General features: G+C 42.0%; 1 protein-coding gene across 4 annotated transcripts; it reads right to left on the reverse strand.

Annotated features, from left to right (window-relative positions):
* Nucleotides 1–8,008: 8,008 nt before the first annotated feature.
* LOC148026735 (flavin-containing monooxygenase FMO GS-OX-like 4) lies at nt 8,009–90,948 on the reverse strand. 4 transcript variants are annotated; one of them, XM_087691236.1, is made up of 7 exons: nt 90,015–90,948; nt 31,211–31,281; nt 29,666–29,824; nt 13,120–13,202; nt 12,908–13,043; nt 9,655–9,804; nt 8,009–8,569 (listed from the first exon to the last, which is right to left on the reverse strand). In XM_087691236.1, exons 1-7 carry the CDS (start codon nt 90,946–90,948, stop codon nt 8,366–8,368), a joined length of 1,737 nt encoding a protein of 578 aa, XP_087547362.1. In that variant the 3' UTR covers nt 8,009–8,365. The 4 variants fall into 4 exon arrangements, with proteins under 4 accessions (XP_087547362.1, XP_087547361.1, XP_087547364.1 ...); XM_087691235.1 differs by having other exon boundaries at nt 8,011–8,569; nt 9,655–9,828; XM_087691238.1 differs by lacking the exon at nt 8,009–8,569 and having other exon boundaries at nt 9,713–9,846.
* Between the last annotated feature and the right edge of the window lie 47,669 nt (nt 90,949–138,617).

Here is a 138,617-nt window from a genome sequence, read left to right on the forward strand (position 1 = left end):
ATTGTTTTCAATTGCTTGTATGTTGTGCTTAAAGGCATTCAATGAACTTTGTGTAACAAGCTAGTTAATAAAGTTGCTTTTATATGGTAGGGGTCAATTAAATAATCAAGAATACAAATGCATCAAGTGAAAAGCAGGTGGATGGATGTTACGACAATGTTTTCCTATCGATGAGTGAAGTCAGTAAGTATGGTGCTTTCCACGAGTGCTTTCCACATGAAGTAGAAATAGAGCCAAACAACAACTATCTAGGGTCAAGGTCTTACATCTCAACTAAGTGTAATTTTAGGGGATTAGAATGAGATCATACCTTGTGGATAGAGGTATTGAGCTCAACTGATCTTCATCTCTCACTCTCTTTGAACCAAGTGAAATGAATTGTGTGGTGAATTGTCTACTCTCCATGGGTTAAGTTGCAAAGTAATCTTTTGTGGCTAGGTGATAAAATGTTAATAGAGACTAATACATCATAGTTCCCTCAAGTTGGTCCTAGCGGATCAAGGAAAAACATTTTTTGTAAGGTAAAATGGAAAGTCACTTAACTAGCAAGTCCCCAAGTCCTAAGGGATGCAAACAGTACTACTCATGAAAAGCATCCAAGCAACTACCAAATGTCCTCTCCTCACTTGGCTAAGAGTAGATATCTCATATCACAACCAATCAAGGTCGAGAGAAGACCATCATCAACATTGGTTTAAAGAGAGTGAGTGATGAGGGGGATTTGACCATCTACCCCTCTACCTCAATATAATCTCACTCTAGTCCCCTAAAATGGTGCTAGTTGGGTTCTACAACTAGACCTTAGGTAGTCAAATGTTCAGCCCTTCCTTTAAATTATGTTAGAAAAGCATCTAACCAATCAAGTCTACCCACCTCTTGGATGGCATTGTCATGAAAAGTATCCACTCACTTTGCACCCACACACTTGGCATTTATAATTATGTGATTAAGGTCTTACCTTTTGTTTTCAAGACCATGTGGGTTATACTTGAAATTTTTTACAGCATCCATAAAAGGTAAACAAATTCAATCCCCTCCACACAAACTCTCACACACATGCATGCATACATGCACACACATGGAGCACTTGCTTGATATTCATTTAAGACTCAAGTGCAAAAAAATAGCTTCACAAATTAGTGAATATTTAATTCATTTGCAAATCTAGCTTACTCATTGGAGCATCATGTTTGCATTATCTTTAATCTAGAGCTCAGAACTTGTGATGGAGAGACAAGCTTGAAAGAGAGCACTCACCTGGATTCCTCACTCCTCCATGACTCACCTCACTCTTCCATACTGATGAAGATATTTATTTCAAAAGATGGCTTGTACTCAAATGTCAAAATGGTACTATTGAGGCTACAAATAATGAGGGTGGCTTTGTTGTAAGGCTTGTAAAGGGAGATTTGGATTTATAACTAGTGGAAATTGTACATTAAATCTTTCCCAAAGGCTCACCTCAAAGATCTTATGAGATTAATCCTAGAGGAGCAAAGAATGCTTGAGAGCCACCTATTTTCATGGCTCAAAGTGGTGTGTGTCTTGCCCTAAGCACAACTTGTGTGCTCTAGAATAATGCATGTTTTGATCCCCTTTACTCTTCATAAGGAGTAATTTTTACACCCATTTTCCACTTTGCTATTTGAGGGCTTACGTTCCTTGAGGTGATAGATATAACTCTTTCTTAGGCACTTAAATGGCTTATCTTGTCCTCGTTACTACATTTGTAAAGAGCCCTCCACATGAGCACTCTCCTAGAGGGAATGCCCTTATCCCTTCTTTAATATTGGAGTCACACTTGTACACTTCCTTGGTTCTCCTTTCATGCTTCATGTGAGTTGAATTTAGCAACTGCACGACTCATGGCATGACTAACGTAATGGCCACGAAGTGGCCAAGAGTGTAGTGGGTGGGTGTCCATGAGAAGCTACAAAAGTTCTTTCCATAGTGGGAGATGAACATGTAAAACCACATGGAGTGAAGAAGGTGATAGCATATGGTGGATTCATCTTGGCTATGCCAGCTTTGATGTGACCTACCAATATGAGTTCATTTCTCATGGCATACAATCCCTCTCCTTTATAAGGAGACCCGATCTTTTGCTGATTTCAAATTCCTCTAGTTCTAGAAGTGGTTGTCTGCCACCCATGACATTTGTTATGACACCCTCTCTTATTGATTTACAAAGGGTAAGACAACAATAAAATTAGTAGATTCTTGGAGGAATTCATTTTCTTCCTAGTTCTAGTATGTTCTATGTGCATCTCCCAAATGTACCTACTTTTCTTAGATCTATTGTAACATCACCTTGGTGGAGGTTTCCACTTCTCTATCCAATCTTTGTCTCTTTGGGCACAAATTGGTCTTTTGGCCATCGGATCAAAGCTCCTTTCTACATGTATACCAAACTAGATTTGTTCTCTATAGGCTTTGGATGGACTGTGTGGACTCCATTGATAGTGTCATATGCTTTCCTAATTCCTTTATTTTCTTTGGCAATGAATTTCTATTACTCTTCTCTAAGACTTCTAAATATCTCCAAAGGGAGCCTTTTGTTGCAAGCTCGAGGTCTACTTCATAGATTTCACTGATTTCTTTGGCTACTAATGTGCATTGCCTTGGAGAGGGTCATTTACCTTTCTCTATAAGCCCTTATTTGCCTTTGTAAAGGATACTTCTTGCCTCTTTCTTTGAACTCTTTTTTCACTCAACTTTCTCTCTCTTCGACAAGTCTTGAGGTTGTTGAGAAGTTTCATTTATCTCCTTTGGGCCTCTTTACATTGAGAAAATGGTTTCACTTTGTCACTTTCTCTAACCCTTCCATTTTCAACGGTTATCAAAATGGCATATCATAAAGTGTGAGATTCCATTAATGCCTTCTTCCATCTCTACCAAAACGCATAACACTTGAGATGTGAGATATTCACTAGCAATTTTTTTTCAAACACCTCTCTTGAAAATTTGATTACAATTTGGCAATAAAGTTGACAGCTTGAAAAGTAACTCACCACATGCTTGAATGTATTTTTGCATGGGCTTTTTTAGATACATGCTTTTCCACTAGAAAGAGCAATTTAAGTTTATGAAATTTTTGCACTTTTCACATCTAAAGTCTTCAAAATTTAGGCAATCATTGTGATTTTCTAGCCTCAAAAGTAATCTTATGCTCAAATTTACGTTGTTGAACCCACTTTTGTAGCTTTACTGAGTGAAAATGCACCTAGAAGGAAGACACTAATTAGTAAGATCATCTTCCTTCTAATTATTGGGATCACATCACAAGTTAGAGTGTGAAATTGTACCAATGCCATCTTCCTTTCAGACTTTTTTGTTATAGCATGGCTACAATTTTAAATTTCTTTAAGCCTCTCCCCCACAATCCTATCTAGTGTGGTTGTGAGCACCATCCAAGTGCTACAAGAGACTTGGCAAAGTCCTTTGAAGTTCTCTAAATGATTCCCATTCTAGCAAGTCATCTAAGTTTAACCACCTATAGTGGTCCCTTCAAATAGCTTAGCATCTCCTTTGGCAACAACAAGTGCGAGGCATGCAAAGTGTAAGATACAAATTCCTTGAATATCCAATTGACATTCTTGTCCAATTATATTTTCTTATACCAGTTCCTTTGGACCATTCTAACTACCATTTCATGAAGGCTTGTGACTTACTCTGTGTTTCTTGATTATGGTTCAAGATTTTAACATTGTTATTGTGATGTGCATTATCTTAGGTTGGTTATGATGGGAAGACTAATAAAATGATGTGTTATGAGGAAAAATCCTCCATTAAGTGGGTGTTTCCAAGGATTATCCTCCTGAAGCTTTCTTATCTAGCACAATGTTGTGCCCAAACTTTGTTTCCAAGCACAAGTGTAGTCAATAAAACAAGTAAAACATGATTACCTTGATCATATATGCATGGAGAGCCAACACACTTATGCTTGGAAACAAAGTTTGATTGATGGTGAGGCTTCATGAATGTTGTCAATTTTTGGTCGGATGTCAACATGAGGTTAAGGTTTGAAGCATAGATGGTGACTCTGGTACATTGCAGCAAATCAAGCAAAGTTTGTGGAATATGAGCATTGTAAGGTTAGAAGTGTGTGCTAGGGTATACACATAGTTTACTTGACTACACAAGGTGGAATGAAGCTAGTCAAGTCTAGAACTTTTTCTACATGTAAGTTGTGTGGGCATAGTAGGATCACCGATGTACTGTAGGGGAGGTTTTTTCTTGCACTATAAGAGCTCAGGAATCCTACCACTAAAGCCATCCTATTGTTGTTTGACTTTGCTAGACGCATCTGTTTATACACACTAAAACTACTAGTATCTTTAACACTAGCCTTGCTTCCTCACTCACCTTGTTCACTTCACTTACCTCATTATTTTGTTGATGGTTTGATGAAGTGCATGATCACCATCATATGGTGTTATTTGGTATGCTCTCCTTTGCCACATGGTTCACTTGACTAATTGTGGTGCAATGAAGCTAGTAGATCCTACATGGTTCACTTGAGTGCTTGTGGTGCAATGAATCTAGTAGAGTCTACATGTTTTGTCTCTTATGCAAGTTGTATGGTACTAGGAGGATCACGAATGTGTGGTAAGGGAGGATTTTGCTTTCACTACAAAAGCTTAAGGATTAGGTAATGATCTAGGCTATTACCAATGGCCTCTAGTAAACATGGGTAAGGGAGTGTTTTCCTCTAGTAGACATGGGCAAGGGAGTGTTTTCCTTGTATTATAAGAGCTCAAGGATCAAACCATGGCTTAATCTATTATCAATTGCCTCCCCAGCATGTACATGGTTTGTGTACATTAAAACCACTTAGTATCTTTAGCATTGGCCTCAATTCCTCAAGCACTCTTTTCATCTTCCACACCTTAGTCTCATGTATTGATGGCTAAATTTTCAAGTTAATAATTATATTAACTAGATATACAACATGAGAAGTCTTATTTTGACTATCAATATCATCATCGTGGCCATCTCTTCCTTGCTCTCTCACTCAACATAGGTTGAAAAAGGTCATTGAGGCTTTTCTAAATTCTAACCTCATAGATCTTGCAATAATAGCATCTTTTATGTCATCTAGAGAGTTAATTCTTACCAATTTTACTCCTACACAAGTGATCGATTTATTGTTTTGAACTTTAGAGCCTTGAAAATTTAGTTCAACCTAGAGTAATGATTACCTTTTTACAATGTTTCAATCCCTTTTCAAAGATATATGCTAATGCAGTAACATTTTCTTTTTCAAAATGATTAAATATGTACAATGCATATAGAGATTGCTTATAAAGAAGAGAGCCTCTTTGAGACTCAACCATGAGTACACACTCATATGGTTCCAATTTTGAAGCACATGTGAATTTGAATTTGAGAAGTTTAGATATTCAAGAGAATTGAGAAACTAAAAGAAAAGTCATTGTGAGGATGCTACCTCCATGTTGAGAAATCATTTTGTCTACTAGAGGACCTCCAACACATAATGTTACTGAATTGAACTAGTGCATCTCATTTTCTCCCCTAGCCATAGGATTTTAAAAAGATCCCACTCATGCCATCATGGTTCTAATGGATACCATGACTTATCATACTCATACTTAAATCTGTAAACTACTCCTAGCTATATTGGAAGCTGTTCAAATGTCTTAGTTGTGCAAAAAGCATATATCAAGAGCTCTAAAAGATATAGGTACCAAAACACTCCATAATCCACAACTCCTCACAAAAATTATCATCATGGCATCAATATGTACCATTGTTTCATTCTTCAGTACATGTACATTATTTATTGTAGTCATTACTTTATTGGAAGTAGACAATTTGCTACTCTGATTCAAGCATACATGGTAGTAATTATTTTAATAAATTTAGCAATTCCTTTAAGATATCAAGATGCCTTCAAACAATGATGTATAGATGCATGTGCTCATGCTTATTGGATCTATCTATAAAAATAGAAAATTGTACCCCACATCCACTCATATATTTGAAAGAGCACCTTGATACTCTACAATGGATGAAAGATGACACCATAGTTACCAATTATTTGAATGTTAACAAAATGGTATTAGAGAATTGCACTTACACTTTCACATACCATAAGTAATACAAATATCCTCTCATTACATTGAGTCTTGCTCAATACATGCCAAAGGACCCAATAGACTAGCCATTCTACATTTATAATATCCGAATGAGAGATGGGAAACATGGTCAACACGCACCAATGATTATCTATTATAGTTACTATTCAATTACACCTACTACACAAGTAGCATACTTTATACCACTAGCTTATCTATGCCCATTTGTAATCACACTTACTCCTAGATTCAAGAAAATTTAATCATACATCTCTTGCCATCTATCATTATCTGTTGTGTATTGTGAAGGTGAAGAAGACTACTGCTCGAGTAAGGTTTCTCTCTCAATTGCTATACATGCACATTCAAAGGAGACAAGCCTGTTCATACCACCTTGCCAACTTTTCTTTCTCAAGCAGAGAAACAAAGACTTTGGTCATAAGTGTCTTGAATACTTTCCAATATTCCACAAGTACATTCTCTTTCTTGATATAGACGATATAAATAGTCCCATTTAAGTCAATGTCATTTGGTTCTTTCTTATCCCATTTTTGGAAGTATATAAGAAGAGAAAAGGAACAACTGCTCTTCCCTATAAATGAACCACCAAAAAAAGAAACTAGGGCACCAGCACCTTCTATAAGAAAATCCCCTAAGATTATGCTCACAAAGAGCAAGCTGTCTATTAGTCCATTCTCATATCCAAAGAAATCAAAGGGAGTGAAAATCATCTAAATTAGTGTTGTGAAGACAAAAATTGTTAGGTACAAAATGCCAAAGCAATCATTGTTTGCCCAAAATAAACCTATTAGAAAATAGTATTTGATTTTGTTGGGGCAAGCTCAAATTCTTATATCATAAGGGCTACCTTAATGAATCAAAAAATTAAAAGTATTCATTAGAGTACCTTTAGGATAATAAGTGAAGATGGCAACAATCTCAAAATAATCCACAAAATCCAAGGATATGCACCAACCTCCACTAATATATAGACCTGAATTGTAACCAATCCATGCATTTTAGTCCCCCTATCCAACATATGTAGATCAACATGACGCAAAAGCAATCAATTTTTATAGCATCAATAGCCTTCCAATTCGATATAACCAAGATCATTTGCTCCATGAATCTTTCCAAGTTGGTATATCCAAATTTCTTGTCTTATATTGCCTATCCAAATCAACACCAAAGCAATGCAGAGTGGATGATAATAGTAACTCTTCCATCAATGTGATGCTTATTAAACTAGATCTAATAGCAAACTCGCATTTACTACTAACATGCATCTCCAATTGCATCCTATCAACATTGACAGTGTCACATTATTTTGATCATGGAACTAATAGCAAACTTGCCTATGCCACCAAGATGTTTGGCACATTTGCATCAATGGCCAACAACAAATATGTGATTGTGAGAGACCACCAAAAAGTTGATGCTGCATGTAATTGGACTTGAACTTTCTTACATGAGAATTGACTCTTACATTGTAGAAATTTGAGAAATTATCAAGGAACATAGAATGAGAACCTTTAGAAGAGGCAAAATTTCCCAATAATACCAAGAATGCTAATTCGTGGAAAATTGTCATGAAATATACCTCCATGCAAAAGCAAACCATATTAATAAAGATTGTATGAGCACAGTTTCAAATTTTGCATTTGAATGGCCCCTACAAGAAATCCCTGAAATCGAGTAGAATCTAGACATGATGGAGTTCAAAAAGATTTTCAAAGTTGCTTCAGGATTGAATACCTACAAAAATTAAAGGTATTGATCCTATCTACCCATTGATCATCTCTGAAAGCTCCTTTTATGAATGGAGCCCTTGGGTGGATAAGTTTCCATGCAACCATGAAGAATAATTATTCAAAAGTACTACACGTTAGAATCAGTGGATTAAGATCATCTACTTACATTTATAACATGGTGTTTAAGAATGTGGTAAGCTTTATATTATATAATGCTTTAAGGTGGTGAAAGTGGCTGCCAATTCTCTTTATGAGCTTCCATAGGAACAAGGAATTCATTCTCAAGAGATTGTGAGAGGCAATAAAGTCCAAACCAGCAGTGTTTTTGTTCCATTTTGGGTTAAAGGTAGTAGATGAACATCCAAGTTAAACTTTAAATGGCATAATACTATTACCATCTTTTCAATAACAAAAATCTGCCCTTCAAACAGTTTAAAGAGTGGGAAATGCTCATTGACAAGAATTGCCCCCAAAACAATACTAACCCAACAAAAGACTTTTTAAGATATCCAGTGTTCAGTAGCTGGCATACTGAACACTTGTTCTCCGATTCATCAGATCTTTGACAGCAATCTCATAAATGTCTTGATCTTCCCATTTATCTCTGTAACCATCAGGATCTGAGTGCTTTTTCTTGCTAGAATCCATATATATATCCTTCCTCCAACACTCAAGTGGTGCACAGCCACACTGTTTCACTAGCCAATCATCATATTCAAACTGGCAAGATAATGGAAAAAAGTAATCAAGAAGGTAATCAAGGCAGAATATAAAGCAGAATTATGTTAGAAACTGATTAAACCAAACGTGACAACAATCTGAATGTAACTCTTCTTCATTGTTGTGAGGGGTGTGCACATGCATGCAAGCTTGAATGTGCGCATGTAGATGCCTGTCTTCGTGCATGTGATGCAAAATTCATCCATGCCTAAACTCAATATACATTGAATGTGTGCAGGGTGTCAGCAAATTGTTAGGTCTGGTCTGCACAATACCATGCACCTTGCAGCATTGCTTTACGGTATGGCCTCACAATCTTGAAGCATTGCTTTACAGTACAGGTTCACAATCAGGACTGAGATTCTATAGAAGAGAAAAAAACTAACACGGAAGACAATGATGCTCAGAAACAGGATGAGAGGCTTCTTTGGGAGCAATTATTTGCCCCAATCCCTAGTTGGAAATGTACATTGCTATGGACATACATGAAACAGCTGCGTGGAAAATTTCCAACACAATAGATGTGTTACTCCCCTTCCAGCCTTGGACCCTCCTATGATAAAATCATTAGTCCCTCCTATGATCTAATCATCTGCGAATCCATTCACTGCTTCAGGAAGTTTGAAGTGCAGAGAGGCAGTAAATACAGGGAATCGAACTCAAAGATCATCGGTGCAAGTTCTGTGAGTACACATCTCTTCCATTAAGCTGACATCTGTTCAGAAATGTCAACTTCCAGGTCTTGTACATAGCAAGAGATGAGTTAAGAGTTAAGCCGCAGACTGGCTCATAATCAAGAGTATAAGATGTTTGTCGTTATCCAATTCGTGTGGGATGAACAGATTTATGAAGTTGACACTTTATCGTCACATGCTTTAAGCATACTCAGCTGATTGGTGGTAAAGACAGCTACATACCCTTGCATGCCAAATGCTTCACTATCTCGCAATCCCAATAATCCTCCCAAAAGACTGACCATACAAAAGGTAGAACACATACAACTGCTATAGGAAGGAGTTATGACAAGAATTTTCCTCAAAATTACGTGCTCATTAGTTTTCATCATGTTTGTACAACTTTGTTACCTGGTAAAAACCAACATCATGAGTCCTATATTTGGGGAGCCTCTTGACTTCAAGACTTGCATAGAATTCTTCCACAACCTTCATCATCTCTCGTCTTGTTGGTAATGGGATCCTTCTTGACAAAACCATAGCTATCCATTTTGATTGCAGCTGCATAAGTGGAAAAGGTATAACCTAAAGCACAAACCCAAACTACGATTTTGTCATTTAAAACAGTGAAGAAGACTGTTGTATTTAAAATTTTAACAATTATTTAAGCCTTCAGAAGGCAGCAAAACGAACAAGTCATACATGAAATGGCTCTGTCATATAATCTTTTCTGATGACGTTGACCAGAAACATGCTTCTATATGGACAGAGGCACACATCTAGCCACTTTTAGCGGTGGCTACTTAACTTCAGCTATGAATGCAGCACAGCTCACATTATATAAGTAGTTGCCATGGAAGCAAGTTATGTAAGGCTTGCCCCTGAATCTCAATAATAACGAGATGGATCACACCACCATCTTAAGTGCAGTCCTAAGATCTGTTTTTTTTTATCATGTACTAACATTCCAGCTCTTTCATGACATGCATCAATGTCAATATTGTTCCCCTTAACTTAGGGCTATATTCCCCTGCTCAGATGATACCAAATCTTCCTCTTGCCAAGTTTTATAATTCATCGAGCTTCGAAAGGGTAATTACAAGAAAGCCAGTGCCAGCTCTGTCTCCATTTCACACAGTGATAAGATAGGAGTGATAGACCGTAACCTGGAAAAGGCAAGAGCAATTGGTGACGACAATGCATTATGAGTGCAAATTGATGTTGCTCCACATAGCCAACATGCACAGCTAAAAGAACGGCCGCACAGCTACTAGCAGAAATCTAAACTTAATAAAGCCCCATCCTCAACAATGAAAGCACATCATACAATCTACCCCCAAAATGGTGTTTGAAGCACCTCTTCCAGGTGGTCAGGTGCATCCACAAACCATAGGAGATGACCCTAGAGTTTGGGTAGATATCACTATGCTTCTCACAGGAACTCGCCTAGGGAGGAGTCACAAGATGCTCATTTGCACAGGTTATATTACATGGCTAAGGTAACATGGGCTTCAAATGGATGCATTACCACCACTACATGTAGCTCTGCCATGACAAGCTGAACTGAGTCATCAGGATGCACCTCACTATGACAGATATTGAGAGAAGATGGATCTCACCAACAGCACCTAGCACAAAGATGGCCTTTTACAAGGACCACCTTGTCCATCTTTTTGAGGAGAGTTTCATTATAAGACCAAGATACATGGACATGCTTTTATATCATTTGGGTTGAGATGTGCCATTGGCCAAACATGAACCTCCTCACACTAACTCCATGTTTAGATAGGGAGATACTTAGGAGAGGCGCACAAGGATGTAGAAATTACATAGTGCAGCGGACAGAATCTGAGTAAGGAGTAGAGAATACATAGCAAATATGAAAAGAACAAAAGTTGCTTTACTTTCAAACAAATTCATACAAAGATGGCTCTATCCACCCATGCGCTTCCATTGTGGAGCTTAGATGGGAATCCAAACAGATGATAGGCGAAGAGCTTAAGGCTAGCTACAGGAAGAACTCTAACTAGGTGAAAGATAGATTGACAATGGCTTTGGTGGGGTCTTCCTTTTATAGCCCGGGAAGGTAGCCTAGTCAACCTACCCGACCATGTTACAAACCTTCCCTAGTCGGCCGGGAAATATTATAAGGAACTCGATAACTCCCTAGTCGATCATCCCTGTTAACTTCCACACACCGCAAGTCGATGCATTGTGCCTTGAGTTGCTACTAGCATAACTACTCTAAACCCAAAGGCTAGATCCACAAAGGTCACTTTTTTGCCATCCAATCACATAGACCTCATCTAATATACAAGTTAGGACCCAACCAATGTTCGTGCTCACACAATGCTTCTCCTCATAATGGGGGCCTTACAACTTAGAGCACCATGGATCATTGGTGGCACCTTACGAAGGTGGGGCATTGAGCATACCTAACAGAAGACATATCAAAAGTGCCAATGTGGAAGGTGGAGACAATGGCACTACAAGTAAAGCTATCAAAGATTTAGCCTTAAGTTAATCTCCTATTTATTTGCTATATTCTTCAGATCTCATATAGCCTCAAACCAGATTTCAAGTAAATATTTTCAAAATATGAGATTCAAAAATTTTGGTAGGAAATTTAGCTCAAAATGTTCTATAAAAGGAGATCATGGGCAGGCTACTCTTCTCTTCTTGTTATCATCACTTTCCTTGCTAAAGCCATCACCACCTCTCCCTCAAGCCTCTACCTTCAGCCTTTATCACCATCCTATTGGATACATGTGTTAGTTCTTTTATCATGCCCCATGTGTAAACAGTGTGAGAGTGTGTTTAGGTGCAAACACCTTTTACACCAACTAGCATAAAATAAAGGTCAAAGTAATCCTTCGCTCAAATCATGGGAGTAGTATAGATAGAAAGCACGTTGACCAGTTGACTACTAACTCATTGGAGCAACGAACAATCCAGAGTCCGGGACTAACTAGCACGATGAAGTTTTAAGTGTTTTATTCTCACTTTCCCCATCTGGGCCAACTAGTACGATGAAGTTTTAAGTATTGCATTCTCACTTTTTCCACTGCAAATGTTCCTCTCAAAATTTATGCTAATGCTTTAATGTATCTAACTTAGATGTTTACTTTCTTCATTTCCCATTGTGTAACCTCCATCTCAGCTGATTGGCTTACACCTTTATGTACCATAGGATCATAAATCTTCCTTGGCCTCATAGTATCAGACTTAGATCTTTTACCTTCTCTGTTCCACACTGTGTCGTGTGACCTCCACTCAGCTGATTGACTGGCATCTTTATGTACCATTGACAAGCAAACATTCCAAACATGTCTCTGAGGAGCACACTATGGTCTAAGAAAATGTTCTTGCCCAATGGTCTACCAAAATTATCATTGATTAAATGCAGTAGCAGCACAAGGTTGAAGCTAACAATCTCTTTGACACCAACATTAAAGATGCAAAAATCCCAGGTAAAACTGCAGCAACAGCAGCAGCACAGGGTTGAAGCTAACAATCATCTTTGACACAAACATTAGAGATGCAAAAATCATACCTTCTCTCCCCAGACATCTCTAAAGATGTAAGTTCACTTGCTTGGTAAAAAGACAGCAAGAATGACAAAACTTTCACTTAGCAACAAACAAAGTTTTGTAATGTTGCTTACCTTGAAAGGAAGTCCAATAAATGAGAGGGAAGGTGATAACAAAGGTGGAAATACATGCTGATAAAGTGGGCCAACACGACCATTGTCGACATCAACAATGCCTTTTGAATCCAAAAACGGGAAAGAAAACTCATACCTGAGCAACATATCAAATCTCATTACTTATATCAGAACATTGAAATGACGTGCTTGTGAACTAGCTTTTAACATACCCTGTACAAAACAATATCACATGAGCACAAACAGACTGGCCATCTTCAAACAAAATTGTACCATCTTCCTCGGCTGATTGTACCTGTGTTCATACAGAGAAACAACACATGAAGATACATGTACATACACAGTACACTAAACAGGAACACTTTCTGTAAAAAGGACTATTTTGCCAAAAGCAAAATATACTGCACTGGAATTTTCCTAAGGCATCATAGTAAGGCAACATCGACTACTATTGCTTAACCATGTTACTGCATATTGCACGAAAAGAAGTCCAAACTGCTGCCAAAACCTCATAGGGTGCATCCATTGCTAATTTAACACAAATGTTATCGCTAATCAACCATAGTAATGCATAGACTAAACCATAAATCACGGCTGAACTATCAATGGCATTCATAAAACACACTGCTGTCCATAAAAACCAACTGAGTACCACTAAAAACCAATGATTGTCCACAATAAAGCAGCAAATGATAACCAATCTCTAATGATCATAGTCTGATGCAAATGTATAGTTTCAGAGCCATGGTGAAAACTATATCCATATGCATACCAACTACAATGACAAGTACACTAAATAGTGATCCCATGGCAAACATACTATCAACAACAATACCTCAGATGCTTACATTTGAGATCCACTATACAATAGAGCTATCTATCACTAGAGGAGTGGAAGTGCTACCTCCCTCTTGAGGCAACACTCTGGATCCTTGCTCTACGAACTTGCCTAAGCCCGATCTAAAGTTATCTCAAGCTAAAAAGCATCGAGGTAAAGTTGCAGCAACTAAGAATGGTCTACCAAGTCACCCTCTTCCATCCATTTAGCATCCATTAGTGAACAAATCCATTCTCGAAACTTTCCTTACGTGCGAAAATCCGCTATGTATCAAAAATCTCATCTAGCTACTCGACCTCAAGCTAAATTTCAGCAAATATATCCTCTAGCACATCACCATGAAAATGGAGGTAATTTCAGGCTAGGCCCTATATGCAACATCATCAATCTTCTCCAATACTTGAAAGGGCCCACAATAATGCATATTCAACTTGGATACAATCTCTCTCTACCCTTCATCTTTTTCAACCTTGCTTTTTCAAAAGGCAGCACTATATTGTCACTCTTTGCAAACTACAAAGCACATCTATGGTGGTCAACTCTCCTCTTTTGCATCTCTTGCGATCTCTAAAGCGCCTACTTTACCTTCTAATAAGCCACATCCATGCTCTCAACATAGCAATCAACCTCAAAGATCTTATCCTTACTGTGCAAAATAGGAAGCACTTTCCTACACCCTCTACGACCTCAAATGGAGCCTTACCGAATGGAGCCTACCACCTACCCTCCACAACCTCAAACAGAGCCTTACCAATGGAACCATGCACTGCCCTACAAGAAAGTGGATCAACTGGAGGTTGGTTTTGGGCAACTGGGACAAGCTCAACATCTTGTAATGCATATGTTTTTTTTTGTTCAATAGGCATGGATACCAATGCAAGTAGCAAAAGACCCTCAAAGACATCACCATTCTCATAGGTGGTTGGCATTTCAAACTGATCAAGGGAAGAGGCTGCATTTTTAGCAAAAATGACATCTTTGCTAACAAAAACATGTTGAGGTGCAAGAATAATACAAACAATAGCCTTTGCTTTCTAAACTATATCCAACAAAAATACATTTAAGTGCCTTATTATCTAGCTTCCTGAGAAGCTCTTTAGGCACATGAGCATGTGCTATGCATCCAAACACCCAAAAGTAATCAATTTTTGGTTTCCAATTATGCCATGCCTCAAAAGAAGTGATCGTCTTAAGTGCTTTCGTCAAAACTCCTATTAAATACATGATTGGCACATTGTAGGCCCTCAAGCAAAAACTTGTGGCAGCCCTTTACTTTTTAGCATACGTCTGGTCATCTCCATGCGTGTGCGATCCTTTCTTTCAGTCACTCCATTTTGTTGAGGTATCATCCTCACAATGGCCTAATGTGTAATGCCATGCTCAAGCAAGAATGTCTTAAAAGCACAAAACATATACTTCCCCCCTCAATTTGTGTGTAGGGTCTACACCTTTAAACCTATTTCGGCTTCCAATTTCACAACCAAGTGTGTGAAGTGTGTAAACACATCCAATTGGGCCTCCAAACCATACACCCAAGCATACCTAGAGTGGTCATCGATAAATGTAAACAAAATACAAATGACCACTGAGTGCTCTCATCCGCATAAGACCACACACATTAGAGTGTATGAGCTGCATTTCTGGATATCATGCACTACACCATCCTTCTTAAAGGCAAACATGTGCATTTTGCCATGAATGCAACCCTCACAAGCATGGGGAGGTCAAATATCTAAAGTAGGCAAATCATCAACCATCTAACACCTCTGAAAAGTCATAAGACTGCCAAAACTCATGTAACCATAGCGAGCATGCCAAAACATCGTGTTCTGGATAGTGCGAGTTTGTGTGCTAACTATCAGAGCATGAAGAGATTTCTTATCATAAGTATCAAGCAAAAGCAAAACTTTGTACAAAGTCCCTAGTAAGCAAAAATATAATCAAGCTCTCTATCTCTAAAAATGCATTTGTCATCTTCAAAGATGACTTAAAAACCTTGTTTATTGAAGGCTGAAATTGAAAGAAGGTTTTTAGTGATCCCCCACACAAACAAAACATCCATAAGCTGAAAATCGAACCCATCTGGCAGTAATTATAATTGTACCAATGCCACATACATCATAGCTAGAGCTATTCGCACAAGAAATTCTCTTTCCCATAGGGGCTAATTGTATGGATGTAAACAAACACTTCCGTGAAGTGATGTGCCTGGATACCCCACTATCGAAATACCATGTATACTGCACCTCAGCAGCAGTAAATGCTGAATCAGACATAGACATGTCATACATAGTTACCTAGAACGGGAATGCCTGGATACCCCACTATTGAAATACCATGTATACTGCATCTCAGCAGCAGTAAATGCTGAATCAGCCATAGACATGTCATACATAGCTACCTAGAACAGGAACGGGAACGGGAATGGAACCCCCTGTAACGGGGGGAACATCCACGTCAGGGAACAGGAATGGGGGGAACAGCACATGTCTTAAGTGCCCCAAATATGCCTTACATGACCCAAATTGCTCCAATTGTCCCAAAAGCCCCCCAATGCTAAAAATTGCCCAAATTGCCTTAAATGCCCTAAATTGCTCTCAAGGCCCCAAAAATGCCATAAGTTCCCAAATGCCCCAAATGTCCCTCTAGTTGCCCCATACCCCTCAATGCCCCAAATTGACTCAAATGTCCCCCCCTGGAATAGGAACAGGAACGCGAACGGGACCCCCTGGAAGGAGGGGAACGTCCACGTTAGGGAACAGGAATGGGGGGAACGGCACATTTCTTAAGTGCCCCAAATATGCCTAACATGACCCAAATTGCTCCAATTGTCCCAATAGCCCCCCAATGCTACAAATCGCCCAAATTGCCTTAAATGCCCCAAATTGCTCTCAACGCCCCAAAAATGCCATAGATTCCCAAATGCCCCGAATGTCCCTCTAATTGCCCCATACCCCTCAATGCTCCAAGTTGACTCAAATGTCCCAAAATTGACTCCATTGCCCCCATAGCTCCAAATTGCCCTGAATTGCCCCAAATGCTCCAATTATCCCAATTTCCCTTGAAATTAGACAATATAAATGCATGATTACCTTGGAATTGAGGATAGGCTGAAATTTAATTGTGATTTGCAAGAGTTGATAATGCATCAAATTTGAACTTTGCATGGACTCGTGATTGGCTTGTGGCTTATCTTAACACTATGAATCTTCAACCTGAGAGAGAGAGAGAGAGAGAGAGAGAGAGAGAGAGATTAGTGTGTGCAAGTGAACATGTGGTAGAAGTGTGACACACGCAAAAAGAAAAAACTAGAAAAAACGTCAATTTTTTGTCAACGTGCCTAGAACAGTCATTCCAAATAGGGAACGGCAAGGGGAACGATAGGAAACCGCCTTGGGAACAGCAAGGAATGTTCCTTGGCCTTTTCACCTCCTCGGATGGTTTGAAATGTGTTATGCCGTTCTTATAGGCCGGAATGGCCGTTCCCTGTTTCTATGATGTCATGTCGTAGCTGCAAGTCAGAAATGCATAGTCCTCCTCAACAAAGTTGACTGTAGTAATCAAAAGACCAAGTGGCTGATATTTTGTGGACAGTCAAGTCAGAGCCCAAGCCAAATCCTCCTTTTCCTTTGCTAACCTCTTGCAGCATTCATCTATGTAATGGCCTCATTTTTACAATAGTGGCATTTCTTATTTTCCCTTATCTGAATCTTGGGCAGCCTTACCAGATGACTGTCCCACATCAAAAGGCTGATTTTTCACTTCTTGCTTGCCTCTGCCCTTGCTTTTGTACGTAGAGAGCATAGCTACATCACCTACTCTCATAGCCACATCCTTCCAAGTCAATCCCTCCAACAATGAAGAGGCTGATTAACTCTATAAATGTGAGGGACAGTTGTGTCCCCCTCATAGACAAATTCAGTGAAGTGTGAAAACCAAGCTAAGACTCTAGAAGAGAGTTCAAGGTGATGTTTGATCATCTTTTCATCGGTCATCGCTTAGCAATATTCAACAGCTACTCTCTTAAATCCTGAATGTAAGTAAGGTGATCTATCATAGCGTCACCCTCATCCATGTGTGAATTAGCCAAATTTCTTCTCAAATAAGAGATTCTAGCCTCATTGCGTGTTGCAAACATCTAAAGAAATTTAAAAAGGTTCAAGAGACCAATCAGTCAATATCAAATTTGGGGCTTAATTTTTCTTTTGAGGAGCAGGGTGAAGGCCAATCTCAAGCAAACCAAGGGGCAATTTGGTTTGAAGGCTTTGCTGGTCAATTTTGACAATAAGAGGCACTTGGATAGCAAAGGAGATCAAAGGATTTCAATTGTACTCCATCCATTTGCAATAAAAGTTAGAGAAATACCACAAGGGGAACCAATTTGGGTCCAACAAGCTATCCATTGTTCAAGATTAAAGTCGTTAAGTCTATATTTCAGTTTATGCGAATTAATTACTTGCTATAATTATTGTTAAATCATGTTACTACCACCCTATTTGAGAAGGAAGGCTGGTTTTAAGGTTCCATCGTTGAAATACCATCACCCAATTGAAGGTCAAAAGCTTTGCTCTAGTGCTGAAATTGTATTCAGTTGAGTATTATAGCAAGAATGTCTTCAAATAGTGAGATGAAATCAAGCACTAATGATGCATCTCATTCTGAAAATGCACATAATGAAGTAGAAAATGCAATGCCTAATCTTGGAACAAGCTTACAATATGGATAGCAAGCTAATTTGTTGGTTTAGACCAAAATATGCTTCCTTCTAGGCCTTTAGGAGTTGATAACCAATAAGAGGAAGATGAATTTGATGACTAATTTAAATATCAATTGAAGACAGCAGCTGAAATGTTTGTGCAATTGGCAAATCATCCTCTGTTCATGCACTTTTTGAACCCCTGAAAGGAGGACAACAAAGGCAAGAAGAAGTAATCATCCTCAAGAGCTTCACAACAGTAAATGCACTGAAGGAAGAGCAAATACAGTAGCATGATGTTTCAAAAGTGGGTAGTGAGCATAAAAAAATGATGCCAATGAGGCAATTGATGCATATGCAAGGTCAACTTGGAAATGCCAATCCAATGCTTTTTGGATAGTAGGGCACACATACAATGATGGGGCAACCAAAGTACTTTAGTGGTAGCACTAGTTTCCATATTATGACGGATCAAGGACTGCATACGAGGATGTATGGCACAACTCCTTATGGTATGCAACAACCAATGCATGGTGTGCAAGGCCCAATGTATCAAGGTATGGCTAGTAATATAGCATGATGTTGGGGCACAAAGTGGCAAGTTTGACACTACATATATACAACCTACTGTATTTGAAACTCATGGTATTAATATTGTCATGCAAATGCTCCGTATAGTGCCGGCCATGAGGAAAATGCAGCTAGCAATGCACGCAATGTATGGGAAAATGTATCTCGGTATGGCTAGTAGTATGCGAATTTCCGTGCAAAGTCACATTGCAATGGTTCAAAGTATGCAAACAAGAATATTTTATAATGCATTTGGTCCTCCTAGCATGTCAGGTATACATGAGGGGCTAGTCAACTAGATGTAATGTTGCATATTAGTTAAGTTAAAATTGCAGCAATGTGAAAGTATAAACTATCACAATGCTTAAGAGGGAAAAAGGCCTAGAACCTAGTGGAGATTTTAAAGTAAGTAAAGTTAAGAGGTAAAGTTTCTATGTGCTTCTTGGTGAAGCCTTAGCATTTTTTCATCTATGAAAGAATGCAACTAGATGGAGGGTGACTTCGCAGATCATTCTCAATGATGCACTTTATCTTGATGTGTTTCAATTAGAGCCAATTTTGGATCCGGCTCTTTCAGACTCAGCACAACATAGAAGGTCCAAAGTATTGTGTGATGCTCAATGGGAAGGTTGCATCTCCACTCCCCTAGCAATAGACACTTCAGTTATGTAGTGGATCTTGGATGTACTTGGTTTGCATCCAAGATATTGTATGTTGATAGTATTTCTACCATTGGGATCACTATTCGGTATACTAGTGTACTAGTCATTGTGACTCGGTATGCATATGGTATGATTTACACCTAGGCTCTAAAACTATACATTTGCAAGGTTGTTAACATGTATGGAATACATGGAATGTGCATTTGGATGTGATATATATTTGCAAGGCATGTATAGAATATATGGATGGTATGCAATATACATTTACAAGTAATGCAAAAGAAAATACAAATGCATTAGTTACATGTGATTTGCAGCTGATGTTTACTTTACATGGCTATCATACATTACATCATTGCTATGAGGTGTTGTTTATGCTTAGCTATACATTACAATGCCTCGATGGTCAGAACAATGTTGGATTTTGGCATGTGGATACATCTCTTATGGTTTTGACACTGGTTATGATTCATGTGTGTGGATTGTAACTCATTTAAGTGACTAAAAGTTCACATGTAGAGGGCATGACCATGGTTAAGTGATAGATATACATATTTAACTACAATGCCAAGATGTGTTTCCAATAGTGGGAACAAATGCTTTGGCATATTGCAATGCAATCGAGGGTGATTACAAGGATTTCAAGGGGTGGGTTTATCACACAAGGACATGAAATTTGATTGTTTTGCTTAGCATTTGACTAAGAGTTAATCAAATGTGCCTAATGTGACTTATATATTTGAGATGCAAGTTAATTGTTTTGCAGTGTGGAATCCAAGACCCCAAAATATCAATTGATACCCAACACAAAAGTTATAATAAGTTCTGTCTGATAGGTACTAGGTGATACATGGTATGAGATTTGGGCCTAGCCAATATATTGGCCAATAATGTCAATGGTGACATTAGAGACTAGGCATTAGTTAATTAATTAATGCCAGTTTAAAAGGTCAATAATTGCTCTAGGACACTTGGAAGACAAGTTGGCCTAGCCAATTTAGTTATTACCTGACGGATTTATTTTTTTTGGACACCAAAATAATTATTAACTTAATTTTAAAATTAATATTCTAAATATTAATTTGATAGACTAGATAATGTTGAAAAATGGGAGTAGAAGGCTGCCACTTAGCAAAACTTACCCATGCAAGTGGAAAAAACGTTTTTGGGAACTAGTGGAAGTCTATTCGAACCATTGTGAGAGAGGAGGCTATTAGAGAGCAAGGAGATGATGATGTGATTTGTAACCACCAAGGACCAATTCTACAACATGTGACAATAGTTTGAAGCCCTCCAAGTACAGGTGACAATAGCCCAAGGTCTTTCTAGTGTAGGTGACAATACAAAGAGGAGGTAGTAGACTTTTTAGTGGTCTTAAGCTGTAGATGATAGCTTCCGTAGCTATTTAAGCAACACAAAAGCAGTTTTTCAACCTCTCACAATGAAACTCTGAAATTTTTCTCTCCACAATACACTCTCTACACTAAGATCATTTTCTATACCTCTCAGAGGATGGATTTGTTATTCGACCATAGTACATGGGCATATACCTCTTCCATGGTATGCAAACTGCTATTGGATAGATACGTAACTCCTCTCACCAGCTACCATTAGAGACGAGTAGATGGATGAATATTAGAGTAGAGAAGAGGATATATCAGCTCTACAATTGAGAGCCAAAGATGGAGGAACATATGTACATGCATAGTCTACTATGATATACGACGGAAATACCATTGTCTCTTCTGTGATGACTTCAGTCCTCTTCGGCGTGTCATGGAGTCCAAGGACCAAAGATGCTTAGGGATTTTCCTCCTGAGCTTCAAAGATGCCGCACAGCATTGTTACAAGATAGGAGACCACCCTACCCAAAAGGACCTAGGCAGAGGCCAGTGGCAGACTTCTTTCACAAATCAGATTCCACAAGTACCACTAGCTTAACAAATCCAACGCCATTAATTCAAACTATATCTACATCATGCCGCGGAGTTGCATTGGACCGGACCATTGCACTTTGTAGAGCATGACGACCCCGACCACCTAGCCAAGGTCTAAGAGGACCATATCATAATTAGATCAGAGCCATTATTGTGAGACACAAAAGACTCACTCCTTGATACATTAGCAAAGCGGCCCTAAACCGTTTCACGATGAAGATTCTAAGAGATGGACCACTCTAGCTAGATATTATATATATATATATAGATATAGTCTTCAGTCTTTAGATCCATTTTGATTTTAGTGGATCTTAGTCTCATATTAGGAACTTTACTTCAGCTTTATTGTGATGGGATGACATTGGATAAAGATGTATTGGTTTTTGTCTCATAGGCCACATTGGCCTTTTGCAGACGTTAATATTTCTTTCTTTCTTCTCACATTCTACAGCAATCTCTCAAGTTATCTCAACAAAATCCAGCTATTTGAGTCATGAGAGGTGGAGATATTGGAAAATCTCTATTGTAAAACCTAATTTACAACAAATATTAGGATTTGACAACTATCTCAGGATGCATGCTCAGAAATAAGGGCCAAGGACGTGAATTCTAGTAGCTGAAATTAAAGAAACCTCCAACCTTTGGCTGCTGCCAAAGCAATCACACATCTGACAGTTGCCATCCTAGCAACTGGACTGAAGGTTTCTTCATAATCTATGCCATATGTCGGGGTATAGCCTTTTGCAACCAACCTAGCTTTGTACCTACTAAAAGAACCATCTGCATTGTGCTTAATCTTATAAACCCACTTACACCAATAGTTTTCTTGTCCTTCGGCAATGATACTAGATCCCAAGTCTTATTGGCCTCTAATGCAGCCACCTCCTCATCCATTGCTACATCCCAATGAGCATGACCAATAGCCTCCTCAAAATATATGGACTCAACATCCTTAATCACTTTCACCATATAAGCATAATGGTGAGCTGCATAACCTTCAAAACCAAATTTTTTAACAGTGTATCTCACCCTGCTAGACCTGCGTACCACTGGATCACTCAATGGAGTCTTTGCATTGAAACTTGCTCTCTGCACACCTGGAGTCCTCACTGAAGGAATGCCAAGCTCTCTGAGCCACTGGAGTCTCCATCAAGAACTGCATCAATGCCATCTGACACTTTATTCTTTCCTTTGTCTTTACCTGTAGTGCTACTAGATGCACCTGAAGATGTAGCTTAGTCTCCCAGACCAAGGACTACCAAATGATGTCTCTAGTCCACTAAGAGTCCGTGATTCTTGCTTTTCAACCTGCACATGAGTGTCATGATCATCATCATCATCCAATGCATCACCACTAGAACAATATTAAATTTGGGGCTTAATTTATCTTTCAAGAAGTAGAGTGAAGGCCAATCCCAAGCAAACCAAGGGGCAAATTGATTTGAAGACGGTGTCAATTTTGACAACAAGAGGCACTTGGATAGCGAATGAGATCAGAGAATCTCAATTATACTCCATCTATTTGCAATAAAAGTTAAAGAAATACACAAGGGCTGCCAATTTGGTGCCAATAGGCTATCCATTGTTCAATATTAAAGTCATAAAGTCTACATGTTCAGTTTATGGGAATTAAATACTTGCTGTAATTATTGTTAAATCAAAGTATTATCCAAGAAGAAAGGCTGATTTCAACATTCTTAGAGAGTGTCTATGTCCTATAAGCCAAACCCTAATTTGGGAGCACCCGACCGTCTATAAATAGATAATTTTTTGCAACTAGCAGGTGCCTTCTCTCTACTGTCCAAACCCCATTTGCATAGGATATCGTAGTTCAAGCAACTTGCCCATTGCTGCCTATCATAGCGTATTTGTTGTTCCGCTATCTGCTGTTGTTTGTCACAATTTCCAGCCTTCCAACTTTTTGTCTAGCCAGTCGATTGCAATATGCACCTTCTCTTGCTACCACCTATTGCCATGTGGCCTGCTTTCAGCATTTGCTGCACTGTATAGCCAACTTGATTTGTGTTTTGCAATTCCTAGAGTTGATAATTTGCCACATCATCATACCATCTACATTTGCTGTTCCTTGAGCCGCCTAATATGCCAGATCAACAAAGCTATGTTTACCAAATTTGTTACATCACCAAGCTACCACATCATCAATACTTGTTGCGTTCGTTGTCCATTTTCTATGACCGCCCATCTATCACACTGATCTTGTAGAACATCTCATCATCTATGTGTTGATGCCCTTTGATCCATGATCCAAGCTCCCTAGGCATTTTAGTTGTTAGGGCTTTCTATAACGGTTACATCATTAGGGTTTTATTTTATTATGAAAAAATGTTTTTTGCCTCATTAGCACGCAAGTGTGGCGTTATCCATTTCGATCACCTTGGGGGTTGTATCCTCTCTCACTCATTAGTACATCACCTCTGGTTTCGTGATTGAGTTCTTGTGCATTGACTAATTCATTCCTTCTCTCTACTGTCCACACCCCATTTGCATAGGATATCATAGTTCAAGCAGCTTGCCCATTGCTGCCTATCATAGCGTATTTGTTGTTCTGCTATCTGCTGTTGTTTGTGACAATTTCCAGCCTTCCAACTTTTTGTCCAGCCAGTCAATTGCAATATGCACCTTCTCTTGCTACCACCTATTGCCATGTGGCTTGCTTTCGGCATTTGCTGCACTGTATAGCCAACTTGATTTGTGTTTTGCAATTCCTAGAGTTGATAATTTGCCACATCATCATACCATCTACATTTGTTGTTCCCGGAGCCGCCTGATATGCCAGATCAACAGAGCTATGTTTACCAAATTTGTTACATCACCAAGCTACCACATCATCAATACTTGTTGCGTTCGTTGTCCATTTTCTATGACCGCCCATCTATCACACTGATCCTGTAGAACATCTCATCATCTGTGTTGATGCCCTTTGATCCATGATCCAAGCTCCCTAGGTATTTTAGTTGTTAGGGCTTCCTATAACGGTTACATCATTAGGGTTTTATTTTATTATGAAAAAATATTTTTTGCCTCATTAGCACGCAAGCGTGGCGTTATTCATTTCGATCACCTTGGGGGTTGTATCCTCTCTCACTCATTAGTACATCACCTCTCGTTTTGTGACTAAGTTATTGTGCATTGACTAATTCATTCCTTCTCTTTACTGTCCACACCCCGTTTGCATAGGATATCATAGTTCAAGAAGCCCATTGCTGCCTATCATAGTGTATTTGTCGTTCTCCTATCTGCTGTTGTTTGTGACAATTTCCAGCCTTCCAACTTTTTGTCCAGCTAGTCGATTGCAATATGCACCTTCTCTTGCTACCACCTATTGCCATGTGGCCTGCTTTCGGCATTTGCTACACTGTATAGCCAACTTGATTTGTGTTTTACAATTCCTAGAGTTGATAATTTGCCACATCATCATATCATCTACATTTGTTGTTCCCGGAGCCGCGTGATATGCCAGATCAACAGAGCTATGTTTACCAAATTTGTTACATCACCAAGCTACCACATCATCAATACTTGTTGCGTTCGTTGTCCATTTTCTATGACCGCCCATCTATCACATTGATCCTGCAGAACATCTCATCATCTATGTGTTGATGCCCTTTGATCCATGATCCAAGCTCCCTAGGTATTTTAGTTGTTAGGGCTTCCTATAACAATTACATCATTAGGGTTTTATTTTATTATGAAAAAATGTTTTTTGTCTCATTAGCACGCAAGCGTGGCGTTATTCATTTCGATCACCTTGGGGGTTGTATCCTCTCTCACTCATTAGTACATCACCTCTCGTTTTGTGATTGAGTTCTTGTGCATTGAGTAATTCATTCATTATCTTTCATTCTCTATAAATTAATCACGCAATTACTTCACATCTAGGCCAATAGACCCGAGCGTCATAGAGATGAGTTTCTTAATGCCAAACATCTTTGGAGGCTAGCTATTTCATTTTGGAATCCATCAAAGTATAACACACTCTTCAACTTATACTCTCTATCCCAGCCCCTACACGGGAGTTCAAGGTTTAGTATTCGCTTTTTGCATAGTGTGTTTGCTACATTGGGCATCGTATTTATTCATTATTCAATTTCTTTCATCTTCAATGTTCATTGTCTTTGTATTACCCTAACCCTAACTATGTTTCTTAATAAGTTTGTGTGTTTGTCATATGGTGTTTGTCGTACGAATGTGTTTTGTGTTTTGTAGTCAAGCATTTCTTTACAACCCTCACATAGTATCATCACCAAAGTTGAGGACTTGGAGGTGCCATGAAGAGAAGACCACTCAACTTGTTGTTTGGAGCAGATTTATCACAAAGGACACATTTCTCACTGTGTTCTTGCCCTCTACAAAGTGTGTGGGGCATCAAGGCATAGCTGATTTTCCCTCTATTTGGACAGCCCAACACCAAAACTCATGAGTTTTTTGTATTTTTGCAGGTCTATTTAAAGAGTTATGAAGTACCACTTCGACTAGTTTGATGACTCAAATGAGAACACCATTCAGTCTTTCTTCGAGAGCGAGTCCTATCAATCAGACCATCATAAAAAACAACACGAAGATCGACATTTAGAGCCTCATTCTCACTCTAATAGATCAAGAAGATCGGAGCAACCTTCTCTTCCTTGCTTCTCTACATGTTTCTCATAGGACCCGTACTGCAAGTCCTCGAATAGTTGTGATGGCATCCTTTGTTCAAGTACAATGCTTCCTTCTCTCCCCCAAGAAGATTGACTTGAAGGTGCAAACTCCTCCCTTTGGTCCTATAAAGTGGAATGTATCCTTTATATCTTTGACTTGTGAGAATTTGTTACTATCCCAATCCCTATCTTATGAAGGACCCACACATTGGTTACACGATGGACCAAGCAACCCTTTGAGATCGGCTCAATTCTAAAGTGCAATCTTTTCCCTTCAAGGGTTTGCAAGATTCTATACTTATGCATGTGAACAAACTTCAAACTAAAGCGAAGGTGTGGATAAAGGTCTCTTCTCTCTAACATCAAAAAACCTTTGTCAACCACATCACCCTAGAGAAGAAACTCTAGATGCTTTTTGTTGATTCCCTTTCTATGCAGGATCACATCAACAACATGGAGAACATACAAGATGAACTTGCATCCCTTGGAGGGGCTATTTCATCAAAGGATATGGTAATGATTTTCATTACTCAATTCCCAACTCCTAAATATGATGTCTTCTACACCAGCTTGCTTACCTTCGAGGTTTGGGAAACTCATCTATCTGGAGAGCTAGTTCCACTTGTTTTGGAGCATGAAGAGCAACTCAAAGACATAGGTGACAGTGGATCTAGCCTTTCTAAAGATTTAACTACAAGTTCGGAAGGGGGCACAAGGCCAAGAACAAGAACAAGAAGCAAGGTTAAACATTTGGAGTCTTTCTCGGGCTACTCTAGCACAAATTCATAGAAGCCTAAATGTTCACATTTTGGAAACGGCACTCATCCCGAGGAGAAATGTTGGAAGAAATACCCTCACCTTCACTCAAGAATGAAGAATGGAGCTAAAACATTTGAGCTTTCCTCTACTTCTTCACCTGGTTACACGAGGCCATGTTCCTTCACGTTCATGCCATGGAGAAGCCTTCTTCATCAACTATCTTGTCTCTAGAGAGGCCTTGGCGTATTGATAGGGGTGCATCGAGTCATATAGCTCCTCGAAGAGATTTGTTGTAGGACCTTCCTCCATTCAAGGATATAGTCACTATTGATGGCATTTGTTCAATGCCGATTAGTAGAGTTGGCACTTTGCCGTTATTGCCTAACATTCCATCAAGCTCTGTATCGTAAGTCCCACATATTTAAGACTTGGGCTTCTCACTCCTCTCTCTTCATGGCCTTGCTAGACTTAGTATCCAGATTGTCTTCCCTGAGCAGGCTGTCTTTATTGAGGAATTTTTTTCAAGAGCCACTTGAGCGAATGTTGGCAGGAGAGAAGGTTATACATGCTCCATTTTCCTTTTATTATGCAAGGTCCTCTGCGGCCATTGCCTATTGCCGCATTCGCTTCTTGATTATGCACCATCTATCCCACATGTTCCATCCCATCCCACACCATCTCCTTTGGCAATTCCCTTGTACCCCCGTCCCTTTTGGAGGGGGATGATTTCAGTGATGCAACTATGGATACTCTCACCACATATGTTTTAGAGGGGGGTTCCCAAGATCTTAAGGAGCTTCTTCATCAGCATTGGTACTTCTTCCACCACCTTGAATCCATTCTATCTTCTTTAGCCTTCAACCACGTCCAAGATTTGAGAGGGGGCATTAGCAAACATGTGTGTCATGCACAATCATCTCCTACTTGTGAGCCTTAGTTTAAGTCAAAGGGGACATTAGGAGATGTAACACTCAACTTGTCATGTGTTTTGACAGAGGAGGCATCTCTTTCTAGAGCATGCATTACAATGCATTTCCTTTTCAGTCACTTTTAGGTGTGTTCACATTGGCAGAGTGCAGTTTCCAGACCATTGCACTTCTTCTACAGTGGATTTGGACTACATTCACACTAGACATGTGGTGACCAGCTTCAGTATATAGCAATCAGCATTTTTCAGGCCGCCTATATTATTTTATCCATATTTTCAGGTCAGCCAGTTTTTTGGCATTTTTGGCTATATGTAGCCTGCCTCCAGTGGCTGCCATTATCATATTTTGCAAATCTTCAGCACAATCCAACATACGGGACTTTCCTCCATCTTTCAATGCTGCCTACAGTCATCAGCCTGATCCAATGCCCTCACTAACACCTTGGGCTGTGTGCAGGGACTGATCAGTCCACTCTTTGTACTCAACTTTTATTCAGTTGAGTGTAGATTTTCTTCTTCCATTCTCTTCTTTCATTGATCTTTCTCTTCCCTACTCTCTTTATGTTCATGTTTCCTCTCCATTGCATACTGTCATAGGAACAACCTACGAGAAATAGGTTGGTCAAATTTTGAGAAAAGCCACTCTATAGTTAGAGTTTGGGTGCCAATGAACCTGTGAAATGACCACTCTCGATAGATATGAAGGTTTCATTTTTCTTTGTAGAAGCATGAGGTATAAGCAAAGTACCACCGCCTCCTCATGTGCTGCCTCGCTTGCAACACAAGCTTTTCATAGAAGACTACAACCTTGAGAAGAAGTTATGAGAGAATGCCCACAAAGGAAAGTTAAGGAAGACGGTAAATGATTACCCATCCAACAAGTCCTTCCACCACCAGTCTGACCAATCGCCAACAGTCTAACATGTACCACCTGGCCAGGCAGCCTATCTTGTGGTCAAGACTACCTGTGAGGTGTCTGCTTGCAATCACACCTGTACCAGGGCCTCTAACCCAAACAGCAGATCCAATGGGAAATCACCTCTTGCGCATGGGCAACGACTCTAGTGCATTACACTTGCCTATATGGGGATTTACGGCTCAATATTTTGGCAACTTTCAAAAGGGTTAACCTATGTTCCATGGAGCGCAATTGCATGGCTCACATTTCTGCGGCCACAACTTCTCTGTAATTGGCTGAACTTTTAACCTATAGAATGGCATATGGATGCATTTGCCAGACCCTGAATCTCATTCTGTGCAACCTAATGGTCTATTGGAAGGCCATATCTAGTAGAAGGCTAGCTGTTCTCAACCATTTTAGGGCATAAAGTCCATAAACATAGCCTATTGATGACATTTGGAATGCTACTAATCACATTCTTGGTTCAGGGGTGGCACTAACAAAGAAGAAGGCTTTAAGCAAAGGTTTGGATCCACGGTATGTTATTTATCCCCAGAAGCTTGTGTGGCAACTTAGTAATTCCCTTTGTCTAATAATTGCATACACCCCCTTTTATTATTTTGTACAGGAAGGTAGTGGCAAAAGATCTGTTTGTTGCCCATTCAATAATAGCTCTTTGGATAAAATAAACAACACAGATTTGAAGCAAAAGGTTTTATAAACCTCAAGCTTTAGTATAGCCTCAACCACATTTTTTAAACGGCTCCTCAAGTGCAGAATGATTTGTCTTTTGTATTATTAAGTACCATGGGATGTAACCTTATGTTTCCCAAAGGACCAACTGGCCTCCCTAAATCAATGTTTGGGTCCCATGACCTTGCTGCCCAGTGTACTTCATGTGCAACTGCAGCTACATCTCTGGATATATCCATTCCACTTGATGAATTCCCGATGACTACCACCACCTGGAAAAGTGAAGCAGTGAGATTTAGTCATTGACCGCAATCAAAACCCCACAGTATATCACTGAGAACAAACTAAAATATCATTGAGAATGAGCTAAAGACATACAGTTGTAAATTGCAGTGTCTAAAAAGGCACATAAATGTTAACTGCAAGGTGGACAGCACATGAAGAACAGCTTACATGTAACTCTATGAGATGTCCCACCTTATGATTTACAAGCAAAATAACTTCCCAGAATTCTCATTACAAAACAGCCACAGTTCATTGCAGCATAACCAAAGCTCCATGACAAAGAGTTCCATCTGAGCCATGCATTGTCTTACCATACCATGTCGTCTCTTTTGTTACTAGAAGACTATCCTTTCTGAATTGTTAGTTTTAAGAATTCTAAACAAGAAAACCACCCCCCAAGTTTGGTCGAGTTGCCTGGCTTCATATTTGAAGATTTAAGTAATCTGAGTGCTTGAATGCACATGACATGATTTAGAAAGGAGGTCAGTTTTGAAGTAATCTGAGTGCTTGAATGTAGATGAAACAATTTTGAAAACCTTCTTTCCCAATTGAATATATTTGATGATTCCCAAGCATCCCCTCTACTCAATACTTCTTGCTGAAGTAGCATTTCTGTTTCTGTATTGGCTACCTGCAGACATGGCATGTCTATAATCAACATCATCAGTTTCCCCCGAGTATCATATACAGTTTCTTTTATAAACTGTTAACTACAGTCTACTACCAACAATACTAAATAGAGAGCAAGTCCAAACATGGAGTAGTAGGTTCCTGTAACACTAAAATCGGCAACTAGAAATCAGTGTATGTAGTTCCTAATTGCTTGCTTCAGAGGCACCCATTGCATTGAGCCTCCATTACATTCATCCAACCCAACCTGTCTACAATACATACACAGCTGTCCTTTATCTAACATTCAACTTCTCTGCAGTTTACACCTGTCACCAATTTGAAATGAAGAAAGTCATTTTCTAAATCCATCAGAAGCTGGTCCTTACACATACTTGTGGTCCAAGTGAGGCTGTTGAAATGATTTAATAATTGGTGCTAGCCTCATGCCTCTCAACAGATTTTGAAGCAGAGCTACAATGTATTGAAAGATGCAAAACAAAAGAAGGCAATATGAATACCACATGAATGGCCGATGCATTTGACTCTTCAAGCAAAAAGAGAACTCCTTTGTACATTCTGCAGCCACACATGAAAAGAAAAGAAGGAAATACCAGGATTGTTCGAGTTTTTTTTTTGCCACCTTCTTTTTGGATTGGGGGTGCAGGGAATTTGTGTTCGTGTGTAATGGGGTGGGAGTAACAAAGAAAACTATACAGAATTGAAAATCTACAGAACATACTGTTCATGGACTTCGTGTTAACCTGACTTGCAAAAGGTTGTGGTACACGGTAATTGTGGCTGTGTAACTGCTCTCCAGGCCATTTGTTAATCCCTACGACAAAATATTCCAACTTATTAAAGCAGCACATGCCAAAATGTTTGCATTACACAAGTTGAGATATGATTCATCTTCCTCTAAAAGCTAGTCTCTTAAAATGCCATTTCTTTGGATTTATCAATACGGTCAATCCATACTTTTGATACAGAGTTCTAATATAAATCTGAAAACTGCTAGATAAGCATGTGCTACGGTTGGCTATCCTAACAGATACAACACACATTCATCAAACAGCAGATCATTACCTCATGCAGATACATACAACAGTCTGGCCGCCTGAGTTTCAAGCTTGGAAGAAGTTAGTCGACGGTGGCTCCATGCTGACCAAGGGACGAAGGCAAGAAGAAGAGGAGGAAGAAGATGTAGAGGATCCCATCCAAGATTTCCACCGGAAAGGGAACCTGCAGTAAAGACCAGTAGACAGAGTGAACTGGAGAACCCGAAACTCAACCTCGGGAGAGAAGCCACTAGCTCCGTGCATCTAGGTTGGAAGGAATATGAAGGCCTCGTCACCAAGTCGTGGCTGAACCTCTAAGGTCTCGATCTAGGTGGTACCTAAAGATCCTAGATATCAGTAGAAGAGATGACTGGTCGAAGACAACCACCCTAAGAAAGTAGAGGATGGGTGAAGAACTTCATGTGGAGTAGGTTCCCCTTTTGAGGTGGGAGGTGGAGGGGCCCCTGCTGAAGTCGAAGAAAAAGTAGATGCCCCCTCTGAGGGCAAAGAAATAACATCCCCCTCTGAAGTAGATAGGGAATCCAAAAACTCATGGATCACGGACTCCTAAAATGTCTGATGACGAAGGAAGAACCGCCAGTCGGGCCGAAGAAGGTATCTAGGGTACCAAAGAGCGCCCAGAGGTAGCCTCTCGAACCTGAGTAGTCAAGAGTGGGGAAGGGTGGGGCTCAGAATGAGCAAGAGGTGGGCAATAGTCGCCGTCTCTCAGTGGAGCAGACTGGGTAGCCGAAGAAGAGGAAGGAGTCGAGCAACCACTGTCTCTCGAAGGAGCAGACTGACGAGGAGACGGTATCAAACAATCACTGTCTCTCGATGGAGCGCACACTAGATCCGTATGTCGTGGAAGCCACTGTACCTGAAAATAAGTGGAAGAAGACTGCCGCTGGCATTGCAACAATCTCCAGGAGGTCGAAAGGACTTGGTGCGCATCAGATGCGTCTTATTGCCTTGAGCGTAGTACTCTGATAGCCGATGCAGAATGATCTCTGTGGCACAGAAAGAAGAGGTGGCACAAGGAGTGCCTAGTGGAAGACGCATATACTCCAGACGGGTGGGGAGCAAAGGTCAAAGTCGGCAAGCATCCGTGGTGTATCAGATGATGCCACAGTAGGAGCACCCAGTAGTCTGGTCATCTGTTGGTAAAGAAGCCATGGATACAAGTGTGTCTTGCTGAAAAAGGAAGAGGTCAGCCACCATAAACCACGAACTGCAATATCCGCCTCAAGGGATGTGAGGGCAGTGTGAAGCACGAACCACAATGTCCGCCTCAACGGGTGGGAGGGTAGTGGAAGGGCTGAAAGTGAGCTGCCAGTGGAAGAAGGATGTGACTAGCAGTAAAAGGTTGCAACCAGTAGAAAAACGCAAGTGAGGAGAGAGAAAGACTAAAAACGCAAGCAAGACAACTTGCAGGAGAGAAAAAGACTAAAAACGTAGGCAGCAAGAGAAAAACTAAAAACGCAGGCAGGATAGCCGCAGGAGAGAGAGACTAAAAAAAACAGGCAGGACAACCGCAGGAGAGAGAAAGACTAAAAACGCAGGCAGGACAGCCTGCAAAAGAGAGAAATACTAAAAACCTAGGCAGGAGGTGAGAAAAAGACTAAAAACGCAGGCAGGACAACCTGCAAGAGAGAGAAATACTAAAAACCTAGGCAGCAGGTGAGAGGAAGACTAAAAGCGCAGGCAGGACAGTCTGCAGGAGAGAGAAATACTGAAAACGTAGGCAGCAGGACTGTGATGACGTGGTAGGCTGTACAACAGCAGGTCTGGACAGAAACAGCAATCACCTGACTGAAATCAGCTCCAAACTGCGTGAAGAGGGCTGGAAATCAGGCGCCAATTGATGGAGACAACAATCGACAGCTTCGGCTGAGATATTCTGTAATATTCCGATGGCTTTAGGCTCGCATGAACTGGCCATTGGAAAATAATGGAATTATCTTTTCCATTAAAGTAATTTTTTTTTAATTTCCCCTCTCCTCCAGCCGACTATCGAGCTGGAGGAAGAGGGGATTAGTAAGGTGGGCAAGCTCCTTGCTAGAGCTTGCCAAAGCTTACAGCCATGTGCGACGACACGCAAGGGAGGGAGGATCCCCCTCCCCTCCCCTATTTAAACCATGGGGGCGGCCAGAGAAAAAAAAGAGGAAGACGAAGCGTTGCCGCCTATTACTAGTGAGACTGCGAGTGAGGACGAAAAGGCCCTGTGCAGAGAACGAAGCCCTGAGAGGAAAGAGATAGCCGCCATGATGCCGAATACCATTCTGAATGCGTGAGGGAGAAGACAGGTCCCGCTACCGTGAAGCAATGCCGCCAAACTGCTATGAGGAGGAAAGAGGAGGCTGACGACGTTGCAGAATTCGTCGAAGGGAGAGAAGTTGCCGCTGCAGCCACCATATACCAGGCCATCGTCGCCCTCTGCCGTCACAGACCGCGCCCCTAGCCATCGGAACGCCGTCGATCGGCATTGGTTCCTCCCCCCCCCCCCCCCACATGGCACAGAAGCTTTAGAAGCTTCTTGGGGGAAAGCTTCTAAGGGGCTTCATAAGCCCCCTTTCCACCCCCCCCCCCCCCCCCATTAAAAGTTAACCTTAAATGTCTTATTGCCCCTCCCCCCCGTGTCTTAAAACCCCCTTAGCCCCCCTTCTTATGGCTTTTTAGGACTACCCCCCCAGAATTTCCTCCTAAGGCTCTATAAGCCCCTTTCCCCCCAAAATTCCTAAAAGGGTCTTCATACGGTATCTTTAACCCTTATTTCCCCCATATACCATTCCCTCATGTGCCTCTCTTAAGGCCTTTCCCCTTCTCACACAAAATAGCCTCTTGAAGGTCTTACATACCCTTTTTCCCCCCTTCTTTTCCACCCAACCCCAGGATCCAAAGCCCTTTTCCGTGAACCCTCGTATTGCCCTCTCAAGTGGGGTTTAAAAACACGTTACCCCGTTGAGATCAAGGCCTTTTGCCCACTTTTAAGCCGGGGTTTTAAAGACCCTTTCTGTAGGAAATCCCCACTCAAATTCGCAGGAGGAAACCTTCTAGAAACCGTTCCGACGGAAGGTGCAATTTATCGCAAAGGAAGCCACGGTGGAATTTCAAAAAGGAGTTGTAAAGCTGCTTCCACGACGGAAAGACTACAATTGCGATGCCTCCTAAGAAAGTCCAAGGCGCAGCCGCAAGAGGGTCGTCTCCTGGCATCCACGTGGACATCTCATCCCAAGTCCAGGTTTTCCTTCCTAATTTTTATTTGGTATTGTTATAACTCAATCGTGCAAAGGATAATTGTTGGAAATAGGATGCATTTTGTTGTCTTAAATAAATTAGCTCACGACGGAGGAATTTAGTCATTAATATTTTCAATAGAACAGGCAAAATAAAGGGAGCATAAATGCATTTCTAGTAAATAGCTTTATGCAGTGCAATGAATTAAAATTAGATTAATGTCCATTGTTATAGAACGGAATTAAAATAGTATACCTCGTTTAAACATGGAAGTATAAACTGTATATCGCATTATTAACCCACATCCTCTTCGCAATGAATCATCATGAAAAGTGCTAGGAATCCTTAGGAAAGTGCAAGGCATGAAATGATTCTTACGATGCATAACTCTAGGCAATTATCGTTTGTCAACTGCATAAATTATCAAAAAAGAGGTTGCTTGTTTAGCATGAATTTTTAGGAAGATTAGTTGGAATTAACCTGACCTATGCTTGACTTAAAAGCGATAAGTTAGGGTTTAAAAATCAATTTACGCGTAGACAACGAGTCATGTGTTTATGGAATGATAACGTAACTATCTTCAAGAGTTAAATAAATTGGCATAAACCTAAAACACCTAAACCGCGGAGTACTCGTTAGAATAAGTTAAATTCCAAGAAATTCACTAGGAAATTAATACGTGACCTAATCGTACGTATTGCTAAAATTGAAACTCCCATATCTTAAATACTTGCCACATTCACCGAATGTAGAGACAGTGAAACATATTTAGGAAGTGAACTAGGGTTTGTCCCTAAGAATCTTACGAGATGGAACTTGGAACCCTAGAACTGACGACGTCAGCCTAATGTATTCAAGAACAGATTGTTTCGTAACTCCATTCGATGAGTAGAATAGTCTCATAGTTTGATGAGACGCTTGCGCAACAAGTGCGGAGTCATATGATCTTGTGATTGGATCACAAGGGAATGACCAATTCTCGCAATAAGATTAGCAGGTCCTTACGCAAGTTTTCTTACAAAAGGATGAATAATCATCCTAATTTAGTATCTTTCTTGAGTAAAGAAGATTGATTGGAAGCTAAAGACCAGCCAATAAACTGAAATAACCTATGAACTTAAGGTTTAACCAAGTCGAGTTAATAGGGTACGCCCTAACCCAGGATATAGGGGATCTTGCCAAGTTGCAAGTCATCTCAGATCGAGCGCTGGACGCACTCGAGAGGAAGGATTCATTCCTTAGCAATTTGCCAACAAAAACGACCAATGGAAATGTTTGTGCTTGTTACAGATTTAAGAGCACTATTTGGCTTTGTATGATCAATGAATTAAAAGATTGATGGATATCTAATACTTCAGGTTGAAGGCCTGAAGGGAGAGGCAGTTTCAGTTACCTCCGACTGCCTGTCTAACCCTAACCAAGGGGGTCGTTAACCGCGTCGAGAAAGTGGACCGAACCCGCCGCGAGAGGTCTCTCCGTTGAGCGCTACTTGGAGCAGAAGGATGCTTGGGTGCCAAGGGGGGCTCTAGCCGTAAATCCCTCGCCTTCCGGGCCCTGCACAAGAGGCTAACGTGACTCGGGATTGGATCTCAAGGCCGCATACTAGTCTACGGGCGGAAACTTGGATTGGTAATCCCTGTGGATTGCTGGATAGCCTTCGGGCGGATTGTGGATAGGCCCACGGGCTGGATTTTTTTGTATTTCAAAGATAAATATGATAACCTGTTAATAAGGAACTTGTTTGACATTGTTTTTCTATGTCAAGTGATATGATTACGTAAAAGAACCAGTGCCTAATGGGCTAATTAAAGAAGCTGATTGATACATGTCCAACTAATGTGTTAGGTAATTAAATAACTAAAACAACCGGAGGAAAGTGCGGAGGATGGGCCATAGGTCCGTCCTACGGATGGGTGGTCCCGGTTGGCCAGTAACTTTTCTCAAATCACGATGGACAACAGGAAGATCGTCAAAGAACACAAACAACAAAACCGTTGACCTAGAGTTAGGATTGATCCCGATTTACACTGTTTTAGGAGGAACGGAATGGGACTAGGCCCTATGGCAGAGAGGTTGAGCCTTGCATCCCTCTTGTTTCCCATTCTCCTTGAACCAAATACAGCGTGAATCCGCTTCGGACCTGGCGTTTCTGCGTAAAGTAGTTCGCTTGGGTCCGACGCTAGTTGCCGTTAGGAAATGACCAATAAGGAAAACCCTAATTCAGGTCGATCCTAAGTGGGAACGGCCGGAATACTTCCGCTATGTAGCAGACGCGGAAAGCCCTAGATCGCAAACCCCGTAACATTCCATGGGAGTGCCGGGCGGAGCTTTCTAAACATCCTTTCCGATGGGCTGCTAAGACGTGTCCTGAAGATATAAGTGAACACGTTACAGTTGGTATCAGAGCCAACCAACAACGGAATTGTTTTTATGAAATCTTAATAAGTTGAAGTAAAGCAAATGTTACTGTTTCAAACATTTCCTTACTTCCAATGCTGTCTTGCAGAATTATGAAGCATGGAACAAGTTCTTGGTATTTCGAGTCATGTTTATGACTGCAATGCATTCTCCGCATTATCGACAAAGGGTTGAGATGATGAACATCCTAGAGCAAATCTATAATCCATCACCTTTGTACATGGAACGAAGATGGAAGGGTGCCTCAAGAATCTACTATATAGCCGCCCACCGGTTTGCTTATCTACAAACCAACCTAAAGAGGATCAAGTGGTTGGAAGATCTGAAAGTCGTAAAGCTATTCATTTTTGTGGAAGCTCACGTAAACTCAACTTTAAATATTCGAGGTCGGAGGGTTGAGATGAACTCATATGTGTATGAGGAAGTAACCCGTGTGATCCCCACCGACAAGATTAAAGTATTGGGGCGCCATGAGAAGAATGGGTTCCAAAGACAAGAATACCCTGAACTTCCAATGACTTACCGATTCCTGAAGATCCATGACCCGAAACCATACTATTATACAGTTCCTGTAGATAAATGCAATACAATGTTGTTCTCCCCAAACTAAATGTAACAATTGGCTTATCATCGCAAGAAATGTTGTATTCCAAAAGGGCTATGCCCATATAAATACAAATAAAACTTTTTTATTATCAAAGTCTCATTGTGCATGAGAATTGATAAAAAGTTAAGTAGTTGCATTGCTTGCATGATAGCCGTAATATAAATCAATAACGATTATCGTGTAATAACATTAAGAAACCTTTATCCAGGCACAAACCCAGGTACAGGTTCCTAGTTCGCCTCCTACATCCAATACTGTTGTAATCCAGGAGAAGAAGTTTCTTCTCAAGCAGATTAAGCCGCCCGAATTTGACGGAAGAGACAGGTCTGTCCAAGCAGATGCTGAAATTTGGATTGAATCCATGGAGGATTACTTCGAAGCAGCCGGTACTGCACCCGCCAATCAGGCTATGCTCGCCAAGCTGAAGCTCACCCGCGAAGCCAGGCTTTGGTGGAAGCAATGGTGCAGGGATCAAGGGATCGCGGAAGGATCCGTTACCTGGGAGAAGCTGAAGGAAGCCGTGCAGGGAAGATACTTACCACCTACATATTGTACGCAGAAAATGAATGAGTTCTACGAGCTAAAACAGCTGGGACTCACACTTGATGCATACTATTCTAAATTCGTCTCACTTTTAAAGTATACGCCGCAAATGGACATAACACAGCAGGTATCCAAATTTTGTGCGGCTTTAAATCTACCAGTAAATACCCGTCTCGAATCTATGCGTCCATCAGATCTTCAGGATCCACTCATTCGAGCTGCGCCTATAATTCAGGAGGTGCAGTCTAGACCAAGAGGTAACAAAACTTGGTCTTATAATGACCCGAACAGAGGAGCATTCAGGCCTCAAATGAAGAGAGTTCAAGGTCATAATCAGGGACAAAGGAAGAAAGCAAGGACTAATAACGTCAACAACTTTGTTCCTACTCAAAGCAATGGCCGAAACCTCCGTTGTTTCCACTGCAACGAACCCGGTCACTTCAAGAGGCAATGTCCCAAACTTGGAGGAGGACAGCGCCAAGTGCCTTTCCAAGGAACGGGCCGTGGTCAAGGAGCCGCTACCCGAGGCAGAGGAAGAACCGCCTGCGTTGCCAATAGGCAAATGTGCGAAGAAGAAGAAGAAGATCATCCGACCATGGAAGCAGAATTTGAAAGGGTAACAGTCCATGCCGCTCTATACAAGAAAGGGCCGAATCGCCAGTTCTCGGTGATTCAGACACCATCGGACTATCAAGGTAAAAGTTTCAAGACCTTGATTGATTGTGGCAGTACACATTCCTTTATCTCACCAGCTTGTGCAAAAAGACTAGGAATAGCCACAGTAGAAGCACCTATCTTGCTTGTGGAATTGGCAAATGGCCGTGAGGTTACTTGTACCAGGCAAACTGCTAAGGTGGAATTCTTTCTGGGAGGAAAATATGACTTCGGTCAAATTCAGAGTCATGAATTTAGATATCTATGAGTGTCTACTCGGAATGGATTGGCTTAAGCCTAATGACGCTCACATTCACTGTGGAAAGGGTCAAGTTTCCTTTAGAAACTCTGAAAGGAAATTAGTCACAACTCAAGGTGAGGCTGGAGTGCCAAGAATCCAATTGGCCAAAGTATCTCGGATCATAAAAGGAGTCAGAAAAGGATTACCTGTCTACTTGATCAAACTCAACAAGTTAGATCAAAAGCAAGAGTCTAGTGAAGGACCTTCTTGGCTAAAGGAATACGCGGATGTATTTCCTGAAGAGCCGACTGAACTCCCGCCTCAAAGAGAAGTGGATCATGAGATTAAGTTAATAGCAGGAGCTGCGCCAATTGCAAAAAGACCTTATAGAATGTCTATACCAGAAGCAATTGAGCTGAAGGAATAACTTAAGCAACTGCTAGATCAGGGCTACATCCGTCCTAGCAGTTCACCGTGGGGAGCTCCAGTACTGTTCCAAAAAAAGAAAGATTGAACACTTCGACTATGTATTGATTACCGAGGATTGAATCAATCAATTGTCAAGAACAAGTACCCTATTCCTAGAATAGATGAGCTTCTTGATCCTCTTCAGGGTGCAAAGATCTTCTCCAAGATTAACCCCAGGTCAGATTACTATCAGATAAGGATCAAGGAAGAAGATATCCCCAAGACGGCCCTCAATACAAGATATGGGCACTTTGAGTTCCTAGTTATGTCATTCGGACTTACGAATGCACCTGCCGCCTTCAACAGGTTAATGTAGAATATCTTTAGGCCATATCTTGATGACTTCGTGCTCGTCTTCTTCGACGACACTTTAGTCTATTCTAAACAGGAAGAAGATCATGAACCCCAACTTCGGATTATCCTTGAGACAATGAGGTCACATAAGCTGTATGCTAAGATGAAGAAGTGTGCATTCTTCAAACGTCAGATTGAATATTTGGGATTCATAGTATCAGCAGAAGGAATCTCAGTAGACCTAGCCAAGGTCAGAGATGTGCTTGAATGGCCAATACCAACATCTGTCAAAGAAATACGCAACTTTCTTGGATTGACAGGATGGTATAGAGTCTTCATCAAAAACTATGCTTTGATTGCAGCACCTCTGACAAACTCACTGAAGAAGCAAACTTCCATTGCATGGTCAACTCCCAAACAAAATAGCTTCGACAGAATAAAGCAAAGTTTGGTATCAGCACCTATCCTAAAACTTCCAGACCTCAATATGGAGTTCGAGGTAGTAACTAATGCTAGCACACTTGCCTTAGGTTGTGTGCTCATGCAAGAAGGTCATCCTGTAGCATACTCTTCAAGGAAATTGAAGAGTCGTGAGAAGAATTATGCTACGCATGATCTGGAATTGCTAGCTGTCATCCATGCTCTAAAGCTTTGGAGACACTACTTGTTGGGTAACAAGTTTACCCTAGTGATTGATCATAAGAGTCTCAAATGGATCTTTACCCAGAATGAGCTCAACATGAGGCAACGTCGGTGGATTGAAGTGTTGGAGGAGTATGACTTTGAAATTAAGTACCGACCAAGAAAAGAGAATGTAGTTGCCGATGCACTTAGTCGTAAGGCATTCCTTAATTCCCTAATCTTGCAAAATCCATCAACAACCAGATCTCTAGCTACAAAAGTATCTATGCCAAACAACCCAATACTTGAGTTAGCTAGAGAGGATGCATGCCATGATCCAGCCTATCAAAAGATGCTAAGGGAAATCTCTATCAAAGATTAGGATCAAAAGCTGCAGGCTAAGTATCATGAATTCTCTATTAATAGTGGACTTGTCTACTATAGAACGAGGCTGTGTATACCAGCAAGTTGTCAAAGTGCAGCGGTGCGGAAGCGTAGGACTGAGAGAGAGAGAACGCAGAGAGAGAGAAGAGAGAGAAAGAGACAGTGGAAGATGAAGATCTGCTGTATAAAGCGTGTTGTATACAAAGATATGCAAATATATACACGGGCGCAGTGCGCTGGACTGCGTGTCTCCACCTCGACGATGCAACCTGCTGTTCACCTCGAAGTCTGCTGCAGTCTGCACTGTCTCCTGTCAAAAATCTGCAAACAGAGACGGAATCTGCGCGAGCCACCAGTCTGTAATCTACGAGCAGAGGAATGTAGGCAGAAGACTGAAAACTTGGCTATAAATAGCCAAAAATCTGGGCGCCAGAATATGCAGGTTGGCTGCAGCCGATTGTACTGCAGTAGGTCGGACTGCCACGTGGCAGTCCGACTGGACTGTGGACTGTGCAGTCCGACCAGGCAATGATCTCTAACACCCCCTCTCAGAGCCTGGGCGGGGCAGAAGCCTGAGGGATCTGGAATGTCTCCGACGTAGAGCCTAGGGAAGTGCCTTCATAAACAAATCTGCAAGATTGTCCTCCGTCTTGCAGTACTCCACGGTGATGGTCTCATCCAGAAGCTTCTCTCGGATGTAGTGGTACTGGATCTCTATGTGCTTCGTCTGGGCATGAAAAACAGGGTTTCGTGCCAAGGCAATGCAACTCTCATTGTCGCATTGCAGCAAAGTAGGACGAGTCTGGGTGCAGCCAAGCTCCTCCAACAATCTCCGAAGCCACACAGCCTCACATGTGGTGGAAGACGCAGCCCGATACTCCGCCTCAGTAGACGAAAGGGCTACCGTGGGCTGCTTCTTGCTACTCCATGAGATAACACCTGCACCCAAGGTAAAACAGTAACCTGTAGTAGATCGCCTGTGGTCCACATCACCGGCCCAATCCGAGTCGCTCCAACCTGCAAGAACAAGATCTGAACCACTTGTGCCTGCGGGATAATGAAGCCCTAAATCAGACGTCCCCCTCAAATACCGAAGTATCCTCTGAGCAGCCTGCCAATGCACCGTCTGAGGTTCACTCATGAACCCTGCCAAGAGCCCAACAGCAAAACAAAGATCAACACGAGTGTTGAGGAGCCAAATCAATGATCCAATCAACTGACGATAGCGGGACACATCCGCCAGGGGAGAAGCTGAATGGGAAGTGGCATTCCAGTTCGGATCCATAGGAGTAGAGAGGGTCCTACAATCCTCCATCGCAAAAGAAACCAAGAGCTCCTGTACATATCTCTACTGAGAGATAAAGATCCCCCTCTGAGACTGATAAATCTCATGGCCCAAAAAGAAATGGAGTAGACCCAAGTCCGTCATCTCGAACGTCTGATGTAAAGCTGCCTTCGTCTCTTGGACCTTCTGCGCATGATCACCTGTGACAATCAAATCATCAACATACAACACAAAAAGCACACAACCAGCCTCGAAAGTGTGGATATAAAGTTGCGGATCGGCCTTGGAACGCCGATATCCCAACTGTGACTGAAGAAACGAATCAATCTTCTCGTTCCATGCGCGCGGAGCCTGCTTGAGGCCATACAAGGCCTTCTTCAACCTGTAGACTTTCCCATCTGAAGAGCCAAAGCCAAGAGGCTGCTCTACATAGAGTTCCTCCTTCAGATCACCATTGAGGAAGGCCGACTTCACATCCAACTGGTAGACAGGCCATCTCCTATGGCTAGCCAAGGCAAGAACAGCTCGAATAGTCGCCATACGAGCAGTGGGGGCTTAAGTATCATGACAATCAATCCCTGGGCGCTGTGCAAAACCTTTAGCAACAAGGCGATCCTTGTGCTTGTCCAAAGAACCATCGCTAAGGTACTTGGTCTTGAAGACCCATTTGACGCCAATCACCTTCTTATGCAGGGGGCGTGGCATGAGTGACCAAGTGCCATTCCTCTCAATAGCCTCCAACTTGGCTTCCATAGCTTTCTTCCATGGTGCGGACTGTAAAGCCTTCTTCACGGAGGTGGGCTCTCGATCCTGCATAACACGGGTCATCAAACAATAGTTAGAGCAAACAAGCTCCATAGAATGTGCCTGGTGCCTCCGTGACCGCCGCGGACCATCCTGCAGTCCCTACTCCTCAGGAACCCCCTCGATCCCTGAATCACGGAGTGTGTCACGGGCCCAATGAGGAGGAGGCCGGACCTCTCCTTGTCTCTCTCCATCAGCTGAAGACTCTGGGATATCCACCGGTGGTAACTACTCGGGGGTGACCGGGGGAACAGTAGACTCTGTGTCAGAAACAGAATCAGAATCAAAAGGCGCAGGCTCCAAAGGAACTGTCGCGGTAGCCCAACTCTCCCCTAGATCTCCAAGAACGGGATGCTCCTCACCCGCGCTGGTATGGCTGGAACCTCCACAAACCGCACATCTCGACTGGTGTACACATCCCGCTTGACAGGATCATACAAACGATAGCCTTGGGACTGGGAGCTGTAGCCAACAAATACCTGTCTTCAGGAAGCTGCTTCAAATTTATCACGATGAGCCTTGGAAATGTGAACATAGGCATCACACCCAAAGACCCTAAAATAAGAAACATCGGGCTTAGTCCCGAAGTAAGCCTCAAAAGGTGTCATCCCATCAACGGCCGAAGTGGGGGATCAGTTAAGGATGTGGACTGCACTAGCCACAGCCTCAGCCCACAGAAACTGAGGTGTCTGTCGGTGCTCCATCATGGTGCACGCCATCTCGATCACACTTCGGTTCTTCCGTTCAAGAATGCAATTTTCTTGAGGAGTGTTGGTATTAGCAAACTCCTGGTGAATACCTTTATCTGCACAAAAACGAGCAAACTCATTAGAAACAAATTCACCACCCTTGTCGGATCGCAAGGTCTTCAACCTCCGGCTGGAGCGGTTCTCCTCAAAGAGAAGCCAATCCTTGAAGTGGGAGAAAGCTTCTGACTTCAATGCCAAAAAATAGGCCCATGTCATCCTGCTGTAGTCGTCTACGATCAACATGAAGTACGAGCTCGCTCGCAAGGACTCGTTCCTCATAGGGCCACAAAGATCCGTAGATACAAGCTCCATCGGTGAAGTAGACCGCCGCGAAGCTTTGTGGGGAATGGCATCCCTATGCTACTTCCCACGAATGCAGGAGACACATGGCTGCTGGCTCACCCCTATGTCCGGCAACCCTCGAACAAGCTGTCCACGTGACATCCTCCGAAGATAATCATAGTTAAGGTGACCAAACCAAGCATGCCATAGCTCTGACTGTGTCTGAGAGGTAAGAAGAAGAGTAGAGAGAGCGGTGGAAGATTTCAATTTGTAGATGCCGTTCTCCTCATATCCAGATGAGAGAACCTTCCTAGACGCACGATCAAGGACTCGCACCGAATCACTGTCAAACTCCACCAAAAGTCCAAGGGAGCAAATCTTATGAACTGACAGAAGATGATACCCTAAACATGGTACATGTAAGACCTCTGAGGTATGGATACCGCCACGTCCATCTAGAATAAGCTGCATCTCACCCCGTCCTGCAATAGACACCGAAGAGCTATCTCCAATGAGAATCTGCCCACGCGAAGGTCGTAACAGGGCAACACCATCTGATGAAGGAGTCATGTGCCGGGAGCCACCACTGTCAACAATCCACTCTTAAGCCTAGGGAGCTGTCATCGCAGCATCAGAAGCATTCGGTGTAGAGTCCTCAATGACAGCTAGATCAAGAAATGCAGCTGATGAGGGTGCAGCCACCGCTCCAGAATCCTTTGTGTCCTCGTTGGTGTCCTTCTTGTTGGTGTCCTTCTTGTCTTTGTCAGGGCAATCCTTCTTCCAATGGCCAGTCTTTCCACAAATATGGCATGTAGATTCTTTGTCCTTGTCCTTGTCCTTCTTTGACTTGTTATCCCCCTTCTTCTTCTTTTGGTCCTTCCCCTTCTTCTGAGAGGCTTGACCTATCAATGCCTCCGACTTGGAAGCATTCTGTCCCTTTAGTTGTTCCTCTTAGTCCAAGACCATAGGAACCAACTCTTCCCACCAAAGAGTGGACTCCTGCCTCGAAGCAATAAGGGCGGAGTAGAAAGCACCGAATCGTGGCGACAACTGGGACAAGAGTGTGATCGCCATGTCTTCGGAGGAAATCGGCGCATTCTGAACCTGCATCTGAAGCTGTCTAAGCTTGTTGATGTGCTCCCGCAACGAAGAAGACTTGTTTACGAACAAGGTCCGTATCTGTACCTCCAAAGAAACCCGCTTCATAAGGGTAATCCGGTTATACATCTGATCAAGCTCCAGCCATGTCTCCCGAGCCACCGTCAAGTGCTCGATGTGAGCTATCACGGCTGTAGTACAAGACAGAAAAAGAAAGGAACGAATCCCAGCATTCAGTTTGTCCCAGTGAGACTGTGCCTTGGCCAACTCCACACGAGCATCGGAAGAGAGTTTGGACTCATCTCTCACCGAGGGCCGGTCGATCTCCTCCTGTACAAGCTCTGCCAAATCGTAGGACTCAAGGATGGCCAACATCATCACGCATTAGATGCGGTAGTTGTCGCCATCGAGCTTCTGATCTGTGGGAAGAGCCGGTAAGACAGGCACCTTCCGGTCCATAATCGTCTGGAACTTCAAGTTAATCTCTGTAGACATCGTCACCTATAATGCCTTCACAAACGCAAAAGCAGCCCCCTCTGACTATGAAAACGCAGCCTGCTAGGGCTCTTCCACGTCCCGAAACTTCTTCACCCGCCGAAGGCGATGAAAAAGTAAAACCTGCACTTGAAAGCTGAAAACTCAAACTTTCTCCTCGTCAAACAGCAGAAAATAGCAGCAAATCCACCACCTAGACTCCTTTCCGGCACACCCACGCTCGCTTCAGCCTTGTTCCGAGCCTGCCTGCCCTCAAACACTGAAAACGTAGCCTTGTGTTGCGATAGAAACTCGTCTTCAGGTTGGTTCTGCACTCAATCAGCCCTTCTACACTGCTCTGATACCATGTCAGAGTGCAGCGGTGCGGAAGCGTAGGACTGAGAGAGAGAGAGAACGCAGAGAGAGAGAAGAGAGAGAAAGAGACAGTGGAAGATGAAGATCTGCTGTATAAAGTGTGTTGTATACAAAGATATGCAAATATATACATGGGCGCAGTGCACTGGACTGCGTGTCTCCACCTTGACGATGCAAACTGCTGTTCACCTTGAAGTCTGCTGCAGTCTGCACTGTCTCCTGTCAGAAATCTACGAACAAAGACGGAATCTGCGCGAGCCACTAGCCTATAGTCTGCGAGCAGAAGAATGTAGGCAGAAGACTGAAAACTCGGCTATAAATAGCCAAAAATCTGGGCGCCAGAATACGCAGGTCGGCTGCATTAAATGCAGCCGACTGTACTGCAGTAGGTCGGACTGCCACTGTACAGTCCGACTGGACTGTGGACTGTGCAGTCCGACCAGGCAATGATCTCTAATACAAGTCAGTCACTTAAGCAGAAGATTTTGTGGAAAGCTCATGATTCCCCTTTCGCAAGACATCCTGGCTATGCCAAGACTCTCAATGCAGTTAAGAAGAGCTACCATTGGGAGAGGCTAAAAGGTGACGTCCTCAAGTATGTCACCGAGTGTTTGTCTTGTCAACGTATCAAAGCCGAACATGTCAAGATGCCAGGGAAGTTGCAACCGCTTGACATTCCCCAAATGAAATGGGAATTCATCAATATGGACTTTGTTGTTGGCCTACCCCAAGTCCAGGGAGGATACAACTCCATCATGGTTGTGGTTGACATGCTTACTAAGGTTGCACACCTTATTCCAGTAAAGACAAACTATAAAGCCTCAGACATTGCAAGATTGTTTATCAAGGAGATATTCAAGCTACATGGTTTACCCAGAAGAATCATTAGTGATCGTGATTCTCTCTTCACGTCACACTTCTGGAGAGCTATCTTTGAAGCTATTGGGACTCAACTCTACTTTAGCACCGCTTACCATCCCCAAACGGACGGCCAAACAAAGCGAGTCAATCAAGTTATCGAGGATATGCTTAGGGCATACTGCTATCTAGAGCCGAAGAGGTGGATTCAATACTTGGCTTTAGTTGAATTTGCCTACAATGCTTCTTACCAACAAAGCATTCAGATGACCCCTTTCCAAGCATTGTATGGTCATGACTGTCGAAGTCCCCTAAACTTCTCAGATCCAACCTTAAGGATTGAAGCTTCAAGGCAGATGTTGGAAGAGATGGATGACCAAATAAAGTCAATAAGACAGGACATCCAAGCGGCCAAGGATAGACAGAAGGCATACGCGGATTTGAAGCGTCAAGATAGAATCTTCGAAGAAGGAGACATGGTCTTCATCCGCGTACGCCCTAAGAAGAGTTCCCTATCCTTAGGAGATCGCAAGAAGCTAAGTCCAAGGTATTGTGGGCCGTACAAGATCCTCAAATGCCTAGGACCTAATGCTTATAAACTGCAACTCCCTGAGAACCTAAAGGTTTACAATGTATTCCATATCAGCCTATTGAAGAAGTATGTACCTAATCCTAACCATGTACTTGACTACCAACAAATTGTAATGCTTAGTCAAGGAGTCCTTGAACTAAGGCCTGACAGGATCTTAGATGTTAGGGAGAGACAATTGAGATCCAGAACCTTGAGAGAATGCCTCGTCCAGTGGAAAGTTTATCCCGAAGAGGATGCTACTTGGATAGATGAAGGCACTCTCAACCATCAATATCCCCAGTTTATCTCGAGATGAGGACATCTCGATTCCTCTAAGGGGGAGAGAATGTAATATTCCGATGGCTTTAGGCTCGCGTGAACTGGCCATTAGAAGATACTGGAATTATCTTTTCCATAAAAGCAATTTATTTTTTTAATTTCCCCTCTCCTCCAACCGACTATCGAGCTGGAGGAAGAGGGAATTAGTAAGGTGGGCAAGCTCCTTGCTGGAGCTTGCCAAAGCTTATAGGCATGCGCGACGACACGCAAGGGAGGAAGGATCCCCCTCCCCTCCCCTATTTAAACCATGGGGGCGGCCAGAGAAAAAAAAAAGGAAGACGAAGCATTGCCGCCTATTACTAGTGAGACTGCGAGTGAGGACGAAAAGGCCCTGTGCAGAGAATGAAGCCCTGAAAGGAAAGAGAGGGCCGCCATGATGCCGAATACCATTCTGAATGCATGAGGGAGAGAAGAGAGGTCCCGCTGCCGTGAAGCAATGCCGCCAAACTGCCGTAAGGAGAAAAGAGGAGCCTGACGGCATTGTAGAATTCGTCAAGAGGAGGGAAGTTGCCGCTGTAGCCACTGTATACCAGGCCATCGTCGCCCTCTGCCGTCACAGACCGCGCCCCCAGCCATCGGAACACCGTCGATCGGCATTGGTTCCTCCCCTCCCCCCCACGTGGCGCAAAAGCTTTAGAAGCTTCTTGGGGGGAACCTTCTGAGGGGCTTCATAAGCCCCCTTTCCCCCCCCCCCCCCCCCCCCAAAATAAAAGTTGACCTTAGAGGTCTTATTACCCCTCCCCCCCGTGTCTTAAAACCCTCTTAGCCCCCCTTCCTCTGGCTTTTTAGGACTACCCCCCCCCCCGGAATTTCCTCCTAAGGCTCTATAAGCCCCTTTCCCCCCAAAATTCCTAAAAGGGTCTTCATACGGTAGGTATCTTTAACCCTTATTTCCCCCATATACCATTCCCTCATGTGCCTCTTTTAAGGCCTTTCCCCTTCTCACACAAATAACCTCTTGAAGGTCTTACATACCCTTTTTCCCCCCCTTCTTTTCCACCAAGCCCCAGGATCCAAAGCCCTTTTCCGTGAACCCTCGTATTGTCCTCTCAAGTGGGGTTTAAAAGCCCGTTACCCTGTTGAGATCAAGGCCTTTTGCCACTTTTAAGCCGGGTTTTTAAAGACCCTTTCTGTAGGAAATCCCCACTCAAATTCGCAGGAGCAAACCTTCTAGAAATTGTTCCGACGGAAGGTGCAATTTATCGCAAAGGAAGCCACAGTGGAATTTCAAAAAGGAGTTGTAAAGCTGCTTCCACGACGGAAAGACTACAATTGCGATGCCTCCTAAGATAGTCCAAGGTGCAACCACGGGAGGGTCGTCTCCTGGCATCCACGTGGACATCTCACCCCAAGTCCAGGTTTTCCTTCTTAATTTTTATTTGGTATTGTTATAACTCAATCGTGCAAAGGATAATTGTTGGAAATAGGATGCATTTTGTTGTCTTAAATAAATTAGCTCACGATGGAGGAATTTAGTCATTAATATTTTCAATAGAACAGGTAAAATAAAGGGAGCATAAATGCATTTCTAGTAAATAGCTTTATGCAGTGCAATGAATTAAAATTAGATTAATGTCCATTGTTATAGAACGGAATTAAAATAGTATACCTCGTTTAAACATGGAAGTATAAACTGCATATCGCATTATTAACCCATATCCTCTTCGCAATGAATCATCACGGAAAGTGCTAGGAATCCTTAGGAAAGTGCAAGGCATGAAATGATTCTTACGATGCATAACTCTAGGCAATTATCGTTTGTCAACTGCATAAATTATCAAAAAAAAGGTTGCTTGTTTAGCATGAATTTTTAGGAAGATTAGTTGGAATTAACCTGACCTATGCCTGACCTTAAAAACGATAAGTTAGGGTTTAAAAATCAATTTACGCGTAGACAACGAGTCATGTGTTTATGGAATGATAACGTAACTATCTTCAAGAGTTAAACAAATTGGCATAAACCTAAAACACCTAAACCGCGGAGTACTCGTTAGAACAAGTTAAATTCCAAGAAATTCACTAGGAAATTAATACGTGACCTAATCGTACGTATTGCTAAAATTGAAACTCCCATATCTTAAATACTTGCCCACATTCACCGAATGTAGGGACAGTGAAACATATTTGGGAAGTGAACTAGGGTTTGTCCCTAAGAATCTTACGAGATGGAACTTGGAACCCTAGGACTGACGACGTCAGCCTAATGTATTCAAGAACAAATTGTTTCGTAACTCCATTCGATGAGTAGAATAGTCTCATAGTTCGATGAGACGCTTGCGCAACAAGTGCGGAGTCATATGATCTTGTGATTGGATCACAAGGGAATGACCAATTCTCGCAATAAGATTAGCAGGTCCTTACGCAAGTTTTCTTACAAAAGGATGAATAATCATCCTAATTTAGTATCTTTCTTGAGTAAAGAAGATTGATTGGAAGCTAAAGACCAGCCGATAAACTGAAATAACCTATGAACTTAAGGTTTAACCAAGTCGAGTTAATAGGGTACGCCCTAACCCAGGATATAGGGGATCTTGCCAAGTTGCAAGTCATCTCAGATCGAGTGCTGGACGCACTCGAGAGGAAGGATTCATTCCTTAGCAATTTGCCAACAAAAACGACCAATGGAAATGTTTGTGCTTGTTACAGATTTAAGAGCACTGTTTGGCTTTGTATGATCAATGAATTAAAAGATTGATGGATATCTAATACTTCAGGTTGAAGGCCTGAAGGGAGAGGCAGTTTCAGTTACCTCCGACTGCCTGTCTAACCCTAACCAAGGGGGTTGTTAACCGCGTCGAGAAAGTGGACCGAACCCACCGCGAGAGGTCTCTCCGTTGAGCGCTACTTGGAGCAGAAGGACGCTTGGGTGCAAGGGGGGGCTCTAGCCGTAAATCCCTCGCCTTCCGGGCCCTGCACAAGAGGCTAACGTGACTCGGGATTGGATCTCGAGGCCACATACTAGTCTACGGGCGGAAACTTGGATTGGTAATCCCTGTGGATTGCTGGATAGCCTTCGGGCGGATTGTGGATAGGCCCACGGGCTGGATTTTTTTGTATTTCAAAGATAAATATGATAACCTGTTAATAAGGAACTTGTTTGACATTGTTTTTCTATGTCAAGTGATATAATTACATAAAAGAACCAGTGCCTAACGGGCTAATTAAAAAAGCTGATTGATACATGTCCAACTAATGTGTTAGGTAATTTAATAACTAAAACAAGCCGAGGAAAGTGCGGAGGATGGGCCATAGGTCCGTCCTACGGATAGATGGTCCCGCTTGGCCGAGAACTTTTCTCAAATCACGATGGACAGTAGGAAGATCGTCAAAGAACACGAACAACAAAAGCGTTGACCTAGAGTTATGATTGATCCCGATTTACGTTGTTTTAGGGAAACGAAATGGGACTAGGCCTTATGGCAGAGGTTGAGCCTTGCATCCCTCTCGTTTTCCATTCTCCTTGAACCAAGTACAGCGTGAATCCGCTTCGGAACTGGCGTTTCTGTATAAAGTAGTTCGCTTGGGTCCGACGCTAGTTACCGTTAGGAAATGACCAATAAGGAAAACCCTAATTGAGGTCGATCGTAAGTGGAAACGGCCGGAAAACTTTTGCTACGTAGCAGATGCGGAAAGCCCTAGATCGCAAAACCCGTAACATTCCATGGGAGTGCCGGGCGGAGCTTTTTAGACATCCTTTCCGATGGACTGGTAAGACGTGTCCTGAAGATATAAGTGAACACGTTACATATTCTCCGCGAACGGGGTATAGGCAGCAAGCTGAAAACACCTGAAATCTGCAAAAACAAGATTTTGATACACCGGAAGAAGAAGAGAAGTGGATGCCGAGCCCACCACCGGTCTTTGTCTTCATTAGAGTGGAGGATCTTTGCCGTTGTGTGAGCAGATCCAGCTCTGATACCATGTCAAAGGATGACGTACCAGCAAGACAGTAGAGTTGGAGAGAGGAACACAGAGTAAACTCGGCAAACATGAAGAGGAGAAGAGAAGAGAGAAGAAACTGTGATGAATGGAATGATGAAGTTCTGAATCATGGAGTGAATGTGATACAAGAGAACAAGGGTGCCATAGCACAAGGAAGATGATGAAGATAGCCACGAACCATAAACCGCAATGTCCTCCTCAAGGGGTGTGAAGGTAGTGGAGAGGCTGGAGAGAAGAGGTGATGGGGACTGAATGAATCAGCCGTAAGGAATGAATGAGAGAGTGGCCTATAAATAGGCATAGTTAGTCTAGGATGGCGCCCCTTTTTGGGGCTATAAACCCTAAACGCAAAACGCAAAAACGCAAAAACGCAAACTGCGGGTGAAGGATAAAGGGTAAAGGGTTTCTCAACAGCAACCATAGCATACATAAGAGAGCCACAAGCTGATGCATAAGGAACTCCCTTCATAGCATTTGCTTCCACGTCATCTTTCGGATTGTTGACTTTGCTAAGCTTTAGATAAGGAGGTAAGGGTACCCCAAAAGACTTAGCTTCAGCCATGGTAAATCTATCCAGTACTTTTCCAATGTACTTTTCTTGAGATAAAAACAACAATTTTTGCATTCTATCTCTACGAATCCTCATGCCCAAAATGTGTTCTGCATTCCCCAAATCTTTCATGGAGAAAGCTGATTTCAGCTGATTTTTTAGAGCATCCAAGCTAGTCTTTCTTTTCCCAGCTAGCGACATATCATCCACATACAAAACAAGTATGATGGGGATGCCATCTGTATCCTTTTTCATGTACAAGCAATGATCTGCATGGTTGTGTGTAAACTCATGAGATAGCATAAAAGTGTCAAACTTTTTGTACCACTGCCGTGGTGCTTGCTTCAGCCCATACAAGCTGCGTTTTAGCTTACACACCATCTGCTCTTTTCTAGGAACTACAAAGCTCTCCGGCTGTTTTATGTAGATTTCCTCATCAATGTCACCATGCAAGAAAGCCGTTTTTACATCCATTTGATACAACTCTAAATCCAAAACAGCAATAAGAGTAAAAAGTACACGTAAAGTGGTCATCTTCACAACAGGTGAGAAGACCTCTTGGAAGTCAATCCCTTCCTTTTGTGCATACCCTTTGGCAACTAGCCTTGCCTTGTACTTGGGTTTCCCATCAACTGTCTTTACTTTGTAAACCCATTTGTTTGGAAATGGCTTCCTTCGCTTGGGCAATGACACAAGATCCGAAGTATCATTTGCATATAAAGATTTAATCTCTTTCTGCATAGCTAGCTTCCACTGCTGAACTCACATGACTTGGCCTCTTTGTATGTAAGAGGCTCACCCTCATCTGTAAGCATCACATAATGCAAGGAGGGGTCAAACCTATGTGGTTGCCTCTTACGCGTGTAGACCTGCGCACCCAATGATCAACATTTTCAGGAATTGGGTCTACATCTGGAGGTATATTATTTTCATCATTTATTGACTGCTGTAAGCCATTTTCAACATGCTGTTCATGCTATACAGCACCTTCATTTTCATTTCCAACACCTGCATTTTCATGATCAGCAAGCCTATCTTGCTGTTCATGACCTGCTTGTGCTTCTATTTGTTGTCCATCATCACCTGGCTCAAAAATAACTGGCTGATCATCAGTTTCAGCCTATGGTACAGCACCATGAGGCTCATTTTCTGAAGTAATAGGTGGCTGCAAACTCTGAAACTTCACCTTTTTCATATCTTCATTAGAGGCTAAAGTGCCTTTCAGCAATTTTGTCTCATTAAACACAACATTATGGCTGCAAATAATTTTCTTGGACTAAGGTAACCACACTCTGTAGCCAAATTCACCCTCATCACCATAGCCCATGAAAATGCCTTTGGTGGATTTTGGGTCAAGTTTATTTCTCAGCTCATCCCTAACATGCACAAAAGCATCATAGCCAAATATGCGTAAATGGTCATATGAGGCTGATTTGCCAGACCAAATCTCCTCAAGGATGCCATTATTTAAGGACCTATTTGGAGAGCGGTTGCAAATGTGAACCGCGGTTTTGAGTGCCTCTCCCCAAAACGCATGAGGGAGATTAGCAGTGGACAGCATGCACCGCACTCTTTCACATAAAGTCTTGTTATATCTTTCAGCCACCGCATTTGAAGAAGGAATGTAAGGGGTTGTAAGCTCCCTCTTAATACCATGCAAGTCACAAAAGGACTTGAATTCAGTCGATGTGAACTCGCCCCCATTATCAGTTCTCAAGCATTTCAACTTTCTACCTGTCTGAGTGGTCACAAATGCATGAAAAGTTTTAAAAACAGCAAACACTTCACTTTTCTTTTTCAGCAAGTACACCCAAATCTTCTTGGAACAGTCATCAATAAAGGAGACAAAATATGCAGCACCACCCAACGATTTCACAGGCATACTACATACATAAGAATGCACTAAGTCCAAGACATTGGACTTACAAGAGACACCAGAGTAAAAGGAATTTTTTTTTTGCTTTCCAAACTGACACTCATTACAAAAGTCAAGTTTAGAGCCTTGCCAATCCCATCAATGCTGCAAGCATGGTTATTTCCAAGATACACCTTTCCATAGCTGCATGCACTGAACATAGCAAAACACTCCAAGCAAGGAGTTACATGGAAAGAGGCACCAGAGTCTACAATCCAAGTCTGAGTGACACCATCATCAACCGACAAGAGTGTATCAATCACATCAGCCTTGGTAATCCGCATATCGTAAATGTGACATACAAGGGCACCATAATCAGTTGCACATAATACATCAGCCTCTGTATCTAAAAGCTCCTCTATGACCACACTAGAGGCCACATTGGCCTTCTTTGCCTTTGGTTGTCCCTAATGCATCTGTCTTTTCTTCCTTCTTTTTATCTCCTGCATTCTTCTTTCTCTCTTATTCCTTCTTGTAATACCTTCAATCGGGTTTCTTGTAGCCCTTCCGACCACAGTGATAGCAAGTAATGTCACTCTTTTCCTTTCCTTTGCTCTTGCTCATGTTTTTGTGCCCTGCATTTGTATTTTTCTTTTCAGCTCTGCCTCTTACATTATAAGCTTAGTTGCTTCCTTCTCCACTAGACATACATCTAATTTCTTCATTCAAGATAGAACCCCTCACCCCATCATATGAGAGATTGGGGTTATTACTAAGTGAAACCACCAAGGTCTCCCATGAGTCAAGTAGTGTCATGGTCAAAAAGATCGCCCTCAACTTATCATCAAAGTCCAAATTTGCATCTTTGAGCTGATTTAAAATCCCTATAAATGCACTCAAGTGCTCAGCTACAGGCTTTGACTCATCCAATCGCATATTCACCAACATGCGCATTAAATGCACCTAATTAACAAGTGTGGTGATCTCATAAGTAGTTTTCAGCTTCTCCCATATTGCATAACATGTATCTAAACCCTTAATGTCTATCAGAATGTCATCAGTGACACCCATCTTTATGTAAGCCACCATCTTTTTATTTACTCTGGCCCAATTTGAATCAGACATTAGTGCGGGTTTATCTTCCTGCAAAGCATCCTCACAATCCTTTAGGAACAAAATGCCCTGCATACGGTCTTTCCAAAGGTCAAAGCCATGACCATCAAACCGTTTAATCTCCATCAAACTCTTGATGTCTAAATTGGAAGAAGTTGCAGCCATTTTATCACGAACACAGGAGTAAATGCACTAATCTGCGGAAGCACAAGCTGAACCAGCAAAGTACACTGCTGTTCTTCCTCAACCAGAAATAAATCTCTGTTGTTTATACATGAACTAGCCACAATACGGGCAAAAGATGCAGAAATTTACCAAAATCGTGCAAATCCCCAAAATTTCAAGTCCAAAATTGCATAAGTGTTAGTCAATCTGACCCAACTAAGCAAAACTTTGCCAATACATGAAAAGCCCCAAATTTTTGGGATCCAATATCAGGAAATTTTGCTCAAAGGGGTAAAATTTTGACTAATTTGGCAAAATCCCCAAATTAATTTGGGTCACCGCTCGCAATGTCTGCAATTTCTAACTCGAAAGTCACTACCAAGCATGAAAAATGTCAAATCTGAGAAAAGCCCCAAATTTTTTACTCGAATCTTCACAAATCTAAGATCTGTGCCTCTCGCGTGTAAACTCCCGTCAAAAGAAGAGAGCAATTGAGGTTATGAGAAATTCCTAAAAAAATTTCCAGAGAGGAGAAGATCCGTTGACCTCGCGTTAGTGATAGCCCGTTGGCGTCCGTTCCATGCGTGACTGTCTCACGCCTTGCAACAGTTCTCCACGATGGTCCCCTTCGTCAAGACACGACATCTCCTTGCCAATCACGTTGGTTGCCTCAAGTCTTGCCCTCGCGTAGTAACAGGCGCCTGGTCCACGCCCACTGCCCAATGCCGCCTAGTTGGTACACACATGAGTAGCTGCCGCCTGGTTGGTCCACGCTTGACGACATGTCTGCACGTTTGCTACTGGTCGCCTACTGATCCACAACACGAATGCTCAGTTGCCCGCCTACTGGTTGTGTTCAACTGGTAAGACGTTGGGAAGCATGCACAAAACCTTAAGCTCTGATACCAATTGTTGAGCGGGAAGCACAACGAAGAGCACAGCTGAGAGAGATGGAGGTTGAGCAAGTGTGAGCAAGAGAGAGTGTGACGGGTGAAGAGTGAGTGAGCCGAGTGAAAGTACGAAATCAATAAGAGTGTACCAACAAATATGTTGGTACACAAAGAATAAATTGTATTTATACTTGGGGCATGTAAAGGGTGCATTCACATGTACTATACACGGGGGGTTAAAATCGGGCCTTTATCCCAACACAGTTGAGCTTCTTGAGTATATGAAACTAGGATCTCTTACATGTCTATGCTCTTGATAGATACTTGTCTACATTGGATGCTTTTGGGCTGATTTGATCCGTCTTCTCATTGAGCATACACCAACCTTTTGTCAGGTCCTATCAGTTAGGCATACACCCAGCTTGGCTTACTCTCTATGTTCTTTATGCCAAGGGTTGTAACCTCCTACTGACATCAATTGCTCTAACACATTTGGGTGTTTGGCTCATGGTTCTTGGCTGCTATAGTGTTTGTAACATGCCCACTTAATGCAGGATCTAACCTTGCAATCATACTTGACTTTGGATCACTGTTAGCTCATTGTTTGCTCTCTCCTCACTACTGTGATTTATTACAACAAACTGTTTTATGCAAACTGTGATGTATTGGTACTATTTGTTGGGCAACTGGTCATTTTAGCAATTTCTCTTTTTTTCAGCTTGTTTTAGCAGAGGTTTTGGCCTGTTTACCACTAATTACAGAAGGCTGTTTTCTACATAGTCTACCTCTGTTTGACTCATTATGGCTGGTCATCTCAAAGATACAGCTTTGTTTAACATTGCCAAGTTGGATGGCACCAACTATGGCTATTGAAAATCTCAAATATGACAGGTTTTGGTGCAAAAATTGCAGATTAAGCCACTAAGAAACAAGGATATTAAACCCGAGAACATGGATGATGATGAGTGGGCTGATTTAGATGCACTATGCAAGTCCACTATCATTTTATCACTCTCTGAAGAGGTCCACAATAATATTCTTGAAGATGAAGATCAGAGTGCATGGAATCTATGGAAAAAGATTCATGAACTTTATGCATAGCAGAGCCTTGCTTTACAAATGTATTGGCTTAAACAGTTGATGGATCTCCACATGAAGGAGGGGAACCCATTGTCTCCTCACTTTAGCCAGTTTCATTCTATCATGAAGAATCTGCTTCAACAGGGTATTGAGTTTCAGGATAATCTACATCCTTTGTTTCTGCTTGGCACTTTACTTGAGTCTTGGGATGTATTTCACACTACAATCTGTACCAACAAACTTGATGGGCTGATATTGAAAGATGTAGATAGTGCTCTTTTGACTGAATAAATTAACACAAAAAGCAATGATGCTTCCCGTAGTTCACATGCTTTATCCGTTAGAGGTGGCAGAAATGGCAAGAAAGATAATGATCGTCATCAGAAGGACTCTCAAAAGTCTCAATCTAAGTCACGTGGACGCACCAAGTCCCGTGGACGTAAGTCTCATCTTACATGCCATTATTGTGGGAAAGCAAGATATATATAGCCGTAGTGCTGTAAGATGCGCGATGACAAGCGCAAAGAAAAGGGAAAAGAAAAAGTGCAAGAGAAATCCAATGATCACAATATTATACTATAAAGTCCAGCATAAAGATTGAGGAGATAAATGTCATACAGCCTGAGAAGTCCGATAGTGACTACATCTTAGCAGCCTCTTCATGTAATGCTTCTCAGCTAACGGAGGCTCAATCTATGCATGCACAATGTTGGCTCTTAGATTCGGGTTCATCTTTTCATGTGACCCCCTACCATGAGTGGTTTCATACCAATCGCAGTGTATTTGGTTCTATGCGCTTAGGTGATGATCAGTCTCTTGCTATTATTGGTCTTGGTGATGTCACTCTACAGTTTTCCTCTAGTAGCACTTTTGTTCTACATAATGTACGTCATGTACCCGCATTGACTAAAAGCCTTATGTCTGATGGGCAACTTTATGATCCAGTTATCATATATGCTTTGGTGATTCTGTATGGAAGATAACTCATGGCAGGCTTGTTCTTGCAAGAGGTGCCAAGTCTAGCAGCCTCTATCCCTTGGTTGCATCCGGTACTATTGACCATGTTTTGTCAATGGGTTCTATCCCACATGTATCTCTCTGGCATGCTCATCTTGAGCATATATCACTTAAGGGAATGAAAATGCTTAGTGCTTTTTGCAATATCTTCCGCCTTTTGACTACTCACATTTTGAGTCGTGTGATCATTGTTTATATGGCAAGCAGACTAGGAATTCGCATAAAAAGTCTAGTATTCCATGCACGTAAGCCTTTGGCTCTTCTATATTCAGATGTATGTGGATCCATGCCCTGTCAATCATTAGGGAGTGCAAAATACTTTGTCACATTTATTGACAATTATTCACGTAAGGTTTGGGCTTATCCCATAAAGCGGAAATCTGATGTCTTGGCCCTCTTTCAACGTTGGCTTGCTCTCGCAGAGAATTAATCTGGGCATAGGCTAAAATGCCTAAGGACCGATAATGGGGTAATGGAGGTAAGTACGTCTCACGTGCCTTTGAGCAATTTTGTAATGAGCAGGGAATTAGGCGTCAGTTAACCGCCCCTTACACCCCTCCCCAAAATAGTATGGCTGAGCGCATGAATACGACTATCCAGGAGAGGGTCCATAGCATGCTTAGCCATGCTAGCTTACCACAGCATTTTTGGACTGAGACAGTTATTACTACCGTACATATCATTAATCGGTCGTCTTGCATTGGTATTGACTTCCAAGCTGCAAAGTAGGTATGGATAGGAAAGCCTCCCTCTTATGCTCATTTGTGTATCTTTAGATGTGAGGCATTCTATCATGTACCGAAGGACAGCCGCAATAAACTGGATCCTAAAAGTGTGAAATGCATTTTCCTTGGCTATGGAGATGCAAGTGAGATGAAATATCGTCTTTGGGATCCGCATGCACGGAAAGTGATTCGCAGCCATGATATTGTGTAGCATGAGGAAAAAATACATAGGCAACCTGAGAAAGTTGTTGAGATATGCAGGGTTATTTTTCAGTAGAAGCTACATGCTCCCGTACAGCCACTTGGACAGCCTACAACAGTAGTTGATGCTCATGGCCAAGATGTTAGACAAGATGTTGGACACGCAATATAGCCTACATTGAGGCATTTTACTAGAGATTAATAGCCTCCTGACCGTTATGAGCCCTCCATAAATCCTGGGAGAGGGCTATGCAGTCTGAGATTAACTCGTTACATAAGAATCATAAGTGAAATTTGGTTTCCTTGCCTAGTGGCAAGTGGGTGTACAAGTTGAAAAGTACCCCTTGAACACCCCATGCCGGCATACAAGGCCAGATTGGTAGCTAAAGGTTTTAAGCAAGAGCATGGTATTGACTTTGATGAGGTCTTCTCTCCTATGGTTAAGATGACCACCCTATGCTTAGTCTTGGCTTTGAATGCACAGTTTGACTTGGACTTGTATCAATTAGATATCAAGACGGCTTTCTTACAAGGGGACTTGCATGATGAGATATACATGGAGCAACCTGAGCGCTTTGCAGAGCATGACAGGGAACATCTAGTGTGCAGATTGAGAAAGAGTCTTTATGACTTGAAGCAAGCACCTAGGGAATGGTACCATAAATTTGATGCATTCATGCAATCACAAGGCTACAGTTGTAGTGCTATGGATCCATGCTTGTATACAAAGAAAGCCTGTGATGGTTCGTTACTAATTTTGGTACTCTATGTGGATGATATGCTTTTAGCAAGGAAAGCTCATGATGAGCTAGATACTCTTAAGGCTTAGCTCAAAAAGAGCTTTGAGATAAAAGATATGGGACAGGTCTCTCATATACTTTGTATGCACATTATGCGTGACAGGTCTCAGAGACACAGGAGTATATCCATAAAGTCCTTGAGCGCTTCCATATGCAGGATGTGAAGCCCATTGGCTGTCCATTGCCTTCCCATGTGAAGGTATCATAGGTCAATTGTCCACACACAAATGAGCAAAGAGCCAAGATGACCAAGATTCCCTATGCTTCTATAGTGGATAGTCTTATGTATGCCATGATAGCCACCAATCCAGATATTACATTTGCACTTGGTGTTATGGCACGTTATATGGCTACACTTAGCAAGAGACGTTGGGATGTCGTGAAGGATATCATGAGGATACTGCTAATATGTGTATATGTTATAGCAGCCAAGATATAAGAGTCATGGGATACACTGACTCTGACTATGCGAGACATGCAGATAGTAAAAAGTCTACTTCTGGCTATGTGTTCACTTTTTCCGAAGGTGTTGTTTCATGGATTTCCAGGGTCCAGAAATGCACGGCCCTTTCAACTACAGAGGCCAAGTATGTTGCTGCCACTAAGGCTTGCAAGAAGGCCATTTGGTTGGGTCGTTTGATTGCTAACCTTTGTATTGCAAATGCTATCCCTACACTGCATTCGGATTCTTTCATGAGGACATGTATTTTTGAAACCTCACTTAACATGTGGATTAATTTTTAATCACATGATTAAGTAAATGTTGCACATGTGATATGCAACTAGGATTAGAGTAAATTTACGAGCCCGAGACCCGAGAAAATCATGGGATATCAAAGGCAAAAGTTGCTATAAGTTATGTTGCACAAATACTTGGTGATATCTGGTGTCAATTGTTGGCCTAGGTCATTCATTTGGCCATAAGTGTCAGTTGGTGACACTAGAGATGTGGCGTTTAATGGTACCTAATGCCGATCTAATGGTCGAAGATGGCACAGAGAGACTCGGGAGTAGAAGATACCTAGCCAATTTAATTATTGACCAGTTAGATTATTTTTCTATTAGATTAATTTTCAATAATTAAAGGGTAAAAATTAATACTTAATTATGGATAATGTTGGAAAGACCATTTAGGCAGGCTGCCACTTGGCAAACTTGCCCATACAGGCTGGTAAAAGGCTGAAGAAGAGGAAAAACGAGATCATTCTTGCTGTAGCAAAAGTGGGAGAGCTGTGAGCAACCATGGCCAGCCTATTTTCACTCCATTGCAGCCAGTCATAAGTGAGTTTTGAGGAGGCGATTGTAGATTTGGACCCTCCACAATTGGGCAATTGCATCCAGGTACAAGTGACAACTAATTTGGATGTCTCAACTGTAGGCGACAACATTTAATGCTATTGTGGCAGAGCCGCTGTTGCATTTGATTGGTTTTCAGTCATTCTTTGTGACAAAACTCTGAATTTTCTCTCTCTACAGCTTTCTCTCTCATCTCCCAGCCATTTCACAGCCTTGATCCCAAGATCTCAACATTTGGACCCTTGGAGGTTGAGAAATTGCAAATTTCTCTATTGTAAACCCTAATTTACAACAAAAATTAGCGCAGCAACCTCGGGAAGCGTGCCAGAAATTGGAAGCTTGAAGACTTGGATTTTTTAGGGCTGAAGGTGAATTTCAGCTAAATTCAGGTAGAGGACTAGCCAGCCATTGAATTTGAGGCATTTCCATCATCTATGAAGTGGGTGAAGGCCAATTAAGTGCCTGAATCAAGGGGCAAATTAGATTGAAGACTTGTTGGTCACTTTGGACAACAAGGGGAGTTTGGATTGCGAAGGGGATCGGGAGAATTCCCATTGTACATTAATTTTTTCTTCAATAAAGCTAAAGAAATACCGAAAGGGGCGCCACTTTTTGGAGCCAATCGGGTGTGCATTCTCCAAGATCAATAGGTAAATTTGTATTTTCAGGTTTCCATTTATTGTTTGCTGTTGTAATTAAGTTGTAATCAGGGATTTACCACCCATCCACAAAAGAAAGGCTAGTTTCAGATTCTATGAGTGCTATCTACTTAGCCAAGAATCCGGTCTTCCATACGAAGACCAAACACATTGAGGTGAGGTATCACTTCATTCGTGGGGTCATTGAGGACAGGTCTGTTGACCTTATCAAGATCTCAACTGGCTAGAATCCTACAGACTAGCTCATGAAAAGCCTCTCTTCAGAGCACTTTGCCTTCCTTAGGAGGTTGATGAGCGTTGGATGAGATGACATCTTTCCTCATCCTGTTGCATCGATGTATATGTTGTATTGTCTTGGGGATAAAGGCACCTCTACCTAGCCACCCGTGTATTACTACACTGATAGTACCCACGCCTGCACACTACAAGCGCTCATCATTGTCACTTCATTCTTTATTCTTTGAGTGACATTTGAATAAAGGGAAGGCCAGTCACACATTGTGACTATTGGAGTTTCCACATTTGGAGTCTCTCTCTCTCTCTCCCTTGCTGCTACTCCTTCCATCATAGCTCTTGCTCCCGCTCATGCTTCCACTTTAGGGCTCACCTCCCTTCAAGGACTCTTTTCAAGTTCTTATTGAGGTATCTCAATAGGTTCAATGTCCAAGTCGTGAGGAGAATGGAATCTACAAGATGCACACTTCATTTGCATTTTCTTCTATTCTTATTTCTTCTCAACCTCAAACTAAGCTATGGCATGCTTGGTTTGGCCACCTCCACTATGAGTACCTTTGGAAGGTAGCTCATGGTCAACTTGTGGTGGATTGCCAAAGATTGGGGTGAGCCACCCACTATTAGAGATTTATTCATCCTCTAGATTGACATTGTTAGGTTACAATGGTACAATTAGTTCTCTCAGGCATAGTTATGCATTTCCTATGAGTTTGGGCATTTATCAGCAATTGCTAATCGCTAATACACTCGCCCAATTTCAGCCAATTAGCCAAATTTGGCAGTTGGTCGGCCAATTTTAGCTAGGCAACTTGGCCATTTTATGGCCATATTTTATGCTATATATATTCAGCAATCTGTCTCTCCACTTCACTTATGTTTTTAGGTGGTGAGAGAGATCTGCTCGAGGAGATACTTCAACGACCCGTTTGTATATTTGCCGCCTTCATTTCAGCATTCATTAACTCCAAGTTTCTACGTTCTACTATCTCTTTTCTCTCTCCCTCTTCTCTCGTGTTCATTGTCTTTCAGTCTTGTCCATATACTTCCACATTCGCTAAACTCACACCTAGAGACAAAAGTCAAAAGCCTTTAAAAAAAACATCCATTTCACCTAGTGATTTAGAAAATAGCATTAGTAACTCGCAAATCAAAATGTATAGGCTACAACATACATATAATACATAATGTAAAGTAAAAGTTGTTCATGAGTGAGAACCTTGTGGAGAGGCATTTTCACTTGATGTGGAGGACCAAGGTAGAAAAGAAGGTGGAGGAGGATTGTGTGGAAGAGGTGGAGGAAGAGGAGGAAGAGATGAGGTGGAGGTGGAGGTGGAGGTGGAGGTGAAGTAGGAGGAGGTGGAGTAGGAAGAGATGGAGGAGGAGGAGAGGCACAAGGAGGAGAAGGTGATGGGGCATGCGAGGAGGACATTAAAAAATGTGGGTTGTAATAGAAAAATAGTTTGCATGTTTTTTTAATAAAAGACATCCTTTTAAAAACATTTTCCTTTCACAACCCTGTTTCTGAAATGAAACAAAGTAGAAAGTGATAGATGGAGGAGAAGGTGATTGGGCACACAAAGAGGGTGGAAAAAACACAAGTTGCCAAAGAAGAGCAACCTGTATGTTCTTTTCAATAAAAGTAATCTTGTTTTACAAAACTTCATCTCATGAAACAATTTTTGTTTTGTGACCCTGCTTTGCAAAGTGAAACAAAACGTTTTGTGTTTCACCAACACAAAACCATGTTTTTTGGTTACTCTAATGCATTCACATCCACTTCATCAACACCTCAATTTCAAACCCCACTCATCCCACCCACTTTTTGGTTACTCTGATGCATTCACGTCCACTTCATCAACACCTCAATTTCAAACCCCACTCATCCCATCCACTTCTGCTGCTACATCTCCATTCACACCTTTACCTTTCCTTTTCACACACCACACGACATCTCACATCACACCAAGCAATTCTTCAAACACAGGCACAGCCTTTAGGACCTCTATGTTCTCACATCCAGGTGGTGCAAATGCACCTATAGGGGAGGCTTGACCTCGATCTCACATACTTTTCAGGGTTTTTATCACATGGGATATCCTTTAAAGCATTCCCAAGTATACATCAAATGGTACCACAGTCTAATGGGCCTTCTAGTTATGTTCCAGTGCCCTAGCTAACAGTTGGTCAAGGTTATCAAGTTCTAGTGCCTCCTCTATCAGCACCTTATGGAAAAGCATCTCACTACTAACCTCTATTTTGCATATTCTAATCTCTCTTGCAAGGTCTTGTATTTCAATGTAGGGCTAGCATGCAAGTTTCCATTGGTCCTTCTTAAGCTAGAGACATGGGATACGCACCCTTCTTCTTCCTAGGAGATTTGCTCTTCTACCTGTTAGAGATTGTCATTCCTTGGACAGCTAGGAGAGTTTCAGCAGATGGCAGGACACGTCAGCAGCCAGCGCAGATGCCACGTGGCAGTCTGCAGTTGGCCAGGTTGAGCAGTCGAGCAGTTTTTTTATGCAGTCGGCTGCATTAAATGCAGCTGACCTGATGCTGGTTATTTTCTTGGTATTTTCTCCTACTATTTATAGCAATCCTTTCCAGCACTGTCTATCACTTGTATCTGATAGAGACAACCTGCTGGTGACAGACAGCACGCGGGCTGACGGAGATCGAGGTCCTCAAGGCGAAGACATAAGCAAATATTCTCTCTGCACCCATGTATAATTTTGCATTCCTATACAGCATTCTTCACTGCAGATTTTCTATGTTTCACTATCTCTTTCACTCTCTCTTAGTCTTGGTCCCACGCTTCCGCATCGCTGCACTCTGACATGGTATCAGAGCGGTGAAGACGGACTGACTGAGTGAAGAACATACCTGAAGAGGAGATTTCAGCGTGACACAAGGCTGCGTTTCCAGCATTCGAGGGCGAGTGGGAGGGCTGCACTTCGGAACAAGGCTGAAACGAGCGAGGGCGTGCAGGAAAGGAGTCCAGTTGGTGAATTTGCTACAGGTTGTTGCTGTTTGAAGGGGAGGAAGGCTGCGTTTTAGGCCTTCCATTGCAGATTTTACCTTTTCATCGCCTCCGGTGGCTAAAGAAGGTTTGGGAAGCGAAGGAAAGAGACCTAGCAGGCTGCGTCTTCACAGTCAAAGGGGGTTGCTTTTGCATTTGTGCAGGCATTGCAAGTGAAAATGTCTACAAAGATCAACTTGGAGTTCCACGCGATCATGGACTGGAAGGTGCCTATCCTACCAGCTCTTCCATCATATTAGAAGCTTGATGGTGACAATTACCATATCTGGCGCGTGATGATGTTAGCCATTCTGGAGTCTTATGATTTGGCAGAGCTTGTGATGAATGAGATTAACCGGACCTTGGTGAGAGATGAGTCCAAACTCTCTTCCAATGCTCGTGCGGAGTTGACCAAGGCTCAGTCTCATTGGAACAAACTGAATGCCAGGATTCGTTCTTTTCTTTTTCTGTCTTGTACTACAACCGTGATAGCTCACATCGAGCACTTAATGGTGGCTCGAGAGATATGGCTAGAGCTCGACCAGATGTATAACCGGATGACCCTGATAAAGAGGGTTTCTTTGGAGATGCAGATGCAGGCCTTGTCCGTGAATAAGTCTTCTTCACTTTGGGAACACATCAACAAGCTTTGGCAACTTTAGATGCAGGTTCAAAATATGGGGAAGCCTATTTTCTCCAAAGACATGGTGATCACTTTATTGTCCCAGTTGCCGCCACGATTCGGTACCTTTTATTCCGCTCTTATTGCATCCGGACGGGAGTCAACTCTTCGATGGGAAGAACTGGTTCCTATGGTCTTGGACCAAGAGGAACAATAGAAGGGACAAAATGCTTCCAAATCGGAGACATTGGTTGGTCAAGCCTCTCAAAAGAAGAGGAAGGACCAAAAGGAGGAGGAGGAGGACAACAAATCCAAGAAGGACAAAGAGAAAGAATCGACATGCCATATTTGTGGTAAGACTGGTCATTGGAAGAAGGATTGCCCTGAGAAGGACACCAAGAAAAAGGACACGAAGGATTCCGAAACGATGGTTGCACCCTCATCAGCTGCTTTTCTACACTTAGCAGTCATTGAGGACTCTACATCGAAAACTTCTGATGCTGCGATGACAGCTCCCCAAGCTCAAGGGTGGATCATGGACAGTGGTGCCTCACGGCACATGGCTCCTTCTCCCGTTGGTGTTGCCCATTTGCGACCTTTGCGTGGCAGATTCTCATTGGAGACAACTCTTCTGTGTCTATTGCTGCACGGGGTGAGATGCAGCTGATTCCAGATGGACGTGGTGGTACCCACACTTCCAAGGTGTTGCATGTCAGAAGGCCTTGTATGGCCTCAAGCAGACTTCGCGTGCATGGAATGAGAAGATTAACTCGTTCCTTCAGTCAAAGTTGGGATATCGGCGCTCCAAGCCCAATCCGCAACTTTATGTGCACACTTCCGAGGCTGGTCGTGTGTTGTTTGTGTTGTATGTTGATGATTTGATTCTTACAGGTGACCATGCACAGAAGGTCCAAGAAACAAAGACAGCTTTACATCACACATTCGAGATGACGGACTTGGGGCTTCTTCATTTCTTCTTGGGTCACGAGATTTATCAGTCTCAGAGGGGGATTTTCATCTCTCAGCAGAGATACATTCAAGAGCTCTTGGTGACTTTTGAGATAATCGGACTATTTCTACTCCTAAGGATCCAAACTGAAAGGCCACTTCACACTCAACTTCTCCCTTGTCGGATGCTTTTCGCTACCGTCAACTGATTGGCTCCTTGATTTGGCTACTCAATACTCATGTTGATCTTTGTTTTGCTGTAGGTCTTTTGGCGGGATTCATGAGTGAACCCAAACAGGTGCATTGGCAGGCTACCCTAAGGATTCTTCGGTATTTAAGGGGGACCTCTGACTTAGGGATTTCTTATCCAGCAGGTACACATGCTTCAGATCTTGTTCTTGCCAGTTGGAGAGACTCGGATTGGGCTGACGATGTGGACCACCGACGGTCTACTACAAGCTATTGTTTTACCTTGGGTGCAGATGTTATCTCATGGAGTAGCAAGAAGCAGCCCACGGTAGCCCTTTCTTCTACTAAGGCGGAGTATCGGGCTGCGTCGTCCACCACATGTGAGGTTGTATGGCTTCCGAGATTGTTGGAGGAGCTTGGCTGCTCCCCGACTCATCCTACCTTCTACGATGCAACAATGAGAGTTGCATTGCCTTCGTACGGAATCCTGTATTCCATACCCGCACAAAGCACATTGAGATCCAGCACCACTTCATTCAAAAGAAGCTTCTGGATGGGACCATTGATGTGGAGAACTATAAGACAGAAGATAATCTTGTAGATTTGTTCACGAAGGCGCTTCCCCAGGCTCTTCTTCGGAGACATGCCAAATCCCTCAGTCTTATGACCTGTCTAGGATCTGAGAGGGGGTGTTAGAGATTGTCATTCCCTCGACAGCTAGGAGAGTTTCAGCAGCAACAAGCAAGACACGTCAGCGGCCACGTCAACAGCCAACGCAGATGCCAAGTGGCAATTTGCCATCAGCCAGGTTGAGCAGTCGGACAATTTTTTTATGCAGTCGGCTACATTAAATGCAGCCGACCTGATGTTGGTTATTTTCTTGGTATTTTCGTCTGCTATTTATAGCAGTCCGTTCCAGCACTTGTCTATCACTTGTATCTGACAGAGACAACTTGCTGGTGACAAACAGCACGCGGGCTGATGGAGATTGAGATCCTCAAGGCGGAGACATACGCAGATATTCTCTCTGCACCCGTGTATAATTTTGCATTCCTATACAACATTCTTCACTGCAGATTTTCTACGTTTCACTGTCTATTTCACTCTCTCTCAATCTTGATACCACGCTTCCGCATCGTTGCACTCTAACACTGCCAACATAAAGGCTTCCTCTCTTGAGGTGGATCATACCACATCTCTCTTGATGCTATCCTGGCAGTGACTTCTACCTTGCTCTTCCAATTGGGGTGCTTCATCCTCCTCTTCATCTATCACTATGGTTCTCAGCACTACATGAAGACCGATATAAAGCTCCTCTTCCTCCTTGGCCTCCACATCCATGATTGAGAGGGGTCCCTATTGAGCTAAAACACGCTTTATGGCTGATTACCATTGTTAAAGAGCCCCAAAACAACTTAATTAATGAAAAACACAAATTTGGTGTGCCGTTTAAGAGAGTTTAAGTGGTCCCCCAAAACCCTAATTTTTTGGGGTACCCTTCAACAGCTATAAATATATGGGCTACCCACCATTCAACCTTATCCTTTTGTGCAGGTTTCTCACTCTACCGTGCAGATTTCAGCCATCACCCACCTACAATATGCTTTCCAACCATCACCGACTACAGCCCATTACTATCCAACCCTAGGCAGCTTGTTTTCAGTCATCACCTTGTTGTTTGGAGATCTCCATCTATTTTATCATCATAGCACCTGATCAGCTTGTGTTTTTAGCATCTAGTGCCAAGCGACACGTTGCTACCATCTCTCCCAATAGGCAACTGCTGGAGTACCTACGTTTTTGCTGTCCAACAAGGCAGCTACATCAGTAAACACCTCTCCTATTGTCGCCTCAGTTCCCCGACACTCTGGTGATCAGCATTCTGCACCTTGAGACTCCAACAAGTTGTCATAGCACTAGGGATCCATCTCTGATGGACATCACTCTCTGACACTCCATTGCTCTGCCTTTGGGCATTCTGTACACATTCATTTACAGCATTCATTCACTTCAGAGTTTCTTCTCTCTGTGTTTGTCTCTCTGTTTGAGTTTTTAAGTTTTTGCGTTTTGCGTTTTGCGTTTTGCATTTTGCATTTAAGGTTTGAGTTTTTCTTGTCTTTGTTGGAGTCTTTGTTTTTCAATCTTAGTCATACATGTTGTGTTTCCTCAGTGCAAACCCTAGAATATCTTCACATGGTATCAAAGTCAGTGCTCTTCTAAAGAGTATCCTGCGGTGGTTATGGAGGCTAGCCTTTGTGCGAGACTCACACACAACTCGATTCTGACTCGTAATGTCTCAGGCACCTTTTTCGGATCCTATGATGCCCTATCAAGCTTCTCCATCATTGAAAGCTTTGAGAAGGCATTATAGTGTCAAGGAGAAGGTAGACACCCCTTCACATTTACCATCTTCTTCTTCTTATTTTGGTCATCTTACAGATGAAGAGTTTGAGGGGTACTTGCGAATCACATATAGTTCGGTTTACACTCCTCCAATGAGTGCTACTACTCCATATAGACCGATTGGTGAGACTAGACATCTTTTTGATCTTGGAGGGACCACGACATTTGGCCGGTCTGGCAATCCATCTCTTCATAACAACCAAGCCTTAAGTCAAGTTCGTATAACCCTTTTGAGTCATACGAGCCAAAACCCTCTCTTGTTTCTCCTTTTGATGTGCAAGAGCTGGATGGTTTTCAGTACGTTAACTTTTATAGAGGACGCTCTCAAAGTAGATACCCTTCATTAGGTATGTTCCTACCATCTGTTTCATTTAAGCAAGTAAACCACACTTCTCAACTCCCTCCCATCCCACCACTATCTTCTCCACAATCCGAATCTACTCACATCTTCATTCCAAAATCTTGGATTACATTCTCATTCCGCTCAAAGCATACTAGGGATTGGAGCTTTCATCTCTACTCCTAGCACCTTCTCATTCTTCCTCCCACCATCTGCCTACCCTCCATTCACTCCACCTCTTGGTGCATCATTAGGGGAAATGCCACCCTTTAACACTGTACCTTCCACCTACCCCCACTTTACCACATCCTTCCACTCTGGGACAACTTTGATAGCGAGGATCCCCCTCACTCCCCTTGGACACTCACAAAACCCCCCGCACAACCTTTTACATACAAGGATATCCATCCTCTGCTTATGGACTATCATCACACATCCCTTGGGTCACTCTTACCCAAGGATTTCCATCCACTGCTCCTCATGTCCTTATCCCTCCAGCTTGGGCTCCACACACGGTTACCATGCCCATACCCAATCCGCCCTTGCCCACATTTGGAACCACTATGCACACTTCTCATATGCATGGTGGGCACTCTGGGATTACTTCCCAAGAGTACTCCACTCTATCTCCCTATCCTCCCTATCCACCCTACCCCCACTGCACACCTTCATCTCTTAGCACTACCACTCCTGTTGCAACAGTCAAGAATGTCTTCATGGGTAGAACTCGTTTTAACGTGTTGAATTTCACCACTTGGTCGAACTTCATGCAACAAGTGCTTGAATCTCAGGGACTTTGGGACCTCGTCATCGGTACCTGTCGGACCCTCGATTAGCTCACCCTAATCACATCCATCAATGGAAAGCCCGCAATGCCACAGCCAATGTTGAGTTAATGCAAGGGTTGCTTCGTAAGTTCCACTCTCAATTACAGCATTTTCCCCTCGCATCTGAGCATTGGAGTCATCTCATTGACCACTATGCACCTCAAGATCGCACTCAACGTATCAATCTAAATTTTGAGCTTCAAGATTTTTCCCTTAAGGAAGGGGTTGATTTGAAAGTCAAGTTGGCCGAATATCGACAATTACTCACAGAGTTTGCTACTACTGCCTCCTCAAAGTCAGACAATGATCAAGTCACATTCTTCTTAAACGAGTTTCCTAACAAATACTTCCATTTTATCTAGCATATTATCGAACTACCTAGTTTACTGGCCCTCTATGAGTTCAAGTGTCAGTTCTTGTATTACACGAGGCTGCATGAACAAGTCCACAAGAAGTCCTCCACACACATCCATTCAGAGAGGTGAGGGTTGGTTGCCTCTTCCTCGGGAAGGAAAACCAACAATAGCAAGAACTCGCACAATGCAAAGGCAAGCCAAACAAGTATGACACCACTTCCTCCAACGGAAACAAAGAAACATAACCCCTTTGGCAGCAAATTCCTAAGAAAAATAGGTTTTGCACACACTATCAAAGGTCGGGCCATGTGGATGAGGAGTTTCGTACCAAGACCTTGTTAGCAGAGTATTTGTCAGCTCATGTGTGAGTCTGAGCTTGATCTGGGCTGGGCATTTTTATTAGGTATTTTAGGTATTTTTTTGGTGTGGCATTTTATGCCATTGGGGCATTTTATGCACCAGTCGGCCAGCATTAAATGTTGTCCGACCAGCATTATTGCTCCCCACTTTTTCAGCCTATTTATACTTAGTGGCTCCTCCTCAGTCGGTCACTTCATCTTCACCATCTGCAGACTCTATGGAGAGAGGAGCCAGTGCCAGTGCCCACGCAGCCAGTGACTCACTGTTGTATGCGACTGTCTCGTGTTCAGATATATGGATTCCATTTCCCGTGCATACATCTGAGTTCTCATCTGTATCGTGTTCTTTTCTTTTCTCTTTTTGTCTTGTGTTTCAGCAGTTTATTTCAGCACATGTTTATGCTTCCACTGCTGCTCCACTTCTGACATGGTATCAGTTTTCAGGATTTGTGTTTCTGCTGTGTTTTCTTGCTGATTTCAGGACTGTTTTGTACCCCTGCTGATCAGACGATTGCTGTTGCAGCCAGGCAACCTGTTTTGCGGCTGTTTTCAGCCTGCGTTTTTTGCAGTTTTGCCATCGCCTGCTGCTTCCGCACCCTCTGCTGCCTGCGTTTTTCATCTGCAGCTGCTGGCGACAGTTTTCTACCTGTTTTTCTCCAGTTTACAGCCTGCATTTTGCTGATTCAGCATCTCTCGTGGCTGGGTGGCTGTTCCTTCAGGCCGTTTTCTCTGTTTTTGGCAGTTTTTGACTGATTTTTTGACTTTCTACAGCAGATTTTGTCTTCTATTGATCAGATTTTGGGTTATATTGCATGTGAACTTTCATTTTCTGCAGTCTGTGCTTGTGTTTTGGCTGTGTTTCCTCTCTAAATTCCATCTCTTCTCTACTTCTCTTCTTATCCTCTCCATATGGCTCCTCCGTGCACTTCCACTAATGATAAGTTACATGGACCTAATTATCTCACATGGAGTGCTGTCATGAAAGCTTGGTTTGTGCAAAAGCGGTTATGGTACATGGTCTGTGGAGCTATTGCTCGACCTCTCCGTCCTTTTCCTCTTGCATCCTTGAGATTATAGGAGCGGCTTCCAACACATTATGGAGGTGAGGCTTATGTAGCTTCAGAGAGGGGTGACGGGAAGAAGAAGTCGAAGGCCCAGTGTTACCACTGTGGCAAGAAGGGACATTTGCGGAAGGACTGCAAGAAGTTAGTGGCTTCCAGGAAGCAGGAGCAGAAGACGAAGCGGGATGTTGACTCTACCGATGAGTCCTCTCCTTCATCAGACTCCGACTCCAATCCTCCGACCAAGGTGAAGTCCAAGGCGCGGAAGGGATCCTCTTCTTCGGATCGCGGGAAGGGCTTGGTGGCCCCTTCCTCGACTGCTTTCTAGTGGTGGTGATGAGGTCATCCCTCACGACTCTCTTGTGCTAGAGAGGGAGTGTGAGCGGGTGTTCAGATGGGGCAGCCGCGCCTCATCTATACTTTTATACAGGTGCACAGGTTCCAGAGAGGGACGTCCCTGACGCATCGACTTCAGTCTGGCGGAATCAAATCCTGGAGCTGGGATTGACATCCAGGTTCATGCTGAGCTGGTTATCTGACAGAGAGCGGGAGGCTTTCGTCTGGAGCTCACATGAGGGGACACTTTGGCGGTCTGGCCAAAGGCGGGGAATCCATGGTCACATATGTTCAGGGGCATTTTTTACAAGATGGTCTTGTATGCTACTGCGAGACATTGGTGATGGACACAAAGACATGCTATGATCTTCTCTATTTTCAGGTGTTTGGTACGATCGACATCGACATCAGGTTCTCTCCGAGGCACCTTGGTGGTGGCTTGATCACCCACTGCTTGGGTATCCATGGTTCTACTTGGTGGTTCTATGTTGTATAGTTTCTAATCCCTTTTCATTGTACTATTGTATTGTATCAGATCACTCATGATCTGAGAGAGGGTGTTAGCAGAGTATTTGTCAGCTCATATGTGAGTCTGAGCTTGATCTGGGCTGGGCATTTTTATTAGGTATTTTAGGTATTTTTTTGGTGTGGCATTTTATGCCATTGGGGCATTTTACGCACCAATCGGCCAGCATTAAATGTTGTCCGACCAGCATTATTGCTCCCCACTTTTTCAGCCTATTTATACTTAGTGGCTCCTCCTCAGTCGGTCACTTCATCTTCACCATCTACAGACTCTGTGGAGAGAGGAGCCAGTGCCAGTGCCCACGCAGCCAGTGACTCACTGTTGTATGCGACTGTCTCGTGTTCAGATATATGGATTCCATTTCCCGTGCATACATCTGAGTTCTCATCTGTATCGTGTTCTTTTCTTTTCTCTTTTTGTCTTGTGTTTCAGCAGTTTATTTCAGCACATGTTTATGCTTCCACCGCTGCTCCACTTCTGACAGACCTAAGGTCTTTCTTCTAGAAAACCACAACAAGCTACTACAACTGTCTCCACTCCGGCTAGCCAATCCAATGGGGCTACGCCTCTCACTACTACTCTACTCCATCTGCCCCAGTAGCTACTGGATATGTGGCATGTGAACAGCCTCAACAACCTATTGCCTTCACTACTCTTGAAGGACACGCTGATTGGTCTACTAGTGACTCACCTATTGCACTTTACGCATCTATTTCTAGGACATCCACTGCACCTTCAAGGAACACTTCCCCACCTCGCTGTACGCGATGGCGGCCACACACTTAACCTCTCTTTTTAGACTTCTATTGCATACTTACATACTCATTGCATTGCACTTAGCTTTGCTTTCTTCTATTTTCTTTTTAGTTTTGTTTTTTGGAGCATCTCATTACTCACATCTGTGCTTGCAAATTTTGATCTCTTTTGCAGGGTTTTGTATTTCAATGTAGGGCTAACATGCAAGCTTGCACCAATCCTTTCTGAGTTGGAGATAGGAGATGCATACCGTTCCTTTCATGGTTCCATCTACTTGGAGTTTTACTCTTCTACCAACATGGAGGCTTTCCCTCCCGCAACAGATCATACAACATCTCTCTTGATGCTATCATGGCGGTGACTTCTATCCTTGCTCTTCCAATAGGGATACTTCATCATCTTCCTCCACATGGTTCTCGGCACCACATGAAGACCAACATCCTTAAGCTCCTCTTCCTTCTTCGGCATTGACATCCAGGTTGAGAGGGGGTCCTATCCTTCTTGGTATTCTACAAGTTTCGGCACTTATCTTCGGCATCGGCCTCTCCCTCCCCTTGTTGTACCTTCACCTATGCATTGTATAGCTTCATCATCAATAATAGGGCGCTTGCGCAAGTGACAAAACAAAGCACCACTAGACAGTTTCTACCGGCGAATTACATCACCATTCTTCTTCACATGATACTTCGTTACCTTTCCCTCGTCATTGACATTCTCGAGTGGTTAGGTAAGCTTGTACTGTTTTGTGATGTGTTGGATGTACCATCTCTACTCCCGTCTTTTGGACAACTATTACTTAATCAGCGGCCACCCCCTAAAATTCACTTTTCACCCAAAAAAAAAAAACAAAAAACGATGTTCAATGTGGTTCCATCTACCTTTCTAGAGCTTGGTAGGCCAGTAGGCAGCCAATGAACCCCCTTTGTTTGATGCCTTATCCTCTCTAGGGTGACTACTTAGACTCCCTTGGTAAGATAACCATCGCCTCTGTAGTCTTGGTAGCCCACTAGGCAACTGACGAGCACCCTTTGTCCGATATTCTTACTGCTTTGAGGTGGAATGCCTTGGGATAAACATTGCCGACCTTCCCTTCTAGGCTCAGTTTTGGGCTTGAGAGGGGGTGTTGAGCTAAAACACGCTTTTCACATGATTAGTATTTTTTAACAACCCCAAAACATGCTTAACTAATGAAAAATGCAAATTTGGTGAATGGTTTGAGAGAGTTTCAGTGGTCCCCCAAAACCCTAATTTTTTAGGACACCCTTTAACATCTATAATAGATGGGCTGCCTATCATTCAGCCTTATCCTTTTGTGTAGGCTTCTCACTCTACTGTGCAAATTTCAGCCATCACCCACCTACCATCTATTGTCCATCACCAAGTGCAGCCCATCACTATCCAACCGTAGGCGGCCTGTTTTGAGCCATCACATTGCTATTTGGAGATCTCCATCTGCTGCATCATCATAGCATCTGATCAACCTACGTTTTCAACATCTAATGCCAAGCGATAGGCTGCTACCATCTCTCCCACTAGGCAACTGCTACAGTACTTGCATTTTTGCTATCCAACAAGCCATCTACATCAACAAACACCTCTCTTGTTGTCATCTCAGTTTCTTGACACTCCGGTGATCAGCATTTGGTGTTTCCCATCCTCCAGCGGGTGGTTACATCACTTGGGATCCGTCTTCAATGGACGTCACTCTCCGACACTGCATTACTCTGCCCTTGGGCATTCTGTAAACTATTACATTCATTTACAACATTCATTCACTTCAGAGTTTCTTCTCTCTGATTTTGTCTCTGTGTTTGAGTTTTGCGTTTTGCTTTTTGCATTTAGGATTTGAGTTTTGCTTGTCTCTGTCTGAGTCTTTGTGTTTTAGTCTTAGTCGTACATGTTGTGTTTCCTCAGTGCAAACCCTAGCATATCTTCACACTCCCTACCCTTTCTTGGCATTCTATAGGATTCGACACTTGTCTTCAACACTGGCCTCCCTTCCCTATTGTACCTCCCCTGTGCATTGCATGATCATCGTCTTTATACTAGGACACTTGGCAAGTGAACAATTTTCCTATAAGGGACACTGTCCAAGTGGCACCTGCTGTATGTGCATTCCCATCATGTAGCACACTACTCTATTTCATCAATTACCACCACCTCACCATATTTCTTCACCTTTTTCCTCATCATCAACACCCTCAAGTGGTTGGGTTAGCTTGTTTGTTTTGTGATGTGTTGGATCTGACCATCCCTTTTCATTCTTCCCACGGAGCACAATTACTTGATAGGCTACAAACCGTCTCTTCTCTCCCATCCCACCGAAAAAAGAAACAAGGGTTTCAATGGGGTTCCATCTGCCTTTGCAAATCCTAATAGGCCACTCAGTGGTGGACGAGCACCCTTTATCAAATGCCTTAGCCTCTCTAGGATGATAACTTGGACTCCCTTGGTAAGATAACCATCATCTCTGTAGTCTTGGTAGGCCACTAGGCGGTCGACGTGCACCCTTTGTCAAATGCCCTAGCTGCTTTGGGGTGAGATGGCTGGGGGCAAAAATGTTAGAGATTAGTCATCCCCTAGACTAGCATTCTCATGATGCAATTGGTACAATCAATTCTCTTGGGTGGAGTTACACATTTTTCATGTCAATTTTGCGCACTTTCAGCATTCACTAGATGGAGTCACTATTTTCGAGCAAGGTGGACATTAGATCACAGCAAGTGATTATGCCATGTAGCAACCGAAGGATAGATCGCTGATTGTTTTGGTGTTTAATGCAACAATCGGCAACATTTATGATCGATCGGTTTGCTAGCCCTCTCCATTATTTTATTGCTTTATTTCCTCCTATTTAACCCCCCGCAATACCTTCATCGCTTGTCTTTTCAAGTAGTGGAGAGAGAGATCCGCTCGAGGAGCTACTTCGACAACCCCTTGTATATCAGCCTTCTTCATTTCAGCATTCACTGACTGCAGATTTTTACATTTTCTCCTCTCTCTCTCTCTCTTCTCTCATGTTCATTGTCTTTCAACCTTGTCCATACGCTTCTGCATTGGCTGCACTCAACATGGTATCAAAGCAGTATAGAAGGGCTAATTGATCGTGGACAAACCTGATTACAAGGATTCTTTGCGACAAAAGCTTGTGTTTTCAGCCTTCAAAGGCTGAGGTAAATAAGTGAAGCACAAAGAAGGAGGAAAGTTGCTGTTTTTTCTGGGTTTTTAATATTTGGTGCACTCTTTGAGGATGAGCAAAGGAAGCCCGAGGATAAGCCGAGGAAGCACTAGCAAGCACTGGCACTGTGCATGGAGACAAAGGGAGCTACCCTTGTTTTTGTCTGGGTCATTCCATTTACAATGTCAGCCAAAATTAATCAAGTTTCACGCTATTTTGGACCATAAAGTCCCCCTGTTTGCCAGCTCTTCCTTCAAATCAAAAGCTGGATAGGGAGAATTACCACATTTGGCGTATAATGTTGCCTGCCATATTGGAGTCTTATGATTTGGTAGAGCTCATGACCAAGGCTATAGACCATCCTACAGCTCGTGATGCCTCCAAGCTTTCTGTAAATGAGAAACCCGAGTTAATGAAGGTACATGCACATTGGGACAAATAGAATGAAAGCACCTATTCTTTCCGCTTTCACTCTTGCACTCCAATCATCATTGCTCACATCGAGCACTTGATCATGGGTCATGAGATATGGCTAGAGCTAGATCAAATGTACAATCAAATGATCGTGATGAAGCCGGTGTCTCTAGAGGTTCAGATGAGGACTCTAGTCCTAACAAGTCTTTTTCTATGCAAGAGCATGTCAATAAGCTTCAGCAATTACAGATGCATGACACAAGGAAGGAGATTACCTCGGAGGACATGGCGATAACTCTTCTGTCTCAGTTACCGCCTTGATCTAGAGCCTTCTATTCCACCTTCATTGCTTCAAGGCAGACAAAGACCCTTAAGTGAGAGGAGTTGGTTCCTATGATCTTGGACCAAGAGGAACAACTCAAAGGTCAAACACTCCCAAGTCAGAGGCTTCGACCGGTCAAATGATGTAGCAATAATGGCCCCACAACCTCATGAGTGGATTGTGGACATTGGATAGTGGCGCTTCCTACCACGACTCCTTCAAATGGGGTAATGGCCCCACAGCCTCATGAGTGGATTGTGGATAATAGTAGTGCTTCCTACCACAACTCCTTCTTCAAATGGGATTGCCCATATGTATCTGATGCATGGGCAAATTCTCATAGGTGACAAACTTCAGTTCCCATCAAAGGCAACGATGATATGCAATTGATTTTGCATGGGCAAGGCGGATGCCCACACATTAGAAGTGCTCTATATGCCACGTCTAGGAAATCATCTACTTCTAGTGAGCAAGATATGTGCTCTTGGTTTGATAGTCGAGTTCGATAAGGACTCCTTTCAAGTTCTTATGAGTAACTCAAAAAGTTCTTCGTGCAAGACACGAGGAGAATGGAGCCTACAAGATCCGATCTTCTTCTGCCTTTTCTTCTCTTCTTCTTTCTTCACAAACTCAAACCAAGCTATTGCCTTGCTCAATTTAGCCACCTCAACTACAAGTACCTTCAAAACGCCGTGCATGAAACATGGCATTCTTAGCCAGGCATACAGCGCTCTAGCTATCACATCTAAGTATAGGTGTTTTGGTGGGCAGCCCAAAATCCTTGACCAAACAACCAAGCCAAACTACTTTTGAAGCCTTAGTGGCTAAAATATATTCAGCTTCAGTGGTGGAGAGTGCTACTATTTTTTGCAATCTAGAGCACCAAGAAACCGCCCCACCCGTCAAGGTAAAGTTATACCCGCTAGTAGATTTGCGAGTATCCATAACTCTAAAGACTCCCACTCAGTAGTGAATCTGCTGCAAATTTAACTGTCCAGTCTCAAAAGGACTCAAAAAATACATCACCAATGTGAAAAGCCCCAAAATTTCTGTGTTGAATCTGCTCCAATTGCATAAATACATCATCCTGAGCATCAAGTGTGGGCTAATGTTGCAGAAATTTCATGATTTCTGCAAAAGCCCCAACTTTCGGGGTCCAACAATGCACAATTTCCAAGAAATTGGCTCATCCAAGCAAATATTTCACTTGCGTTTGAGAATCCCCAAAAATTTATGAGGCCTGTGCACTCAATGTCTGCAATTTATGGTCCAGAGGTCACTGCAATATGTGTCAGGCACCAAATTAGGGAAAAGCCCCAAATTTTAAGACACAGTTTGCATACTATGCTTGTATGTGTGAACACCCAGTATAAGGGGAAAAATCAGATGAAGTAAATCGAAGAAAAGTAGGCCATTGACCTTCTGCCTTTGCCCGTTGTTCGTGCGGCCGAAAAGCCTTGTCGCTCGTCACGTGGAAGCCTTCCGTTCCCATCACGCAACAATCGTCGTGCAGCAGCGTCGCCTCCACCCCCGTTGGGCAATAACCTCGTGCAGCAGCCGCATGTCGATCAGTAACGTCGCGCAGTAGCCACTTGTCACCCGTCAGTCCGTCTGACACCACTTGACGCCCGTTACGCCTACACGTTACGCCCGATCAGTCACTCGACCTAACGCCTGCTCGTCTACTCCTCAACAACTTGCGTGAGCCATATGGTCTGATACCATTTTGCAGAGTCAAAGCGGAAGCAAATAGAGAGAGAGAGAGAGAGAGAGAGAGAGAGCTGTGAGCTAAGAACAGACACGATGATTGAGGAGTTCAATGACATAGAGCTAAAGAGTGTTTGACAGTGATAGAGTGAGAGTGAGTCGTTGGATAGGTGTGTACCACTGTGGTACACACAAAGAATAAAAGAATGTATTTATACTTAGGGTACGGTACACTTACACCCATTAGGTGGGTTCACATGATATATACACGGAAGAGCGCGTAAAAGGCCTTCACACCCAACACAACTCGTAGTCAATTGATGCATGGATTGCTAGAGAGTGGGGTGAGCCACCCACCATGTGTATCTTACATTCATGACAAGCAACATAGAGATGCTATTCCCAGCCAGGCTTCACGAGGGGCTAAGGAGTCCTTGGAGCTTGTTTGATGGACTTATGTAGACCCATGATGACAGAGTTCCTAAAGGGGAGTTCGTATTTTATACTAATTGTTGATGATTTTAGCAAGATAAGGTGGGCATATTTCTTGGCATTGAAGTCTGAAGCATTCTCACATTTTAAGGATTGGTTGATCTTTGAAGAGAACAAGTCTAGCAAGGAACTCAAGACCCTCCATTCTAGCAAGGGATAGGAGTTTGTCTCCTAAGAGCTAACTCCTTTTTATATAGATCGTGGTATTCACCAAGAGTTTGCCAACACAAATACCCCTCACGAGAATGGCATATTGGAGCAGAAAAACCCCAATGTAATCGAGCTGGTATGGACTATGATGGAGCATCGACAAACACCTTAATGTCTTTGGATCGAGGTAGTGGCCACTGCCCATATCCTTAATCAATCCTCTACCTTGGCCATGGTTGGTATGACCCCTTTTGAGGCTTACTTTACACAAAAGTCGAATGTCTCTCGTTTCAAGGTATTCAAGTGTCATACATATGTTCACATCTCGAAGAAGAAGAGGGACAAGTTTGAGCAAGCTTCCAAGAAACATGTGTTCACGGGATCTAGCTCGCAGTCCCAAGGATACAAGCTTTATGATCCCACAAAAGTATACACAAGCTGAGATATTCCATTCGTAGAGTTTCCAACTACAAAGGGGGATATTGAGCATCCCGTTCTTGGATATCCAAGTGACAATTGAGCACCTGCTCCAATGCCTTTGGAGCGCCTGCCTATTGAGGCTCCACCCACAATGGAGGAGGAGATTGCTTCACCATTGGATTCACCTATTGAATCCGCCCTAGTGGATAATCCAGAGACTTCGGCAAAGGTGAAGTGGCAAGGGGAGTATCGGCCTCCTCCTCGTTGGGCTCCTGATACACTCCGTGATTCAGGGATTGAGGAAGTCCTTGAGGAGTGGCAACCACAAGATGGCCCATAGCACTCTCAAGGAAACCAGGCACATTCCAATGAGCTTGTTTGTACTAACTATTGTTTGATGACTCGTGCCATGCAAGATAGGGAGCCCACCTCCATAAAGGAGGCTTTACAGTCATAGCATTGGAAGAAGGCTATGGAGCAAGAGTTGGATGCTATTAGGTAGAATGGGACTTGGGATCTTGTGCCTAGGCCCGTTTATAGGAAGGTGATTGGCATTATATGGGTCTTTAAGACCAAATACCACAATGATGGCACTCTAGATAAGCACAAAGCGCAGCTCCTTGCAAAGGGCTTCACACAATAGCCAAGGGTGGATTTCCATGACACCTTTCCACCTATGGCTCGGATGGCTACCAGTAGGGCTGTTCTTGCCTTAACCAATCATAGGAGATGGCTAGTTTACCAACTTGATGTGAAGTGTGCCTTCCTTAATGGTGATTTAAAGGAGGAGATCTATGTTGCGCAGTCTCTTGGCTTTTCCTCATCTGATGGACACGTGTATAGGTTGAAGAAGACCCTTTATGGCCTCAAACACATTATACATGTTTGAAACAAGAAGATAGACTCATTCCTCCGAGAGAAGTTAGGGTATTGGTATTCCTCTTCCGATCCTCGATTGTATATCCACGCCTTGGCTGGAGGACACACATTGTTCGTGCTTTATGTGGATGATCCCATCTTGACATGTGATCATGCCCAAAAGATCAAGCAGACAAAGGAGGCACTAATGAGGTGTTCAAGATTATGGATATAGGCCTTCTCCATTTCTTTTTAGGTCATGAGATTTGGCAGACTCCGAGAGGGATTTTCATCCCCCAACAACGGTATGTGCACAAGCTTTTGGCTACATTTGAGATGGAGAGGAGCAAGGTCATTTCTACTCCTATGGATCCAAACTAGAAGTCTATAGCCCATGCAGATTCACCAACAGCATATGCTTCCCACTACTAGTAGTTGATTGGATCCTTGATTTGGCTTCTTAACAATCCAATTGATTTATGCTGTCTTGTAGGTTTATTGGTGGAGTTTATGAGTGAACGCAAGGTGGTTCATTGGAAGGCTACTATGAGGATTTTGCAATTCCTGAGGGGAATCTTAGTATTCATTATCTAGAAAGTACTAGTAATTCAATTTTGGTTCTTACACACTCGACAGATTCTGATTGGGCTAGAGATGTTGACCAACGGAGGTCAACAACACAATATTACTTTACTTTGGGTGCAAATGTTATCTCATGGAGTAGCAAGAAGCAACCCACAATTGCCCTTTCTTCCACAGAGGTAAACTGTAGAGCAGCATCTTCTACCACATGTGAGTTAATGTGGCTTCAAAGGTTACTAAGAGAGCTTTAGACTAGTCCTATGACTCTTCATTGCAATAATAAGAGTTACATTGCTTTGGCACGAAACCTTGTGTTTCGTGTTAGGTCGAAGCACATTGAGATACAGTACCACTTCATTCAAGAGAAGATCTTGGATGAGAGTATTGAGGTGGGTTACTACAAGACCGAGGATAATCTGGCAAATTTGTTTACGACGCTTCCTCAGGTTCTTCTCCAATAGCACTTCAGATTCTTGAGTCTCAAGCCATGTCGAGGATCTGAGAGGGGGTGTTAGAGATTAGTCATCCCCTAGACTAGCATTCTCAGGCTATGGTTGGTGCAATCAGTTCTCTCAAGTGGAGTTATGCATTTTTCTTGTCAATTTTGGGTGCTTTCAATAGTCAACAGATGGAGTCACCATTTCTCGGGCAAGGTGGTCATTAGACAAGCAAGCGATTATGCCACATGGCAACTGGAGGACAAATCACTAATTATTTTAGTGTTCTATGCAATAGTCGGTAACATTTATGATCAAAACGGCCAATTTGCTAGCCGCCTACATTATTTTATTGCTTTATTTCCTCTTATTTAGTCCCCACTAGCAATCTACCTTCATCACTCGTCTTTCCAGGAGCGAGAGAGAGAGATAGAGAGAGAGAGAGATCGACTCGAGGAGATACTTTGACACCCCCTTGTGTATCTACCTTCTTCATTTCAAAATTCATTGACTACAGATTTCTACGTTCTTGTGTCTGTTTTCTCTCTCCCTCTTTTCTTGTGTCCATTGTCTTTCAATCTTGTCCATACACTTCCACATTCGCTACACTTTGACAAGAAATGGGCTTGAGCTTGTCTTCAAGTCCCTTCCCACATGCAGAACCCTAATTAGGAGGATCCTTATGCATCTATAAATAAACAGGCTGCCCAACATTCAGCCCAATCCTTGTCTTGCAGGTTTCGGCCATCAGTCCTCTTCCACTAGCTATCCAGCCCCCAGCGACTACTACTACATGGTCTATACTATTGCCTAGCCTCCCACTATTGCCGGTGATCAAGCGTCATCATATTCAATAGGCCATTTTTGTGTTTTCAACACTTTTCTTCATCAGCCTCTACTTCGACTAGTAGTTGCTACACTCAGGGTACATCTCAGATGGTGACACATATCAACACCTCTCTCAGCCTACTCCCACGAGAGCCATCAACTATTGGACACCTCTACCCTTGAGCATCCTGTACATTCTCTAATTCATTTACTGCATTGATTCATTCACTTCAGAGTTCTCTTCCTTCTTTGTTTATGTTTGTGTTTGTGTTTTGAGTTTTTTGTTTTTGCATTTTGCATTTATTGCATTACTGTCTCAGTTATTATGTTTTAGTTGTGTTCATACATTCTGTGTTTTCTCAATCCAAACCCTAGCATATCTTATGCATTGATTCATTCACTTCAGAGTTCTCTTTCTTCTTTGTTTATGTTTGTGTTTGTGTTTTGAGTTTTTTGTTTTTGCGTTTTGCATTTATTGCATTACTGTCTCAGTTATTCTGTTTTAGTCGTGTTCATACATTCTGTGTTTTCTCAATCCAAACCCTAAGCATATCTTCACTCCATTCCATGGAGGGGGGTTTTATAAGCCATCTCATGAGCTACACGTTGATGCCCTTTGATCCATGATCAAGGCTCCTTAGGCATTTAAATGTCAAAGTGCAATGAATGCACAAGCATAAGACCAAATTGAGATAAAAGAGTGAACATGGAGAGGGAAGAGAGAGAGAAAGAGTAGAACACAGAAATATGCAATGAAGAACGCTGAATAAGGAAGCAAATATGTACACAGATGCAGTGTGTGTGTCTGCGTGTCTCTTTGCCTCAAAGATCTCACAACCTATGCAACTCGAAGTCCACAAAAAGAATACGTCTATGTGTTGGTTGAGTGGCCAAAAAATAGCCAGCAAATGGAGGAGAAATATGGCAGGTCAGCTAGCCAAATCTGGCTAACTGCTGGCAGATTTGGCCGACCTGCCAAATCTGGCTGCCCCCACTCAATCTGGCCGACTGCTGGTACAGCAATTAATGCGACCTGCCCTGCCATAACTGTGATGACCTGTCAGCAGCCACATGCCACAAAACTGCCCACTGCCTACCAAAACTACCCAAAAACTAGCGCCTACTAGAAGATGCCCAAACTGACCGGAAATGCACAAAATCTGCCCAAATCTGATGTACCTAGCCTATGCCCATCCAAGGGATGACCAAATCTCTAACACCCCCTCTCAAATCCTAGACATGGCATAAAGTTGAGGGATCTAGAGTGCTGCCATAGAACCACCTGCGGAAGCACCTTCATAAATAAATCTATTTGATTAACCTCTGTCTTGCAATAAACCACATCAATAGTCTCATCCAAGATCTTCTCTCGAATGAAATGGTTTTGTATCTCAATGTGCTTCGACCTTGCATGAAGCACACGGTTCCATGCCAAAGAAATGCAACTCTCATTATTGCAATGAAGGGGCATAGGACCTGTCTGTGGGCAACCAAGCTCTGCTAGTAACCTCTGAAGTCAAACTGTCTCACGTGGTAGAAGATGCCACTCTATACTCCGCCTCAATAGAAGAAACGGCAATTGTGGGCTGCTTCTTGCTACTCCATGAGATAACACCTGCACCCAAAGTACAGCAATATCCTGTTATTGACCTCTGGGTCAACATCGCCGGCCCAATATGAATCCGTCCAGCCTATAAGAACCAAAACCGAATCTCCAAAACTCACTAGATAATGAATACCAAGATCATGGGTCCACCTCAGGAATTGCAAAATCCTCATAGCAGCCTACCAATGAACCGCCTTGGGTTCACTCATGAGCCCAGCCAACAAACCTATAGAAAAGCACAAATCAACCCAAGTGTTAAGAAGCCAAATCAAGGACCCAATCAACTACCGGTAGCATGACATATTCACCGTTAGTGAATCTACATGGCCATAGCCTTCCAATTCAGATCCATAGGAGTAGAAACAGCCTTGCTTCCCTCCATCATAAACATAGCCAAAAGCTCCTGCACATACCCCTGTTGGGAGATGAAATCCCCCTCAAAGTCTGCCAAATCTCATGACCTAAAAGAAATGGAGAAGGCCCATATCTGTCATCTCAAAGAGCTCATGTAGTGCCTTCTTCGTCTACTTGACCTTTTGGGAATGATCACCTATCAAGTTGAGATCATCCACAAAAAGCATAAACAACACATGCCCTCTAGCTGAGGTGTGGATATACAATAGGGGATCAAAAGAGGAACACTGATATCCTAATTTCCCTCGGAGGAACGAGTCTATCTTCTCATTCCAAGCACGTGTAGCCTATTTGAGGCCATAAAGGGTCTTCTTCAACTTGTACACCTGTCCATCAGATGAGGAAAAGTCAAGAGGCTGCTCAACGTAGATCTCCTCCTTTAAATCACCATTAACGAAGGCAGACTTTACATCAAGTTGATAAATCAGCCATCTCCTATGGCTAGCTAAGGCAAGAACGGCCCTAATGGTAACCATTTGAGCTGTAAGTGCAAGGGTTGTCGTGGAAATTCACCTCTAGCCACTATGTGAAGCCCTTTGCAAGGAACCACACCGTGTGGTTATCCATGGTGCCATCATTTTGGTATTTGGTGTTAAAGACCCATTTAACTCCAATCACCTTCCTATGAACAAGCCAAGACACAAGATCCCAAGTGCCATTCCACTCAATAGCATCCAACTCCTACTCCATAGCCTTCTATAAATGTTGTGACTGTAAAGCCTTCTTCACAGAGGTGGGCTCCCTATCGTGCATGCCACGAGTCATCAAACAGTAGTTAATACAAACAAGCTCGATGGAATATGCCAAGTTCCTTCGAGAGCACCGCGGACCATCCTGCACAACTACCACTCCTCACGAACTCCTTCAATCCCTGAATCATAAAGTGTATCACAAGCCCAACAAGGATAAGGCCGATACTTCCCTTTCCACTCTGCCTCTGCCGAGGTCTCTAAAATGTCCACCAGGGCCGACTCAACTAGTGAATCCGATGGTGAAGCAATTTCCTCCTCCACTGAGGATGTTGCCTCAATAGGTAGGGCCTCTGAAGGCACTAGAGCAACTGCCCAACTACCACCTGGATCTCAAAGAACGGGATGCTCAACTCCCCTCTCTACAACTAGAAACTCTACAAACCGAACATCTCAACTCGTGTATACCTCTCAAGAAGCGGGATCATAAAGCCTATATCCTTAGGACTGTGACAGCCTGTATCCTTAGGACTGTGAGCTGTAACACATTAACACTTGTTTCTTGGAATTTGGCTCAAACTTGTCCCTTGTCTTCTTCGAGATATAAATATATACATCACATCTGAACACCTTGAAACGAGAGACATTTGGATTTTGACCAAAGTAAGCCTCGAATGGGGTCATACCAACAACCATGGCCAATGTCGGGAATCGATTAAGGATGTGGACAATGGTGGCCACCACTTCGGCACATAGGCACTGAGATGTCTGCCGATGCTCCATCATAGTCCATCATAGTCCACACTATCTTGATCACACTATGATTCTTCTGCTACAATACGCAATTCTCCTAAGGGGTATTCATGTTGGCAAACTCCTAATGAATGCCACGATCTGCACAAAAAGGAGTTAGCTCTTAGGAGACAAACTCCCCTCCCTTATCGGAACACAAGGTAGGGTCTTGAGTTTCCTACCAGACTTATTCTCTTCAAAGATCAACCAATCCTTAAAATGTGAGACTACTTCAGACTTCAATGCCAAGAAAAATGCCCACCTCATCCTACTAAAATCATCAACAATTAGAATAAAATATAAACTCCCCATAAGGGACTCCGTCCTCATGGGTCCACATAAGTCTATTGAAACAAGCTCCAAGGGCTCCTTAGCCCCTCGTGAAGCCTTGCTGGGAATATTGTCTATACTATTTGCCACAAATGCAAAATACACATGGCGAGTGACTCACCCCAATCTCTGGAAACCCACACAACAACTGACCACGAGCTACCTTCCGAAGGTACTCGTAGTTGAGGTGGCCAAACCAAGCATGCCATAGCTCAGTATGAGTCTGTGAAGAAAGAAGAAGAGAAAAAAACATAGAAAAAAATCGCATCTTGTAGACTCCATTCTCCTCATGTCCTGCTCAAAGAACCTATCGAGACACTCCATCAAGAACATGAGAGGAGTCCTTATCAAACTCGGCCATCAAACCAAGAGCGCCATCATCACTACATCAGTGGCCATTAGAGGAACATCATCTAGCAACTACTACTGCTACTGCTGCTTCTTCTTCTTCTTCTTGTCAGTAGGCAGTCTGCCCTACAACAATGAAGGCAGAATAAAATAGGCTAAATCGAGGCAGTAACCTGAGATAGAAGAGTTATTGCCATGTCCTCCGAGGTAATCACTTTCATGCATTCTATATCTGCATCTACAATTGTCAAATTGATATACTCCCGCATAGAAGAAAACTTGTTAGGACCCAAAGTCCTCATCTGAATCTCCAGACACCCGCTTCATCACGATCATCCAATTATACATTTGATCTAACTCCAGCCACATCTCTCGAGCTACGATCAAGTGCTTGATGTGAGCAATGATGGTTGGAGTACAAAAGAGAAAGAGGGAAGAACAGATACAGGTATTCAATTTATCCCAATGTGCATGTACGTTCATCAACTCGGCTTTCTCATCTACAGAAAGCTTGGAGGTAGCACAAGCTATAGGATGGTCTATAGCCTCAATTACGAACTCCACCAAATCATAAGCCTCCAATATGGCAAGCATCATTACACGCCAAATGCAAGAATTCTATCTATCAAGCTTCTAATTTGAGGGAGGAGTTGGCATTGTAGGGACCTTACATTCCATAATAGCCTAAAATTCCATGTCAAGTTTGGTAGACATTGTAAATAGGATAACCTGCACAAAAACAAGGGTAGTCTCCTTTGACTCCATGCACCGTGTCGATGCTTGCTAGGGCTTCCTCTACTCATCCTCGAAGAGTTTCACTTGCCAAGGGCCATGAAAACTCAAAATCTACTCCAATAGGCTCAAAATGAATCCTTTCTCCTTCACGAACAACAAAACCCTGGAGCAAATCAGCAACTTTGCTCCTTTCCGGCACTTCCACACACCTCCACCCTGTGTCAATACACAGCCCTTACGCTCACCCTCAAACCTTGAAAATGCAACCTTGTGAATGCACTAAAATCTCCTCTTGAGATCTACCCAAGATCAATCAGCCTTTCTACACTGCTCTAATGCCATGTTAGAGTGCAGCAAATGCAAAAGGGTATGACCGGACTGAGAGAGGAGTGAACACACACGAGAGAGAGAGAGAGAGAGAGAGAGAGAGAGAGAGTAGAATGCAAAACTCTACAATGAAGAATGCTAAATAAGAAAGCAAATATGTATACAAGCATAGAGTGTATATCTACGTATCTCTCCACCTCGAAGATCTCACAACCTATGCACCTTGTTGGCGGCTCCTACATGTTTTGTTTTACCCTAGCTTGTTTACATCGTCGTCATCTATAGGAGGTCACTTTTGCGTTTTCAGCACTTATTCTTCGTCAGCTTCTACTTTAACTTGTGGTTACTCCACTCAAGATCTATCTATAGTGGACCGCACACATGACACCTCCCTCGGCCCCTCCCAAGAGAGCCATGGGCTCTTGGACAACTCTCCCCTGGAGCATTTTATACACTTTCATTCATCTATTCATTTATTATCCAAATTTCTTCACTTTGTATTTTTGTGTTTTTGCATTAGTATTTGAATTCACTGTGTTATAGTCATAACCTTGGCGTATCACAATACATCATACATCACAAATGGCAATCAAGTAGTTGGACACACTCACGATAGTTTTTTCCATGCCAAACTGTTTAATTGTGTTTACTCTAAGTGCTATATCTTGTTCCAACTAGTTGTGTAAAGTTTGTTATAGCGTTTGCATCATCCCATACACAGGAATGTACTTAGCACTACTAGGACAAAAAGTTAAAAGAAATCTTGATGTGCATACAAATGCTTCTCATTCATAGTCAGCATTAAAATGTATTGGTCTCATGTTACTTGTTTGATGCAATGCATCAATCGGAAAAATGTTCTCGTTGTCTCACAAGTGTAGGAGATGGTGAGTATGATAGTGGGTCCTACAGATCATAGCATGCTCACACCAAGGAGCCCTACCACACCTCTTTTGTAGGGTTGCTGAAACAAACAGATGGAGCGACAGCAAAGCTAGAAACAAGTGACAAAGTCTAAACCAAGTCCTCCGTTTCTTTAAAAGTAACAACTTTGCATTGTATTTGTGTAGATTGGAACATGAAACGACCCATGGCTGGGCTTGGTAGAAACAAGTGACAAAGTCTAAACCAAGTCCTCCGTTTCTTTAAGAGTAACAACTTTGCATTGTATTTGTGTAGATTGGAACATGAAACGACCCACGGCTGGGCCAACCAAGCATACTAGTTTACCAAAAATTTTGTGGCTTTTGATGCGGATTGCAGATGGCTTGACTAACTTGTAAGTAGTTTTCCGGTTGGCAACAAAAGATGGATACCTGGAATGAATGCAACTTTAGGTTGGAAGTAATGGCCATTGCAAATGGCTACAGCATCAAAAACTTCTTCTTGAACTCCTGTTGGACCTTCAGACACTACGCGCCATTGGACCTCCAAATCTTTTTCTGGAACCTGGGAGTGCACAGAGTTTTGCGCTACGTCAACTTTCAATTCATCCAGTGTAGATTGTACAGAGTCACCGTGTACAGATTGGCTGCTGTCAGTCCTGTCCTCCGAGAGGAGCTTCTCAATGCCAGCGTATGTCACTCTTGATGAGAATCGGATGTGAGGGATGAGGTTGAAATGCTCTGCAAAATCCTGGAGGTAGAGGAGAACCTCACCATGCCCAGGGTATCGCCGTGGGTCACCGTCGCCAGCAAGCCGTGGCAGGAATGGGAAATCCAGGAAGCCCATGATCTCTCTGGGGAGGTTCGTACGGAGGGAGTGGTACATGCTGGAGTGCACCTGCTTTGCACGGCAAGGGTCGAGGCCGAGGGGTTCATCTTCTGTCTCAGGGGTGTAGACCCAGACGCCACCGACTCGATCGCCCTGTTCAAAGACAGCCACCGAGTGGCCTTCCGAGAGGAGCTCTTTCGCAGCCGCAAGGCCGGCAGCCCCAGCTCCGATCACAGCCACCGATTGCCGGCGGGCAGCATGCTGACAGCTCTCTTCCTGTGCACACCGTGACATGGCGACTGCAGACATGATGATTCGTACATATCTCCCCGGGCCGGTTGCCGTCGTTCTGTTGCTGGAACAAGCGAAGTACGAAGAGAGCTGCTCGCCTATCTCTTTCCTCCTGCCATAATTCTTCTTGCTGTTGACCTTCAACGGGAGACCACAGCAGAGCAGCAGGGAGTGCTGCAGAAGCATGCTGCCGTGTCGTCCCCATTGCTCTTCGTTAGCATTTGTTCCGTCCAATAGCTTCAACATTCACATGTCACCAGTTAGAATATCTGACATCATCTATACTATTAGTTAAGGAGAGGTTGGGGCCAGGTGCCACGTGGCAGCCCCAACCTCCCCACAAAGAAACGCGGGGGTGGGTGCCACACGTCTAGCGCTCGTCCTCGCCGCGAAAATCACGCCCGCCCTGGCGCGAAGCGCCGTGGCGAGTCTACGCGCGGAGTGTCTAGTATGAGTTAAGAGTAAAATTTGTCGAGAAGCAATCCACTACTTTCGCTATATTTTTTGGATTATTAAGAATTACATGTAGCACCTTGTTTAAGCGTTGGTGGAATCGTTTTGTTTGGCTTTTCATCAATCAATTAGAATCCAAAGTGTGTAAACTTGGATGAAAAGATCAAACTTTCCTTAGGGGTCAAGTGTTTTAGGGGTTGGGCTACCCTATTGGGATGGCATGATCTTCTTTGCTGCAATTTCATTTGGTGTTGGGTATGTTGAAAAGAAAGATGGTTGCTTGGCACCATGGAGCATGGATTGGAAGGTGAAGGTTAGGATCATTGCTTCTTTAGTGTTTCGATGATTCTCAGTAACATTTCTAGAAACTATAAGTCGCTTTGCGGACATGTGAAGTTGCCGCAAAGCAAATTTGAAAGGAAAGCACCTACCACACAACTTCGCTTCTCTCTCTCTCTCTCTCTCTCTACTCATGCATCCACCCCACTTGCCCACTATTGGTACTTTCTTCCACCTACATGCTACTACTCCTGCTATCCTTTCACCACCACTTTCCACATGGCGAAGACGCACCCATTGCACTTATCCATCGACTCTATATGTGTGAGTGTGCATCTTCCTATACATTGTTTCTACATGCTATGTTAATATAGACACGTGTTTATAAATATGTACAAATGCATGTGTTGATGTGTGTATATGTATATTTTGCACATGTTTCCTACTCTCGAGATAGTGCATGGGTGTACGTGTGTGTGCATGAATGTGTATGTAAGTGTGAATGTGTTGTGTGTGCACACGCTCATATGTGAGGGTCCACACACACACGCGTTGATTGGTGCCTTTGTACCATACCAGAGAACATATTCATCATCTCTAGATACCACGCAAATGGATCACCCACTACAATTGCCTATCATTCAAACAATATATTCCTCGGTGACCATCAATGTGAATTATTGCATATGTGCAAACACTTATACAATTTCATGATAAGTTATGAGTGGCCCATTGTTGCCATACTTCGCCTTCTTTTGCTTGCCCTTACTTCTCATAACTTCTTCAACTCTCGTCTTGAGGACCTTTACCTTGTGCTCTCTTCTTCACAATGGCCAATTCTACCATCTCCCATGCACCATATGTGCATGATTCCAACAAGACTTGATGACTCATGCTCCCTCTATTTGAGCACATTGTACATAAGAATATTAAATATATAAACTCACTTAAGAATAGAGCTTCAATCTCCTAATGCATGAAAATTTAGCAGTGTTATGTAATATGGCCATAGCAATGACCAAACAAAGTAACATTACAATCGTGTTCCTTGCGTGCTTTGCACATACAAAATGTTATGCCCCTTCATGATAGCTTCATGTTATACAAAGCAATGTTGCAAGGGAAGCAAAACCATGTATTCGCTTTCCTCACACATTGTATTTTGCTTCTTCTACTAATTTTTTTCCTCTTTCCCCAAATCTCTCTCTCTCTCTCTCTCTCTCTCTCTCTCTCTCTCTCTCTCTCTCTCTCTCTCTCTCTCTCTCTCTCTCTCTCTCTCTCTCTCTCTCTCTCTCTCTCTCTCTTGTTTTTCTTTCTTCTCTCTCCTCTCACATTCTTTCCTTTCTGTCACTCTTTTTTCCTCTCTTCTCACCTCTCTTATTTTCTTCTTTCCTGGCTCTCTCTAAAATTTTTATTTATTTTTTCTCTCTTCTCGCCTCTCATTTTTTTCTCTCTTCTCTCTCTCTCTCTCTCTCTCTCTCTCTCTCTCTCTCTCTCTCTCTCTCTCTCTCTCTCTCTCTCCCTCCCTAGATTCTATCTCTTCTCTCTCTCCAAATTTATTTTATCTATTCTCTCTCTTCTCACCTCTCTCTCTCTCTCAAATTTTTTTCCTTTCCTCTCTCTTCCTTAAAGTTTTCTTTATTTCCTCACTTTTCTCACTTTTTTGTCTCTCTCCCTCCCCTCTCCCTTCCCCCTAAATTCTATCTCTCCCTCTCTCCAAATTTCTTTCATTCTTTTCTCTCTCTTCTCACCTCTCTTTCTCAAATTTTTTTCTCTTTACTCTCTTTCTTGAAAATTATTTCTTTATTTCCACACTCTTCTCCCCCCCTCTCTCTCTCTCTCTCTCTCTCTCTCTCTCTCTCTCTCTCTCTCTCTCTCTCTCTCTCTCTCTCTCTCTCTCTCTCTCTCTCTCTCTCTCTCTCTCTCTCTCTCTCTCTCTCTCTCTCTCTCTCTCTCTATTACTAACAAGTGCATTGTTTGCCACACTTGCTACAGCACTTCGCATAGTGTGAATCATTGCATAGCTTGCAAGGTTACCCCTCGCTTACTTCACATTTTGACAAGCAAAAGCTTTTTCTCAAAATAATTACTTTTCAAACATGTTTATTCCCCCAACCTCCCTTCTCCTTTATCCTCTTCGCCACTCTCTTTTTCCTCCTTTTTCTCCCTAAACACCTTCCTTGTTAAATATACCCCAAATTTGAACTTACTTCTTACAACATATGAACATCACAATATCCTCTCCCACTCTTTCTCAACATATTGCATGTTTTCAAGTTAAAGGTTAAAACTTTGAAGAATCACAATGCAAGCATGGATGTCAAGGTGTTTATAAAGCAAGGATGTGTTGTCTACACCTCCCCCTTCCTCTCTCTACATCTCTCTTAAAACACATTCCTTACTAACTTTACCTAAAAAATTTATAGCTTGTTTCTTGTAACTATACCCGCGCAATTAAAATATTAGTGCAATATCCTTTGGTATGATTGTAAGCAATTCCTCTCTCCTTTAATTGCGTAGAGAGAGAGAGAGAGAGAGGATCAATCCAAAGCACTCATTTGATGGGCCTACCAAAAAGAGTTTGTCACAATATAAAAATGCAAAATATTAATATTTAGATGGTTATTACAAAAGAAATACTCTCTCTTGCTCTCCTTCCAGGATTTTGAGAATTTATTCTCATACGCGAGTAACATTATCTATGCACAAATAAACTAATTACATTCCTCTCTTGCTCTCCTCCCAAATATTTGAGAGGCTATTCTCATATGTGAGTAACATTTGTATATGCACAAATAAACGTAGTTACATTTACTTGCCTTATAATTGCAAAGCATCCTTAAATGAGATTCTCTCTCTCTCTCTCTCTCTCTCTCTCTCTCTCTCTCTCTCTCTCTCTCTCTCTCTCTCTCTCTCTCTCTCTCTCTCTCTCTCTCTCAATTTTAAATTCTAATGAACACAGTGTTAAATCCTACATGTAAAATGTGTTAAAGAAGCATATTTACTATTGTTTTATAGTCATCTTGGAGTGTTGCAAGTCTTTCAATATCGTGCTCTCCCAAACAAACATCTTAAAGACATCATGTTTTTGGAGATTTGGATGTGTTTTTTCATGAGAACTTGGCTCTTTTCTCCACTTCATTATGTATCAAAATTAATAATGTTGTACAATGGGTATCATAGTAGCCAAGGTATGCATACAACAAACCATTGCAATGTTGTCCAATGCTTCCACGCACTTTAGATACAAATTCAATCTTGTGATAATTCAAAATCTAAATACTAAAATAAAGAAAAAATGAATCCTTTTACAGAAATGATTGATGTCATATGGATTGACATTACTTTAGATAAAAGTTAAATCCTAAAATAATTCAAAACAAAATATAAAAATGAAGCTCTTTTCTCTCGGTTAGATTGATGATGACCAACACAAAGCTACAAGAGGCTTCCTAATGCTTTTGTTGCAAGAAGTGACCTGAGTAGGGCCAAAAGTAAGTGGGTGAGCAAGGCCAAGCGACAAATCCTTTTGAGGCCCTGAAAGTCCCCACTGGTTTGAAAGAGGGTCCCATCCCCTGTTGTGCTTTAGCACCAACTCCTCCACCAAGTAGCATGGTCAGTTTGGTCTGCATGCCCCACCAACATTCATCATGTCCACCATCACCACCATGTTGAACCTCGTCACTACAATGTGCATCGAGGCAATCCCGGCATTTTCCACCTCTAAGTGCTAGCAGCCTTCGCCGATAGCAAAGTTTTAGTCACTAGATTAACCCTTCTTTATGTCATTCCAACCTAATTACAATAATTATGTCTTCTCCCAGTCTCCCCTTTGTTTGTTGGGTCTCCCCCCTTAACATGCAATAGTAGTCAGCCTCTTATGTAGTGGAGCCAGATGTGATGCTTAGATTTTATTCAAAGGACTGAATGAGAGAAACGTGGCATTAAAGAGATGTCTTGCAAGCAAATTGTGCTATGTTCACTTAGAGCACAACTATTTGTTGAGATTTGATAGCTCACATGGAGCCACAAAGGCATGGTCTTCATGCATGGCTTGTGTGCAGGTGGAGCAAAGGGCAAGGGGAGGGCACTACGAGAATCCATTTAGCACAATAGCTGGAGTTGCAACATACAACTCCCTGGCTACTTCCGCTTTGCACCATATAACTCCCAGCCTTCTTCTGCTCTTGCTATGTGTAGATGGCATGCCCTCCTATCATATTCCCTCCTCCTCTCTTGCCTGTTGGAAGATCAAAGTGAGAGCATAAAGTTGTGTGCATAGAGGGAGAGAGAGCTCATGTACAAGAAATAAATATTGCTTAATAAGTTGCTCAAGTACAACTAAGGTACACTCTCTCTACTCTTGAGCGTGACTTCCAGGCTATTTATATAACCTCAATGTGGGCTAGGGTTAGGGTTTCCCTTTCCCTTCAATTCATTCATACCTCACCTTCCCTCATGCACCCTTTCTTACTCAAGGTTCCCATGCTATACTTCTAATACCCCCCCCCCCCCCCCCCCCCCCCAAAATGCTAAGGTCCCATTGGATTATATAGCATGTAAATGGTCCCCCCCTCAATGAATCATTGGGGTGCCTTTATAAAATAGGCTACAAGGATGTTTATGGAAAGATGATGCAACAGATACTATAAAAGTCAATCATCAAATGCTTGGGAGACATAGTTGGCCTCCAATTCTTTTGGTTCTTGAGGAGAGTTTTAACATTTACTAGCGATATGCCCTTCTTGTTTACATTTGTTGCACTTCATCTTGTTGGGATATGCTTACAATTTGTCCTTTTTTATTGCAAATATTGCAAAAGGAACATTTAATAGTCTCACAGTATGGACTAAGAGTTGGTTTGTTGAGGTAGATACTGAGTCGGTGTTGCCTTCTTTTTGGTTTCTTTTCTTCTCATCCAAACAAGATTGAATGACACCTTCAAGTGTAGGATTTGGTACATTTGTTAGGGTAGTGACAAGAGTTAAAAAGACTTTCCTTATAGCTTTGAAGAGGTGGCATCTTCTTCAACAAAACCAGAGCTTGGACTACTAATTGAGCCATCGGACCCTTGATCTAGAAAATGAACTTTCCTAAGTCTTCTCCTTGCTTGTATTACAAGCTAAAGAACTCTATTTTGAGGAAGATTTTGGAATCCTTTCCTCTTGCACCATGTAGTTTCTCAAGCTCATTCCACTTTTCCTTTGCAGTTGCAAGTTGGTCAATATGGTGAATTAAGGATTCATCTAGGTGTAACATTATTATGGCTTAGGCACTTTCATCATCTTCAACATCCATAGGGTTGGATGGACCAATGGCTTTGGTCCCTTTGATGAAGGGCCAGTAACCCCTCTCCATCATTTTATATTTTACTAATACATGTGATGGGTGGAAGTCTCTCCCATCAAACTTACTGATTTGAGGCTTTACATCAACATAGACCATGATAGGAAATTGCACAAGGCAATGGTTGTGTCTTATCCTTTACGAGGTGGACAATAAGAGCGGAAGCAATTAAAATGATTTTTTAATTGAAGAGATTAGTACGCTAAAGTTAATTGATTTGTACTCAGATAAATAAGATTAGATGGAGAGAAGGAAAGGGTCTATGTGTTTATACCTGACACATAGCCTTACAATGATCAAGAGGGAGATTATGAGAGTTAAGCATTTAGGAGATATGCTTAAGATGAAAAAACCTAATCTCCTAAAGACATAAAATATCTTCCACAACCGATTATGACTGAGAAATGGAGCATTAGTGCTCACAAGCACTCATCTCAAATTTATGCCTTTTGAGATGTGAGATATCAGTCTTTCGATGGACTTCCTAATGTCCATTAAGTGTGTTCAGCTCAAAGAGAGGGCTTCCATGTTTGCATATAAACTCTAGAGAAGATTAATCAATTATTAGAATCACTATTAGTGACTTTCAAGATGATTAAGGTTGAAATGAGAAAGCTTAAAGCTTGCTAGCTAGAACCATAGTTAGGGTTTCCCTGTTTGTGGCTAGTAAAGAGGGAAATTTCCAAAACCCTTTGAGGTGGAGATAGCCCACTTTGAGGGCTACAAATGCCCTATGAAAGCCCCTTCAATGGGGTTCATTAGAGAGAGCATTTATGGGTCATCTCTATAGCTACGAAAACTATGCAAGATTAGGGTATTTCTTAAATGCCAGCCTCCTACGTGCCCAATGTCAAGCTTTGTTGTACCATGCTATCGCGCTCTAAGGTGGGGAGAAAGTTCCCAAAAGAAATCTTGTCGAGATATTGCCTCCTTTCCTTTCCCCGAGTCCTCCAAAGCTGATGGTCAGAATTGGGTATGGTGGAGAAGAAGATAAAATGAGTAGAATGAGGTCTTCTTGTACACTTAGGTTAGGATTGAGTTCGGGGAAGTGTGTTTAATCAAAGATGGCTCTAATACCAAGTTGGAAGATCATACTGAGAGCATAAAGATGTGAGCACACAAGGGAGAGAGAGCTCAAGTACAAGAAGGAAATCTTGCTTAGTAAGTTGCTCAAGTACAATTAAGGTACACTCTCTCTACTCTTGAGAGTGACTTCCAAGCTGTTTATATAGCCTCACTATAGGCTAGGGTTAGGGTTTCCTTCCAAGCTGTTTATATAGCCTCACTATAGGCTAGGGTTAGGGTTTCCCTTTCCTTTCAATTCATTCACACCTTACCTTCCCTCATGAACCCTTGCTTACTCAAGGTTCCCATGTTTTACTTCTAACACTGTAGCCATGGCTACCTCCTATAAGCGGGCCAGTGCATGGCAAGAGATATTGTATCATCTAGGGGATGATGGTTTTGCATGAGGTATTGCATCATCTATTAGCCGATGATTTAGTTGCTCCTTTGTCTTGATAGGTTGGATACAACTATATCAGAGCCCAATGCAAAGAGAAGAAACACGTGGCAAGAGAGAAAAAGAGGATTATCCAATCTATTGTTTTCTCTCTTCACCGTTGGCGGCGCTAACAGCGTAGGTGGTGGCAATGAACACACACACACACACACACACACACACACACACACACACACACACACACACACACACACACACACACACACACACACACACACACACACACACACACACACACACACACACACACACACACACACACACACACACACACACACACACACACACACACACACACACACACACACACACACACACACACACACACACACACACACACACACACACACACACACACACACACACACACACACACACACACACGGAATGTGGAGTGCAAATGCATATAGTCCTACCATACACAGGTGGTGGTATAATTGCCCCCTCTTCATTCCTCTCCTAAACATAGGTTAACTAATAGCCTAGTCATTGACCAAAATAGGATAGAAAATAGGTATTTGGGAAGTTTTTTTTTCATTTTTCAAGTAAGAAAATTTTTTATGGCTACTATGTAGGCTTGGAAGTCAAGTTTGAGAGATCTGTGAATTATAAGTGTAATAGATTTCTTATCTCACCTCTTCTTCCCCCCCTTCTCTATTAATAAAATTTTTAATGTTCATTCACACTCTCTCTAAAGTTTTTTTTTCTTCACTCACACATGCACACACACATTCTGTGTGTGTGTGTGTGTGTCTCTCTCTCTCTCTCTCTCTCATTTTTCACTGTTTTTTGGTTCTTTTTTTCCCCCTCTCATGTTCTCTCTTCACTTTTTTCATCTCTCTTTCTTAATAAAAATTTTCTCCTTTCTTTGTCAATCTCCCTCTCTCTTGTTGTTTCCTTCTTTCTCATTCTCTTTCCTCTCTGCCTTCATTCATCCCTTCTCTCTCACCTCTTCTTTTCTTCACACACAGGCACACACACACACACACACTCTCTCTCCATAAATTTTATCTTCATTCACTCTCTAAAAGAAATTTTATTGCACTCTCTCTCTCTCTCTTTCCTAATATTTTTTAATTATAATTCATTCTCTTTGTCTCCCTAATATTTATTTCACTTCATTCTGTACATCTCTCTATTATTTTTTAGTTTGTTTCTCATCTCTCTCTTTTTTTAAATTTCTTATCTCATATTTTCTTTTCCCCCTCTATCACTAAATTTGTTTCTCTTCATTCACACTCATTTATCTTTTTAGTATTTATCTCACATCTTCTTTCCCCACTTTCTCTATCACTAACTTTTTCTCATCATTCACTCTAAAAAAAAGATTCTCACTCTCTCTCACATATATCCTTATCTTTGTGCTTGACTGGTGTTTCTCCCCCGCTATTCCCAGGCACTACTGCTCATCACTCACCTCTACTTCCCTAGCATTTCTTTAGTCCTAGTGTCTCTCTGTCACTCCACAAAGAGAGAGAGAGAGAGAGAGAGAGAGAGAGAGAGAGAGAGAGAGAGAGAGAGAGAGAGAGGTGAGGGTGAGGGGGGAGGGGGCTAACTGCGAGCCCTTCTATGAGCTCTCAAACCAAATAGTGCATGAGTAGCGAGCTCTCATACCAAATAGTGATGCAATCTAACAATATAGATGTACTAATCACTTGGGATAGATCGCAAGCGAGTGTGTTTGTCATGTAGTACACGGTGGACTCACCTGGGCCCCACTTCGACACTGACCCTGCTTGAGATCAACCACGTGGAAAGGTGCAAACAAGCTGGGATTTGACCGTGCCGATTTTCACAACCTTCTTGTGCATCCCCGTCCAGGGCATCATGCCGTGTCAGATGATTGGGGTCACCTGACAGTCTAGTTAATAATAAAATATTAAGCCTTTTAATTTTAAAAACCCATTCTGTGTTTTTTTTAAAAAAAACTCAGCATTAACTAAATGCTTAATATACAAAACATTACTCCAAAACACCAAAGGGGTTGTCAACAACAAAAGCACAGCTCCTGCATTCTATTTTTGCTCTCTCACTTTGCATGGAATCTCTGACAGTCTTCTTGGCATTCCCTCCTAGGAAGTTCAGTGGCAAGTGTGACTCCATGGCGTCCTCTCTTCCTTCTTCACTCACCCCCACAGACTTCGGTTCAAACCTAAGAGATTCATCCTATGTGCGCTCCCTTATTGAAAATTTACCCTCTTCATCTGAAGAGGTGTAACAACAAGAGCCACCAACGCTTGAGACCATCTTTGTTCTCTTAGATTCCTGTAGTGGGAAGAATGTATGTTTGGCAAGAAGCCCAATGGGTGGTGCATAAAGAAGTATGTGTGTTTGGTTCCACATGTGACAATGCATATGCCGCCTTGAGTTTTTTAATAACCATAGAATCACAGAGAACCCAGGAGCCTTGATAGTTCCTAGCATGAAGCAAGGTAGACTATCCAGGTTCATGGCATCACCTTGTACCCCTACCAAACCAATAAAGTTTGATGAAAATGCATATGCAAAAAAGTACACTATGGTTGTTAAAGCTTTTGTGAAGATGGAGACAATATTGCAGCGTGTGTGCAAGGAACACTTGGATTATTACGTTGTGAAGGACACCTTCATTTGCAACTACCTTCCAACTGGATTTTGGGTCAAGGGTACAACTGGCAACAGGAAGTTTCCCGTTATCGACGAGTGCACTTGCTACGACGGGTGCTCTTTTTGCAGGTCTAACAAAATTGGGCTTCAATTTGAAGAACATGCAAATCAGGGTATGTGTTGTGAAGTATATAGTGATTATGTTTTTTAATGTGTACTCATTTTCTCTAACCATGTTTTTCTATCTGTATAGGTATTAGTGATCCTGACCATGTGACCATCGATTCATCTATGTCTGAGAATGTTGTTGAAAGAAAGGGTATATTTTGATCGTTTTGCTCTGATATGTTTCCCCCACATGTCCTTTTCTACAATACTCCATGTGAAATGTATGCTTCTTTGTTGGTGCAGCTGACAATACCATGGGTCGACTTGGTACGATAGCGAATGGAGGTGGTTGCAATTCCCAATCTCAACGAGTATTGGAAGATACCCGTGACAGTAGTCAAGGGATGACATTAGGTGAAATGTTTGAATTTAAGTCTATATTGTACATTTACTTGGATGCTATGAGTGTGATGCATACGTGATCTAGATCATGCATTGCTTTTCCAGATTCTTTTGATATGGGGGAGCAACAAGTGTGAGTTGAGGGGAGCAATATCCTTATATAAGCTTCTAATGCTGGTCGGCATAAATATAATGCTTGTGGACATGCCTCATCCCAGTATGGAGATTATTCAATCGGGCGATGCCAACGCAGGGTAGTTTGAGCGCATAGTTTTCGCCATGATCTGTTGTGATGTTCTCTTGCTGTTTACCCACATTCTTCATGTAGTCTCAACTCTTCTTGGAGAGTGGCCTTGGTGTAGCACTGCCTTGGTCATTTACAATTATGGTAAATGCAAATCTACTACTCAATATTCCAACAATGTTGTTTTCTTTTGGAATCGATCCTTGTGTCTCTCTTTTTAGCGTGATGGGTAAATAATGCTGTGTGCACGTATAAAATTGTGGCACATTTGGTTGCTTAATAGTTAAGTGGTCTTGTGCATGTGGTATGTAAACATTTTGGATTATACCTCACCTAGAGGATTCATTCCTCAAACATATTTCCCATGTCCACGAGCTATCAATGCGGGCCTCACAATTGTGGATTGTAGGTTCTGTTAACGTTTATGTCTTCAATTTAGAAGGGTTCTATTGACGTTTCTATCTTCAATTTATGATTTCTTTCATGAGCACATCCAGCAAGGGATATCCAAATAAGCTCTGTGCTGATTTAGCTCAAAGCACTAAGAGAATTGCTTGACATTCTTGCGAGCTTGGAACAACACAAGAAATGCTTGCAAATTCTTGCAAGCAACCTCCTCTGAAACATCGTGCACAGCTAAGGAAGCTTTTTGATAGCTAGGGTAGAATCGCCCCCTGGTTGGCATTCCACTTCTTTTTAAATTCGTAGTCTTCTCTTCTCGAAAGCCCTAAACAATGAATTGGTCTGCAAGTAATAATTATTACTTTTATTCCAGAAATGATACTGACCACAGCACATCCCAATGCCTTGACATCGGCCATGGAAATCGAGGGTCTCTCATGTAGTCATTTCACCAATTTGCTAATCGTATTGACTTATATAAGCCAAAGTCTCTAGTGAGGAACAGATTCAGAAAATATACGAGTTATTTTGCATCCTTTAGCAATATATACGAGTTTGATAACATGAATCCGCCCTCCATGTCATTGTTACATTGTTTAATGTGTGGTTCAGTGTTGAAAACATCTACATTCAGAATGTAGATCAAAGCTAATGTGCGGTTCATTGTTGAAAACATCTACATTCTGAATGTAGATCAAAGCTAGTGTCTTGATGCCATTAGAGGAGCACATGCATTAAGGCAAGTTAATTAGGGAATTCAATACTTGCCACATAATAAGGCTAGAAGCAAGGATGCCTTTTGAGACATAATAAGGCTAGATGCGATTCGAATGGATGCTCAATGGGTGTACTTACTCACTTTCCAAAGCATACATTTTAGAGAATGCAACAATTTGGTATTCTCACCCATTTGTAGGGTATTTGGTCATTCTCTACCTTTTGTGGGCTATCTACGATGATGGCCTTACAAACTATAAGGACCTTTCAAAAAAATTGTTGAAACATCTTAATGAACCTTTTCTGATACAATCATGAAAATCACATGACAAATCTCAAGTAAATATTCCATCATAATGTTAAAAGGCTTGAGTGATGCTACTATTGAAACATAGTCAATGAGAAACACATTGTCTATAATATTGACAAGGACTTGAAATAGCTATTGACTAGGGATTCTATCCTTCTATAGCTATTGTCACATAGCTCCATTGTCATCTTCCTTGCAAAGGCGGTCTAGTTTCTCTTGCATTTTCTCCCTCTTCTTCTTTGGGGGAACTAGAAAAGGATGCAATACTCTTTTGTGTGCACGTGCCTGCTTTCGAGATTTTGTCAGAATTGCTGCTCTATGAAGGGTTTTGCATGCACCAAGGAATTCCCAAATCCATCATCTATTGGTTGAAGTTGGGAGCATGGATGTGAAGCCATGTCCAACTTTGAGGCCTTCATTTGTTGCAAGGCAGCCAATGTTTGGTGGGCCAAACGAAGGGCATGAGACTACAGGTCTGCATCATTTCCTGGATGCAAGGATGCCTTTTGAGACTTATTGAGATAGAGCATATTATATTATTCTTAGGATTACAAAGGGTGCTTACCACAAACTTCCCAGACTTTTGTAAATGTGGCAATAGTTATTGTTCCCATTTACCAGCATCCGCCACATTTTGGGGACCATCGCCTTGCAAAAAGGACATGGACGTTTGTTAGGAAAAACCTTGGATGATTTCCACTATAAACGTAAGATGATCACTCACTTGGTGCAAGCTCATGTGGTGGTGATATGGAATAATCCAACATTGCACGTGCTTGCCCCCCATATTCACAAAGCCATGACCTGTAAGTAAAAATCTTAGAATGCTAAAACAATACTTCAAATGATATGCAAGTAAAGGTATGCACTTACATGAAGGCCATGCAAAGGTGTCATTGTACATGTCCCAGGATATGCCTAATAACATGATGGGCTCAAGGCCATGACACATTAGGACTCACAATTGGTGCTTGCAAATATTTCCCTTCAACACCCATTCGCGGAGGAGCAACACGCCCACTCGCAATCTGCATTGAGTACTGTGTACCAAATATCTTCCTTGCTTTGGCTAAGGACCTTAGCGTCCTTCTTGTCTTCACCCAAGAACACTACATGTTCTTCAAGAATCTTCTTGGCCTGCTCATATGAATTGACTACAACATCCATAATGTTGAAATTTTGATTGAAACCCGCCTCTTTCAACATATCGTGATACCAATAGAAAGAATGACAAGGACCTAGAAGTTTTTGAAGCAACCAATCTAGACGTCATCCATAAATTGTTTTCCTTCCAATCAAAAATTGAGATTTCAAAAATTCCATGGTATGACTCAATGCTTCCATTTGTGTCCTAATTGGCATGTGGTAGTACACTTGTTGCACGAACCCACATTTCTGCAGATTCATAAGGCAACACGTAAGTCTCCAATAAATAATTTTGATTGTATTGAAACTAGTTTACATATTCTCTCTTTTACCTAAACATCCAAACCATTGCTCCTTGAAATAACGAATGAAAGCCTCTTGGGATTTGTACTTGTCAATGAAAGAGTCAACAAGTGAGGAGGCCTCTTCCTGAACTGTATTGCCACTAGTGCATTTGCGCATGTTCATGATGTCCCCCAAACATATGAACATCTTAGCTCAAAGTGATAGATCATGAACCTTTTTGATCAGTTACTTCAACCAGCAACATCATACATGCCATATACAAAGATAAATTGGAACCCTAAAGACCTCCCTGTATGGACAATATTGATCAATGACTACAGAGCGAAACTCCCAAATAACACGATAGATAGACGTCATAGTACTTACTTGATGGCCATAATTTAAGCTTGCGCATCATCTACCATAAAGGCATTCAATTCCCAAGATTTATTGTAGTTAAGGATTCTATTTCTGAATGCCCTCAACCAAGCCTTTGTGTCTGCAGCAGTCGAGCACAATGATGTAATTATCCATGCAACATGAACACCATTGCAATGGCTATCAAAGACAAGGATGGTCTATAGCAAAAGCTACACAAATTGATTGTGTGTTAGTGCCCTTACATAACAATGAACACAAATAATCCAAATACAATGGTATTGAAGAATTTTGACTTACCTTGTATTTGTTCGTCCCAAAAGTTGCATCCATGGCAACCAAGCCATTTTTGCCATGCGTATTCAAAACCTCCAAGCCAAGCTGTTTGAATACCCAGGATGAAAGCTTGCTCCTTTGCAGCATCAAAGATTTGATTAAAAAATGTTTGATTCTTGTTTGAAAATATTCAATTGTGCACACTATGTGTATCATCTTCATCTGTTCGTAGAGTCAAAGACTCATACTTACTAGCGATATTTAGTATATTGTGCAATGTGAGGAATGAATCCCTAGTTGCATGCAGCTTCCCATTTGTCATACCCATCTGCAATAGTTTGATGTGATGTTGTAGGACTTGGTGTGGTGTGAAGCCCTTGAACAACATCTCATCTCCTCTGACAACCATGGAGCAAATGACATATTCGCATATGTTTGACTAGTGTAATGCGGGCCATGGCACACATTGCATTTCTGGTCTACATGATGGAATTGTACATAATTGATCTAACAAATCATGGGCCATAAGTATAGTTGTGAGACCACAAAATGGCATTGACACCCTAGAAAATGTCTCTCTAAAGAGACTCTTCTTTTCTTATGTGTGGTGGAAGGAGAACATTCATGTACATCTTTGGGATCAAATGTACACCAATACTACCTGTGAAGTATCTTTTATGTATGAGACATATGTTGAATATGTGCTCTCTATACGACTTTTAAAAATTGAAATCAATTTGCAACAACCTTCTTAATTGACATATTAGTGCAAAAAAACTTACACAGTTTGCAAGATGTAGCTATCAATGTTGGGTTGTGTGAGGCTTCCAGCTGCATGCTTCTTGGTCCATTGCTTCTAAAAATTAGTTGGATAATCTGATTTTCTATTCTCTCCATTCAAAAAATCGATGAGTCTACTCCAAGGGATGTAAGCGAGGTGCAATACATTTGTTAACCCTCAGACAAACAAGGTGGAAAATACAGAAAATCTAAAGCAGAAGACAAGGCCAAGGCAAAAGTGAAATGGAAGACGAAGGCACGTCAAGAAGAATCTGGAAACATAAGAAGTGCAGAAAACTCCTAAATCAAGGAGAAATGTGCACAAAGAAAAGCGCAAGTCAATACTTTTGTAAAAGAGTGCAAGGTGCACCATGATTTATGTTAAGAATGCTGGTGCAAATTGTAAAGGTAGATGGGTGGTAGGAAGGAATCTAGGAAGATAGAAGGACAATGGGAAAAAGGGCCTAGGTCGGCCATGTAAAAAAGGGGATAAGGGGATGATCACCCAAAAGGGATTTAGGGTTTTGTATATAAAGTTGAAAAGTGAATGAGAAGCTCATTCTTGTGTGTGGCCAAAAGTGGCTCTCCTTTTCTTCTTCTTCTTCTTCTTGTTCTTGCTTGCTTGAGCTTGTGTTTGAGAGAGGGAGAGTGAGAGTGTGAGGGAGTGAGTGTGTGAGGGTGAGGGACCGTGGGGGAGAAGCTCTCCATCTTCTCCTCTCTTCTTCTCTTCTATTCTCTTCACTTGTCTTGCTCGCGGCAATGGAGCTTGGAGCGTGGAGCTTGAGGATGGAGCTCACTTGAAGCTTGCACTTGGATCGTGGCGCTGCCGGAGTGCTCGGGGGAGAAGGTAACTCGATCGGGCATGGCTCACTACACCCATAGAGATGGATAGTGTGTTGGCTATGTGAGAGGTAGCCATTAATGCTCAGCTTGGAATGCTTGAAGCAATAAGCGGTCCATGGGTCTTGGCGGTTGAACACCTCTATATTTTGGTTCCATTGTTGGGACCAACGGATTCAAGCCTTGAGCGCTTGCGCACTTCAAATTGAGCATTGAAGTAGGGTTTTTCCCGAACTGGTGCTTGAGGTAGATAGGTAGGAAGTGACGGAGTTTGAAGAGGTATTTGATCTCCTTAGCGATTAGGTTTTTGGTTTTTTGGATTTGGAAAAGTAGGTTGGAGTAGTGTAGGTATTTCCTTTATGATTTTTGCTTGCATTTAGGTAGGATAGTAGCAAAACATTGGAGTGCGCAGTCCGTTTTTTGTTATTGTATAATAGACTGAAACAGGGAAAAGAAGGGCAAAAACTGAAATTTTGGGTTAAATATTGGTAAGGGGAGCAAGACTAAGGTCAATGTAGGCCTGGACAGGGTAATAAGAGGCCAGGAGTGGCAAGGAAGACCACATTTTGCATTGCAAGGTTTCAGGAGAGCTAGAAAGAGGGAGAGAGAGCTTCATTGTGTGGACCTGCTTTGATCTTGCCATCGAGGAGTTCTTTGCCCACTAGATGCAATTCCACACTTTCCCCTGCATGTGTAGTTAGGATCTAGATGTGCTTGGCTAGTGGGAAGGCCTCGATTTCTCGATGTGATGAATTCTGTGGAAGTCCGACGAAAAACGCGTCGTGCTCGGCTTGTTCGAGGGATGGCGATTTTGGGCCGCTAGTCCTAGAATTGGCCCTCGGCCCACTTGACTCAGACCATTTGACTCGGACGCTCACCACTCGGCCCACTTGATTCGGCTCTCAGCCGTTCAGCCACTCAGTCCACTTGACTCAGACACTCATTGCTCGGCTCATCCAAGTCAACCATTCGAACCAACCCTATATTTGGCCCTCGGCCTTACCGACTCTTCCCTACCCCACTCGGACACATCAAAGGTGTTGGTCAAGGCTTCCCATGGTGCCCATGAGGACTACATGCCCTCTACCTGCAAGCAGGAACAGTCATATGACTTTTAGATGCGTGGTGAGAAGAGGATCTTAGGAGCTCATCCTGTCAAAACCAACTTTTCTCCCTGCGCTTGACTATCATTGCTTGTGTGTGTTGGCATTATCTATACACACTTATAAAATTCATTGTTTATTTATGTACATATTTATGGACCCATGTCACTTCATGAGGATAAGAACCAATTGTAGAACTCGGGATTGTATTGGCCTTGTCTGAGTGTACTCACAATATGTAGCTCCTCCTCAGTGAGAATCTTATCAATTAAAGAGTTCTCTTGGCTAGTTCCGACTAAGTCCATACTGTGAATGTCAGTCAGCACTCGAAAGGAAGTTGGCACCACATAGGTTGGGTCTCCAATTGCTCCTCTCAGACTGGCTCCCGGTTTAGCCATTGTAACACAATTTTCAAAACAACATTTTTAAAATTGACTTAGACCCTTTGATTGTTGCTTTAGTTGCTCTATCTCTAAGAGATTTGGTTGGCAAAGCAATTCGTTGAATGCCACAGTTAAGTGTAGTTTGTCGGCCTCCTCGTTAAAGATGAGTCGCGTGCACTTATGTAGGAGCGTGTCATAGTGGTCATTAAGATATTCTTGCTCTTCCCAGGATAGGGGACATGGCAAGTATTCTTAGGGAATGTGCCCATGTCTGCAAGGATATAGACACATGCGAATAATTTGAGTTTAGCATCCAACTCGGTCAAGCACTCTGTGACACTTCTATGTTCTATGAAGGCCTACTCAATTGCTATCTCATGCAAGGTTCTAGGAGTTTCTCTAGGTTTTAGCATAGCTGGGGAATCGGGCCTAGATGAGCAAGATTATTCTATGCTAGGATTGCATAGGCATATCCTTAGGCCAAGAGCTATGGGTGGTGTCATGTCCCACATCTTGGACATTTGGAAGCTTAGTTGGAGATAGAGATTGGGATTGAACAACTGCACTTGACGATTGTTGTTGTGCTTCCTGCGTCCATTTACGGAAAGAGGGTGTAGGAGATTTGGGGCTCCTAGGTGGACTTGGCACTGGCTGAAAGATTTGCTCATGGCTATTAGACAACTCTACCATTTGCTTTATTGGAGCAATTAGCCTTATCATGAGCAACATTGCACTTGTGGTGCTTGTTCTCCTCTTGGGAAATCAAAGACTCCTTGGACACTAGCGGCTTTTGTGTACCCTCAACGATTACATCTGATATCTGCTTGTTAAGCATGCTAAGCTAAGGATCTACGATTCGAATAGTCTCGTTTGGTTTCTTGATTTCAATTGTGAGGGGTTTGGTCACTCCAATGTTTTTGACTCGAGACTTGTTTTTTTGTTTAGATTTTCTCTTGCACTTCTTCGCTCTTGATATGTTCTGGCCTTCAGCTGATAGAGGTGGTTTAGCAGGGGGTTTTGGCACCCAAATCCATCGGTTACTTGCGTAATACCCTTGAGCACGTAGCAATGCTTTGGATATCCATCGCGGCGTTGTGCTGTCTCTCCATCTATTCCTTCTTCTATACGGCTTGGGCTTCTTTTGTGGTCTTGTACGATATTTGTAAGTCCAAAGCCTATCCTTGGCATTGTTGCCCAACCTTATTATTTCAAGCATGGCCTCGCTTAGTGGTTCTCTTTGTTCAACATGTACTTGTATCAACTCTTTCAACAAATCCTTGCTCTCGTTAGTAGGCTTGCCTGGTATGTTAGCACATTCCTTGTCTTTCCCTCGAGGTTCGATGAGGTCACCCTTGCTAAAGGTTGTGACTATCCTCACACAAGTTAAAATTTTGAAAAAATCCAAATTCCGCCCAATAGGTCCAAATTGCAGGGGTCGAATGTCCGATTCAGCTCGTTCGAATGGCCGAGGGCCAAGTGGTTCATCCGAAAGGGTCTTGGCCGATGGGTCTTGATCAAACGGCCGAGGGCCAAGTCGGGCGGGCCAAGTGCAAAAGTGGTCCAAATGGTGAACTCGGTCAGGTCGAATGATCAAGCACTCACTGACACTTCTATATTCAATGAGGGATTTATCGGTTGCTATCTCATGCAAGGTTCTAGGAGTTTCCCTAGGCTTTAGCATAGCTGGGGGCTCAAGCCTAGATGAGCAAGATTGGTCAATGCTAGGATTGCTCATGTCCTCAGGGTGTTCATGTTTCTTTTGATTCTTTGCTACTGTTGTGTCATGGTTCTCCTCAGATGTGACTGGTATAGTTTCGTCAACCTGTTGTGGCAGTGTTGTATCCACACTTGATTGGTCAATGTAAGTTTTGCTATTGGTGGATTGAGCGTTGCAAGCAACCGTTGATGGTAATGGTTGCTTTGATTTATCAGAATACACAGATGTGTCTAAGGCTTCACCACCATTAGGAGAGATGGAAATGGATTCGTTGGACTCGATGTTTTATTCCTCAGCTCTTCAACACTCTTGGTCTCAATCTTCTTGGCATCTACAACCACTTGCAACTACCATTGTTTTTATTATTTTCTCCTATTTTTCTTGGGTAATCGAGGTGTTTTCTTTAAAGACTTGGGAACTTGAACTAGGTCAATTGCCATTGATGTGCTTGGTTGGGCCTCAGCATTCACTATCTCTGGTGTGTCCTCATCATGGGATATAGCCATGACCTGTTGAACAACCTAAGATGTTGTGAGGGTACAACTACCTCTCTTTTTGGAGAGTCTAGCTCTTTTTGGGGCATTTGCTCCAGACTCTTGTCCTTACCCATTGGAACATGCCTCCATTGCTTCTTATCAGAGATGATGTTGTGCTTAGAGCTATTTTTCTCTTGCTCTGAAGGTTCAAGTGACTCTAGTGTAGAACCAAGAGATGCTTTAGGGTTCTTGTCATGTAGGCTTGGATGAAACTAGCTGAAGAATTTAGGGTTGTACTGATGGGAAGCATAAAGATCTAGGATTGTAGGGACAGAAGAAATATCTGCTAACATCAAGTACCATGCTCCCTACTCCCAGCCTGCTAGCCATGTGTAGATCTTCTTTTAGAAGCAGTTTATCGTACAAGGGATGTTTTTGGACAGTGGTAGAAAGCTGGACCTCATGGACCATTACTAACACTCTTAATGAGGTCGGGGCAACGTATGTGGAATCATGTATTGATGTCCAAAGGGCTTTCCTTTTCTCAGTGAGTGCCATTATTCAGTGGGCCAATTTTGGCTGCCAAACTTTGGTTGGAGTACCATTTCTGCACAAAGTTACCTTGTCCTTTCCCTTTTCATTTGATTGCTTTGAGTTTTTCCTTGTTTGTCTCACATTGAGCAATATAGAGTGAGGGTATCAAGCACAATTCCCTAGCTATGGCTTTTGGAATGTCCTTTATGAGTTCTTCAGCGATAACTACATAGAGGGAGCAAACATGTTGTTGGTCATTCCAAGTTAGGGGTTCGACTATGAGCTTTGTGTGCTTTAATGTTGGCCTTTCGATGTCTACATGGACATATGCACATGTGTGATGACTATCAGCTTGTGATCAAGCTTCATCATGCACTTCATCTTTGGTTCATTGGTCAGATGCGCTATCTCTTTGGCCAAATCTTCGAGAGACTTCTCCTCAAGCCTAGGATTTAGGTGATTCAAAAGTGTTGGAGGTGTCAAGGATGTTAGTTGCAACATCTCTTATGCAAGTGAATTGCTAAGGATACATTCCGCAAGGGGCGTCGTCACGGCCAAAGGCTGGACTGCTGTGATTCCCGATTGGAAGTAGTGTTGGCTAGTTTAGTGGAATGGCTACTATTGGTAGATTTTGGTGTTCAATCTTTAGGCAAATTAGAAGTGGTCGTGTATTTTGTTGCCCTTTGTGCATTCATTTGTGCAGATTGATCCTTAGGCTGAGAATTAGGGGTGGTGCCATGTCCCGCATCTTGGACATTTGGAATCTTAGATGGAGATAGAGATTGGGATTGAGTAGTTGCACTTGAAGACTAATGTTATGCTTCCTGTTTCCATTTAGAAAAAGAGGGTGTAGGAGATTTGGGACTCCTAGGTGGACTTGGCATTGGCTGGAAGATTTGCTCGTGGTTGTTAAATGATTTTGCCATTTACTTTGTTGAGCAATTAGCCTTATCATGAGTAGTGTTGTGCATGTAGGGCTCATTATCCTCTTGGGAAGTCAAAGGCTCCTTGGGCACTAGAGGTCTTTGTGCACACTCGATAGTTACATCTGACATTCACTTGTTAAGCATGCTAGGTTGAGGATCTATCTTTTGAATAGTCATGTTTGGTTTCTTGATTTCAATCGTGAGGGGCTTAGTCACTCCAATGTTGTTGACTCAAGACTTGGATTTTTTTTTAGATCTCCTCCTGTGCTTCTTTGCTTTTGATACAAATTTTCCTTTAGTTGATAGAGGTGGTTTAACAAGGGGTTTGGTATCCAAATCCATTGGTTACTTGCGTGATACCCTTGAGCATGTACCAACATTCTAGATATCCATTGTGGCGTTGTGCTGTCTCTCCATGGATACCTTTAGCTATAAGGATTGGGCTTCTTTTGTGGTCTCCTACGATATTTGTAAGTCCAAAGCCTATCCTTAGCATTATCTCTTAGCCTTCTTATTTCAAGCATGGCCTCACTCACTAGTTCTCTTTGTTCCACATGCGCTTGTATCAACTCTTTCAACAAGTCCTTGCTCTCGTTACTGGGCTTGCCTGGTATGTCATAATATTCTTTGTCTTTCCCTTGAGGTTTGATGAGGTCACCCTTGTTAAAGGTTGTGATTATCCTTACACTCAATAGTGTCAAGTGTATCCTCTATGCTACATAATCGGCCTCACACTTCGTCGCCCTTTTGAAGGGTCTTCCTAGGAGTATTTTCTTTCCAAAATTTCACTATTTGGAGGAACATGGAATATGATAGGCAAGCCTTTTGTTTTAACAGTTACAAGGATTCTGCACTTCCTTGTGAGTGCTTGTGGGTGTCCCCCATGAGGAGTTGTAGAAGGTATTCGCACATATGTCTCTAGATTAGATGTAGTAATTTAGAGATATGGCATACTAGGAGCTATCCCGGATATCATCAAGTTGTAATGTGAGGTCTACTTTGGCACACTTTGATGTTTCGATTTCTAGTAGATGAGGTCAACGCTTCTAGATCGGCCTCGGATGGAGGGAGTGGTTTTAGGGGGTGTTGCGAAGATGTGGATGCTATGAGCCTGCAGTCAAATCCAAAGAGGGTTGTTACTCCTTGCTCTCATACTTGTTCTAGAGAGGGTGGGTTAGGTGGGTGTTGTGGAGGCACCAATGCACTATCTTTGTCTCATCGATCTAGTGGATACTTGTTACATCCAATATTTGTCACACCTATGGGGACATCTACTCCCATGACTTGGGGTTTCACTTAGCCATTTGTAGAGATGGTACCCTTATGGGTGCTACTCCGAGAGATACTACGCCTATAGGTATGCCAGACATACAGGGGTCTCCTAGTTATGCCTAGGAGAATGGTTGCACGTGGGAGAGGACACACCTTAGACATACCCTAGTAGAGTACATATACGTCGTAGATGACAAGATGTGTGCTATAATCATGAATGATGAGGAGAGGAGGGTGATGTCTTGCACGGGAGAGTTATGCCAACAAGCATTTAGGCACAACATTTTGGACCATTGGAAGAATATATCCGAGGGAAGTAATGAGTATGTGGTGGTATCTTTGGATGAGGAGTTTTTGGTACCTACTACAACAGAGAGTTTTTCCACTAGGTGGATGATGGAGTGTATGCATGTATACATGTCACCTAGATGATCAAACACACACAAGGCAATCAAGAGTGGTGTCTCAAAGACTGAGTGGATAGACATAGAGGATTGGTGGAGACTTAGGGAGGAGGCCATAGATTCTCCAGGACGATGATGGCAACAATAGTGAGAGGTAGCAAGGGCACGATTGGAGGCAAGGGTTTTGCATTACATGACTTATTTGGAGGACTTTGTAAGTTTTCTTTTAGTTCTTCTGACTTTCTTATTTGGAATATCACTTGTACTAACAATCTTGTTTCTAACAATGCTATTCTATTTCCTTTGCAGCACTCCATCACAAACCGCGATCCCACAGGTTTGGAGACTCAATATGTAGAGAGATACGATATCACTACACTTATTGATAGATTGTATGCGCATGTGGCAGGCTAGTAAGTCAATTCTTTTTCTTGTTGGTTATCACTAGTTTTTTTTTATGATGCATTATGTATAGTGGACTAATGTTTGGTTTTTCATTTTATAGAGCCCGTTCAAGGTTCCTTTGCATCTGGATGAGCTTTTAAATGGCAAGGATCTATAGCACGTGCTTAGATTTGTGGAGCACATATAATCTTCTTTTTTGGTCTTATGATCTTTGTAGGTCTCTCCCATGTAGCATTCCTTTGATATACTTATCATCCTTTGTATACAATCGCACTTTGTGATATTTACAAATAGATTTTCATGTTTGCTTTGGCTCTCCTCTCCATGGTTCCATGTAGTTTCATGAATTGTCATCACCAATCTTGTACTTATTTTATGAGTTATCAGTCTTGTGGTTTTAAGTAGTTTTTGTGCCTGTCTCGATGATGATTGCATATCCAATATGTAATTGCTTTGTAGAATATTATACAACACATGGTGCTACTTGCCACCAAATTTTTTCCCCTTTGTAACCATTGCTATTTACGTCACTAATTTATTGCACGTGTCGTTATCTACGTCACTTTTACAACACAAATAGTGGCGCTATCTCCAACAAATTTGTAGAGATGCCTATACCGACGCTTTTGGCGATGACGAGGGTAATTTCTTAAATGAACATTTGCATCACTTTGAACATCGGTATGTTGCTTGTATCTTGTAGTGTAATAGGGAAAGATCAAATATATCAAAGACTTGATAAGTCTAGATATAGACTTAAGAGCATCATCTTTCTCAGCAAACTTTGTAAGCAAGGAATAGATTTTGGCCAAAATGACCATTGTCAAGTTATAGGGGAGGGCATTAGGAGTTGTAACACTGCCAAAAGCTAGGTTGTTCATGAGGTTCCATAGGTTAAATAGGGTCACTCCCCAAAGGACCCCCCAAACCTTCTTTGAGACCTTATTTAAGTTTCCATAATCACCTAAAAGGATTTGCTTTCACCTAACAACATGGTGAAGCTGAATCTTTTCTATAATTCTCCTCATCTTCTACTATAGGACTTGAGCCTCATGGCAATCCCAAAATAGATGTTTACTATATTCTTCTTTCCTCTTACAAAAGGCACACATAGATGAAACCTATACAAACCTAGCAAGACAATCACATGTTTCCAGCTTGTTGGTACAAGTCTCCAAAGGGAAACAATGATATTGAATGAGGGAGTAGTCTTCTAAACATTTTTAAGCATTTTCTTCCAAGTTTCAAAGGAACATCTAATTTCAAATTTGTGCCAAGAATCCATGGTTTTTAGGTACCATTTGGAGTTTGCTTCCCTATTGTTTGAATTTTTCATGGCTAAGTAAGAGATTTACTTGTATCCTTTATTAAGTACTTAAAGAGCTCGATTCATTGCCATGGGATGATATGGGCCACTTGTTCTTAATTTTTGATAGCACCACGTGAAGCCAACCTACCTCCTTATCATTAAGACCAATTTTCAATCACAAGAAAGTAGAGAGGTAGTGCCACTATCCCATATATCATACCAACAACAAAGCCCCTTGTTCTAAATCTTAGAGCACAAATCATCCTTGTAAGCATAAGGAGTCAAACAAATATTCATGAATAGCAAGGCATCTTCTTTCCCATGTGGGAGGCCTTACCATTTAAAAGAAGATACAAGCTGCTTCCATGCATTAATAGGTTATTGAGTTGTAATAGAATTCCCAATGACAATCTTAGAAGCCCCAAAGAATAAAACATTAGACTACTTGTCATTGGCCCAAGATCTACCATACACCTTGGCTTTGACAATCCATCTAGTGATAAAAGTTGCCCAAATTTGTCCATCCCACAACCTCTTTAGTAGGAAGCATGACAACCTTGACATAAATTGGTTACATGCCAACCTCTTCGTCTCTAGTGGGTGAAGTTATTTGCTTCTAGGAGATGGCATGCCAATCCCTAGTCCCACCATAAGACCACAAAGTTGTTCTAAAAACATTTATACTTTAGCCCAATTAGACTTGGAAAATGGGAAAAGAGAGGCAACAAACATAGTCATGGAAGACAACATCATATTGAGAAGAACAAATCAACTAGCCCAACCAACAGTTAGGGGGATTCTATTGGCCATTTTGGATTGTATCTTGCCTTAAAACCAATCAAAGTAGCTCCTAATAACAATAAGGAAAATGCCAATAGGAATAGCAAGGTATTGAATAATCTTCCCTTTTGCAATTTCCTTTATTCCAAGATAAGAAAGCCATGACCGACTACTCTCCCATGACAAGAAGAGCAACTCTACCTTCTCATTTACTAACTTTAGAACTAGAGAGAAATGGAAACTCATCATAAAATTGCAATAATAAGCTAATAGACATAGGATCAACATGCATTATATTTGTGTTATCATAAGCAAATAATTGCCAATCCATCCATGAGAACCAGTGGCTTCATAGTATTTGGTTTAACAACACGATCAATGCAATATAACAAAGGGTGTGTAGCCATAACAAAGATAAGTGGGGCCATATGACATCTTGATGAATGCTTCATTGAAAAAAGAAGTACCTCCATTAATAGAGATAGTCATCAAGGCATTGAAAAATAGGGCTTGAATCATGCCATAAAACTATTTGCCAAAACTAGCCTTAAGCAATACATCAATCATGAATCCCAAGCAAACATTATCACAAACCTTTTCAAGGTCCATGTTTAAGAAGACAGAATCCTCCTTCAGAGATAAAGCATGATCAATGCCAAAAACAACATTAAGGATTTTTGCAAAAAATAGGTGAGCAGGAAGAGAATATTGAAATATGGGGGAAAGATAAATTTAGAGGGAGCTCACACTCAGCTGCCAAGACCCACGGACTACTTATTCTTTCAAGTGAGCACCTATGGCGATCTCTCACCTAGCCAATGTGCCTTCGATCCTACCGGGGTGTAGTGAGCTTACCTTGATACCCAATTGAGTTTCCTCCTCCCTCAAGAACTCCGGTAGCTCCACGATTCGTGATGCAAGCTCAAGCATCCTCAAGCCTCCTCTCCAAGCTCCATCCTCCATAGCCACGTGCAAGACGAGAGAAGAGAAGAGAAGAGAAGAAGAAGAGAGGAGATGATTGATAGCTTCAACTCCAAGATCCCTCACGCTCACACACTCACTCCCTCACTCAGTCACACTCCCTCCCTTAAGCACTCACAAACAAGCAAAGAGAAGAGAAGGAGAGAAGAAGATGAGTCCACTTTTGCCACACACTAAAGAATGAGCTCTCATTCACTTTTTGGAGTTTATATACATGCCCTAAAATCCCTTGGGCACCCATCCCTTTTTTACATGACTGGCCATTGTGGCAAGGTCTTCTTTTCCATTTCCATTCTACTTGCCCTATTCTTTAGCCTATACTCACCTACCTTTTACATTTTGCACAGGAGGGAGCATGACACTCTTTTACAACAATTTTTAGGGCGCCTTGCATTTAAAAATGTTATTTTTGCTTTTGAATTGATTTTTGAGGCCATCCTTGCACCTTGCTTGTTCTCCATCTTTTTTCTTCCATTGCATCCATATTTTACTTCTTTTTCTTTTGTCTTGAGTTGGGGTTAACATTACCCCCCGCTTAGATGAGTGCCAATCCCATGGCACTTCTGGGTCCTTGGTAATGAGGGCTTGGTTCTTGGAAGGGTGGTTGTCTAGTTGATGATGGAATCTTTTGTGGATTGTTGTTGGTTGAGAGGCTTGGTAATGATTACATTGTTGGAGGCTGAGGGTATGCTGAGTGGATGGTGGGGCCTCCAATATCGATGGTTTGCAACATCCACCATTACTTGAAAAGAGAATGAGTGTGCTACCTAGGGGGAGTATCTACCTTACCATGTGGTGTATTGTGCTCATGTGCTAGTGGAAATCGGAGCTGAGCCTGGGTGGTGTCCCACACTTGAGGACCCAGTTTGTGTATAAGGGAGGTGCAGTGCGTGTAGCTTAGGGTGATGGGTCTTCTAACCATAGACGAGTGTTACCTCCCTAGGTATGTCCTGCCCTTGATGTGCCCGAAGAGTGAAGGGGGAAAAAAAAATGAGGCTAGGGGTTTAGGGAGGAGCTAGTTGAATGAAGCCATTGGACGCACCTAGCTTGAGAAGCCCTAGGTGCAGTGACTGTGGCCTATGTGGGGTGAACTGCTTTTCGTTGTGATTTCTTCTCTTTTCATCTTTGTTTTCTTCTTTCTTTCTTTCTTTCTTTCTTTTGTTTTTTTTTTTGGTATTTTCTTTTTCTTTTTCTTTCAGATTACATCGGCAAGATGAGAGCTAAGCTTCGTCGTCCGAGTGGGGTGGAGAAGGGGGCCTAAGAGATTTATTCAAGAATTGCCCACTTTGCAAGTACCCTTTGAGGTTTAGGCAGACTTGTAGAATTATAGTAGAGAGAAATGGATGATTGCAATGCGTAAAGTGGCTATCATTCATAACTTCTAGAAGGGATAAACAAAATGAAGGGAGAAGGGCAACATGCATCATCAGTCGAGCCACGGCGCAGCTGTCTATGGCATTGGGATCAAAATAGAGGGTTGGAAGGCCGCGTTCTTATGGAGTGGGATTTTGCCTAAGTAGTCTAAGGTAATTACATGTAGTAATGAATGCAGGGTCGTCACAAGGAGGATTCATGTACAAAGTAGACTATGGAGTCATAGAGATCTTTTGAGGTGAAGACAAGGGCCTCTCAGGCTTAATACAATTCACATTGTAGATTACACGGAAGTCATACGGGTTGTGGACATTGGGGTCAAATTCCACTCCCATCGTTCAGGGGTATGGCATGGATGTCGAGTTGTTGTGTTCGAATGGAAGGGTGTTGTAGAAAGCCATCCAAGTGTCCATATTTACATCACAGATATGCCTTCTCCGTGTAGGCTAGTACTCATAGCCTGGCACTGATCTCAAGACCTCAAAAACCTTGTTTTGCCAAAATTCTGCATCCTCTGTGCCCCAGAGGGTGGGTTCTGTTCTCTCTTAGAGCTAGTAGGGGTTCGATTCAGCACATAGACAGCAGTCACCACTGCTTCAACCCAATAACCATTTAGTAGACATTTTTCATTCAGCATAGCTCTAACTAACTCCATCAAAACCCTGTTTTTCCTCTCTGCAACACTGTTTTGCTGCAGTGTATAACTACATGTGAGCTGTCTTCTAATTCCATATTTAGCAAGATACCTATCAAAGTAATTTGAGACATATTCACCTCCTCCATCTGATCTCAAGCATGATATGTAACAGCCCAATTCATTTTCAGCATGTTTCTTGAAGTCTTTGAATGCATCAAACACATCATCCTTATGCTTCAAAATATAAAGCCAAGTGTTGAGATTAGCCGCTTCCAAAGGAACTTGGCAGTGGTCTCCTAGCGTCATTCTTTCTTGTAGCTCATGCTTCTGCCCATTTTGTGAGATAGTCTGTGGCAACAATGATGTATTTCACTTGTGAGTATTGTGCTACGAGAATGATTTTCCCAATGAAGTCGATTCTCCATTTCTCGAATGGTTACCTCGCAATGATTGGACTCAACTCCATTTTGTCCTTGTGACTAGTACCTTGGTCCTTTGGCACTCATTAGAGTGCTTTACGAATCGTGTTTCATCTTAGAAAAGAGTAGGCCACAATAGTTGAGACTGCAGCACCTTGCAAGCTATTGTGTCTCTGCTAAAATGCCATCCTGCTATTTCACCGTATGCCTTTGCAAGCTATTGTGTCTCTGCTAAAATGCCATCTTGCTATTTCACCATATGACTTTGGCACTCATTAGAGTGCTTTACGAATCGTGATTCATCTTAGAAAAGAGTAGGCCACAATAGTTGAGACTGCAGCACCTTGCAAGCTATTGTGTCTCTGCTAAAACACCATCTTGCTATTTCACCGTATGCCTTTGCAAGTATGACATGCATTTCATACTCGCACACACATCTTCTTAGCAATACATCTTACCCTAGCCAATATTATTGGCCTACTATCAATTGATAAGGTTGGATTTTGAGAATGAATGGCATAAGTCGTGCTTTTTCTATTGGTCATTCAAGGAGTCCATACTTGACTTAGCCTATGTCATCTGCCCAATAAGGCATCAGGTCAACTCTAAACAAATCTCTTTTGTTGGATAAGGTGAATAGATGGAAGTTTGTCTGCAATGCCTTGTCCAATGGCTTCTCCTATGGGGATGCAAGATATATGGTCAGCCATATAATGCTACTTTCTTTTACATACGACCATGGAGAAGTTGAATTCTAAAAGCAAAAGTAACCATCAAGCTATGTGTCATGTAGTGCATGGTTTATTAACAAGGTAAAGCAAGGCTTGATTGTCAACAAAGAAGGTAAAGGGTATAGCCAAAATATAATGCCAAAACTTCTTTACAGCAAAGACCATGGCTAAACCCTCTCTCTCCATTGTTGAGTAATTCATTTCCATATTTGTGAGTTGTCTACTAACAAAGCTCATAGGATAGTCTAAGCTGTGTTCACCAGGCTAGCGCAACACATCTTCTATAACAAATTTACAAGCATCAATGTGAACATGAAAAGGGATTGTCCATTTTGGGGCTCATAGAATTGGTGCAGTGGTTAGAGCCTTTTTCAATTCCTCATATGCACGTTGGCATTCCTTGGTCCACTTGAATATAATCAACAACTTGTATAGAGATTTAGCCATCAATCTATAGTTTAACACAAACCACCGATAATACCCTGTATGGCCTAGGCAGCACTGAACTCCCTTGTAATTAGTCGGTGGTGGAAGATCAATAATAACCTCGACTTTCAAAAAATCTGTGGCAATGCCATTTTTTGACACCACGTGCCCTAGGATACATCAGTGCTTTACCCAAAACTGGCACTTTAAGGGGTTCAACGAGAGATGATATAATCAACATTGTTCAAAGACAGCTTGGACTTTGTCTAAGTGTTCCTTTAGAATAGAGTGAACACACAGATCGTCAACAAAAACCTCTAACTCCTTTGTAAGAATATGCTTGAATATAGCACATATGAGCCTCTTGAAGGTAGTTGGCATGTTCGTCAACTGGAAAGGCATGATTATGTAGGCAAAGACTCCCCACTCAATGGCAAAGGCGGTCTTGTGCCTATCGTCAAGATGCACTTGCACCTGACTATACCCCGAGAAGCCATCTAGGAAATTATATGCCTCTTTACTAGCCACTCTCTCGAGTATATACTTGGTGTATGGAAATGGATAATTATCTCTCTTCATAGCAATGTTTACCCTTTTGTAGTTGACGCACACTTTGATCTTTCCATTCTTCTTTAGTATGATGACTATGGGTGAAACCCAATCTGTGTGCTTAATCTCATAGATCAATCCTACTCTCATTAGCTCATCAATTCCTTCCTTGATAGTGTGAACATACTTTGGATTCATGGGATATGGTCGTTGCTTGACCGGTGTTGCATCGGGTGTCTTGGGTATATTGTGAGTCACTACACTCGGATATACCCCTTTGAGTTCCTCCAAGGATCAAGCAAAGACGTCTATATACTCTCACATAAGAGCAATGAGATTGCTTCCTCTTCCTTGATCAGGTCATCGACTATAAAGATAGGTTGGGGTGTCTCTCCCTCCTTGGCTAAATTGAGCTCCTTGACCTTGGTGGGTCCTTTTATTGGTTCACTTGCTCGGCCCTAGTGTTTGGCTCCCAACAAGATCACTACCCTATCGCCTTTCTTAAACTTAGTGAATCTCTTTGGTAGGACTTGCGGATTTATTTGCTCCTCTGCGTGCGTGTCCTTAGGAAGCTGTTTCCTTCTTTCCTCCTTTAATCTTCAGTGCCTTAGGTAAACGGGTAAGTCCCCTTTGGTGTGTCTAGACTTAGAAGGTCGAGGTATTTCGAGATCACTATCTGAGCTTGCTTCTGATTTAAAATCAAACTCTCCATCTTCGCTAGAAAAGGGAGTCCCTCCTGGTGGTCGTAGCTTCGATGGTGAATCCATCCTAAGCAATGGTCTAGCACTTGGTTGGGCTAGGCTTACTTGCTCAAAGTCTATTGCACCTATGTGCTCCAACCAGGTGCAATCACAATCCATGCGCATGACTCCTCTTTTGATTCTAAAGGCATTTCCCTTGCGTGGTTTGGAGTTTTCTCGTATTTTCTATATCACTCGTCCCTTAGTGTCGTATTCTATCGTGTTAATTTCTCCTTCACTCTTGTCACTAAAGGAACATCAATCCTCACATTCGTCGTTAGAGCTATCTTCATCCGACTGCTCGTGATCTCCTAAGTCTTGATATGTCTCATCCTTCTCATCAGTGAACTAAGGCCCAATTGTACATCAAGTTTAAGTTGTGCACTTTGGTCCATTGCCACTTAGGTTCATTCAAGAGATCTTTGAGTGGTTTAAGGTTTCCTGATAGGTTAACAGCTAACTTGTCGTTTAGGTGCTCTAAGATCTCATGGAGCTCTTGCTTGTTGTTCGGTACTAAGAATATGACAGGATTGGGTTTTCTTTGCATGCTCCTAGCCATCATGCAAATTGGCACTGAGGGCTCTTCTCGGGTCTTGCCAACTCCCTTAGCAACTTACTCGTATTCCTCATTGTGTGAGAATGGCTAGTCGATTGTAGCAAGGATATGCATCTAGTCTCGCTCGTCCTTAGGGAAAGGGATATACTTAGTCAATGGCCTGTGAGATTTTCTATTTTGGCCGTCACCCTTCAGCATAATGGAGATGGCATCTAGGTTGACTGGTGTGGTCTTTCAGGTGTCCATCTCTACTCTTACGACTTCCATTTGATTGCCTAGGAAGATTAGACCGTTCCCCTAGTCTTCTATGACTCTCGCATTGTGCATCCAGAGTCGGCCTAGTAGGATGCCATAGTCCACTCCCTTCACGACTATAAAATCAACCAAGAATTGGACTCCTGCGATCTTTATTGGATAATTCTTTAATATGCCAAATGGCTTCACTTTCATCCCATTAGCCAGTGTGACGTTAAACATGACCATCTCAACTAGTGGGTTACCCCAGATCTAGAGCACTGCATGGCTCAGCACATTGATTCCCGCTCTCATGTCTACAATTCCTTTCCTTGTGGTATCGCCTAGAGCTAAAACCGGCAAGACAATATGCATTTTAGTGCTCTCCCAAAAAGCATTGACGTGTAAGGATTTTGGCACTGAGTGCAGCGTCAGACTTGGTATCTGCATTTTTGCGTCATTCTCATGTAAATCAGCTAGCTTTCTCCATTGACCCTTCAACCCACTACTTCAACTCTTGCCACAGTGTCGGATGCTGTTGAAGTAGATGTCCTAGGCTTAGAGTCACTAGGGTGGTCACTAGAGTATTGAGGAGATTGCTAGTTGCTTGTCACTCTCCTATCCCTGTGTTTCCTAGCCAATGGCCTTGACTAATTCATTGGCCCTTAGCATTTAGGCTTTGTCTAAGAGGCACTGCTTGTGGTGCAGTCGCATCTCTCAATTTTGGTCGTAGCGGTGACATTGGCGTGCTTATGCTTGAGAGATCATTTATCTCATCTTCCAATATGGGATCAACATCTCATAAGTGTTCCTGTGCTTCTTTCACCCACTCCTTCACTTTTTCGATAGCTTCTAGTTGACGCTTTGGGTTGGGGTACTCCCCGACCTTCATATTTTCATTCTCAGCCATCCTTGGAGCTGACGTTTTTACTTCTACATCTATCACTTTCTTTCCAGCAAATAGCATTGTAGCACTCTCCATTTTCAGCGTGACCTTTGCGTATGGTTTCTTCTTTCTTCTCCTGTGGCTTTTCTTTCTGATTGAGGCTACGTCTAAGTTGCTAGGCCTTGGCAACGATATGCCAACCTACTTTGTCTATGCACGGATCATGACATGCAACGGGATAGGCATGGCTTTCGTCTAGTGCAATTAACAAAGAGATGTGTAACTGTGCATTCAAGGCATCTCACATTAGTCTTGTCTCGATTTGCTTGCTCCCTTTCGGGGTAGCGCGAAGAGACATGTCCTAGGCGTCGCAAGTCCAACACATGATTGGCTCTTGGGTCTGCCCTCCTAAGCCCCTATCCCTTCCTCTATCTAATGCCATCACCAATATTAGTCGGTAGTCCATAAGGGGGACTGCATTACCCTCTTCGTTATACAAGACGTGAGGGTGCATGTAAGGCTCTTCATCATTCAGCTCCTCCACATAGTAGACTGGAGTGTCACTGGGTGGATGGGTCACGTAGGGTCCAGGTGGTCTAGGTATGCCCATAGAATTTATATCCATCCTAGGACTGGCTAGCTTGGCGTCATTGGGTGCAGGGAGAGCCAATGGGACACCCCTTTTGAAGATGTTAACCTCATCACAAGAAGAAAACAGAAAAAGCAAAAAAGTGCAAGTTGGGTCGACTAAAAGAGGTGAAGCAAGAAGGGAAACAACCGAAAGTGCAAGGGCGGCCTCAAAAGCTAAGTCAAAGGCAAAAACACATTTTTAAAATGTAAAGGCGTCACCAAAATGTTGTCAAAGAGCGCTAGGCTCCCTCTTGTGCAAATTGTAAAGGGTAGAAGGGCATGGGTAAAGAGAAAGAGTAACTAGGGAATGGGAAAAGAGGACCTTGCCATGATGGACGGTCATGTAAAAGAGGGGATGGGTGCCCAAAGGGATGAGGGCTTTGTATATAAACTCAAAAAGAGAATGAGAAGCTTATTCTTTGGTGTATGGCAAAGTTGACTCTTCTTCTTCTCTCCTTCTCTTCTCTTGCTTGCTTGCTTGTGAGTGCTTGAGGGAGGGAGTGTGAGTGAGTGAGGGATAAGTGTGTGAGGGTGAGGGATCTTGGAGGTGAAGCCCTCCACCATCTCCTCTCTTCTTCTTCTCTTCTCTTGTGTCGCACATGGCTATGAAGGAAGAGGCTTGAGGATGCTTGAACTTGAATCACAAATTGTGGAGCTATTAGAGTGCTTGAGAGAGGAAGCAACTCAATTGGGCATCAAGGTAAGCTCACTAAACTTGTAGAGAGGGATAGCGTGTCCGCTATATGAGAGGTAGCCATTAGTGCTCGCTTGAAATACTTAAAGGAACAAGCAGTTTGTGGGTCTCGATGGTTGAGTGAGAGCTCCCTTTACATTTTGGTTTCGTTGCCAGGAGGGACCAACAGATTCAATCTTGAGCGCTTGCGTAGATAGAATCGAGTGTCGAAGTAGGGTTCACCCCCAAACTGGTGCTCTTTTTAGTTATGAGATTTGGGAGTTTAATCTTCAAAACAAGTAAGTATTTTGTGTTGTTGAAGAGAGCACGTGCACACATCCACCGAGGGAGTTAAGTTAAGGAGTGCCTGCAAATAACAAGGAATTCATCCACCAGTAGGAGGAGATCTCGAGACATAGTCAGGTGATCAAAACCCCCAAGTAGAAGACACAGTAAGGAGTCCAGGAGAAACAGTCACCATTGGAGGAGTGGATCTACCCTATCTAATCAATCTCATCGACAACTTGGTGGAGAGAGAGACCACAGACATAGTAGGGACAATCATTAATCACGGATGGAATGAGGAGGCCAACCTAGGAGGTCTCCCGACCAAAATCCAGCAGCGGCTGGTCGCTAATTATGATCTATAGGCCCGGATAGACCACCACAGTAGGACATCCGAGGATGTCAGAGCAGACTTAGGAGAGGAGAGGAGACTAGCGCGCAAAGCTTTGCGAAGCCTAGTGACCTACAATTACAAATAGCAAGCTAGGAGCTTGCGACAGAACATGGAAGTGCGTGAAATTTAGTGGGTGCTAGTACTAGCAAGCAGAAATAGGATGGGTCCTGATGCCAAGAGGGAAAGAGCGCTAGAGGGATATCTTACATTGAGTGACTTCTCATGAAGCGACTATTAGACAACGCTTCTACTGAGCGAAGTGCCACTGCAATGGCAACCTTGTTGCTTGCAAGATTAGGAGATACTCAAGGCTCCAAGAGCTAGTCTAAAATCCCGATAGTCACGAAGTAGGTAGACAAGTACTAGTCTAACGATGACCCATATAGCTTTGTAGAGTAGTTCGAGCAAGTCTATGAGGCCAATGGCCTCACCGATCTTACTTTGCGCTTACAAGTTTTTGGTCTGTGCTTAGGAGATAAGGGTAGGACTTGGTACACGAGTCTAGACGTTGCCGAGCAAGCTAACTTTAACAACCTCAAGAGTCTCTTCATTAAGAGATTCTCTGAGTCTAGGTACTCCAATGACCTGCTAGTGCGGTTGATGAATGCCAAATAGAGGGATAAGGAGGATATCTCGTATTATGTGACCCATGTGAGGAGTCTCTTCAAGAGAATCCCTACTAGCGAGCAACCAACTGAGAGAGCAGTGTCCACAGTATTCATTAATGGAATACGAAGCGAAGTGCTCTACAAGGCCTTGGTCGGTAACTCAAGCTTACAGCAAGATACGTTGATGAGGGTGTTTGAAGATGCCATTAGATTGAACGACCAGCTCAAGGACAAAAATTCCAAGAGCTAGAATTGAGAAGAGACTACCACTAGGAATCTTGAGAGAGCTTCAATGGCAAGTGAAAGATCATGCCCAAGTACATAGGATAAAGGCAAGGGCACTGACTCAAGCCAAGAGCTAGCAGAGATGAGGATGGAGCTAGCTAGATTACAAAAAATAATGAGACGACTAACATTAGGTCCAATGCATATATTGTAGTGGAAACCACCTGCCAATTGAGTGTCAGGATCCTCGATCCCGACCTTGTGCCGATTGTGGTAGGTTTGGACATGATGCCATGCATTGCAGACTACCGAGGAGACTCTCATACTCACAACTATATAATCAACCATACCTAGCCAATAGGTTGCCAAACTTCTTCGGAAGAGGAGTCCCATTGGCTCTCCCGGCACCCAATGATGCCAAGGAAACCATTTCTAGGATGGAGATGCCTTGAATGGAAGTAAGCAAATCGAGACAAGACTGATCAGAGATGCGTTGAATATGGAATCACACACCTCTTTGTTGATTGCCCCAGACGAAAGCCCTCCTCTAACTTGACGAACAAGCCCTCAGTTCCATTAGGGTTGTTCAATGTCGAGACACTCAATGGGGAGGCCATGCCTATCTTGTTGCATGTCATGACCCATGCACAGACAAAATAGGTTGGCATATCATTGCTAGGGCCTAGCAACTTAGATGCAGCCTCAATTGGAAAGAGGAGCCGTAGGAGAAGGAGGAAGAAACTGGATGCAAAGGTCACGTTGAAAACAGAGAGTTCCACAACGTTGCCTGTGGGAAAGAAAGTGAGGGACTCAGAAGCAGAAATGTCAAGGACGGCTGAGAAAGAATGTGCAAGGGTTGGGGAGTACCCCAACCCAAAGTGCCAACTCAAAGCCAACGAAAAGGTAGAGTGGGCAAAAGAAGCCTAGAAACACCTAAAAGATGCTGATTGAGCCCATATTGGAGGATGAGATCGATGATCTCTCAAGCATAACCACGCCAATGTCACCTCCATGACCAAAATCAAGAGATGTGAAGATACCACAAAGAGTGCCGCATAAACAAAGCCTTAACGCTATGGGCCATCGAATTAGCTAAGGCCATTGGCCAGGAAGTGCAAAGATAAGATTGTGGCAAGTAGCTAGCAATCTCCTCACCTCATTGATAACCACCCCTGTGACGCTAAGCCTAGGAGATCTGCTTAGGCAGCAACATTGGCCGCTATGGCAAGAGCTGAAACAGTGGGTTGAAGGACCAATGGGGCAAAGTGCCGTTGACTTGAACAAACACTACGTAAAAACACAGATACCAAGTCTGATGCTACACTCACTGCCAAAATCCTTACATGTCAATGCTTTCTGTGAGGGCACTTAAACGCATGCTATCTTGCCAGTCTTAGCTCTAGGTGACACCACAAGGAAAGGAATCGTAGATACGGGAGCGGGAGTCAGTGTGTTGAGCCATGCAGTGCTCCAGACCTGGGATAACCCACCAGTCAAGACATCCAAGTTTAATGTCACTTTGGATAATGGAACGAAAGTGAAGCCATTTGGCGTATTAAAGAATTGGCCAATAAAAATCAAAGGAGTCCAATTCTCGGTTGATTTTATAGTCAAGAAGGGAGTGGACTATGATATCCTGCTAGGCTAACCTTGGATGCGCAATGCGAGAGTCATAGAAGACTGGGGCAATTGTTTGATTTTTCTAGGCAATCGAACGGAAGTCGTAAGAGTAGAGATGGACACCTGAAAGACTATGATCGTTGACCTAGATGCCATCTCCTATATATGTTGAAGGGTGACGGCTAAAATAGGAAATTTTATGGGCCACTAACTAAGTATATCTTTTTCTCTAAGGACGAGCTAGATTGGATGCATGTCCTTGTTACAATCGACCTGCTGTTCTCGAACAATAAGGAATACGATCAAGCTTTTAAAGCAGTTGGAAAGACCCAAGAAGAGATGTTAGTGGCAATCCGCATGATGGCTAGGAGTGGGCAAAGATGAATCAACCCGGTCTCATTCCAAGTACCGAACAACAGACAAGAGCTCCATGAGATCTTGGAACACCTGACGAACAATTTAGCTGGCAACCCATCAACAAACCTTAAACCACTCGAAGATCTCTTAAACAGACCTAAGTGGCGATGGACCAAAGTGCACAACTTAAACTTGATGTACAACAAGTCCCTACAGAGAGACATCTTGCATCTAATGATGGTCCTAGAATATAAAGTGGATAAACAACTCCTTGGTGAAGAAGAGCTCAATGACTATCAAAGGGGGAATCTAGCATGCATCTCCAAAATCAACCTATAACTTTAGAATACACAATCAATTAAAAAATCCTTTTCTAACATATCAAGAAAATATGGGAATACAATCTAACCATAGGAATCCATTTAGGAGCTATGCCCTCTAGGATGAGGGTTCATTCAACTTATCCAAGTTTTCATGAAATTAACATAACCCTTGGCATACTTCACTAAAGAAGCAAGAGTAAATCTCAAGTTGTTATGGCATTTTCCTCCTAACCTTATTCTTGGAACTTCAATCCTTACTAAGTTTAAGTTGACACCTTATCAACATCTTATGTTTTCTTCAACAATAACCTCTACTTTATGTTATAATGATTTGTCACACAACAATTTGCTCTAAGGTCATGAGAAAACTTCAATTGTGAGGGTGAAACCTTGAAAGGAGGTACTCTAAATGTAGATATCTTCGAGTCCTCTAAAGTAACAAGGATAATACCTTGGAAACCCAAGAGATGATAGTTTTTAGTCAATAAATTTGATACTTTACTAGTGGATCCTATTGAAGGATAAAAATATCGTCAAGTGTAGGTTATCCAATGAACATCAATGTTATTTTAATCTTTTGGACCTAGGTTCCTTGCATTTGAAATGGTTTCAAATAATGTACCATACATCCTTACTAACTTCCCCTTAGAGAAAAGAGCAAGTACTAAAACTGATGTCTTTATATTTTTAACATTATGGTTTTCTTACAACTACTAAACAACCATCCCATCATTGTAAGTAAGAATAATCCATGTATAGGCTTAGTTCCATCATGGGAGGTGATGCTCCTCTACGGAAATTTCCTCCTATGTAACTACTTTATCATCCATTTACTTAGTCTTGAGGCATCCATAAGAATCCTTGAAACCTAGTTATACTATGTTATCTCATGATTGATCAATCCTCCAACTATTATTATATTAAAAACGTAACTCCTAAATGCAAGATGGGCACTTGTACTTGAGTAGATGTGGTGGGAATCTCATTCGCCCACATGATCTCTTGCCCAACTCCAAGGCTCCTTCACTTGGGCGCTTAAACTTAGCAAGGGAAAAAAGGGTATCTTATATTGATTATGCGAATAATCTTTAAAACATTTGGATGTTATGATACTTGTAGATATTGGAAATGAAGGGTGCATCTTTTGTTGGAGTTCCAAGGAGAATAGAGATTGCACAAAGACTGAGAGAGAGAGAGAGAGAGAGAGAGAGAGAGAGAGAGAGAGAGAGAGAGAGAGAGAGAGAGAGAGAGAGAGAGAGAGAGAGAGAGAGAGAGAGAGAGAGAGAGAGAGAGAGAGCAGAGATGTTATGATTGTCATGTCTCACTTATTTATGCGGAACACCTTATTGTCTTATTACTCAAACAATAAAAAATGATTTTCTACATGTATAGTTAGGGCTAATGAGTAAGATGGGTGGTTGGCCACATTGGCCTTTACCCCAACAATCTCCCACTTAAAAGCTAATATGCATTTAAGGGAGACAAAAGGATAACAGTATGTGTGAGGTACATACATGCGAATTACCTTCACCCAATGCCCATCAAGTCCTTGCAATATGCAAACTTTTGGGAGGATAGAGTCTTGGTGATAAAGTCTATAGGGCTATCATTGATATAAACTTTGACAAGATCAACTCACTTGTCCTCAAGCACTAGACAAATGAAGTGATACCTCACTTTTATGAGCTTCATTTTCATATGAAACACAAGATTCTTTACTAACATGATAGCACTCTGACTTATCACTATGTAACAATGGCATCTCTTCATTGAGGCCCAAGTCTCCCACTAGACAAATAAGCCATATGGCTTCTTTGCATGCCTCTATGGATGCAATATACTCAACTTCAATGGTAGATAATACCATGCATTTCTACAAATGGGGCATCCATGATATTGCACCACCATACAAGGCAAAAGCATATCATGTGGTTGACTTTTTATTGTCAACATGCACTGCATATTCTGCATATACACACCCAAGTATAACACATCACTGCTACTCCTCCTAAATCATATGCACATATCTTTTATGCCATTCAAGTACCTCCAGATGCATTTCATTGCTTTCTAATGCTTCTTGCTAAGATTTGACATGTATGTATCTACTCTCACTATTCCCATTGCAAAAGCAATGTCCAAGCAAGTGGCAATCATAGCATACATGAGACTATCAACACATAATGAATATGAAACCTTGTTATTTCAACCCTCTCCTCATCATAGTTGGGACAATAATCAACATTAAGTTTCAAATATGGAGGCAATGGAGCAGTAATTGCCTTCCCCCTCCATATTGAAATACTACAACGCTTTGCCAGCATTACCCCTTTGGGGTAGATAGAGCAATCTCTTTGTTCTATCCATGATTATGTGCATGCCAAGAATGTGATTTGTATATCCTAAATCCTTCATTTCAAAGGTTTTCATTAACCTTTTCTTTAGGGCATCAATCTCATACTTCTTTTTTTCAACTATCAACATATCATCCACACAAAATATCAACACTATTAAGCTACATCTTTAGCATTTCTCGTGTATAAGTAATTGTCTATCTCACTTCTTTTGTAGCCATGAGACTACATAAAGGTGTCAAAGTTATATATATGTTATTGTACCATTCCCTTGGGGCTTGTTTTAATCCATAAAGACTCTTTTTTGTCATAGAGAAGCTTTTCTTTGTCATGTTCCACAAAACCCTTTGTCTAGTGCATGTAGATCTAATCATGAAGGTCAATGTGCGAAAATCCTATCTTCACATCCAATTATATAAGGCCCATATCATCCTTATCCACTAAGGAAAGCATAATGCAAAGAGTAGTCAATTTCATCACCATAGGTGAAAATATCTCATCAAAGTGCACACATTTTTATTCTTGAGGCACCAGAGGGCTCTCAACATACTGTGCTAATAAATCTCAATGTTTCTTGCTCACTAACTAAAGCATCATTTCTGCCCTCTTTCTACATATTTGGTGCATTAGCACTTGTCCTATATGGCAAAATAATATATGGAGGTACATTCTAGAAAGTAACCTTCCTTATTTCCATTTCCTTAAGAGGTTGCTTATGCATCTTCTTCTTATTGATGATCATAGGATTTTTAGATAACCTTTCTACCTTTTGGATCACCTCAAAGGTGATAACCCATCTTGCCACTCTATGCATAGCCCAAAAATATGCATTGTGGATTTGGGCTCTAACTTGATATATTTTTTATTTGGTACATGTGTATAAGCTTGACAATTGAATACTCTTAAGTGATCATAAGAGAGCTTATTGCCCAAGCATGCCTCTATCCAAAGTAGTATTAGGCAACATATTTATCAAATGTATAGCAATCTCCATAGGCTTAGCCCAAAATCCTTGAGTAAGACCAACATTAGATAGATACTCAGCATCCTTTCATTTATCGTCCTAGTCATACACTCTGCAACAATATTCACTACAATGTAGAAATGCAGTAAGTGATTGGAATTATGAGGATGGAGAAACAAATTTAGGAAGAAAATACATAGAATTTGAAGGCAACACAAGTTACTTCTTATTGGAAGCAACATTCAAATCTATTAAATTGTAGATATATTGCATTATTGCCACAATGCCACTATCTCTAACCACCATCAACCTACTTGTCCAATGAATATTCTCATTTGTCATTCCATCCTAAGCTAACCTATTCTATCTTATATGCTTTTCAAGGACTCCACTTCTTTTTTGTGACACCCTCTATTCAATGCACTTATATCTTTTTTATCAAAGCTCAAGAGAGTGGATTCTATCCATGTCCCAACAAGAAAATCAAAATGTTAGGCTCTACAAGAAGCTCAACAATGGGACTTGGATGGATACATATTCTTCCATGTGTTTCTATCTCCTAATTGAGCTATCTCTCGCCTAGACACTCATACTCTTGCCACTAGTTCTCTCATCTCAATTCCATAAAAATAAAGAAGCTAAATGATCCAAGAATAGATGTGATACGGATTACTAGTCATTTGCAATTTTTATAACTAAATCTCCTGTAAGGTTTTTTTTATAAGCTCAACAATTTGATGGTGGCTCCTCTCAATCTGTTGCTACTTCTTCCTTCGATCCGTCTACCACTACTGCTCTATTTCTAAGAGGAAAATAGAGACTAAATAAGAACAATAAGAGGAAAAAGAGGAAGAGGATGAAGCTTCTCCTTACCAGTCCCTCACTCCCTCGATGACTTGATCCCTAAGCCTTGTGCTCTCACTTTCTCATTGTTTGGATAGCAAGATGGGAAGAAGAAGAGGAGGAGGGAAAGTTATGAGTAGATTCTTTTCCTTGAGTCCCTTACTCACCCCCTCCCTCTCTCTCACTTTCCCTTCCTTATCTCAAGCTATGGTGAAGCAAGCATGAAGATAGAGAAGTTAGAGAAGAAGAGGCTTTCAATAGTTTGCACACACAAGAATGAGATCTCTATTGATTTTCACACATTTTATACATAGGATTTCCTTTTGAGTGGGTACCCTCAACCCTTTGGTCACTCTCTTGTCCACTTACATTACCTGGCCTTTAATATAGGCCTTCTCAACTTACATGTGGTGTATTGAAATCCATCCATAGAGTTCTCTATTTATCTCACAAGATATTTTGTGTGTATGTAGGCATACATGGCATTTTACTTTTGCAATGTTCACAAGTGACCCTAGGACTCAAACTTTAAATGACTATTCACAACATGTTGTGGGTATTTTTATAATTGATTCTAAGATATAGTGCCCTTATCTCCAATATACAAAGGTGAGTAGAGATACACCTTTCAGTAATGTTGAGGCTTGAAATATGTCAAAATTTTTACTTTGTTCTTTTCTTAGATCGCACCTGATCTCTCCTTGCTATTGTTAGCTATCAATCTTGACTTATATTTGTGGTATTTACTATTTATTACAACTGTTGTTACCCCAACTTGTAAATTTGATGTTTTCAAGAACTTCTAATGCCTTTAACAACTTCCTTCACAGTTTTGGAATCTTGAGACTACTATCTTTAGCAACTTTTTTTTAATAGCTCTTGAATTAGGTTAATAATTTTTAAAAATATCAAGATGGGAATATGACACTCTCCATTTGTCACTTTTGGACTCTTGCAACTACTATCTTTACCAACTGCTATTTTGGAATAGCTCTTGAATTAGGTTAATAATAGACTATCAAGATGGGAATATGTCACTCTCCATTTGTTACTTTTGGACTCTTACAAGTCCAGTGTCTCCAATGCCACCTGTAGATTTTTTGTTATTGCATTTAACAACATTAGCAAATGTCATTAAACACCTACCCTACAAGTTGCTTGCTCTTGTACCTTAAGCCTTCCAATCTGCCATCTTTTGTCAGTTTGTCCAGGGTACAAAATAGGGGATGGGTGGCAATTGCAAAGAGGAGTGGCTTAAGAGGAGACAATCCTCCCTCCTTGTGCATTTGACCTCAAAATGCTTCGCTAAGGAGCTGTTGACTGAAATGTATGCTGTAGCATCCACTCCCAACCTCCATGCTAGGCTTGCAATTTTTTTAAATCAAAACCCATCTTGAGCATAACATACCCAACATTGAACGCCTTTTCAACATCTAGATGGAGCATTACTATTTTCTCATTTGAGGCATTTGCCCACTCTTGCACATTCACGATGTTATCCAATATGCTTCTCCCCTTGATGAAGCCATACTGTTATCTATGGGCATGCTTTTGCAGTATAGGCGACATCCTCACAGCTAAGGCCTTGGTAAGCAACTTAGACAATGTGCTCATTAATGATATTGGGTAACAGTGCCCCAATTCTAGGCATTGCTTTGCTTTGGGAACCAAGGTTTGTTCACTTGGGAGTTGAATCTACGTTGCTGCCAATGCTTGAGGTTGGCAACCAATAACCCTCATGGCTTAGGGAGTTAAAAGTTAAACCTGGATAATTGGACTTCTAAAGCTATTCTTTGAGATCAGCCATGTAGTTTATTACATAAATCGCTATCGCAAAACGTAAATGGTACACAACGATGGATCCTAACCTTCATCATTAAAATTGCACATTGACATTTGAATAAGCACCTCTCTCTCTCTCTCTCTCTCTCTCTCTCTCTCTCTCTCTAGATAGCAGTCCGTCTATCAGAAAGAGTGAGTCCCTCTATCCAACTCGCACTCTATATTGTGTACTAACAAAGTCATCTCTCTTAGAGTAGTCCGTCCATCTATCTAGCTCATACTTTGTCTATCGAGTAGCTCGACTAGTCCGTCCACCAACAGAGTCTCCGCCACTTAGAGTGCAAGGCCAACACCTACGAGAGAGGGTAAGACTTGGATCCTCACCTTATTAGCAAGATGTGCTCAAAGACTCTCTCGGCCATCCTAGCAACACTAACCAAGCCAAGCTCACGTGAGGAATAATATCTACATCAACGAGTTTAGAACTTGGAAATAGATAATGCTGCCTTGAAAGGATTACTTTCCAAGGTCCATATGTGCTTTGCTCAAATAAAGATTGAATATCTGTCAATTATATGACAACAAAAGTACAAGAGGAGGCACATAAGGAAATTGAATAAGGAAGAAAATAAACAAGGTATAACATTCAGTATATTTTCTATTATTAATGAGCCTATATTACAAAAGAGAACTCCCGGATGGGTTCGAAGAAACACAAGAAGTACTAGAGGATGAAGACTACTAAGAATGTCTTGAGTCATACAAGTTAGAAACCAAACCAAAGTCAATATTAGAATATCGACATTTCAAGTAATGACACCGTGGTGCATTCTACCAAAGAAGGGAATAACCAAGAAACCTTGGAGTTTGAAGATGTACAATATAAAATCAAAGCACTAAGGCAATCAAAAATTTTCAAGGGAACCAAACCGTGGATCACAAATGAGCTCGCACCAGCAAAACTCAAAGCACAACCAAGTGAGATTACCCAGATAAAGGCAACTAAAAAAGAGAGCAAATTGTGTGATTGTAAAAGAGTTCAAAAAGCCTAAGCATTAGAGTAATTTATGGTCATCCACTTACATAGTAACTCTTGTACCCTTAGAAGTTCATGTTCACATGGCACCTCAAAGTCGATCATACATGAATATTGAGTTTGTCATTCTATCCTATGCACTTTTGAGGCATCTTAGAGGATTTTAATCTCTCTCTCTCTCTCTCTCTCTCTCTCTCTCTCTCTATATATATATATATATATATATATATATTGTGTGTGTGTGTGTGTGTGTGTGTGTGTGTGTGTGTGTGTGTGTGTGTGCACATGTGGGATCCATCCAAGTTGCCATGGAGGCATAGCCTTAAGTTCTCTTGCTGAGCTTTAAGCTTTGTGAAGCTCATTACAGGGTTTAACTTCAATGAGCATCCTTTTATACAAGGAGGAAACAATTTATGTGGGAAACACTATAGCCCATTATCACATGTCAAGTGATGAACACGAATCAATTGATGATTGATTTGATACTTTCATTAAGAAAAATGCTTGTTCATTGTTGGTTTTGATTGTACCTAAGTGGGGTGTATTGTTGTTCATTCCTCAACTTGAATAGTTTCAAGATTATATGTGAGGTGTGTTAATACACTTCAATGGATGCAAATCCATCGTTAACAAGCCCCGATTACAATTAGGAGAAGCATTATAATCCTTAGTAGAATAGTTATTTTCTCCCACAAGCCTATCCCTCACAAGATCAAGCATAAGGAGACAATGTTGCATTTGAGATTTCATATAAACCACATTATTGATACCCATTGATAATAGATCAAGTGAGCACCCCATTTTGGATCAAGATCTATGCCATTTGTAGGAATGGCAATGTCCATGAGATTGTAGGAACAAAAACATCTATGCCATTTGTAAGAAGAGCAACGACGACAATATTATATTATTGTAATTAAAATTTCAAATTTTACTAACATACTAATAAAAAGATGTACTACCCATTTTGCCCAAACATAGTAAAGAAAGAGGTAGACTAGCCACAATCTTAATGTAGAAGTGGACATTTGGCATGGGTGTTGGAAAACACATAATGATGCCAATATATGAACACACAAGTGCATAGTTAATTGTACTATGTGTTGCACAAAGATTCTCAAGGAAATCATATAATATGGTTTTATTCGGAGTAGTAATGAAGGATGTGGCTCAATGGACATTTTCTATCATTGCTAACATGATAGCCTATAAACTTTCAACTATTCTAGATAAAGTGGATTAAGCTCGATAGAAATTTGTGAGAGATTATTACTGAAAACATTCAAATGTGTGAGAAATTGCTTTTAAAAAACATAATGTGAAGCTCAATACAAGGCGTTCTCTCAAGATTATAAAATGCCTTTTTTCTCTCACTAGCTCAAAAAGGATGGATAGTACATGCATTGACCTCTTTACAAAAGAATTAAGAACACATTGCAATAGCAAAAAAGTAATGACCCCTTCCATCATTCACAACAAAAGATTGGTAAAAAGAATGCCAAAGAGACTCGATGATCCTAAGAACTTACATTTGCTAAATATATGAACATGCTTATTGATTCATAGTTGCTAAAATATATGGACATGTCAATTAATTCACACACCATTAGTTAATGAATGCGCATTTAGGTGTACACAACAATGTGGATCCATGACAATACTTCAAAAGGACAACAACATATATAACTTCTCAATAATCCCTAACAAGAGACTAGTTCTAACATACACAACATGCCACATTAGTGGATTGACGAACATCAAAATATACTAGGGTCTAGCCGCACAATAAATAAACAATAAGCACAAAACATGAACAATCCCATCAAAGCAAAGTGTCAATGAATATATCAATATAGTCCCTCTATTGAAAACACCACCTAATAGAGTTGTAACTACATCATCAAAATTATGAAGGTCCAAATAAATTGTTGTACCTCAAAAATAAATGTGTTCGAGAAATCCACTATAAAATTATGTAGGTCCAAATCAATTGTCGTACCTCAAAAATAAAAGTGTTCGAGAAATCCACTATAAATCATTGTTTCTCATATCTCATCAACCTTCTAACTTTAAATAAAGAACAATGCACGATTTCTCTTAGATGTGTGCTATTGGGCACTTTGGGCACTAGGACCATTAAAATTCACCAATATTGTGACAACTAACATAGCCCTCTTTGCTTCCACCGTTTCTACCCGCATTATATTAGCTATACAAAAATGAGGAAAGATTGGGAGCAATACCAAAACTGAAGTCATTTAAATAGCTCTAGTTAAGCAAAGACAATATCTTAAAGGAGCAACTGAGGCAACTTTCATCCTTTGGCATAATATTAGTCTCATTAGTTCCAACAAAAGTGCATGCAAGTCATATTCATGATCCCCTATTAGACCATATTCCAAACAGTATATACTGCTAAAATTTGATGAGACTTTTGACATTATTTGGAGTACATAGTCCAAGGTGTGTAGCAAATTTGAAGTCGGGATTCACCTTCTAGAACAACTGCATAATCATAAGGCGCACACACATATATATAAAACAAGCAACAAGGCTATATAATTAACAATTCTTGTCAAATTCTGATTGTATTAATAAGAAAGCATGACCTATTCAACATTACTTAAAAATTTCTGTAGTTCTGATTAGGAGTGCTACGAGACTCCCTATTTTTCAATAAAGCAATCCCAACAGAGGATATGAAAATGTGCATTTCTTTAGACTACTAGTATTTTTTTCTACCAATATTGTGGCTGTTGCCTTTCCCTGAAATAGCTTTTTGTCCTAATCATTATAATTGAAGAGCATATGAAGCTTGTTTGTATGGTATCTCAATAGCAACAAAAGTAGCTATTCTACACACCTAATCAAATTTTATATTTTCAAACACGAAGGTAAATTTTGC

Source organism: Lygodium microphyllum, chromosome 13 (assembly GCF_053477565.2).
Source record: "Lygodium microphyllum isolate KBCC chromosome 13, Lygodium_microphyllum_v1.1.10, whole genome shotgun sequence".
Classification (NCBI taxonomy): Eukaryota; Viridiplantae; Streptophyta; class Polypodiopsida; order Schizaeales; family Lygodiaceae; genus Lygodium; species Lygodium microphyllum.

Bases quoted from the DNA above. Each gene is read 5' to 3' on its own strand.
- LOC148026735 (XM_087691235.1), bottom strand. From the start codon at position 90,948: ATGTTGAAGCTATTGGACGGAACAAATGCTAACGAAGAGCAATGGGGA. The intron at 29,825-31,210 runs GTTAACACGAAG...TCACTTTTCCAG, and splicing joins CACAACCTTTTGCAAGTCAG to GTGGTGGTAGTCATCGGGAA. The intron at 8,570-9,654 runs GTAACAAAGTTG...TTATCTTGCCAG, and splicing joins ATGATGTTGGTTTTTACCAG to TTTGAATATGATGATTGGCT.